At 44.8% G+C, this 111,416-nt stretch overlaps 1 protein-coding gene across 2 annotated transcripts; it reads right to left on the bottom strand.

The window, feature by feature from the left end:
* Positions 1-481: 481 nt before the first annotated feature.
* Positions 482-108,895, bottom strand: DTX1 (deltex E3 ubiquitin ligase 1). 2 transcript variants are annotated; one of them, XM_073671926.1, is made up of 10 exons: positions 108,878-108,895; positions 107,240-107,900; positions 94,979-95,669; positions 29,873-29,934; positions 23,379-23,540; positions 20,289-20,350; positions 20,015-20,173; positions 9,478-9,639; positions 9,284-9,373; positions 482-7,369 (listed from the first exon to the last, which is right to left on the bottom strand). In XM_073671926.1, the coding sequence occupies exons 2-10, from the start codon at positions 107,493-107,495 to the stop codon at positions 7,142-7,144; spliced, it is 1,872 nt and encodes a 623-aa protein (XP_073528027.1). In that variant the 5' UTR covers positions 107,496-107,900; positions 108,878-108,895; the 3' UTR covers positions 482-7,141. The 2 variants fall into 2 exon arrangements, with proteins under 2 accessions (XP_073528027.1, XP_073528018.1); XM_073671917.1 differs by lacking the exon at positions 108,878-108,895 and adding an exon at positions 108,249-108,869.
* Positions 108,896-111,416: the final 2,521 nt, after the last annotated feature.

The raw sequence follows: 111,416 nt of genomic DNA, 5'->3' as shown, positions 1-111,416 counted from the left end.
TGGACGGCTCCCACCAGCTTCTCCCCTATCAACTTGGTATAACAAGTCTCTCCTTATAGACAAATAGGAAGAAGCCTGTCAATTTAGTATTGTAATACTGAGAATTTGGTGGCTGGCTCTTTTATGAGGCAATATGGCTGCCTATGTTACGGAGCCGCTGAGGCTCTGTTTTATAGGGCATCAATGGCTGTCATTGTTATGGAGACCTTGTGACATCGGAAATGATTGTTCTGGAAAAAATGTATGTATATGTAGTTATGTATGTGTATGTATGGGCTGTATGCAAAGACTTATGTGAGGTCGTTTTATCTCTTTGTGATGGCAAAAAGCAAATGTCACCAGAGAAAAGTTGAAAAGCAGTTTCTCTTTTTTTTTGTCCTCTCCTGGGATTCATTACTGTTTTTGGCAAACAAATGTAGGGCCTTCAAATGCAACCATGAAAATAAGCTTCAGGCAAATGAGTAGCCTTTGCTTTGGCCCTGGCTGACTCTTTATGGAGACCAAATCCGCATTTGAAGCCTCCATAATTTAAAAGGTTGACCACGTTGTCAGAATGGCACATAAAGAAATAATACATTCATTGTTGCAGTCCATCTCTTGTCGTTCTCTATCTATTCAGTTTGTACCTTCCCTCCGCTCCAGCCCTTTAAACAGAATAAACTACTAAGCAATTGATACAGTAGTCATGAATTCAACAGGGATTTTATTCACATTTGCAAGGACATGCCGAGCGTGGGTAGGATGTGGGGAGAGTGAGGTTTGCTCCATGCACGTCATGTTACACAGCACTCATAGAGGTGGCTATGCTGCAGAATTCTTCCACAGATAAGGGTTTAAGCCCACCTTTTTTGTGTAAAAGAGACCAAGAAAAAAAAACAGCCTCCATTCTGCCATCCTCTGGGTGATCCCAAACACATTATCATGTTGCAGTGATATCTGGAAGTAATGACATTCAGTATAACACATTCATATAACATCCACAATGGTAACAGTTCTTCTGCCAACTTTGTGATCTTTTATACTGTATGAAAGATAAGGAAAAATAGCTGCCAATATAATATTAATTCTTAATAATCTCCAGATCCTGTAGATTCCATTTGAGTCTTACATGTATATAACTGTATAAATGTACACAATTTGTTTACATCATTCCATTTTTACAGGTTGAAAAATATAGATATAAACATTATTTATAATTCTTGGATGCAAATACTTAGCAGTCAATGACTTTAAAGTCTGGAACCCATGGAGATCACCAAATACAGAGTTTCTTCCCTTGAGAAACGTTGCCAGACCTTTACTACAGCATTCTCCTTCCTGCTTGTTGGTGCTGGTATTTTGGCCTTCAGTCAGGTTGTAGATAGGGTATTCTTCTCAGCCATTGAAGAATATTCCATTACTTTACCTTTGGGATTGCTTTTGCAGTATGCTTTGGTCATTATTCATCTGTATTGTGATGCCCCGTCCTATCAATTTCGCAGCATTTCACTGAATCTTACCAGAATGTTTAGATGTCTACACTTTAGAATTATTTTTACTCCTATCCACGGTCACTTCATCAGTACACACCAATGACCCTGTTGTACTACCAGCCATACAAGTCCACGATGTACGTGGCATGATCATGAGCCCTTCCATTGTTTCTTTTTATTCTTCCTGTTATTCTGGTAACATTCGAGTATCTAAAGAATATTGTTTCAGAACTGAGCGACTTTTTCAGACCTTTTCTTTAGATCTGGACTTTGTGTTCTTGAGATAATCTGGAATTACACTCATGAAGACGTCTCTCAATTGTAGACTCCCTCTGTTGCATTGATACCATTTATGATGGACATATTGAGAATTCCCACAACCAACTACCAAATGCGAATTAAACACTAGGAATCAACTCCAAATCTTTTATCTACTTAAACTGTCATGAAATAATAAGGTAACCGTCCGTAATGGACCATGAAACTGCTTGTCAGACAATTGACTAATTACTTTTGCAAGAGGAACTAGCAGAAATGGGACCTAAAACTTAAATTTTAATAATTATTCATTAAAAAGTCTATGGAACGCAATCTTGTCTCTAAGCGACCAATCATGCATGAAAAAGGTGAGTATGTAACAAGGCATCTAAATAGAGATGACTACTAAAACAATTCCATAGGCACATCTATATGTATCTCAATGTAGAATGGCTGCTAAGTCCATTCATAAAGTTACAAACTTATCTAGTGAATTTCTGTTTCAAACCCAATTTTGTTTTTAACTTTATGAATGGACTTAGCAGCCAGTCTACATTGAGATTACTTACAGATGTGCCTATGGAATTGTTTTAGTAACCATTAGGATTTTGGGTGAGACTATTCCTATTTATTATATCAACAATTTAATGTGGATTGATCAACAAGGTTGCGCTATTATCACGTTTTGATACCTAGAATCATCCACATACTGTAGATACTGGATATTCAGATTTATATTGTGATATCTGTGTGGTATATACAACACCCGTGGAGGATATGTTTCTTGGTCTTCTTGTTTTTACATGCATCTTTTATATGTTGGTCTTTTGCAAGACTTTTTAATGAATACGTATTAAAGGTTAAGTTTTAGGTCCCATTTCTTCCAGTTCCCCTGGATCTCCCCCTAATAGGTTTTTTTCTCCTATTTTCTCCAATTACTTTTGCGCCCAAAAAAAAGAATGAACTATTTAAATATGCCTGTAATTTCTAAATGGTTAGTACAATATTTTTTATATAACCCCTTGATTTAAAGCTGAAAGTCTACACTTCAATCACATCATGGTGCCTTTAATTTATATCCATTGTAAACGCGATCACTGTCCAAATAATTGGACCGCAAAATAAATATTTAAAAAAACAATCTTTATTATACAAACATCTCCATGAAATAAATTAAAAAATCCCCCCCCCCCCAAAAAAAAAGGCATATGTAACAGCTTACGCGTTTCGGACTGCTAAGAGTCCTTAGTCATAGAAATACTAAATCTAATCTATTTTATGGACATGTTTGTTTAATAAAGATTGGTTTTTAACTAAATGTTTTTGCGGTGCTGGATTACAATACCCAGCTACTATCTTGCTGTTACTCGAGGACACAATAGCACAATTTATATATTGCATGCATTTCTCGTATTGGTGGTGAATTTATATTTTTTCTACTTTTTTGTCCATATAATTTTATACCCAACTGTGTATAATGCACATATATACACAAACAATATATGGACAAAAGTATCAGGATACACTTCTTAATCAGTAAATTCAGATTTTCATTAAGCTCCATTGCCTCAGGTGTATAAAATCCAGGCACTAGCCATGTAGTTTGCCTTTACTAACATTGGTAAAGTAATGGTTCTTGCTCCTGTAATAGGATGCCACCATTACGAATCGCTTTGGGAAATTTCTTCCCTCCTAATTATTCCACTACCAAGTGTAAGTGATATTATTGAAAAATGGAAGCATTTCGGAACCACAGCAACTTAGCCACGTAAAGGCCACGTAAAGTTGTAGAGTTTTAGAGTTATAAAGGTGCATATTACATAAGTCGCCAATGCTCTGTTGACTCAATAACTTCAGAGTTCCAAATCTCTGACATTAACATCAGCACAAAAACTCTGTGCCAAGAGTTTTGTGGCATGGGTTTTCATGCCGCCCGAAGAATAGAAGCTGCCTGAATGGTCAAGTCACTTCTTTTTAACTGATTTGTGCCTTTGTGAAACGTAAAGCGCTTAAAAGAAGCTCAAAAAGACTGATCATATGCCCAGCAAGTCATTTTTACATATAAATGCCTGTTCTTTTTAGCCTTCAGCTCTTTTTAAGGTGGGTTATGGAAAGTAACCACCTAAAAAGATTGTGCATATACCAATTTTTAGTGTGAAAACATCTTTTAGTACACTATTGTAACCCATATTCATCTAATTTCTACAAAGTGCTACAGTTAAACCTAGCCAAAAGACCACATCCTTGACAAGACCACCTTTTGTTACAGAACAATTGATAGACAAATTGCCTTTTCTTTAGTTTCATCATATACGTTGCATACAGGCCATCTTCTTTGAGAGGTCCACCTCTATAGAAGTACATTTTTCAATGAAATTTTGGATGGTCTTCTCAAAGAGGTGTCATGGTACTTATTATAATACTGTCGAAAAGTGAAATTTTATTTCAGGGATTCTTATGGAAGTGCTATGGCTTTCTTAAATATCAATTTTCTGAAATTTGAAAAGGTTTGTAAACATATACCTGATACCAGGTAGCACAATTATTCAAGAAAGTGCTGATAAATAGTTGTCTCTCAATATTTCCAGCAGACAAAAATAAATCCCTTTGCTATGGAAACAAGTATTAACGGCACATTAAAAGCACATGCTTAGTCTTAGCAGAAAAATTGTCATTTCGAAATTGTGATTATGAAAAGTTATCCATGTCAGGTGAACATCAATAAAAACTTTCCAAAGACATCTTGTTTTTGCAGGATAGTGCGCCCACACGCTAGTCTCGTATTGCTCTGAAAAACTCAATGAGATCTGCTTTGAAATTGTCGATCATCCACCATATTCTCCTGATTTGGCTCTAATTGTCATTTCTTCCCGAAACTCAAAAAATCATTGAAAAGATGAACATTTATGACAACCGAGATGGTAATTGACGCTGTGGAGTTGCGGTTTGCAGAACGGGATAACATTTTTTTGTTTCTAAATGATTAGATTTACTTTTTGATCGATGCACTAAATGTATAGCATTAAAATGAGATTATGTTGGATAAAGTGGTGTTACTTCAAAAATGGGTATTTTTTTCCTAAGCTAGGCCAATTACATATCAATACCTCGTATGTTTTTTAATCCATACATGTGGACTTCAAAAGAGAAGAAACTTAATTGTCAGCTGTACGGAAGAGGTAACTAAAGAGTTCAGCGACATCCTGGGAATAGACGTTTAAAACAAAAACTATGGTGTGAATAAATATCATGTCAAGATAGGAACATAATGAAGGAAGTGCAGTGTGAAATTACTTAAAAAGGACCAATAACCTTCTGGAAGGAGGCCAAAATATAGAAACTTTCTCCGATATAATAAGAAATCTGAAATCTAAATAAAAATCATGTCAAATTTAGTGATAATAGCTCTGGCCCTATAATAAAGAAATGCTGAAGACAGGGGCTCTCTGCTATCTCACTATTTGACATCTGTGTGAAACTTCCTGCTGGGAGATACCACTGTGTGGGGGGGAAACCGAAGTGAGCAGCATGGAAACACAGGAGAGGTGCTGTTATTCACATACTGGATGTAGGATGCAAGATGCATACGTAGTGTTACAGAGCAGCAAAAAAATGAATAAAGATAGAAACAGCACAGCTTCTCCTAAGGCGCTGTTCACATGTCCGTTTTTCATTTCTGATTGTTCTGCTTACAACAAGCATATGAAACAGAAAACTGGAATTAGCATCCTGTGTATTCATGTTTCAGATGGAAGCAGAGGAGCCCCATTGAGTCATATAGGGTCCATCTGGTTTCCTTTTGTTGTTCATTTTTAGAACGTAATGAGGGATCCTGCATTCAGTATTTTTTCTTCTATTCTAAAAATAAGCAACAAACAGAAAGCAGATGGACGCTATATAAATCAATGAGGCCCTCTGCTTCCATTTGAAACAGGAATAATGCACAAGATGCTAACTCCATTTATCTGTTAGTCTATTCAAAATGGAACAAACAAATGGTAAAGATAAATGTTCATAGCAAAGTGGCACCCGTCATATAGAGTAAAAAATTGCTTCTTTATTAAAGTCCTTTAACACATGCAGGCAGGTTGGGAGTTTGCAAGGTGCAACCAGATGACATCCATTTTGCGTGTGAGTACTCTTATACGGGTCTGAATAGATATTCATGTTTTAAAGGACTTTAATAAAGAAGCAATATTTTACTCTATATGGTGAGTGGCGCTTTGCTTTTTCTACGAATATTTATTGTTGCGTTTCCATGTATCGGATTTTCGGCTGAGCACCACCATATATTTTTGCTTTCAGTATGGTTTCAATGTAGCATTCTGTTCTCCATCCATTTTTAATGATAGTGCCGAGTGTTTTCTTTTTCATTCGGAAAATATAAACGAGTATGTGAACAGAGCCCTAGCGATGTATCAATGGTGGTCTGTGTGAGACTCAGGTAAACCCATTGCAAGAAGCTTATTCTTTTGCTGTATCATACATAGAGATATCTTATTACATGTCTGATAAATTACAATATTCCTTTTGAGATTAAGTTTAGGTTCCAGGTACATTTTTATCTGAATTGCGTTTTACTGATTTCATTTTGGTGAATTTATAAGTAAAATAGCTGAAATAATTTCTCTAATATTTTCTATAGACCTCTTTAAAAGGCATAATATACAAAATTATAGTGATGCTGACTATATACTGTATATGATGCATTCCATTTAATAAGATGACACTTGCTACATTTCGATCTAGGTAACCCATAATATCCCAGCATACCGGCTTGTAAACATATGCCTTATTGCTCACCGCTCAGGGCCTGGTTGGTCTAAGCATGGCTGAGGAGCAGATACCTTCATAGTTCTGACTGTATAGCACACAGACCTCACACAACATCTATATTGATCACACAGGAGATGGAGGCAGGAGGCCCTTGGTCTCTTCTGTAAAATGATAATAGGAGGGAAGCGTATGACCTGTTATTATAGCATTCCGCTACTAAACAGAAACCATCGCATTATATTTTTCATAGGCTAGTGGAGAATGTGCCACCATTGACCTGATTCTGTGATACACAATGTCCATTATGTCTCCCCAACAGTCACTGAATCATCACCACCTGCTAGAACAAAGCTCATTTTTTCCCCAAAAACATCATGCTTTGTAAATGGATGATCTGCAACAACTGCTGCCAAGAATAATTCCATGCACCAACTACAATGTTGGATGTCTTTGATTCTCAGCAGAAACCTCAATCAATTTTTGCTCTTTAACTGCAGCAAGGCGGAATTGTTGGGTTTCCCATTTCTGCTTGATTAAATCCCCTGGAAAAGCAGGAGACAGCAGCTAGCAAAACAAAGATGTCAATGTGCCGCAACTGATGCTGTTAGCTCCATATTTATGAAAAGGTCCAGAGCTCAATAGGGCAATGCTTTCTCTTCAGTCACTCCCTGCAAAGTAAGTTCAGCTAGAACATTGTCTAAGTAGTTAGGATCAGGGTATCCGTGCCCTGTAAGGTTGGACCCAAACTCAGTCTTGTGATGAATCTCATTCCACACTACTGTGTTCGATTCCCCTGTCGTACTTGAGGTACCAATAGCAAATATCAGGCGCCGATCCCATGCTGCCACCAACAGTCGTAAGACCTGGAATATACCACACAGATGACATTTTACAGTGAATTAATGGCAATACATCAATGTTGCTCTATTGAGGTCTTTTAGCTAAATAAACTGCCACACTGAAAATAACGGTTATGCTTTATGATGGTTCCGAGAGATCTAATCAAGTCAAAGGATTTATGAAGTCTTTGTGAATTACCTATATTCTTATTTATAACTAGTCCGGATGATTAGTGCTGATAGCTTGTACATTCTTGGATCCTTTATCACCACCCTTTCCTTTAAAGAGGTCAAAAGTGGCCAGTTTTTGCTCTTATTTTATTCCTGCTGCTCCCCAGAGTAATATGTTTTAGTTTTTTTTAAATCCACCATACCATAGATGTCAAGCTCAGGCCAGAGGGCCAAATCTAACCTGCTGTGTAATTATATTTGGCCTGCGAGAAAATACCAAATGTCTACTAGAGCTGGCCTACCGGTAGATAGCACATGCACCGCTAATACTACAAATCCTGGTTCCTGGTCAGGCACGCTCCTTGGTTACTACATGGTATCGCTCTCCCCAGCTATGATGCCCTTCCTGGCCGGCATTCACCTGAGCCAGAGTTTCTTCCTCTTCTCCCTACATCAGCGCATACTCTCCCGATGCTCTCCCATACATCTCAGCGCTCATAGCTCCTACTACCCTCTATCTCCTCCACAAGCTGGGCACAGGTATGCCATGATTTATTTTTTTATTCTATTAGGTCATGTATTCTCCATTTTGTTTTTTTGTACATTGTTATCCTTTTTCTATGGACTTTTTTGTTCACTCCCCACCATCTTGACTCTGCGGATATATTGTTTCAGGGCTGTTTATGTACTTCTGATGTTCTCTACTTCCCTAGATTTCCTTATATTTGAGAGTCACCACTCCCTTTGCATTGTCCTGGATACTGCTATCTACCATCCCCACAACTCTAACTTCTCCTGCAGTACTGGGTTTCTCCCGGCCCTAGGCAGATTCCCCCAACTCATTCCCCCAGCCCTTTTTTCTGTCTTGATTAATGTTATAAATATAAATGGTGACCCTCAACTTTGTCCAAGTGTTTAATTTTGGTATTACTTTGTCATCCCAGCATCATACGATTCCCGAGATATGGACCTTGTTATTCAGTGTTCATTTTCATGATCTTTATCAAGAGTGTGTGTGATATAATTATGTGATAATTATGTGTGATATAGGGTAATTATACAGAGAAGCCTAAAGATACGCCCCCAGAGAATCTTATGAGCCACACTCCCTTAGTAAAGACCAAAAAAAATTGGACTGAAAAAAGGACCCATATGTCTGGTACCATATGGTGTATTTAAAAAAGTAAAGAAGTAAGAAAATGAATACTCAACTGGCAGCGGGAATAAAACGAGAGCAAGAACTGGACACTTTTGACTGGGTGACAGGTACTCCTTAAAAATGTGCATGTTGTTATGTTCTATATGTAATTTATACTCATTGCTATCTCACATGCCCTTGACTAGAAGAAGGAGTAAGGCTATGTTATCATCTGCTTTATGGCGTCTGTTAGTAATGGAAGCCATGATTGACAGATCCGCAGCAAGAGGGACACCAGTGGCTCCTGATGAACCCCACTGACTTAAAATGGGATCTAATGAGTTCTTCTATAACTTTCTTAGAAAAATTAGTGCTGCATGCAGTGCTATTTTTCATATCAAAACTTATGGAATCTGCAAAGGAGTCTCGTGACTGTGTGCGGCTCTCTCCATTCACTTCTACAGGAGATTAGGATGGGTGTAGCATGTTCCCATTCCAGAGACAAGTAAAGGTTCCAGAAGTGTGACTCCACATCAGAGATTTATGATATATGCTTTGGTTATGCCATAAATTTGTAAGGTTTGATTGATTTCACTTTACTATGCTAATTAATTTTCTTTGTTTCTCACCTTCCTTCCTTTGTCATTATCTGGCAAGTAACAGTGACGTGGAAATCCTCGGGCTGTGAACTTCCTCCCTGGGTTCGGATGTTCGGGCCCCTGCAAAACAAAATAATATTTCAAGTGATAAAAAACAATAACTCATGGACCAAAATAACTGACCCCATAATTTACACAAAGAGCTGTAAATAACTCGCTCATACCTGCATTCCACTTGGAATATCATACACTATGCGAATCGTCTTGTATTCAGAATATCCTGGAAGTGCGTGAGGGATGACATGAAACTCCATCTTCCCTGGAGGTTGTGTGCCTGTTTTCTCCCCATAAATTGCTTTACATGTGGGACACTGCAAGCTGCCATCCTGGGGAGAAAGTATCAAAGGTTCTTTGTACAATGTAACAAACAGAACATATAGCAAAACTATGACTTGAAATCTACAACAGAAGGAAACACAAAGAAAATGATTTCTTTTGCCTGTCAACTTGAATAAAGAGGTTATTTATGGTATGGGCCATCAATATTAGATGTGGAGGGGGACCGAGTATTGGCATCCCCATTGATCAGCTGTGTGAAGGGGCTGTGCTCCTTATTTTATGCAGTGGCGCAAAGTATTACAGTGGTGTTTCACTTAAAGGAGATCTGTCAGGTGTTTCTTTAGTACAATACTAATGGTATCCTGAAATAGGGCTTGGGCAGCCCTTTCAGAATATGTAACTTTTATTGCTCCAGTTTTCTTGCTGTAAGCACCGGAGAATTCACAGCTGCGCGCCTTCTAGTCAAGTGTATTGTAAGATTGCTAATTGACACATAGTTTATGGGAGGCATGTATCAGAGATGATTGTTCTAGTTCACGTAAGCACTAAGAGGACTGTTTGGTGCACCTGGGACCGGGTTACGGGTAGTTTGAGAAATGGGCGGGTCTTGCTACCCACATACCTCACCTCTGGGTGTAGTTAAGGTATAAATTGGAGGCCGTTGTTTGACACATGGTCTGTGTGTTTGGAGGGAGAAGGCCTCCTGTGTGTTGTGGTCTCTAGCCCGAGCCAGGGCACTGGACACTATCCAGCCTGTGTGCCTACAGGACTGGTTAATCAGAGACGTTTACTTTATTTTGCCTGAACTAAAGGCTGTTTGTTTTCCTTTTGCTTTTGCCTGGTTTATGAAGTAATAAACTGACATAGACATTTAAATGAAAACGCTTCCTGTTTGCCTTCCAACGCACCCAAGTGAGTAGAAACCCCACAGTATGTAAATCCAAACTGAATATGCACCGCTTCCCACACCCATAATCCTGCCCACCTCTCTGTGACGGCGTCAGTTATAGTAAATGACAGTGAAGACTTTTACATTGGGATTATGGGCGTGGGTAGGGGGTGAATATTCAGTTTAGATTTACATACGCTTGACTAGCAGGCATGTAGCTGTGAATGCTTCGATGCATACAACAAGAAAACCAGAGAAGATATAGCAATAAAAGTTACATATTCTCAAAGGGATGCCCAAGCCCTATTTCAGGATAGTATTATTATCAAACTAAAAAAATCACCTGACAGATTCCCTTTAAGTGAATAGGGCAATATTGCAATATCTTGCATTGCAGTTATGAAAAGTATAGCCCAAGCAAGAACGAACCAGTCTGCAAGTATTAAAGAGTCTGCAGCGCTTACAACGCCCCTTCAAACAGCTGACCGTCAGGGGTGATGAAAGTCAGACACCCGTCCTGTAAGCTGTGAATTTATTAAGGCTGGATAAACACTTTAAAGAACCAACAATTGAACAGCATTCTACAGTAATTATTAACAGGTAAAGAGGACCTTCCACCAGTTTCAGCAAATTAAACTGGCCGCATCATGGAATAGTGGCTGCAGAGCTGAATAAAACACATTTTTATTTTTTTTATTTCTCACTGTCTATGCGGAGATATTAGCTTGTAAAGATTTTATTCTAATCTCCACTATAACCCATGGAGCATTAGAAGATATTCTTCATTGGGGACATAATAGGCAGCGTCATGCGGGAAACAATGAAACGTGACATAGCAAGACATGTAATAATACACACAGCTTTTTTCTTCCCTACTGTCATCCTCAAGTCTCACAGAACCTATTGCAGACACTTACTGTGATTACAAGTGGCGTGGGGAAGAGAGTAGAGCTTTGTGTCATTAAAAACACCATTCTGGATCTATCCCAGGCCTCTGGTAATAATGCCCTGTCTGGCACAGATCAAGAGCTGTGTATGTGACATGTTGCAGCTCTCATCTCATGTCACTGTTTTTGCTATGTAATCTGAAGACAGCAGGAGATAGAGGCTGAAATGCAGAATTCAGGGATGTGTCACTTCTCAAAGTGCCTGCTGTTTACTAATAGTAAAGGATTTATTTATTTTACTCACTTATATAGCGCCATTAATTCCACAGCGCTTTACAGACATTCTCTGCACTGTCCCCATTGGGGCTTACAATCTAAATTCCCTATCAGTATGTCTTTGGAATGTGGGAGGAAACTGGAGGAAACCCATGCAAACACGGGGAGAACATACTTTATCACTAAGAAATTAACATTGCCGGACTACATTAGTCCAGCAACGCCCCCTCCTGTGATAAGCAGCTCACTGTCTATAGACTTTGTACATAGACAGTCTGGTGTGGATGGGGTTAGCTTTCTCAGCTCTGCTCTGAATGTGTCAGAACTGCTGTGCCCATTAAACTAAGTGATACGCCTTGGATTCTTTGCTGAAATTACTCTCAGATAAGGGAGCAAAAACCTGCTGACAGATTTCCTTTAATCACAGTAGATGCCAGCAGCAAGATCTGTGTGTCCTGGGGAGGGGAGTAAAACTGTCAATCATTACAGGCATAGGCGGATTATAATGAGGGCAATCCGGGCGACCGCCCGGGGCCCCGAGCCTGCAGGGGGCCCGCGGCTCCGGGCGGGGTGTCTAATGCCGGATTGCCCTCATTATATGTGTGGGCCGCCGCGGCACATACCGGTAGCAGTTGCGGGAGGGGGGGCCCCGAATCGCTCCTCCAGCAGCGGCCGCCGCTACTTCTTCATCGGCTGGGCCAGCACTGCAGCAGTTAAATTCCCTGTGCTGGCTCGGCCGCGTCACTGCTAGGAGACACGGCCCTGTGCGCGGCCGTGTCTCCTAGCTCTGACGTCACGCAGTGCGCGCCCGGCCTGTACTGCTACTTACCACCGGAGAGGAGAGAGAGCAGGCAGGAGGAATGGAGCCGGGGGATGGTGAGTGTGTGTGTGTGTGGGCAGATGTGTGTGTGTGTGTGTGGGCAGATGTGTGTGTGTGTGTGTGTGGGCAGATGTGTGTGTGTGGGCAGATGTGTGTGTGTGTGTGTGTGTGGGCAGATGTGTGTGTGTGGGGGCAGATTGTGTGTGTGTGGGCAGATGTGTGTGTGTGGGCAGATGTGTGTGTGTGTTGGCAGATGTGTGTGTGTGTGTGTGGGCAGATGTGTGTGTGTGGGCAGATGTGTGTGTGTGGGCAGATGTGTGTGTGTGTGGGCAGATGTGTGTGGGCAGATGTGTGTGTGGGCAGATGTGTGTGGGCAGATGTGTGTGGGCAGATGTGTGTGTGTGTGGGCAGATGTGTGTGTGTGTGTGTGTGTGGGCAGATGTGTGTGTGGGCAGATGTGTGTGTGTGTGTGTGTGGGCAGATGTGTGTGTGGGCAGATGTGTGTGTGTGTGTGGGCAGATGTGTGTGTGTGTGGGCAGATGTGTGTGGGCAGATGTGTGTGTGTGTGGGCAGATGTGTGTGTGTGTGTGGGCAGATGTGTGTGTGGGCAGATGTGTGTGTGTGGGCAGATGTGTGTGTGTGTGTGTGGGCAGATGTGTGTGTGGGCAGATGTGTGCGTGTGTGGGCAGATGTGTGTGTGTGTGTGTGGGTGGGTGGGCAGATGTGTGTGTGTGTGGGCAGATGTGTGTGTGTGTGGGCAGATGTGTGTGTGTGTGTGTGTGTGTGTGTGGGTGGGCAGATGTGTGTGTGGGCAGATGTGTGTGTGTGTGTGGGTGGGCAGATGTGTGTGTGTGGGCAGATGTGTGTGTGTGGGCAGATGTGTGTGTGTGGGCAGATGTGTGTGTGTGTTGGCAGATGTGTGTGTGTGGGCAGATGTGTGTGTGTGGGCAGATGTGTGTGTGTGGGCAGATGTGTGTGTGTGTGGGCAGATGTGTGTGTGTGTGGGCAGATGTGTGTGTGTGTGGGCAGATGTGTGTGTGTGTGTGTGTGTGGGCAGATGTGTGTGTGGGCAGATGTGTGTGTGGGCAGATGTGTGTGTGTGTGTGGGCAGATGTGTGTGTGTGTGTGTGTGTGTGGGCAGATGTGTGTGTGGGCAGATGTGTGTGTGTGTGGGCAGATGTGTGTGTGTGGGCAGATGTGTGTGTGTGTGCGCAGATGTGTGTGTGGGCAGATGTGTGTGTGGGCAGATGTGTGTGTGTGTGGGCAGATGTGTGTGTGTGTGTGGGCAGATGTGTGTGTGTGTGGGCAGATGTGTGTGTGTGTGTGGGCAGATGTGTGTGTGTGTGTGGGCAGATGTGTGTGTGTGTGTGGGCAGATGTGTGTGTGTGTGTGGGGGCAGGTGTGTGTCTGTGGGCAGGTGTGTGGGCAGCTGTGTGTGTGTGTGGGCAGCTGTGTGTGTGTCTGTGTGGGCAGGTGTGTGTCTGTGTGGGCAGGTGTGTGTGTGTGTGTGGGCAGGTGTGTCTGTGTGGGCAGGTGTGTGTGTGGACAGGTGTGTGTGTGGGCAGATGTGTGGGCAGGTTAGAAAGTCTTGCCCTGTTGGACACTACACCTAACTTGAGGCCATCACCTCTTGGTTGTCCAATGTTCTGGCTTCTCTAGGGCTCTTCTCAGATATTCATTATACCAGCTCCCCAGAATACCAAAGCTAGGGTGGGTGACCGCGAGCCCTGGTGGTGGTCATAACTGCGGCCACCCAGGGGCAATACTCCATAACAACAATCCCCTGAGGTGGTGTAGGTTGTAAGGACCTATTCACACTACATTCAGCGCTGCATTCAGGTCTTTACACAAGGCTTACAACTGAATCCCTGAAATTCAGGATTGTGCTGTCTGAAATGAGACATCTGAAAGCAGAGCAAATGGAGCCTGAAGATTCAGACTTTAGCCTCGGTTTGCCTTTGTTCAAATCTATGGCTATGTCAAGGCCCATCTGAATGCTATTTTTCAGGGATTTAGATAGAAGCCTGGAAAGAGGAGATGAATGCATTGCAAAATTCAGTGTGAATAGGCCCTTATATCTGGAGTCTTGATATTGATGCCACATGCATTTTACTTGTTTTTAACTTAAAAAAAAAAATACACACACAAATTATACACACACACACACACACACACACTATACATACACACACAGATGTGTGTGTGGGCATGTGTGTGTGGGCAGGTGTGTATGTGTGGGGGCAGGTGTGTGTGTGCGCATGTGTGGGTGTGGACAGGTGTGTGTGTGTGTGTGTGTGTGTGTGTGGGCAGTTGTCATTGTGTGATGTCTGTTTATATGTATTTTTGTGTTTCAAATGTGTTTATGCGTGTCTGTATATGTTTGTGTGTGTGCATGACTGCATGCGGCCTCCTGCTGAGTATAGTTGGCGCCGTGCAGCCTCCTGATGTCTCTGGGGCCCGCTGTGTATAGATGGCTATGTGCGCCCCCCGCTGTGTATAGATGGCTACGTGCGGCCCCCTGCTGAGTATAGATGTCGCCGTGTGGCCTCCCGCTGTGTATAGATGGCTACGTGGGGCCTCCCGCTGTGTATAGATGGCTACTTGCGGCCTCCCGCTGTGTATAGATGGCTACTTGCGGCCTCCCGCTGTGTATAGATGGCTACGTGCGGCCCCCCGCTGAGTATAGATGTCGCCGTGCGGCCTCCTGCTGTGTATAGATGGCTACGTGCGGCCCCCCGCTGAGTATAGATGGCGCTGTGCGGCCTCCTGCTGTCTCTGGGGGGAGCGCCGTGCGGCATCTATACTCAGCAGGAGGCCGCACGTAGCCATCTATACACGTATACTCAGCAGGAGGCCGCACGTAGCCATCTATACACGTATACTCAGCAGGAGGCCGCACGTAGCCATCTATACGGTGCCATCTATACACAGCCGGAGGCCGCACGGCGCCATCTATACACAGCGGGAGTCTCAGTGCTTTGCAAGAGCAGTCAATAAATTCTGCTTGACTAATTCTGAGCACCATAAAGTCTGGTTCGCTTCTAACCTGCTGTCTTCATTTTCAGCTTGCTGAATTCTAACTCATTTACTGTCATTCGAGACGATGCCTTTGCTGGTCTCTTTCACCTTGAATACCTGTAAGTGCTCCACTTAATGTCATATTTTTGATTCTGTTCTTCTTCATCTTTTGGCATGTGCAATTGTATGAGCAAGTATTCATATGAATTTATGACCTACTTAAACCTTCGAGGACCTTAAATTTTATTCAATCAAATTTTTTTCCAGTTTAAAACTATGGGACATATATGTGCCTTGGTCCTCAAAGGGTTTTTAAAGGGGCTGCAAACATAAATACGAAAAAAATAATTCAATTAGTGCTTTTTGTGTTCATTTAATTTTTATTTGAAGTCCATTTTTTTATATACCTTCAAATTAAGCCCTACCCCATGGAATGAAGCCCTACCTACATGACATCTGAGAGCTACATGGATTCCGCTTGTGAGGTGCCTGTCCGTCACTACTATTCAGTTTTAGGGTCCACTCACTAAGCCATATATTCTCTCATGCAAGAGAATAGGGCCAATTATGCTAATGACACTCGGCTCAAACTCTGTCAGAGCTTCAACTGAGTGTGATCCGATTCTCTCGCAGCACAGATATGGAGAAGATGGAGAACTTAATTTCTCCATCTTCTCCATAGTCTCTGTGAGTGTTCATCGGACTGCACTTGGATGACATCCGAGTGCAGTCCAATGTTTTACGTGCACCCGTAGACTTGTATGGGTACACATGGTCCGAATATCGAATGAGATTATTTTCTCATGCCAATAATCGCAGATCTGCACTGTCCCATAGTATAACATAGGGCCGAGTCCTATCCGATAAAACATCACATAGCATTCGGCCGTGTTATACGACAGTGTGAGCGAGCCCTTAGAGTCAAGGAATATTTACATGCAGATGATGATATTACTCTCCAAGTGTATATTTTTTTAGGCGAGTTCATAGTAAATGCTTTGCCTTTTTGACATGTGATCAACTAAAGAACAAGAAAGATTTAAGACCTCCCCTATAGAGAAACGGAAAATAGTTTGGAGGACTAGCATGTCCTTTTTTATTTATTATGAGAAAATCATAAAAGATCCCGTTTTTTAACCATGCTGTGACTTTCTGCTGAGGGAGAGGGAGAGAGCTGCCCTATTCAGAGTCTGTAATAAGACCTGCTGACAAAAGTGTTGAAGATACAGTCTAATGTGAATTAACAATGAAAAAAAGTTAATTTCACAAATGGCTTGTATTTTTTTAATACAAACTTTTTTTGTGTTTACAGCTCCTTTAAAGGGAATCTGTCATCAGGTTTTTGCCACCTAATCTGAGAGCAGCATAATGTAGGGTTAGAGGCACTGATTCCAGTAATGTGTCACTTACTGGGCTGCTTAGTGTTGTTTTGATAAAATCATTGATTTGTCAGAAGGTAATTATCACTAGATGACTAGTAAGTTCTGTAGGACCCCACCCCCATCACTGATCAGTAGATTTCTGTGTACACTGAGCATGGGCAGAAAGCTGCCAATCAGTGGTGTGGGCGGGGTTATACAGAGCGCAGCATTCAGAGAGCTGCTAGATCTGCAGCAGATAAAACGGTGATTTTCTCAAAATGACAACAAGCAGCTGAAAAAGTGACACATCGCTGGAATCAGGGTATCTGCCCCAATATTGTGCTGCTCTCAGATGAGGCAGCACAATTAATATTGTGCCAAATTAATTTCCCATGAACTATCACATGATCTATCACAGGGGATCATGTGACATGTCACGTGATAAATCAGGTGTGGGGGGGGGGCCCGCGCCTTCTAAACTGCCCGGGGCCCTTGCTACTCTTAATCCACCCCTGATTACAGGTCTTTACATATCACACAGAGAACATTCTGACATTCTCTGGTGGCATTTTTTTTCTTCCTTGATGCTGTCTGCTTATGATTGGTCAATGTCATGCAGGTGAAAAAAAAGTGTCCCCATTGAAGAATTTGTAATAATGCCCCCTTAATTATAATGAAAAATGAAAATATTAGGTGTCATAAACTTTATAAGCTAATATCTGAAAAATGTAAAAATAAACAAACAAAAAATGACATTTCATTTAGCTCTGCAGCCAATATTCTATGATGTGGCCAGCTTAACATGTGAAACTGGTGAAAGGATCTCTTTAAAGGGGTAATGTCTCCTCCATATGAGGAGGTGAGTGGGGAAGTCACTTCTACAGATTCTTGCTGGCTTTCGTGCGTGAGCGAAAGGAATCACACGCCTATCATATTAGTTAGAATAGGTCAGGTGCACAATATCACACATGCAAACTGGATGATATCTCTAGACATTACATCAATGCTCAACACCTGATATAAAGTGACTGGAGCTGGATTATCCCTTTAAGAATAAAGAATATAGTTACATAGTTTATTAGGCCGAAAAAAGACAAGAGTCCATCCAGTTCAGCCTATTTCTTGTGCACTGCAGCTATTCCGCATCGTTGATCCAGGGGAAGGCAAAAAAAACCCATGCGGTATAGGCCAATTTACATCATTGAGGAAAAATTCACTTCCCGACTCCAATCTGGCAGTCAGGTTAAATCCCTGGATTAATTAACTATCACTAAGCATAAGATGTAATTTTATTGTTCTCAAGAAAGGCGTCCAGGCCTCTCTTGAACTCATTAAGTGAGTTGGACATCACCACTTCCTCTCCCAGAGAGTTCCAGAGTCTCGCGGCTCTGACCGTAAAGAATTCCCTTCTGGTGCAGGAACCTCCTTTCCTCCAGACGCATAGTGTGCCCCCTCGTCTTTGTCACCATCCTTGGTATAAACAGGTCATGGGAGAGGTCTCTGTACTGCCCCCTGATGTATTTATACATGTTTATAGGTCTCCCCTAAGCCTTCTCTTTTCCAACGTAAATAGGCCTAATTTTGACAACCTCTCTGGGTATTCTAGTCCCTCCATTCCCTTTATTACCTTATATAAACAGCATTATTATGAATCTTGCACTTAATGCATTCTATTGCTATTGGGACCAGTAATCAGTTTCTTGATAGCACCACTCCTAATAACTTACAGTGCAATACTCTCTTGTACTGCATACTAGGCAAATCTTTCCCAAAGAAACCTGTCCAATGCCGACTGTAAGGCTGTGTGCCCACGATGCGTTTTTTAAGCGTTTCCGCAGCAGCAAAAACGCTTAAAAAACGCATGGTAGAAGGTCTGCCATGTTCCCCAATGATAATCCGCATGTGCTGTGCACATGCTGCGGAAATTTCCGCTGTGGGTTATCACTGCGGAAAAAAACGCAGCACTACCAATTATTTTGCGGAAGCGCTGCATTTTCGCCGCCATTGACTTGCATTGAATCGCTTGGTTTACGCATTACTGCATCTGTACATGCCGAATCCAAACGTTTCAATGTGCGGATGGTACCCGGGTTTGGAGAAGAGGAGACTCTCCTCCGGACCAGGGTACCATAGAACCTGTAAAAAAAAGAATAAAATAAAATATGTGCCCACGATGCAGAAGTGCTCAGGATTTTTCCTGAGCGTTTTTGCATCTCCCTGGCAGAAAAAACGCATGCGGATTGTACATGCGGATTGTACATGCGGATTGTACATGCGTTTTTCCTGCCAGGGACAAGCGGAAGTGAAGCGTTCTTCACATGCATTTCCGCATGCGGGTTATCAAGCGCTTTCCAAGCAATTTTATCATCACTTGGAAAGTGCTTGACAACTTGGTCACAGTATATAAATCCATGCAAACAGCATGGATTTATATAGTGTGACCTTACAGAATGTTTAAAAATAAAAAAATAAATATATACTTACCTTCCGATGGCCCCCGCACTCTTGCTTTGCTCCGTCCTGGCTTGCCGGCAGCTCGCGGTACACTACACTGAAGGACCTGCCGTCACATGACTAAATGACGTCAGCGCAGGTCCTTCAGTCCACCGCGATCTGCCGGCAAGGGAGGACAAGTGCAGCGGAGGCCATCAGAAGGTAAATATAATATTTATTTTTTGTTTTATTCTTTTTTTTACAGGTTCTATGGTACCCGGGTCCGGAGGAAAGTCTCCTGTCCTCCACACCCGGGTACCATCCGCACATTGAAACGCATGGATTCCGCATGTACAGATGCAGTGATGCGTAATCCATGCGTTCTAATGCAAGTCAATGGCGGCGAAAATGCCGCACTTCCGCAAAATAATTGGTAGTGCTGCGTTTTTTTCCGCAATGATAATCCGCAGCGGAAATTTCTGCAGAATGTGCACAGATCATGCAGATTATCATTGAGGAACATGGCAGGCCTTCTACCATGCGTTTTTTAAGCGTCTCTGCAGCGTTTTTGCCGCTGCGGAAATGATTAAAAAACGCATCGTGGGCACACAGCCTAAAGGCTTCTTCTTTTCTAGAATGTGAATCCTTAGAACAAGCTATTTGGACCATTAGTAAGTGATTACATGGAAGGAAAGGAAAAAGAAGCGCACGTGTACAGTAAGTCAAAGAGGCACTTACCTTATTTCCATTATTGTACATGGCAACCAAACATAGGACATGGTACATATGATTACATTTTCCCAATTTCCCAACCAAGTCAGCACGGATTCCTTTATGATTCAGAACACCTTCGTAACCCGAAGCAGTGACCAGACGTTCCATACAAATGGTGCAATCCTATAAGAACATATAAAGAAACTGAAAACTAGCATTATTCATATAAAAATGGTTTCATATTGCGTACTGCAGTTCTCAGCTAGATCCCCGTGGCACATAAAGATTTGGCACTCACCTCATCTGGCGGCGACTTTACTTTCTGGATATATCTTCGCACTACTTCTTCTGGGTTCTTGCCTAAGATTTTAAGAAAGATGATTTCAGTTACTTGAGAATCTAAAATCATTTTCTAAATCAAATACATATACAATTTCGTACTTTTTTTTGCTTGAGGGGGTCCTGCCACTGAGACTCATTCCAATCTCAAGAATTGGGATCTGGGTGCCCCCTTTAAATAGTCACACGTGCGTACCGCTGCTCTGTTCACTGTAAGGTTAGCACTATAACCTTACTTTGGATAATGTAGCCACAAAAATGGGTATTAGTCCTCATTCAGATTTTCGTTTTTCATGTACATATTCTATCCTTATTTTTTACAGATAGAACATGTACTCGTTATAGTCTATGTCGCTGTGCACATGCTCCTGTTTTTTGCAGACTGTGAGACATGTGTTGTTTATCATTCAAGTCACTGATCACAAATACCTATACAAGTCTATGGTGGCGATATATCAAAGCTTTCACGCCAGAACTCTGGTGTAAAAGCTTTAAAATGTTGCAAAAATTAGGTGCAACTCATAGTTGCAGCAAAATTTTACAACTTTTGACATTTTCATCCTAGTTTCTCATAGGCGACAAAATGAGGAGAGATGGGTTGAGAACGGGGCACGGTAGAGGCAGGATGCCAAAGGTTGTCTTATGATGAGCTATGGCGTTCCCTATCCCAGAAATCCCACTTTAGTACCAGACTGGAGTAAGATTTTTGACATGGCGCACGGAAGTGCACACCATTCGTCAGACGCTCCAGATTCATGAAAAGACGTGCACCTCTTCATTAATCAGGAACATCTGGCTCCAGCACACCCCCTCATCAAGACCAGCAATCTTCAAGGAAAGCCGGTCTGGGTGAATCGAATTTTATGAGACCAAGAAAAATCACTGACAGTGCCATCCGTGAGCAATCCAGATGAAACACTCAGGCCAAGTCCCCACTATCAGTATTTGGTCAGTATTCAGTCAGTATTTTTCATCAGGAGTGGGAGCCAAAACCAGGAATGGGTGATAAATACTGAATTGGTGACTTGTTTCTATTATACCTTTTCTCTGATTGTTCCTCACCTGGTTTTGGCTCCCGCTCCTGAGAAAAAATACTGACCGAATACTGACCAAATACTGATAGTGGGGCCGTGGCCTTATACACTGAAACACTGACCATATAAAGGAGAAAATAGGATCTAAAATATTTATAAAACTCAGATCTTTTATTTGTGTATGAGAAAAATCACTGACGTCTGAATGAGGCCTTAGGATTTAAAACTTTGGGGAATATAGCAGATAGCCTTTATTTAGTACAAATGTGTGTTTTAGGAAACAGAACTGTTAAAATGCACATTAAATAGTTACTGTATTTTTCGGACTATAAGACGCACTTTTTTCCTCCAAAATTTTGGAGGAAAGTGGTGGCTGTGGATGGTGAGGAGTGTGGGGAGAGCAGCGGAGGAGTGGGGCACAGTAGGCAGGAGCTCCCTGCTGCAGCCCACACTGTGCCCGCTGCTAAAGAAAATTAATATTCACTGCTCCCCACACCCGTGGGCATATGGAGAACTGAATATTCATTCTCCTTAATAGCTCGCACAGTGTCAGCAGCAGCCGCCAGCTTCCTGCAGCGGCCAAGCGATCACATGTGCCCGCTATTAAAGAGCATGAATATTCATTACTCCTCACTCCCATGGGCGTGGAGAGTAGTGAATATTCACGCTCTTTAGTAGCAGGCACACGTGATTGCCAAGCCGCTGCATGAGCCGCGGCTCCGGCTGACACTGTGCGCACTATTAAGGAGAATGAATAGTCACTGCTCCCACATCCATAGTCCAGGCGTGGAGAGCAGTGACTATTCCGGCAGGTCATCTCAGCGTGTGAGGGCGCATGGCAGTGACGTCATGTGCTGCTCACACAGTAAGATCAGATGCTGGCAGCAGAACAAGACACAGCACTGGAGCAGAGGGAAGGTGAGTAGAATTGTTTACGGTGATGGGGATGGGGGTGCCATGCACACCAGGATGGGGATGCCATGCATACCAAGATGGGGGTGCCATGTATACCAGGATGGGGGCCACGTATAACAGGAAGGGGGGGGCATATATACCAGGATCAGGGATATACTATAGATACAGAATTTGGGGACATTACCTCTATAACAGTGTCAGCAGCAGACCCCCTCTCCCAAACAGTGCATCATGACCATATTTTTTGCTTTAATTTTTTTTCTATTTTCCTCCTCTAAAACCTAGGTGCGTCTTATGGTCCGGTGCGTCTTATAGTACGAAAAATACGGTACTTCATCATTATTGTTTCTCCTAAAGTTACCATTTATTTACACTTTTCTCAATAAAATGGATGTAGAAGGTTTTATATCAAACTTGAGTATCTAGTGGACGCCAGAAATACGGTACTTTATTACCATTTTCCACAATTGCTTCAGGAACCACAGAGACATCAACAGCAGAAAATCAGGACCTAACCATATGGATTTTGGTGCCGATTTGCCTGCCAGTCTCTGTACAGCCTGGCTTCCCATAAAGACGTTTTGTGCCATGACTGCTGCAGCCAGCAATGATCATATAGGATGAGGCACCATCACAGGAACCTGGGTTATACAGAGATTAGGTGATTTACAGGAGCACCAAGGTAGGTGAATATAGCATTTTTTTATTTGAAGCTTTGCAAAAATTGTTCTTTTTAGCAATTACATAATCCACACAAAATCTGCAAAAAAATGGAATTTGTGGTAGAGTTTGACTTGCTCATTAAGTTTGATAGGAAAATTCAGCAATCAATCCAAAACAGATCTTCAAAATAAATTGATATTTTTTTTATTTAAAATCTTCTCCACAAGTCAATTTCTGTGTAGACACCCCCCAGATTTTTCCAGATGGATGGGATTTTGTGAAATCTTTACCACTTTGCCTCTAGTGATATATAGTGTATTTTCAACCTGTGTGAACATACCCTTATCTTAACAATCACTGTCACCATCATTAGGCAGTGTATTTCGAACAGCCCATACCAACACTATTTTGAGAAAGCCACATTTTTTGCCACCTACTTTTTTTCAGGTGTTTCTTTTTGGTCTTTCGACAGATGCCACTGATGCCGCTCACAGGTTTGATGTCCTCTTTATTGACAGGAGGTGGGTGCAGTATTGGTTTAGGGGCTCTGGTTAAGCAAACAGGTAGTCCCGCTGCACACATCAGAATGCCAGTCATTCCTGAGAAAAGAGTAACAGATGTATGACTCCTACCTCCTACTTACTTCGAATCCCTGATGTCATGGCCAGGGTCTATCACATACAGTCCTACAGTCAAAGCACAAATTACTCAATACCTTCTCTCACAGGTTTATGTTCTGGAAGGGGCAGGCAGGACAGAACAGAACATGAAAAACTACAGAATGTCTTACCGGGAAAGGTGAGGTCCTAATGCTGGAATTATATGCCAAAATTGTATATATGTTGATAAAATGAACTTTTGGTATAAGTTACTATGCAGTTGAGTTGTGGACATATTTATTTTATGATGTATTAAGACAACTTTGCAGAATAATGATTGTACCATATCCTGTGGCAAATGTTAAGGCTCTTAAAGGGGTTGTCTAGGCTTGGGACAAAAGTTTGAAATCACTCTATGTGATGACAGACTGCCAAATCATGACATTGGCAGCTGTCATGATTTCCCAGTGTGAGATTTGCATATTTGCGATCACATGCCAACTAGTCTCATCCAAAATCTCTCAATTCGTTCTAGTGAGAGAAGCCGAACAAGTCTAGTTGGCACATGATCGCAAGTATGCAAATGACATACATGTGGATTTTGTGACGGCCCTTACTAGGGAATCAAGACAGCGTGCACACCGCACAATAATACCATTTGGCGGTCTGAAGTCACATAGAGCAACTGCAGACTTTTGTCCCTAGCCTGTACAGCTGTAATAGTGGGGAAGGACGTAGCCTTCCCTTGGCACTGAAGTAGTTAAAGGAAGTGTCCCTGTAGTTAGACCTCTCTGAACTGTTGGTAGTCTAAGCTAAGGGGTTAGCTTCAGTGGTCCAGTCAGTAGAGTAGAGGGGGAACTTAGTGCCCTGATCAAGCCTTGAGAGTTATAGAGCTTGTTCCTGGCATAATTCCTTGTGGGCTGCAGTACTTGTAATCATCCACAAGATGCCACTGTCCTGAGTGCAGATGTCAGGATGAGTCTGCTAGCAGTGTTGCAGACAGTGATGGGGTTAATGCTGTGTGATGACAGTCCACAGAGGGTGGGCACTTTAGGAAAATCCATGCTTAGTTTCCAGAAGCAGGAAGTGATGAGTAGTAAGAGATAGGACAGTGAACTGTACGGGCAGCCTGTCTATATGGTGGCTGCTAGGGTAGACGGGATCTCCATACCCTCAGACAGTGGGATCACCAGTGCAAAGGTCTCCCTGCGCAAGAGTCCTGTTAGCCGGCCGGAGAAACTCAATGGAGATATTGAGGACCCGGGGCACTTCTAGTCTGCAGGTAGCAGAGGAAGATAAATAGGACTCCAGGCTAAAACGTAGGGGAGATATCAGATCCGGAACACTGTTGGTATTACAGAAGAGTCTCTTGGGCTAGAGATTAGAGTCACAGAGATGCTTCACTTAAAGAGGGAACCAGGGCTGAAGATGTTGCCAGCGCCTGTGAGGGAGATAACCTGTCAGGCCTTATCCATTATATATGCCTGTAAATATTGTACATATTCCTCTTCCCCAAGTAAAGTCCAAGTTATGGTTAAGAACCTCGTGTCCTCTGAATTTATTGCTGCCCTGGTCCCAGAAGAGAAATGCCTGGAGACAGCCGCGATCGGATGGTTTGAAGTAAGTGGAGAACACCACATACACAGCCACACATCAGAGGGAGGACACGAATTGTCTGTAGGGTGCCAGAGCAAGCAGGGGCTACAGCTCACCCACGACTACCTCGCTGGGGCACCTTACATTTGGCGTAGTTGGCAGGATGCGAGCGCCTCGCATGAAGAAAACGGGGAAGAGCCGACGCAGAACACTGAAGAGAAAGTGTTGGAAGGCGTACGGCCCAAGATGGCGGCCCGAAGCATGGATTCCAAGATGGTGACAGTGGCGGTAAAGTCTAGGAGAAGAACCGCCTATCGTTGGAGTGGATGGCGCCGGAGATCGCGAAAAGATGTCCAGCCCCTACGAGTTCCGGCCCAAAGGAGGATGGGCCCAGCAGTGAAGATGCGTCCCAGGATGGGACGTCCAGTGAGGAAGAGGGCACGGCGTAAAGCGAAGTCCGGCCCAGTGAGTATCAGCACGCACAGAGAAGGGGCGCGGCTGAAGGCGGAGCTGCCGAGAGTGACGAGTGACGCGGCGGTCGCATCAGAAGGCCGGCCCAGAAAGAGGAGGAGTTGGACGCGCAGGACGCGCGTCACTGGTAAGCAACCGGCGCCATTTTCTGTCCAGCGCACAAGAGGAAGGAGGTGCTGCAGTGGACGCTCTAAGAAGATGGCAGCCGGAGGATCGGATGACCTGTCTGGGATGAGCGGTGAGGAGGAAATCCTAAAGCTGATTACCCCAGGGGTCGCAATCGGAAGTCACTCACCCGCGGACGCTGCCAATGTGTCTTTGCCTTTGCCCCCAGTGGCCGTCCAGTGGTCCACTAGGCCTGACCCGGAGATGGGTCTGCTCATCCATGAACTGCATGTGTGGAGTTGGAGCCGGATGCCGGAAGATGCTTCCCCCTCGGCGGAGGGCGAAAGACATACCGGTGGGGCCGAAGCAGCTGCCACAGCATGGCCTGATGAAGGTGAGCGGCCCATACCCTGGTGGCTGGTCCCGCTTGCGGAGCCGCTAACGACCACTTCTGGGGCAGCAGAGGGGGCCCCTAGGCCTGAAGAAGCTGTTGCGGGGGCGAGGCCTCCTAGAAGGAAGGCCACACGGTAAAATTTCTGGCAGCTGGCATTAGAGGCCTTAAATGCCCCCTCGGCAAAGCGTTACGCCAAGCTCGGTAGTCTGAAGTGGACTACCCGCAACCCCCCGATGAAGCCATGAGAACAGCGGCGATGGACTGATACCTTCCTGAGAGGCTGGCTGGAGGGGTCCAACGCGGCGCGAAGGGAGTCGGTGGAGGCTTCCCAGACCTGGGGGTGGGTCATAGAGTTCCATATTCGTGAGGGGTACGGGTTTCTAGAAGAGGAGTGGACCGGGCACGAGGTGTTCATGGTCCGTGAAGTGATTAAGCGGGACTATCTCCCCGACCGTCTCCACAACCTGCGTGTGAGAGACATAGTACACTTTGTAAAGTGTGAATGCTCTAGAGGGTGGTACGCGGCTGCGCTCACCCGACCGTATAAGTGGGAAGATGTCCTTGAGAAGGACGAGGAGGTCTTTCGGCGAAGGGCCAAGAGAGAGGCCCTGCAGCGCTGGGCTAGAGAAGCCCCTAAAGGATTCTTGCCCCCTCCCAAGGCCGGCGTCCTGCAGGAGGACGAATCCAGGAAACAGCAGTGGGGAGACATTGTAAGTGAAGAGGAGGAAGACTTCACGAGCTGCAGTAGAGCTGACTCTCCCAGTGAGACGCCTGATGCTGATTCAGCAATTAAATACCCAGGAGGGGGGCTGAGGCAGTTGAGCAGGGAGCTGCTGGAAGATTTCAGGCTGGCGCCAGCAATATCGTCCACAATTTCACAGTTACCAGCTACGGTCCTACCCAGGTTGGCTGTGGCAGTGCCACATCCTCGGATGAGGACCCGGGGCCCAGCCGGTACCCTGACCAGCCTTGGAGGTGGAAGAAGCCACCTTCGTCCACAGCATGGGCCGTCTTCATGAAGGAGCGGAGGGAGGCCCGGAAGAAGTGAGATAGCTGGCTAAAAGGTCCGTTGACCTTTCACCTCTTCCTTTGCTATGACCCACCAGCTGTGGTCTTACTTCTGGGACTTTTTCCCAATGGGGGCGGGGTGCCCCATGTTGAATTAAATTGAGAAAAAGAAAAATTGGAGGACTGTTCCCCTACCTCCCAGGCCAGGAAGGCCTTAAGCAGCACTAAAGTTGTGTGCCCAAGGGAGCTGCTCTTTTTGTTTTTACTTCTATTTTATTTTTGTTGCGCTTGTTGCGCCTTTTTCTGCTGGAATTTGAAACACTGAGGCACACTGTGAGGATGACAGTCCTCTAAATCTAAGAGACTTGCGGCCTAGCGGGAAGAACCGGTGACCCCCGCTAGGGCCAAGAAGAAAGTGACTCACGGGGTGCTCCCTGTGACCGTGTGCCTCAGAATGCAGCCTTCAAAGGAGATAGAGGGCTATCTGTCTTAAAAATATGGACATGGACATTGTGTTTCCAGGGTCCTTACCGAGAAGGACCGGTACTTTTGAGAAGTTTGAAAGTTGATAATGGACTGTCCTGAATTGCAGTTTCGGGGCCCTTAACCGAGAAGGACCAGCCTCCTACTCAAGAAGAAGAGTTCAGGACCAGTCGTGTACTAAAATGTTTTAGTAAATGTAGCAATGTGATATGATGTCAAAGCTGCTGATATGTATTGATTGTTTAGTGTGGTCAGGGACGACCAACATTAAAGTGTGGGGGAATGTAATAGTGGGGAAGGACGTAGCATTCCTTAGGCACAGAAGTAGTTAAAGGAAGTGTCCCTGTAGTTAGACCTCTCTGAACTGTTGGTAGGTCAAGCTAAGGGGTTAGCTTCAGTGGTCCAGTCAGTAGAGTAGAGGGGGAACTTAGTGCCTTGATCAAGCCTTGAGAGTTATAGAGCTAGTTCCTGGCATAATTCCTTGTGGGCTGCAGTACTTGTAATCAGCCACAAGATGCCACTGTCCTGGGTGCAGATGTCAGGATGAGTCTGCTAGCAGTGTTACAGACAGTGATGGGGTTAATGCTGTGTGATGACAGTCCACAGAGGGTGGACACTTTAGGAAAATCTCTGCTTAGTTTCCAGAAGCAGGAAGTGATGAGTAGTAAGAGATAGGACAGTGAACTGTACGGGCAGCCTGTCTATATGGTGGCTGCTAGGATAGACGGGAGCTCCATACCCTCAGACAGTGGGATCACCAGTGCAAAGGTCTCCCTGCGCAAGAGTCCTGTTAGCCAGCAGGAGAAACTCAACGGAGATATTGAGGACCCGGGGCACTTCTAGTCTGCAGGTAGCAGAGGAAGATAAATAGGGCTCCAGGCTAAAACGTGGGGGAGATATCAGATCCGGAACACTGTTGGTATTACAGAAGAGTCTCTTGGGCTAGAGATTAGAGTCACAGAGATGCTTCACTTAAAGAGGGAACCAGGGCTGAAGATGTTGCCAGCGCCTGTGAGGGAGATAATAACCTGTCAGGCCTTATCCATTATATATGCCTGTAAATATTGTACATATTCCTCTTCCCCAAGTAAAGTCCAAGTTATGGTTAAGAACCTCGTGTCCTCTGAATTTATTGCTGCCCTGGTCCCAGAAGAGAAATGCCTGGAGACAGCCGCGATCGGATGGTTTGAAGTAAGTGGAGAACACCATATACACAGCCACACATCAGAGGGAGGACACGAATTGTCTGTAGGGTGCCAGAGTGAGCAGGGGCTACAGCTCGCGCACGACTACCTCGCTGGGGCACCTTACACAGCCCCGTTAAAATGTGTGCTAGTTCTGGTCACCACGGCCAGAAGACCAACAAGATTGTAGATACCAAAGAGAAGGAAACTCACTTCAGAGTTAATGCATACAAGTTTAATTACGACATCAGGTTTTCATGAGCTTGAATACTATATGTAGCAGTGTTTTAGGCGTAGTCCTTCTTCAGGCTTATAAGCAGAAATGAACAGTATATGGCAGGATCACCTGGTTACTCCTGAAGCACAGGTTCAAAAGAAGGTAGAAGCAAGAGCTGTCACATTTGCATTAGGGATAATAAAAGTATGTAAGGTTTATATAGGGGCAAGCAAAGTAGCTATGGTTAAAGCGGATCTGTCACTAAAGTTTTCCATACAAACTGCGTACATTAACAAAAAATATCTCTTACATCAAATGAGGCTGGTGTACTGTTTTTGAAAATCCATGTCAGAGTGACTGTATAATTCTGATAATAAAGTGAGCATTTTATAAGTCAAGCTATAGAATGAAATAGCTCATGAGTACAAATGTATTCAATCACTGCCAACCCAGCCTGTCATCTGCAGCTTATACTGAACAGTGTGAGATCTCAGCAGCAGAAGAGACACTGAGGAGCTGTCAATCAAGGTAGGTGGGTGGAGATTGAGTTTAAACGTCCTAAAAAATGATACACCTATTGTAAAATGAATGATCATAGTAAATACATCAAAGTCTAAAAGATCTATAATAATGTATGCAATTTATATTCTGATTTCCGGTGACAGATGCGCTTTAAAGCTAAATTAAAACTCTGGATTCTCTGCACACCAAGCTTCTCTTCTTTATTTTAAACATTAACCTCGATGTAAGAAAGCCTTGCCTCAGTTTCACAACAATATTCATGTGTTATGTGCAAAGGGGAATTGTCTTCACTGACAGATATAGCCTAATTTAGTTCTTAGATAATCAAAACAGCAAAATTTCTTTAACTTACCTGCCAAAGCTGGATGCACAGGACCTGTTCCATTTAAGTTCTTTACAGGCAGAGCTGGAACGCTGTAGAGAGATACATAACATATTCAAAGATTCAAGAAAAACTCTACAGTCTCCAGTGACAGATTACGAAGCAATTTCAGTTTAATGTAATCAGGAGTATCAGAAATGCAATAGTAAACAAGACCTGTAATGTGCCACCCACTCTTTATAAATGGGTGGTACTTCTTCATTAAATTCTACAGGCACTATATGTACTGGAACTTCCTCTTCTTCAATTCCCAACATGCATTGCTTTCTCTTGTCTGTAAGTAGTTTGAAAAACAGAACAAAGAGACACAGACCCACCCCTACTTGACATAATCTGGCTCTTCAGCTAGCGTCAGATTATACTTGACTACACAGAAGGGTGACATTTAATGTCCGGCACTTTGGAGTAAGACAGCATAGTTATAAATAAAGTGATTTGCAGATTAGCACGTGATGTAGCAAATTAGATCAAGATGTCTGAAGGTATCGTGACCATTTAAACTCAAATCAAACCTATCGGCACAGACAAGAAACGGCTTTAAATTTTATGAACTGCAACAATGGCGCACATAGAAGAAGAGCACCATCCGCTGATTAAGTAAGCAGTGCCAGCCTATACATTCTTACCTATTACAAAGACAACTTGGAGCATACGTCTAAATGTTATCTTTTTTTTTAATGAGCCATTTTGGATCAAAAACAGACGTGTCTCAAAAACAAAAAGACACAAGAATACGCACATAGATTAATCGGGACATATTCTATCCTTGGCTAACGCAGATGGAACACTATGTGAAAAACAAACATGTAAATGGGGTCACATGCCAGTTATAGTACTAGTGTCTTCTTATTTGGCAGCTGGGCCTTTTGGCACTCTCAAAGAGTATAGTTTGGGTGTGACTATTTGCCCTGTACCCCATTAAGGTATGCCCCTTTTTGTTCAGCTACAAGATTATTCCATTATCTTGCAGGTGTCCTTGCAGACAGAAGTGTTCTCCATTCATCTCTTCTAGGCTGTGTCTCTATTGAAGCAACAAAACCTCAAAAATATTTCATCAAAATTCATTATACCGTCAAGGCAAAAAATAAATATAATAAAAAGCATTACGCCAATCCTTTGTAATCTATTTAGGTCTTCAACATCGGCTGAGGGCTTTCTAGAGCTGCAGCAAATGCTAGCCAACTACTGCACCCTCTAGAAAATAAAAGGGGCTTAGTACTCATCTGTGAGTCTACTTACCCCAAATGCAGTGTGATCTTCATGGTGTTCTGGAAGCGGAAATGTACATGCTAGTCAAGCTAGCTAAAAAGTTCAAGACGTAATAGCTGTCCACACTGAGGAGTGCCGATTGCCTATATACCTGTGTGGAGTCACCTAGCCCCCCTTAGCCTGACATCACATAATGCGTAAAGCCAGCTTCCTGACAAAGACACCACCTGCTCACCCCATTGATAAACAAGGATTATGAGAGATTAAGGACTGAACACTGGAGCCTGGACACGTAACGTATGCACACAGTTATTTATAACCATCTTATGAGCAACTGATGGAAACTGCATCTCAGGTCAGAAGTCAGGATATCCTTATATTCTTGACAACAATATTTATTACCGACTTTAAGGCTTCAGTGTGCTGTCCAAGAAAAAACACTGACTCATAGAGTTTCATTGAGCCATAGCCACATCAGTATTAAAAACGGGTCAGTGTCTCCGTTCCGTGACACTCGAAACATGTCCTATTCTCATCCGTTTTAATGTTCAGCGTCAGTTTTACTGGTCAGAATCAACCTTTAGACTATGTTCACACTAGGCGTTTTTTCAGCATTTTTTTATGCAAATTTTCTGCTGCGTATTACAGTACCAGCAAAGTCTATGAGATTTCAGAAATTTGCACACGTTGGTATTTGTTTCATCAGTATTTTGTGCTTTGCATGTTTTTTTTTACACAATAGTGCATGTCACTTCTTTCAGCGTTCTTTCTGCGTTTTTCACCCATTGAAAGTAATGAGTGGTGAAAAAACGCCGAAAAAATGCCTAGTGTGAACATAGCTATCAGGTTTTGCTGCATTTTTTACTGAAAAAAAGTATAGCAGTATGTGAGACTCATTTATTTTTGTGATTTCACCATCTTGCCTTTGTCACCTGAGAAGGCAGCTTGGATTAGGAATTTAATTAAATTAGTTATGTGTACAGTGTAAATATTGGCTGAGCTAGGTGTGAGATTGAACAATACCCATGGAGGTGTGAAATTGGACAATCTCTGAGCAACTCAATGGCAGACCATAGTGTGAAGATAAATAGTGTCCTACAAACTCAATGCACTACCAGTGTCTTAGGTAAACTATTCCTGAACAATTCACCTCCCCGACTGTTATATTTGTAATTCTGGTTAATATGGTTTGAAGGGATGAGAAAAAAGCTATTGCAACAAGGAAGCAACTAGGATGACTCCTGAGACAGAATCAGTCCATTTCTTTCGAATGGTAACACACTGATACATGAATCTAGCCATACGAGCAGCGTAAACTATATGATCCCTATATGACATTCATTACTGCTGATACTGTATATTATGGATATTGCACAATAATCTTCAGGTGAAAGGGCATGGTGGCGGTGCAAAGCTTAAGGGGGCTGAATAATATTGCACGCCCCACTTTTCGGTTTTAATTTTTAAAAAAAGTTTAAAATATACAATAAATTTAGTTCCACTTCACGATTGTGTCCCACTTGTTGTTGATTCTTCCCCAAAAAATTAAAATTTTATATCTTTATGTTTGAAGCCAGAAATGTGGCAAAAAGTAGAAAAGTTCAAGGGGACCAAATACTTTCACAAGGCACTGTATCTTGTGTTTTCACATGCAGGTAATAAGACAGGTATGATTAAAGAGGTTGACCACTACTTTTACATTGATGACCTATCCGTAGGATAGGTCATCAATGTCTGATCTTCTGGGGTCCAACACCCAGCTCTCCCGCCGATCAGCTGTTATCTTTGTCGGCGGCGGTGGCCGTCAGCAGGAAGTACTCACATACCGAGCTGCTCCGTCTACTTGTAGTGGCCACCGCAGGGTACTATACATCCGTGCCCTATTCATTTGAATAGGAGGCAGTACCAAGCCCCGGCCACTACAAGTAGATGGTGCAGTTCGGCAAGTGCTAAAAACTGATTGGCGGGGATTGGCGGATCCCCTCTGATCAGACATTGATGATCTTTCTCAAGGATAAATCATCAATGTAAAAGTAGAGGACAACCTCTTTAATGTTCAAACATAGTTGATTTACCATGGTTCAACTGTAGCACCCTGAGGATTCGGCTGCTACAGGAGTATTGCACCTCAACCCAGAGGTGTGATATTCCACTCCCGGGTAAGGAAGGAGTGTGGAACTGAGCTCAGATAGACTGCATGCACTACATACATCCCATTCCAGAGGAGCAGGCCGACGGCACTCCCACTTAGAAATGTGCAGGTGCGACCGAGCCTGTTCCTGGCTGGAGTGGGAGGGGGGAGGAACATCCCATGTAGTGTAGGGGCAGATAGGGGGAGCAGTCTGGGTAGTGATAGGAGCTCATTGGGTGCTGGTCACCTGAGCTCACACATAGAGGGTGTATATAAGGAGGGCACCATCTAGAATCAGGGTCAGTGAGTTGCAGAAGACAAGTCTGTCAGGTGGAGGAAGGCAAAGGACATCCTGTCAGTAACAGAGAGGAAGAGCGGCCCTGAGGAGAAAGAGAGAGAGGAGCAGTGAGAAAGACCCAGAGGGGGACAAAGAAGGGACCCAAGAACCCAAATCAGATCACCGGGTGAGGAGTCAGCACAAGGGTACCGGAACCCAAACTGGTGGGGGCAGAAAACACATCCCTAGCCAGAGACCGGAGGCTGTGGGCAGCATCTGCCACGGCCACCCACTACATCCACCCTGAAGGCTTACCACATGAAGGGTCAGGGAACCTGAGGCCAAAGGTTGCCCCACAGAAGGCCCGAGGGAGCTGGACCTAGGTGGATCACTGGTGGGGAAGGCAGAAGAAAGGACAGAGGGAGAGCTCAGGGCCACGCTCCGGACTTGTTTGGGGGTTGGCCGGATCCAGGACCTGGTGGACGCAGCACGGCTCGGGAGGTCACTTGGAGCTAGAGTGACCAGGAACATCTGCAGTAAGTAAAGACCCTTAACTGCACTACCCGAGTCTGTCATCATTACCGGCTGCACCGCACCACCACAACCCCCATCCTCTGCGCCTGTCCCCTCTGAGGCTATACCCCTCCCGTTGGGGGTTATCCCACCAAGCTGCGCATCCACCATCAGCCTCAGCGGACCCTGCTGCAGCGGCGGCCACAGTGACCGCATCACAACGGGTGGCGTAGTCGACACAACGAACTTTAATAACATCAGTAAAGACTGCCACATAACCCTGAGCTTGACGCCCTGGGCACGGGACCGGGTCACAGCCGCTCGGAGACTACAACCCCCCCCATCTGATCCGGTGCCGGGTATTCCTCTCAAAAAGGAATATGTCCCAGGGGGCGCGTCAACTTTGGCGTAGTCGGCAGGATTACGTGCCCGCAACACCCGGGTACTGCGTGCCTGAAGAAAAGTGCAAGTTTACCTCAGAAAGAAGACTCCTGCCGGTTCCGGAGGGTCCACGCCATCGGACTCCATCACCAGTCGTTTCCCGCCGATTGTCCGCCATTTCCAGCTTGTTCCCGCCATCTGCAGAGTTTCCCGCCACTGGGAAGCGATTCCCGCCAAAACCGCAGATTTCCCGCCTTGGAAGAGCAGCGGACGCCATTATGGGCGTGCCAAAGGAGGGCAAGAGGCCACCTCCCATCGTGGGCCGGGACAGAAAATGGCGCCAAAAGTGGAAACCGCCCCCACCAACAGAGACTGTGATGCTGGAGGTGTCAGTCAGCGTGAAAGAACTACCCCTGGAGTTGACAGTCACCGAGTTGCCCCGGGACCGCCCTCGAAGTGGGAGGAGACGAAAGAAAAGAGAAAAGATGGGTGTCGCTTGGAGCAGTGTAGAACGAGCGCACCCGGAGGCAAGAGGTCTAATGAGGAGTAGCGGAGAAGCTCACCCGGAGTCGAGGAGAGAAAGAGTGGACCCGGGAATGGAGCGGCAGCAGAGCAGCACCGGCCCGCTGGCCAGGAGCCTGCTGGAGGAAGAAGGAGGAGAGCAGAGCAGCACCGGCCCGCTGGCCAGGAGCCTGCCGGAAGCAGAGCAGAGCAGCACCGACCCGATGGTCAGGAGCCTGCTGGAGTCAACAACCCCGCTAGGCTTAGCGGAGATCCTGGCGCAGCTTCCCAGAGATCGGGAGTGCGCGAGGAGTGCCCTGGAGGGCCTCGCGGGGAGGATGGCCCGAGTGCAGAGGGAGATCCTGGCGGAGTGGGGCCGGGAGATGGCCCAGCAAGCTGGAACCCGTCCACTTAACCCGCTCCCTTGGAAGAAGACATCGACTGCCTCTGCGGATGACGCGGGAGGACCCAAGGCCGGAGACGGCGCAGAAGAGGGAGCGAGACGCATGGCAGCAGGTAAGGGGGATGCCTATACCCCATACCGGAAGACCGCTTACCTGCCCCAGCTCCCCGTCGCAGAGCCCGAAGGTCCCCCGGCCGTACCCGAGACCGCCATGACACCGCCACCGACTAGGCCCCGACCGGAAGCCGCCGTCGCGACCCCGATGACGTCACGCATCGTGACCCGGAGCGTGGCGCCGGAAGAGGAGCCTCCGGCCTGGTCACAGGGCCTAACATTTCCGGGCGCCGCATCCAAAGCAGAGCCATCTACCTCCGCGGAGCCTCCGGCCTGGTCGCAAGGCCAGATAACCCAGGGCGCCGCCGTCCTAACGGTGCCCTTCACCTTCCAGGTGCCCCAGGCCTGGCCGCAAGGCCTGGGCAACCCGGGCGCCACCACCACCGCGCCCGCGCCCGCAATACCTAGGGTGCCACACCTGGGGGAGGACCTCTTCGGCCAGCTCACATGGCCGGACGGGCGGCCCTTCATCTGGCCCGAAGGGTACCCTGAGCTGGAGCGGCAGCAAAGACTAGGGCCCTTGTGTGAGCCCCTGATCCCGGCTCCAAAGCCCGTGGCTCGGGTCTCGCCTCCTCTAGCAGAAGCCCAATTCGTGTGGGACCCCACGGGAGAAGATTTGATGGGGTTCACCGGAGAAACTCGGGCAGCCGCAGCTGAACGTACAGAGTGTTGCCGTCAACAGCTGGCAGAGTTTAAGAGAGAACGGGAGGAGAGGCGGGTCAGAGAACAACAGGCCCAAATCCAGAGCGCGGAGCAGAAGAGCCGGACTAGGAGGAACCCCCGTGCAGCGCATTGTCCCCGCACCATCGGGACAGTGATAAAGTTCAACCCGCAGCATGGGTGGGGCTTTATTCGGGACCGTAACAACCGCGGTGACGTTTTTGTGACCCGCAGAGACGTCGAGTCCCACCTGCCGGAAGGTCACAAAGGCCGTGACCTCTACGTCGGTGATGAGGTAACGTTCACCCGGCACAAGTGTGCCAAGGGACCTTACGCCCTCCACGTGCATCGCCTGACAGAGGAGGAGTTGCGGTGTAGGGAGGAGGAGCCAGAAGACCCGGACGGGTTCAAGGCTAGGAGGTACTACGATTAAGAACAGTAGTAAAGAAAAACTGTATATAGTTACCCGTCGGGGTACCTAAGCAACCGTTGCTGCTAAAGTAGTCCCCGTTGGGACCAGTGAACTGTTTACCTGTGTGACCCCTTCCATATCAGGCTGAGGACTGTGAGCAGCCATCCCTTTCCCTTTACCTGGCCGGGGACTGAGAACGGCCAAAATTCCCCTGTACATAGTTGCGCTTCCTAAAGCGCCCCCTACCGGTTTTATATGAGAAACTGTTTTTCAAAAGACTGTCGCACTTTACCTGGTCACGAGTTGCACGGTGACCAGAGGAGGAAGAAAGAAAGAGACGACGAGAAAGTTTTATATATATATGTTTTATATGTTTTACATGTTTAAAAAAAAAAAATTTGTAAGTTTTGGTGTTTTATGTCTTGCAGCCCGAGGACGTGCTGTGATTTACCAGGGGGGAATGTAGCACCCTGAGGATTCGGCTGCTACAGGAGTATTGCACCTCAACCCAGAGGTGTGATATTCCACTCCCGGGTAAGGAAGGAGTGTGGAACTGAGCTCAGATAGACTGCATGCACTACATACATCCCATTCCAGAGGAGCAGGCCGACGGCACTCCCACTTAGAAATGTGCAGGTGCGACCGAGCCTGTTCCTGGCTGGAGTGGGAGGGGGGAGGAACATCCCATGTAGTGTAGGGGCAGATAGGGGGAGCAGTCTGGGTAGTGATAGGAGCTCATTGGGTGCTGGTCACCTGAGCTCACACATAGAGGGTGTATATAAGGAGGGCACCATCTAGAATCAGGGTCAGTGAGTTGCAGAAGACAAGTCTGTCAGGTGGAGGAAGGCAAAGGACATCCTGTCAGTAACAGAGAGGAAGAGCGGCCCTGAGGAGAAAGAGAGAGAGGAGCAGTGAGAAAGACCCAGAGGGGGACAAAGAAGGGACCCAAGAACCCAAATCAGATCACCGGGTGAGGAGTCAGCACAAGGGTACCGGAACCCAAACTGGTGGGGGCAGAAAACACATCCCTAGCCAGAGACCGGAGGCTGTGGGCAGCATCTGCCACGGCCACCCACTACATCCACCCTGAAGGCTTACCACATGAAGGGTCAGGGAACCTGAGGCCAAAGGTTGCCCCACAGAAGGCCCGAGGGAGCTGGACCTAGGTGGATCACTGGTGGGGAAGGCAGAAGAAAGGACAGAGGGAGAGCTCAGGGCCACGCTCCGGACTTGTTTGGGGGTTGGCCGGATCCAGGACCTGGTGGACGCAGCACGGCTCGGGAGGTCACTTGGAGCTAGAGTGACCAGGAACATCTGCAGTAAGTAAAGACCCTTAACTGCACTACCCGAGTCTGTCATCATTACCGGCTGCACCGCACCACCACAACCCCCATCCTCTGCGCCTGTCCCCTCTGAGGCTATACCCCTCCCGTTGGGGGTTATCCCACCAAGCTGCGCATCCACCATCAGCCTCAGCGGACCCTGCTGCAGCGGCGGCCACAGTGACCGCATCACAACGGGTGGCGTAGTCGACACAACGAACTTTAATAACATCAGTAAAGACTGCCACATAACCCTGAGCTTGACGCCCTGGGCACGGGACCGGGTCACAGCCGCTCGGAGACTACAACCCCCCCCATCTGATCCGGTGCCGGGTATTCCTCTCAAAAAGGAATATGTCCCAGGGGGCGCGTCACAACATCTCTGCAAGATAAAATCCATAACGGGTGCAATTTTCCAATGAACATCTCTTCACATTCTGCTTCTGAATGCAATTCTTGCAGGAATAAATGCAAGCACTTTTCTGGATGCTCCATCTCTTTTATGTTTCAATGACTGTCTTTGAGTGTTTTACACTAGAGAGATTGCGTAAAGGGAATCTGTCAGTAGGACTTCACACCCAAAACCATTTATATGTGCATGCAGCTCTTTAAAAGACAAGTCCAGCAATACCTTTACATGGCCAGTCCGTTCCTCCATTACTGAGAAATTAGCATATAAACTGACATGCAAATAAGGCTGAACACCTATATGTAGATCTGAATCCCCTGTCACTCCAGCTCTATTCCCCACCCAGTGCCACCTCCTTCTGCTTGACTGACAGCCTCTATGCTGGGTGACTTCTGGAAACGGAATTGTCACTGAAGCAGAAGGAGGCAGCACTTGGCAGAGAATAGAGCTGGAGTGACAGAGGTTTCAGAATTACAATAGCTCTTCAGCCTCATTTGCATATCAGTTCAAACACTGATTAAGTAAGGTATTGCTGCACATGTCTTTGAAAGTGCTACATGTACATGTAAATAGTTTACAGTGGAGTGAAATCCTGCTGACAGATTTCCTTTACTTAGGTAGATTAGCAGGAGAACAAGTAGTAATAATGGAGTCATTGTTATTTTGGCTAGATGGGTGGTGATATGAGAACCAGGCTGGATCTCAATTTGCACCATGGTTGGTGAGAGGTAGTGATATTGGAGACAGGAGGTTGTATCGATTATATAATTATTCCTACAGTAATATACAGTTGTCTTTGCCATTCAGGTTGGTCACTAAGCAAACCAGTCACCAGTACAGCGATTACAAGCACCAGGAGCTTTATACAATTGCAGTGTAGTGAAATCTTTCTAATGACAGTACAGTACATGCTAAGCCAACATGCTTTCAGCTATACGTTGTACAATTACACAAATATTCTTACTTACTGGATACAATAAAGTTAGGGTGTATTTAAAGGGGTTATCCAGAACTTTTCTTTTTTTTTGTTTATGGTGCTAAGTACTAACAGGCAGGTAGTTGCTAGTTGCCTGCCTATTTTGCCCAGGGACAATCTCTGAAAGCTCATGCTGGCGATTCCCCTGCTTTATTTCACATTCCGTCAACAGAGCAGCTCTTCCTCTTCTGGTCTCCTCTGTCACTGTTAACATCATGCTGGTTGACAGTAGGTTCCTGGTAGTTAGGCAGCAAAGTACCGGCTGTCAATCAGCATGACATCGGAAGTGGAGCTCCATCAACAGAGCAGGGCAGAAGACAAGACACTGCTTTGTCAATGAGACATCAGCGGAAGCCTCTTAATTCTTATCATATGCACAAAATTAATAAAATTCCCAGGCCACAACTGGATCACCAGGCCACAGACAGTCAGGAATTACAAAACCACTACACCACCAATTGCCTAATTGTACCAGGGACTGGATATAGGTCGATTCACTCTAAGGCAGGGTCCCCAATCTGTGGCTTGAAGGCCTAAGATGTGTGGCTCATGGCTATCTGCCAGCTTACTGCATTTGCACCTCGTCTAGCAACCAGCTATGAAGAAAAGGTCTTCAGACATGATTTTTCTGAGTAGTTCTATATAGAACAGAAGACCTGGATGTGCATATACTTGCCGGGAAGGGGTAGAGAAATAAATATAGTAAGCTGGAGATGATATTGTTAGTTAGAGGGGAGCTGGAAGTTTAATGTGATAGTGTGGAGGGTGTGCTTGATATGAGAAAACCAAATGAGGGCAAAGTAGGAACCCTTGAATGTAATTATACTGTTTATATGGGAGGGGGGCACAAGGTCTCAACGGTTTACCAGAGATGGGGGGCTCTAAGCGTCACTACTGTGTGGGGGCAGACCTCGCTCCGAGTTGAATGTGGCTCTCAAAGTAAGAAAGGTTAGGGACCACTGCTCTAAGGGATTGAATAAGTGATATTCTACTAATAAATAACTAAAGTAACATTAACTGTACCACAACTAACAAGCATTCGATCCATGGGCTGAAAATTCTCAGGTTAAGTAGTATGTGAACATGGTTTTGATGGTTGCATGCAGTGTCTGACTGGGGAGCCAAGGGCCCACTAGTAACATTAACTCTAGGGGCCCACTGCTCAGCTACATGCAAATATCACATTACCCTCATTCACAAATGTACCTATTTTTCTAAAGAAGAATAAACGGGGTAATTTGTTGAATGAATGTTGAGATGATGCCCTTGTCTGAACATAGTGACACAAATCTATTGTGCCAACTACTTCTCATATAGGTGGAGAGCCTATTTCTGCATGGAGGCCTACTGGAGGATTCCCCTGTTCTCCCGTGGGCCACTCCGAGCCTGGTTCTATGGTTGGAGGGTGAGCTATCATAATATTAGATCTTGAAGTGAATAGCTTGCAGATCATGTAACTATATTATGGTGTAGATAAAAAAAGGCACAAAAAAAAGGAAAAACCTAATTACAGCACAATTCTGTAAATCCAACTGATCTTGCATTTGCCTTAATTGAAATGTAAAATAAATGTCAAATTGTTAGAACAATTATTTCACAGTACTAGGTGCGATGTCAGACCAACATCATTCTTATTTTATTCAAATTTATTTTTCAAGGTAATCGTTGAAAAAGTCTATGATGCAGATTTCCAAACTCAACTATACATGTGTGCATGTGTTTGGCTAGGACATTTTGATTCCTATCATTTCTGCTCTGGGAAAGGGAAGGGACAACCATTCATTGCACCCCTACAGATAGTGAAGCAAGGAAGACACATTGTGTTTTTCACCAGCTCACCATGCAGTCTGTGCACTGAAAATGCCAAAAAACCCTTTCATTTCAATTTTTTTTTCATACTATAAGTGAACTATAAAACTGCAGCATTAACTTATGAACAGATGTTAAACTAATACAATGGAAGAGAATTTCATACAATTCTGACACTATAAAAGTACTACATGGAGTTTAATGCTATGTGCATACGAAGCGTTTTTACTGTGAAAACGCTAGCTAATAGGTCTGCCAGCTATAGCAATGGTAATCCTGATGTGCTGTGCACATGATGCAGAAATTTCTGCTCAGGATTACCATTGCGGTAAAAACAGCAGTATGACCACTGTGCGGGCGTTTCTGCCGCAAATTTGCGCCCATTGGCTCGCTCCCCGCAGTGTACAGCGCTGCCAGGACCTGCGGTCATGTGAGCGATCATTCTGAAGGATGTTCCCATGGTGGTGAGCTCACCGGGGCTGATCAGCTGATCTTCAGCTGATGAACCCCAATGACCTCCTGCAGCAGCAATGTATACTGACAGGAGTGATTTTACACCCCTGTCAGTGTACATTGCTGTCTTCTACAACAGTGACATCAGTGATTGCTGATGTCACTGCTGTAGAAGTGACCCCGATCACCGAGGGACAATCCTTGGCGTAATTGTGGACTGCGTCATTGACGGCGGACAGGTGAGGGATATGGTTTTTTTGTTTCTTTACTTTTTATTCAGAAGATCGATGGCTTCACGGACAGAGTGCAATAAAAAATTTTTTAAAACCATATGTTTTTATTTCATTAAAATACTTTATTCTGGCCATGTCTTTTATTGAAAAGGCGGCGATAATTTTACTATGCAGTTAGTAATGGGGGCGTCCTCCATTACTAACCTGGGCTTCACGTCAGCCGCCAATACAAGGCTGAAGTGAACCCCAACCCCATTACCCCACTCACCACCGCTACATGGCAGTGGAAAGAGCGGAGGCTAAGCGCCAGATGTGGCGCATCTTATGAATGCGCCATTTCTGGTACTGCTGAGGGGTGATATTAATAGCCGTAGAGGGAGCTAGTATTCATGGTCCCTTCCCTGGCTATTAACATCAGCCCGCAGCTGTCTGTTTAACCTTTTGGTTAGACTTTACACTGTGTTCCAAATTATTATGCAAATAATATTTTCTCAGATTTTCCCAAATTACCTATATGAATTGCAGTCATTGTAATTTTCCAGTCAAATAACTATTAGAGTACAATTGAAAGGTTTGTGTACAAACTGCCTATGATAACAGTATATTTTTAAAAAAATAAAACACTCAAACTGCACTCAAAATGCATGTTCCAAGTTATTATGCACAGCAGAGTTTTCAACCTTTTCATTTTAATAAAGAACAAAAAAATGGTCATTTTTGAAATTATAAGCATTAGCAGGTTATTACAAACTGAAATCAAACAGTTTTCAACTCAAAACTTTATTCTAGGTGATGTTACATTTGCACATAGGACCCCTTGTTCAAAAGGAGCTTCTGAACTCTCTCGTCCATTGAATTTGTCAGGTTTTGGATGGTTTCTGCTTTAATTGTTTTGCATGAGGACAGAATACCCTCCCAGAGCTGTTGCTTAGATGTGAACTGCCTCCCACCATCATAGACGCTCCTTTTGATGATGCTCCAGAGGTTCTCAATGTGGTTGAGGTCAGGGGAGCATGGGGGCCACACAATAAGTTTGTCCCCTTTTGTGCCCATAGCAGCCAGAGATGTAGATGTGTTATGTGCAGCATGAGACGGTGCATTATCATGCATGAAAATGATCTTGCTGCGGAATGCACGGTTCTTCTTCTTGAACCATGGCAGGAAGTGCTGTTTGAGAAACTCAACATACATTATGGAGTTCATCTTTACCCCTTCAGGGATCCTAAAGGGGCCGACAATCTCTCTCCCCATGATTCCAGCCCAAAACATTACTCCACCTCCTCCTTGTTGGCGCCGTAGCCGTGTTTGCATTGGGTGTCCATCAACCAGCCATCCTCCGCTCCATCTATCTGGACCATCGAGCGTTGCACGGCACTCATCGGTGAACAAAACAGTTTTGAAGTCAGTCTTCATGTATTGTATGGCCCACTGGAGCCGTTTCTGCTTGTGCGCAGTGGATAGAGGAGGTCGACAGGATGGCTTACGCACAGCTGTAAGCCTCTGAAGGACCCTGCATCTTGTTGTTCGGGGGACGTTGGAGGCACCAGCAGCTTCAAAAACTTGTCTGCTGCTATGACAAGGCTTTTTTGCCGCTGCTCTTTTAACCTGACGTAATTGCCTGTAGGAAAGAGTCCTCAATTTTCCCTTATCAGCACGCACACGTGTGTACTGTGAATCAGCTACATACTTCTTGATTGTGCGATGATCACGATGAAGTGTCTTGGCAATGTTGATTGTAGTCATGCCTTGACCTAAACACTCCACAATTTGTTGCTTCTCAGCAGCCGACACATCCTTTTTCTTTCCCATTTTGCCAGAAAATGTAGGTTGCTTAATAATGTGGGACAGCCTTCTTAAGTAGTCTTGCCTTTCATTGGACACACCTGCCAAACTAATTAGCACAGGTGTCTGCAATTGCTTACAGTGATATAAAGAGCCCTGACACACATCACCATCAATGAGTTTAACTGACAAACAAAAAAATTCTTACCTTATCACTCCTAAACACTTTTTGCATAATAATTTGGAACACAGTGTATAGGGGGACCCCACGTACATTTTTTTCTGGGGTCCCCCTGTAATCTAGCCAGTAAAGGCTAAACAAACAGCTGTAGGCTGATATTAAGAGCCAGGGAACATTTTTGGCTAATGTCCCCTTCCCCGCATACTAATACCAACCCCCAGCGGTCGGCTTTTCCTCTACTGGTTATAAAAATGACGCGGGAGGCCACGCCATTTTTTTTTTTTCATTTTAGGCTCTGTGCCCACGATCTGGATGTAGCAGTGCTTTGGACACATTTTTTGCTGTGTCCAAAACTTTGCATATTATTGAACGCAGGTAAATCCACATGTGTTCACTGAACCATGCATATTTACCATATTCAATACATTCTAGTGGTGAAATTTCTGGTGCGGAGACTAGCGACTCCACAAGAAAATTTTACATGCTGCAGTCCTGAAAGACGCGCCGCATGTCAGTGTCCACAGGTGATTCGTAGCCTCTGATGCACGCATAGTGGACATGGGATTTCTAGAGATTCCATCGACGATGCTGTAACATCTGGACGCTGCAGGTTTGACGCTGTATAAACACGCAGCGTCAAACCTGCAGCGGCTCCTGATCGTGGCGACGTACCCAAACTCACCCACAGCATGTCAATTTCTGTAGCGGACACGCTAGTCTCCGCTGCAGATTTTGACCGATTGAAGTGTCATTATTTGCGGTGGATTCACATGTACCGACAACAAAAGTGCGGCATTAGAACACCGCGTTTTGGACACTTACAAATATGCTGTGTCCAAAGCGCTGCTGAGTGGTGATCGGGGGACGTAGGGGCTAACAAAACAGCTGTGAGCTGTTAATAATAGCCAGGGACCATGTTTGCAAATGGCACCTTCCTAGGCTAAAAATAGCAGATCACAGCTGCCGCATAAATTACATGAATGGAAATGCTAATGAGATTGGGCGAATGGGATTAGCTGACACCTAGCTCTTTTGTTTGGTGATGACAAGGTGTAAATCAGACCAAACCTAATTAAAGTAAAGAGTTAAATAAACACACACAGAGCAAACACTTTATTTGAAATACAACAGACACATTCTTTAATCATTTAAATTAACAAATATACTGGATGTCACACCAAATAATTTTATTTAGCTCTAAAAAGCATTCATTGATGTACAAAAACGCTTCAAAAAACGCATAAAAAACGCGTCAAAACCAGACATTTTTTCCGCAGCATTTTTCCTGCTAAGGAGATGCAGAAATGCTCAGGAAATTTCTGCTTCAAATCCTGAACGTGCGCACATAGCCTTAATCTAATATTCTATGTATCTAATATATTTAGAGCTAACTCAATTACAGTCATCCTCTGGTTTTACGGAAAACAGTAACATTAGCTGGATAGTAAATGTAGCTGGTGGCTTTCTTTTCACTGTGCAGCAGATCTACTATTTCCTGACCTTTTCTTCTTTCACATAAGATGGCCACCAACTTAGCTTCCCTATGTACACTTGCATCCATACTTCGACTCAAATTGGCTGAGTAAAAGCCAGCTTGGTATGGTGACACCATAAGAAGGTATAAAAGCCCTGCTTTCCAATATCCAAACTGTTAGTTCCCCAAAACCCCAGAAGACACCAGTTATCCAGTGAAATGTGGCTTTTAATTAATTTGGATCACAGTTTAAAAAAAAACTGTGTATCATTTTTGGGGTCATCCAGACATTTTTGTGTTTTCCATGAAAACTCATACTTTTATTTATCAAATGAGTTGCAAAATGAATAGAACATATAGTCCAGACATTGACAAGGTTAGAAATAATGATTTTTATTAGAAAGAATAATTTTCTCCTTCAAACTTTGCTTTCGTCAAAGAATGCTCCCTTTGCAGCAATTCCAGCATTGCAGACCTTTGGCATTCTAGCTGTTAATTTGCTGAGGTAATCTTGAGAAATTCCCCCCCATGCTTCCTGAAGCCCCTCCCACAAGTTGGATTGGCTTGATGGGCACTTTTTGCGTACCATACGGTCAAGCTACTCCCACAACAGCTCAATGGGGTTGAGATCTGGTGACTGCGCTGGCCACTCCATTACAGATAGAATACCAGCTGCCTGCTTCTTCCCCAAATAGTTCATGCATAATTTGGAGGTGTGCTTTGGGTCATTGTCCTGTTGTAGGATGAAATTGGCTCCAATCAAGCGCTGTCCACAGGGTATGGCATGGCATTGCAAAATGGAGTGATAGCCTTCCTTATTCAAAATCCCATTTACCTTGTACAAATCTCCCACTTTACCAGCACCAAAGCAACCCAAGACCATCACATTACCTCCACCATGCTTGACAGATGGTGTCAGGCACTCTTCCAGCATCTTTTCAGTTGTTCTGCATCTCACAAATGTTCTTCTGTGTGATCCAAACACCTCAAACTTTGATTCGTCTGACCATAAAACTTTTTTCAATCTTCCTCTGTCCAATGTCTTTCTTTTGCCCATATTAATCTTTTCCTTTTATTGCCAGTCTCAGATATGGCTTTTTCTTTGCCACTTTGCCCTGAAGGCCAGCATCCCGGAGTCGCCTCTTCACTGTAGACGTTGACACTGGCGTTTTGCGTGTACTATTTAATGAAGCTGCCAGTTGAGGAGCTGTGAGGCGTCGATTTCTCAAACTAGAGACTCTAATGTACTTGTCTTGTTGCTCAGTTGTGCAGCGGGGCCTCCCACTTCTCTTTCTACTCTGGTTAGAGCCTGTTTCTGCTCTCTTCTGAAGGGAGTAGTACACACCGTTGTAGGAAATCTTCAGTTTCTTGGCAATTTGTCGCATGGAATAGCATTCATTTCTAAGAACAAGAATAGACTGTCGAGTTTCACATGAAAGTTCTCTTTTTCTGGCCATTTTGAGAGTTTCATAGAACAAACAAATGTAATGCTCCAGATTCTCAACTAGCTCAAAGGAAGGTCAATTTTATAGCTTCTCAAATCAGCCAAACCGTTTTCAGCTGGGCTAATATACTTGTGCAAGGGTTTTCTAAACATCCATTAGCCTTCTTACACAGTTAACAAACACAATGTACCATTAAAACACTGGAGTGGTGGTTGTTGGAAATGGGCCTCTATACACCTATGTAGATATTGCAATAAAAACAAGACGTTTGAAGCTAGAATAGTCATTTACCACATTAACAATGTATAGAGTGTATTTCTGATTCATTTAATGTTAGCTTCATTGAAAAAAAATGTGCTTTTCTTTCAAAAATAATGAAAGCCAATTAACATATTTATAGCTGCCCTGCAGAGAGGAAAATTTGCATTTGATTTATTATTTTATTAGTGCCTATTTTTACTAGTTTTTCGTGTTTTTCATTTGCACCTAATTCTTTTAATTTGCACCTTTTTTAATGTCTATTTCATATATTTTTATATTTATGTTTGTCATTGTGGTCAAAGTTTATGATATACAGATTTTTTATTTGTTTCAATAGCGACTTTTTAAAAAGTCACAAAATTTGTCGCAAATGTACTCAGGTGTCCTCCTGGAGTGATTTAATGTACTCCAGAAAAAAATTGTGCTATTTTTTTGTGATAAAAAATGTCAAAAAGTTTGTTAAAGGCAAAAACAAAAACAATATTTGACTTTGCGCAAAATTCATGAACTGCGTGCATCATTTTGAAGAATTTTGAGCAAAAAATGAAACAAATACAAGACAAAAGTAAAGAAAAGTCACTTGAAAGATGCAAATGATGAATTGGGGCCTTAGGGTTTAATGGTAACAATTACTGTACCTACTTGGACCTTTTACTTTGCTAAGATTTATAGGCAGTCTTAGATGCTCACTCCTGCTGTTGCATGGAATAAAGCTGAAGACAGGTATGAGTGTCTCAGACTACCCCTGCACAAGTTGCATAGGTCATCCTGGGTAATTGACACAATAAACGAAAATGAGGCCTCTAAAGCCCCCGTCTCACATAGCGAGATCGCTGCTGTGTCACGGTTTTGGTGACGCAACAGCGACCTCACCAGCGATGTCGCTATGTGTGACACTGTGCAGCGATCAGGCCCCTGTTGTGAGGTCGCTGATCGCTGCAAAGTGTCCTGGACCATTTTTTGGTCGTTGCCCTCCCGCTGGTCAGCACACATCGCTGTGTGTGACCAGCGGGAGCAGCGATCAGGCTGGTAACCATGATAAACATCGGGTTACTAGGGGCACACACGCACCTAGTAACCTGTTGTTTATCATGGTTACGAGCCTGCTAAAGTGAGCGGTAACCTCCCGCTCATCGTAGCAGAGTGGTAACCATGATAAACAACGGGTTACTAGGTGCGCGTGTGCCCCTAGTAACCCGATGTTTACCATGGTTACCAGCCTGCTCCTGCTTCAGCAGGCTGGTAACTAGGAGCAGGACATCGTGGAAAGATTCTTTCCACGATGTCGCTGCTCCCCTGATCGCTGGTGAGCCTGCCTGTTTGACATCTCACCAGCGACCACATAGCGACGCAGCAACGATCCCTGACAGGTCGTATCGTTGTCGGGATCGTTGCAGTGTCGCTTAGTGTGACGAGGCCTTAAGTGCTTTCACCATTCACCCCCTCCAGCTAATATTACATTTCAAAGGGTTGCTATATGGTTTCTGATATATGATCCAGCCTAAGAAACTCTGAATCTTGATCTCTGTGTAACCGCACCCACACCACTGATTGGCAGCTTTCTGTGTATACTGTGCATAGGCAGAAAGCTACCAATCAGTGGTGTAGGCGGGTATTATACAGAACACATGAATATAGAGGACTACATGGCAGGAGGTCTATTAGTCCTGTAGTGATAATCTCCTGCTGATAAAACAGTGATTTTATCAAAACTACAGCAAGCAGCTCAGTAAGTGACACATCACTGGAATCAGAGTCTCTATCCCTACATTATGCTGCTCTCAGATTAGGTAACAAAAACATGGTGACAGATTCCCTTTAAACAATGTATTGCGATAATAATGATTAGAGTATACATTTTTATCAAGCAGTGGAGAATTAACTGCGCAGTCTCAGAAGACCAGTGATGTCCCTATTATCTAGAATATTCTGTAATATCAGCGTCCCTCTCCATGGGAATAAGCCCCTGAAGTGAAGCCCACTGTATATAGGTTACTCTGTGCTGTATAACAATAGCAGGGGCCTTTGTTGCCTGCGGCGTGAGAGTGGATGAAGTCTGTTGCTATGAGCAGCACCTGAGCTCTGTTACCATGGCAACAAGCAGAAGACGTTCATCCTGGTCTCTGCAGCCTCCACAATGTGCGGATTTACTGGACTGTCATCGAGATGCCGCTGCACATATACAGACTGCGTTCTAGCACAATATGCACTAACTTACCTGTAGAGCTTATACCATGTGTAATATTATTACTGTCCCCATATAGGACAATGCTGCAGACTGCAGCCAGTCCATTCTCAGAATTGCCCACCTAATAATATTCCTGTAACAATGTGCAGACCCCCTGCAACTGGAAAGGAAGAGCCGGGAACATGCACCAATGCCGGAGATTCCTCACCTGGATTCATAGAAACCAGAGAAATCTCATATGCAGGGAAATGATAAACAGAAGGATCCCATCACCTCCCATAAGGGTCCCACAAATAGGACTTATTGTACGGAATATTAGTTATTTCTGTGATGAAAACATATAATGTGCAAACTGGCCAATCAGTGATGTCCCACAATTTGGTAGAATTCGCTGCCATTATGGGACCAATTGGGGGGACCCCCACCCGGGGCAGAAGTGCCGAACCTTCTCTTGCATGTCTTCTAGAGAGCTGGACCACACATCACAGAAAGCCCCCAATGTTTACCGACATAAACCAGGCACATTGTAAAAACCATGCCTCCATGTATTTACTGTTAGGACGATACATTCACTGTGAGCTACACTGCAAAGCTGGATATAGACACTGTGAATGCAGCTCTGGATGTGACTACAGTACAAAATATTATGTGACTGAAGTATAAGATATTATGTGACAGCAGAGTAGTGACTGCAGCTCTGGAGTTGACTGGAGTATGGAACATGATATAACACAAAATAGTGATTGCAGCTCTAGATGTAACTGGAGTATAAGACATGATGGAACAGCAGAATAGTGATTGCAACTTTGGATGTGACTGGAGTAAAAGGCATTATGTAGCAGCAGAATGATGGCTACGGCTCCGAAGTTGACTACAGCGTAAGACATATAAAATCAGAATAGTGACTGCAGCTCTGGAGTTGACTGTAGTATAGAACATGATGTAACAGAAGAATAGAATACTGACTGCAGCTTTGGATGTGACAGGAGTATAAGGCATTATGTAGCAGCAGAATAGTGACTACAGCTCCAAAGTTGACTACAGTATAAGACATATAAAATCAGAATAATGACTGCAGCTCTAGAGGTGACTGAAGTATGTGACATGATTTAACACAGAATAGTGACTGAACCTCTGGATATGAATGGATTATAAGATATAATGTTACAGCAGACTGGTAACTGCAGCTCTGGATGTGACTGGAGTATAAGACATGATGTCACAGCAGAATAGTGAATGCAGCTCTGGATGTGACAAGAACATAAGACATAACGTAACAGCAGATTAGTGACTGCACCTCTGGATTCTGGATGTGGATACTGCAGTATAAGACATAGTGAGAAAGCAGAATTTTAGCTGCAGCTGTGGATGTGACTAGAGTATAAGACATGATGTGACAGTAAAATAGTGACTGCAGCTCTTGAGTTAACTGGGGTATGGAGCATGATGTAACAAAATAGTGACTACAGTTCTAAGGCTAAGTGCACACAATGCAGAAATGCTGCAGATTTTTTCCGCATCTCCCTGGCAGGAAAAATACATGCGGATTTTACATGCGTTTTTCCTGCCAGGTTTGTCAAGCGTGATGCTAAAATCGCTTGGAAAGCTCTTGATAACCGGCATGCAGAAATGCATCCAAAAACGCTTGACAAACGCTTCTACCTGGCAGGAAAAACGCACGTAAAATCCGCATGTGTAGCACCCCGAGGGCTCAGTTGCTACAGAGGTATTGCATCTCAGCCAGATGTGCGATATCTCACTCTCAGGTAAGGATGGAGTGTGGATCAGAACCCTGACACCTGCATGCATTACACCACATTTCCGGGGGACAGGGCGACCGATATGCTCCAAGTAGAGCACGACAGTCCCTCTCCCTGGCTGGAGTGGGGGGAGGGAACACCGAGGAAGGTGGAACCCTGTAGTGCAGGAGCAGGGAGGAAGCAGTTCCTGGGTGCACCTAGAGGGAGGTATAAAAGGTGGGCACCATCTTAGATCAGTAGCCAGTCAGAGGAGGAAAAGAGCAGGAGCAGGGCTTTGTGGAGCTCTGCTCCAGGAGGTGGGCCTAGACTGAGAGGCCCAAGACAGAGAGAAGGCAGGGAGCAGGGCTGCTGCATGGGCTCTGCTCCACAGGCAGGCTCTGTCAGGAGGCCTGGCCCTGAAGGAAGAGGGAAGAAGGAAGGGGAGCGGAGGAGGCTCCAGGAACACAAGGAAAGAAGGGACCCCAGGGGTGTGGACCGGCGAGTCGCCACCGCACGCCCGAATCTACCTGCGTAGAAGGGTCAGGCCAAAGAGGGGGACCGGTCCCCGAAACTAGTGGAGGAGGGGAACTACCCTCAGCTAGAAACTGAAGGCTGTGACATTTCACGTGGCGCAGCCCCTCGCTACACCCGCTAGGAAGGCACCATATAGGGTCAGGGAAACTGGCGCCAAGGTTTACCAAGAGAAGGCCCGAGGCAGACGGACAGAAGCGAGGTCACTGGCGGGGTAAGACAGGCCAGAGAAAGGACACACAAAGGGGGTCCTGTGAAACGCTCCAAAGTTATCTGGGAGTAGGCCGAGCCCCTCACCTGGTGAGCACAGTACGACGTGGGCAGCCGTTACCTGCAGAAGTGGTCTGGATAATAAGAACTGTGAGTAAAGACCCTGGACTGCATTACAGGACTCTGTGTCGTTACTGCTATTCCTGCACCATCACCCCCATCCTCCGCATACACTGCCCTGAGGCTACACTCCTCCCGTGGGGAGTTGTACTACACTCTGCTGCACCCACAACACCAGCCTCAGCGGTCTGCCCTGCAGCGGCGGTTCATCCTGACCGCAATCCACGGGTGGCGTAGTTGGACATTTAATATCATAAAAACCACATAAATAGACTGCCATTTGAGTTGACCACCCTGAGCCACGGGACCGGGTCCCCGCCACGCAAGAACTACAACCCCCAGCATCCGCAACGGGTCCAGTTCCGGGTATCCCCAAACTCACGCAGCCCAGGGGGCGCGTCACATGCGTTTTTCCTGCCAGGGAGAAGCGTTAAAAATATGCAGCATTTCTGCATCGTGGGCACTTAGCCTAAATGTAACTGGAGTATAAGACATGATGTAACAGCAGATTAGTTACTGCAGCTTTGGATGTGACTGGAGTTTAAGACATGATGTATCAGCAGAATAGTGACTACAGCTCTGAAGGTGACCACAGTATAAGACATATAATATCAGAATAGTGACTGCAGCTCCAGAGGTAACTGAAGTATGTGACTGGAGTATAAGAGATAGTAAGCCAGCAGAATTATAACTACAGCTCTTGGTGTGACTGAAGTATAAGACATGATGCAACAGTAGGATAGTGACTGCAGCTCTGGATGAGACTGGAGTATAAGATATGATGTGACAGTAGAACAGTGATTGCAGCTCTAAATGTAACTGGAGTATAAGACATGATGTAACAACAGATTAGTGGCTGCAGCTTTGGATGTGACTGGAGTATAAAACATTCTGTAGCAACAGAGTAGTGACTAAAGCTCTTAAGGTGGCTAGAGCATAAGAATAGTGACTGAAGTATAGAACATCATGTAGCACAGAATAGTGACTGTAGCTCTGGATGTGACTAGAGTACAAGACACAATGTAACAGCAGAATTGTGACTACAGCTACACTCCTTCCTCCTGTGGGTTCCTGTTAGTCTGACTGGCTGTTAGTATGTTTATACTTTGCATGTCAGCCGCCCACTTGAAGTACAAACTTTGGTAAAAAAAAAAAAAAGAAAAATGTACTGTATGTACAGTAGAAGAAAGTACCTGTTTTTTCTCAGATTGTCCATAAATTTACACATGGTTGGAAACCCAGGCCCGGTGTCTCGACTTCAACAGTGTATATGTGGCGCCCCTGCGGGTTCAGTCGCCGCAGAGGTACTGCATCTCACCCAGAGGTGTGGTATCCCACTCTCAGGTAAGGATGGAGTACTGCCCGGGACCCTAACACCTGCATCCAACACTACACTACTCCAGACCAGCTGGAAGGGCAAGATGCGTCGTGCTTCCTGCTGAGCCCTGACCCTGGTTGGAGTGGGGGGAACCAAAGTAGGGGGAACCATGTAGTCGGTGTGGGTGGAGTACGTAAATCAGGGGAGCACTTGTTAGAAGTGATATAAAAGAGGGAACCATCTTGGAGAGACAAGCCAGTCAGACAAGGCAGTCTGAGAGGAGAAGTAGTGGGAGCAGGAGCTCTGCAGGAGCTCTGCTCGGGAGGAAGGCCTAGGAGAGAGGCCCAAGACTGAGAAGGAGAGGAAGAGAGGAGAAGGAGAAAGGCTCCATGAACGTAAAAGGGATCCCAGGGGTACGGGCAGTTCTGGAGGCCACCCGTACGCCCAAATCTGCCAAGCGGTGGAGGGATCAAGCCGCAGAGGGGACCGGCCCCTGACCAGTGAGAATTACAAGGTTCAACTGGAAACCGGAGGCTTCTGTACTTTCAGGGTGCAGCTGCCACATCTGCACTCAAGTCGCCAAAAAGGTGGCCACATAGGATCCAGGGAACTCCACGTTGCCCAGAAAGATCCGAAGATACCGGCTTGGGACATTGTTTGGCGAGGCGCAGGGCAAGAAGGGTGAGGGCCAGCGTAGAAAGACGGCTGAGAAGGTCATATAGAACGGGGTCCTGTCAGGCACTCTTGAAACACCTGGGAGTTTGCTGAACTCCTGCCTGGTGAACGCAGCGCGACGTGGGAGGCTGTAAGCTGGATAGTGCAACCTGAGGAACTTAACAACTGTGAGTAAACTCTGAAGACTGCACCCCACTGTCTCTGTGAAGTTATTGCTGCGCCATCACCCCCTGCACTACACCGCAACATCCATAACATCTCAGCGCAGCCCTGGAGCTAAGCTCTACCTGTGGAGAGCTAAACCAACTCTGCTGCATTTACACCAGCTCCAGAGGACCTGCTCTGCAGCGGCGGCTCCATATAGCCGCATACCACAGGTGGCGTCACGAACTGTATATAAGAACTATAAATCCCCTGTAAAGATCCCCCTTTTGATTGACCTCCCTGGGTCACGGACCGAGTCACCGCCACTGTGACATCTCCCCTAGCAACGAACGGCCCGGCACAGAGTACCCCACGGCCCATGGGGCGCGTCATATACAGTTTAAGGGTGCAGTCAGACGGTCGTATTACTCGCTCAAGAATTGCATCGTGACAGCTGCATATAAATACATGCTATCAGGTCAGGAGAGCCGACGGCCAGTCCAAGCTATCATAGTGAATAAGAACTGTATGGGGCTTCAGAAATGGCGCAATTTCTGTGCAAATGCAAAACATATCTGTCTTAAATGGGAATCTGTCACCCTCTGGCACTTATCTGACCTCTAATATGGGCATACAGGTGTTAGAAATGTAAATCTATACCTACCTGTATGCCTCATATTAGAGGTCTGGTTGCTGTGAAATGTCTTTTTATTCAATTAAGTTTCTGATGCTTGCAGACCAGGAGCCCTGAAGAAATCCCCGCCTACTGTGTGAATTATAATGTTTCCCCCTCCCCTGCATGTCACAGTGCCTGGATTTGGCTGCTGCAACACAGGGCACACCTGTGAAGTGAAAACCATTTCCGGTGACTACCTCTTGAAGCTCATCAAGAGAATGCCAAGAGTGTGCAAAGCAGTCATCAAAGCAAAAGGTGGCTACTTTGACGAACCTAGAATATAAGACATATTTTCAGTTGTTTCACACTTTTTTGTTAAGTATATAATTCCACATGTGTTAATTCATAGTTTTGATGCCTTCAGTGTGAATGTACAATTTTCATAGTCAAGAAAATACAGAAAAATCTTTAAATGAGGTGTGTCCAAACTTTTGTTCTGTACTGTATGTCAATAAAGTTTTGTCAAAGCAAAAAAAAACGGAAGTATTAAAAACAAAGCAGCTTTATTTAAAGCATGACACACCAACAAGAGAAAAAAAACAGCGTCAAAAATGCAATAATAACACGTTAAAAAAATCGCACAAAAAATGCAATAAAAAACGCAAGTAACCTAATTTACAGGTGCATCTCACTAAATTAGAATATCATCAAAAAGTTAATTTATTTCAGTTCTTCAATACAAAAAGTGAAACTCATATATTATATAGAGTAATTACAAACAGAGTGATCTATTTCAAGTGTTTGTTTCTTTTAATGTTGATTATGGCTTACAGCTGATGAAAACACAAAAGTCATTATCTCAGTAAATTAAAATAATTAACAAAAAACACCTGCAAAGGCTTCCTAAGCGTTTAAAAAACTCCCTTAGTCTGTTTCAGTAGGCTCCACAATCATGGGGAAGACTGCTGACTTGACAGATGTCCAGAAGGCAGTCATTGACACACTCCACAAGGTCCCAGAGTTCCAATTTTCATTTGGAAATCAAGGTACCAGAGTCTGGAGGAAGAGTGGAGAGGCACACAATCCAAGCTGCTTGAGGTCTAGTGTGAAGTTTCCACAATCAGTGATGGTTTGGGGAGCCATGTCATCTGCTGGTGTAGGTCCACTGTGTTTTATCAAGACCAAAGTCAGCGCAGCCGTATACCAGGAAATTTTAGAGCACTTCATGCTTCCCTCTGCCGACAAGCTTTTTGGAGATGGAAATTTCATTCTTCAGCAGGACTTGGCACTTGTCCACACTGCCAAAAGTACCAATACCTGGCTTAACCACTTTACCCCCGGGGAGGTTTTGCACGTTAATGACTGGGCCAATTTTTACAATTCTGACCACTGTCACTTTATGAGGTAATACCTCTGGAACGCTTCAACGGATCCCCCTGATTCTGAGATTGTTTTTTTCGGGACATATTGTACTTCATGATAGTGGTAAAATTTCTTCGATATGAAGAAAAAATCGGAAATTTGGTGAAAATTTTTAAAATTTCGCAATTTGCAAAATTTGAATTTTTATGCTCTTAAATCAAAGAGATATGTCACATAAAATAGTTAATAAATAACATTTCCCACATGTCTACTTTACATTAGCACAATTTTGGAACCAAATTTTTTTTTATTAGGGAGCTATAAGGGTTAAAAGTTGACCAGTGATTTCTCATTTTTACAACAAAATTTACAAAACCATTTTTTTAGGGACCACATCACATTTGAAGTGACTTTGAGAGGCATTTATGACAGAAAATACCCAAAAGTGACACCATTCTAAAAACTGCACCCCTCAAGGTGCTCAAAACCACATTCAAGAAGTTTATTAACCCTTCAGGAGCTTCATAGGATTTTTTGGAATGGGGAAGAAAAAAATTAACATTTAACTTTTTTTCACAAAAATGTTACTTTAGACCCCAATTTTTTATTTTTGCAGGGGTAACAGGAAACAATGGACCCCAAAATTTGTTGTGCAATTTCCCCTGAGCACGCAGATACCGCATATGTGGGGAAAAAACACTGTTTGGGCATACGGCAGGGTTCGGAAAGGAAGGAGCACCATTTGACTTTTTCAATGTAAAATTTGCTGAAAAATTAGCGGACGCCATGTTGCGTTTGGGGAGCCCGTGATGTGCCTAAACAGTGGAAACCCCCACAAGTGACACCATTTTGGAAACTAGACCCCTCAGGGAACTTATCTAGATGTGTGGTGAGCACCTTGAACCCCCAGGTGCTTGACAGAAGTTTATAACATGGAGCCGTGAAAATAAAAAAATCACACTTTTTCCACAAAAATTTTCTTTTTGCCCAAAATTTTTTATTTTCACAAGGGTAAGAGGAGAAAATGGAACCTAAAAACTGTTGTGCAATTTCTCCTGAGTGCTCCAATACCCTATATGTGGGGAAAATACACTGTTTGGGCGCACGTCAGGGTTCAGAAGGGAAAGAGCACTGTGTGACCTTTTGAATGCAAAATTGTCTGGAATCAAGAGCAGACGTCATGTCGCATTTCGGGAGCCCCTGATGTGCCTAAATAGTGGAAACCCCCCCACAATTGACTCCATTTTGCGAACTAGACCCCTCAAGGATTTTATCAAGGGGTGTAGTGTACATTTTGAACCCAGAGGTACAACAGAATTTGATAACATTAGGTCATCATATTGAATAAGTGGTCATTACTCTTGAGCGCAAGTGCTCGCTACTTGAGTTTGCATCGGATACTCAGGTATGCACCATGTATCAAGGGTGCTCGAGTGACATGCTCGAGTCCCCGCCCCGCATGTTTCACGGTTGTTAGACACCCCAAAAAAACATGCGGGGATCGCTCGTGCATGGCAGGCAATCCCAGCAACGTTTTTTTTTGGCCATGAAGCATATGGGGCAGAGACTCGAGCATGTCACTCAAACACCCGCGATACTCGGTGCATACCCGAGCACCCGGTGCAAACTCAAGTAGCGAGCACTTGTGCTCAACACTGGTCGCCATATCGTCATCATTTTTTTTTTTCTTTACTTTTGAAAAAATCCCAACCCCAATACAACCCTAACCCTAGCCCAACCCTAACCCTAGCCCAGCCCTAACCCTAGCAAAGCCTAACCCTAGCACGACCCTAACCCTAGAGCTTATTTTTTACGCCGATATAAGTGATTAGACGACCTTATTTTTCGGGTCGGTGCAATTACAGCGATACCAGATTTATATCGGGTTTTTATGATTGACAGCTGTCACACACTAAAAGACGCTTTATTTTGCAAAGACTAGTTTTTGCATCGCCATATTTTGAGAGCTATATTTTTTTCCATATTTTGGCCGACAGAGTCATGTGATGGCTTGTTTTTTGCGGGACAAGTTGACGTTTTTCAGGCACATGATTTTTTTTATATTTCTATTCCGATTTTCGGGAGGCAGAATAAACAAAAATCAGTAATTCCTGAATTGTTTATTTGTTTGTTTTTTTTTTATGCTGTTCCGCGTGTGGTAAAATTGATGAGGCAGCTTTATTCTTCGGGTCAGTACGTTTACAGCGGTACCGCATTTATATCTTTTTTTATGTTTTGGCACTTTTACACAATAAAAACTATTTTCTAGAAAAAAAAATTTTTTTGTATCGCTTTATTCTGAGAACTATAACTTTTTTATTTTTCGGATGATGGAGCTGTATGGTGGCTTGTATTTTGTGGGACTAGATGACGTTTTCAGCAGTACCATTTTTATTTACATTCGTCTTTTTGATCTCGTGTTATTCCATTTTTTGTTTGGCGGTATGATGATAAAGCATTGTTTTTTGCTTTGTTTTTTATTTTTATTTTTTTTTACCGTGTTCACTAAAGGGGTTGACTAGTGGGACAGTTTTATAGGTCAGGTCATTCCGGACGCGGCGATACCAAATATGTGTACTTTTATTGGTCTATTTTTTTCCATAATAAATAAATATTATGGGTACAATATATTTTTATTTTTTGGGGATTATTTTTTTCAAATATTTTTTAATTTTTTTTTTAACTTTTTTTTTTTTCACTTTCCTGCACTTTTTCTTTACTATTACACATTGTCCCACTATGGGACTTTCACTTTTTGCAGCCTGATCGGCTGTATAGCATAGAGAGCAGCAGCTCCGTATGCCATGCAGCCTGTCAGCGCTGCACACAGGGAGAATTTACTTTGGTTATGCACTGCGCATGACCAAAGTAACCTGCTGCCTCCTGGTAACCCGGATGTTGTCATGGCGACATCAGGTCGTCATGACAACATCCGGGAGCTTCCGCAGACATCGCTGGAAGCCGGAGAGGAGGTAAGTATCGGCGCTTACCTCCCCACTTGCCCCCGCAATGCTGCGATCGACTTCGACCACAGTATTGCAGGGGTTAATGTGCCAGCAGCGGTGGCACATAGCATCGGGTGTCAGCTGTGTGCGGGCGCGATCACATTATGCATAATAGTACGTAGCTGGTCCATAAGTCCCAGGGCACAGCTACGTACTATTACGGACTTGGTCCTAAAGGGGTTAAAAACAACAGTATCACTGTGCTTGATTGGCCAGCAAACTCGCCTGACCTTAACCCCATAGATAATCTATGGGGTATTGTCAAGAGGAAGATGAGACCCCAGACCCAACAATGCAGACGAGCTGAAGGCTGCTATCAAAGCAACCTGGGCTTCCATAACACCTCAGCAGTGCCACAGGCTGATCGCCTCCATGCCACGCCGCATTGATGCAGTAATTGATGCAAAAGGATCCCTGACCAAGAATTGAGTGCATTTACTGAACATACATTTCACTAGGCCAACATTTCGAATTTTAAAATCATTTTTCAAGCTGTTATAAAGTATTCTAATTTACTGAGATAATGACTTTTGTGTTTTCATTGACTGTAAGCCATAATCATCAACATTAACAGAAATAAACACTTGAAATAGATCACTCTGTTTGTAATGACTCTATATAATAGGAGTTTCACTTTTTGTATTGAAGAACTGAAATAAATGAACTTTTTGATGATATTCTAATTTAGTGAGATGCACCCGTATTAAGAGGTTAAAAACTTTGATGGGAGGAGTGCTTCTTTAAGAACAGTATAAGTAATGGTGGCCATAGAAGTGAAGACGTTTGACAACATTCTGAAAACTTTGCTGATTATAGTATGTTTATAGCGCAATTGTGTAATGTTTGTAGTGCAGTTATCAATTCACACAGGCTTAGACCAGTTCCATCACTCACAACGCTGACTAAACCGTGTGTTAGTTGTAAGTGCTACGACTGTAGAGTTCACCTTACGCAGGGCAATAAAAATATATTTTCTTTGCTGCAAAAAAATTATTTATAATGGGAAAATTATTTATAAAGTGCTAAATAGCTTTTTATGTATGCCCCTCTAACAAGAAAACATTTTTATATGATCTTGAAATTTTCTTATATTGACATAAAAAGTATAAAGAGATACATTATATTCTATATTTGCATAAATGCAATTAGACCAATGCCAAATTTAAAGTTCTGACACATTAAAGCTATGTTATCAGAAATTAAAAGGGTTTTCACCACTTTTAGATTGATGTGTCACATGCAAAGCGCCATGGAATAAATGGCGCTATAATAATAAATAATAATAATAATAATGACCTGTCCCCATGATATCAGATCAGTGCCTGGTAGCCCCACCATTCAGTGGTTTTCAGCCCTGTCACACACTTTTTAATTGGATAGGAGCTGGTCTGCAGAACCCGGCAGTGGCCACAGTGACAGTGAGTGATTCAGGGCTGTGGAGTCAGACAAACCACCGACTCCGACTCCTCAATTTCCCTGACTCTGAATCCCGACTTCACGGCTAGAGCCTAGACCCTTAGCTCAGGAATAGAACAGACATTTATAGGACATTTCATAACTTTCCCCAAATTCTTGGGACGTAACAATGTCACCTCTGCCATCGGGATAACAGCAGCGACACCATCAGACCGGCGCCGCTATGGATACTGAGTAAACATTGTTTTTATTTTCTATGAGACCCTGAATAGATTAAGCAGTACGGACAACCCCATTATTTATTTTGTGATAATATCACCTATCAAAGGGAGTGAAATACACTGCTCAAAAAAATAAACAGAATATAACTCCAAGTTAATTAAACTTCTGTGAAATCAAACTGTCCACTTAGGAAGCAACACTGATTGACAATCAATTTCACATGCTGTTGTGATGGAAATTATTGGCAATTATTAAGACACCCTCAATAAAGGAGTGGTTCTGCAGGTGGGGACCACAGACCACATCTCAGTACCAATGCTTTCTGGCTGATATTTTGGTCACATTTGGATGTTGGTTGTGCTTTCACACTCGTGGTAGCATGAGACGGACTCTACAATCCACAGAAGTTGCTCAGGTAGTGCAGCTCATCCAGGATGGCACATCAATGAGAGCTGTGGCAAGAAGGTTTGCTGTGTCTGTCAGCGTAGTGTCCAGAGGCTGGAGGCGCTACCAGGAGACAGGCCAGTACACCAGGAGATGTGGAGGGGGCCGTAGGAGGGTAACAACCCAGCAGCAGGACCGCTACCTCCGCCTTTGTGCAAGGAGGCAAAGGAGAAGCACTGCCAGAGCCCTGCAAAATGACCTCCAGCAGGCCACAAATGTGCATGTGTCTGCACAAACTGTTAGAAACCGACTCCCTGAGGGTGGTATGAGTGTCCGACGTCCACAGATGGGGGTTGTGCTCACAGCCCAACACCGTGCAGGAAGCTTGGCATTTGCCACAGAACACCAGGATTGTCAAAGTCACCACTGGCGCCCTGTGCTCTTCACAGATAAAAGCAGGTTCACACCGAGTACATGTGACAGACGTGGCAGAGTCTGGAGACGCCGTGGAGAGCGATCTGCTGCCTGCAACATCCTTCAGCATGACCGGTTTGGCAGTGAGTCAGTAATGGTGTGGGGTGGCATTTCTTTGGAGGGCCGCACAGCACTCCATGTGCTTGCCAGAGGTAGCCTGACTGCCATTAGGTACCGAGATGAGATCCTCAGACCCCTTGTGAGACCATATGCTTGTGCGGTTGGCCCCGGGTTCCTCCTAATGCAGGACAATGCCAGACCTCATGTGGCTGGATTGTGTCAGCAGTTCCTGCAAGATAAAGGCATTGAAGCTATGGACTGGCCCGCCCGTTCCCCAGACCTGAATCCGATTGAGCACATCTGGGACATCATGTCTCGCTCCATCCACCAACGTCACGTTGCACCACAGGCTGTCCAGGAGTTGGCGGATGCTTTAGTCCAGGTCTGGGAGGAGATCCCACAGGAGACCATCCGCAACCTCATCAGGAGCATGCCCAGGCGTTGTAGGGAGGTCATACAGGCACGTGGAGGCCACACACAATACTGAGCCTCATTTTGGCTTGTTTTAAGGACATTACATCAAAGTTGGATCAGCCTGTAGTGTGTTTTTCCACTTTAATTTTGAGGGTGATTCCAAATCCAGGCCTCCATTGGTTAATAAATTTGATTTCCATTGATGATTTTTTTGTGATTTTGTTGTCAGCACATTCAACTTTGTACAGAACAAAAGTATTCAATGAGAATATTTCATTCATTCAGATCTAGGATGTGTTATTTGTGTGTTCCCTTTATTTTTTTTGAGCAGTGTATATTTCACAGCAAGTGACCTGTTACTTATTAAACTGGAAAGAGGAAAAGTGGTCAATTGTAAAAATCTGAAGGGCTCTGACAAGATCCAAATTTTGGGCCAAAGTATCTTCAAAACTGCAAATCTTGCAGTGTGTAACAGCACTCAGGGGTTGGTATTTACCAAAAGTTGTCCACGGAAAGACATTCAATTAAAGGGTCAGGGGCACCCAGCTCTCATTGATGGTGAGCCCATCTGGTCTGATGTCACAGAAGACATACTGCAGCACAAATTGCTGAAGAGGTTGTCTGGACTCTCATAGATTTAACATGCTTGACAGTAATGAAATCAGCATTACTTACCTACCATTGTCCTTGCCTCTTGGCTGGTGCATATTAGTCTTTGTTGACATGGCTGCGGCTGTGACATCACGTCTACAGTATGTAACAGCAACAGCTAATTGTTGGGATCAGTGGTCTTGAGCCATCCACTTCAGCATGATCACTATGCCCTATGGATTGGCTGCAGTGGTCATAAGCTGTAGATGTGTAAGCTGCAGCCATGTCACTTAATAAGTTATGCCGATTTAGTTTCTTTTCAAGCAGATAAAAACTTTGAGACAATTTACTGTGAAACCAGACAACCCCTACTGTCTAAGATAGAAAGCTGTCAGAACACTTAGGCTCTGATTCATCAAGGCTGGCGATTTTCACGCCAGTCTAGATGAGGGGGCAGGGTGGAGTCAGACAATCATAATCCATCAAGAGGCACATGCCTCTTAAAATAAATCTGTCACTAGGTTTTTGCTACCTCCTCTGAGAGCAGTATAATATAGGGAAAGCTCGGGAATCAGAGTTTTCTCTGCTGTAGATGTAGGAGTGCTCAGAAAGTTGCCCCCACACCACTGATTAGAAGCCTACTATGTACATTGTATATTGACAGTAATCTGCTAATCAGTGCTGGGGTTGTGGTTGGACTAGGAGGCACATGGGCAGCTAGTCCAGCAGTGATAATCTCCTTATGATAAAACACTGATAGTATTGAAACTACAGTACACAGCCTAGTAAGTGACACATCATTGAAATCAATGTCTCAGCCCCTACCTCATGTTGCTGTGAGATGTGTGTCAGCCCATCAGGGTGGTATAACTGTGTATACCTGTGTCCGCATCAGTATAATACTGTACCTGTTGTGAATAGATTTGCATCTCTGGCGTAATGTTGTTATTCGGTCACAAGATGTCGCTGTTGGCTAGGCATTGCTGAAAGACTGTGAGATGCATGTAAAATGTCAGAGGTGGGACTACAATCTGACTGATGTGAAACTCAGGAAGAGGAAATGTGAGCATCTTAAGAGCAGTCTGCAGATGTTCAGAACAGGGAGAGTATGTGCTGGAGGGGAATCTAACGATATCCTCTTGTGGAAGCATCCCACCGAGACCAGAGCAGCGGTAGATTGGAGTTGACCTTGTCCGTGACGAGAACCTGTCCTGATGTGCGGACATTTCTGACAGGAATGTTGCTAAGAGACGGAAAAGGCCAGGACCTAGTAATAATCTTTCTAGTGTGAGAGGTGTTGAACGCCGCTGAGGAATTAAGCCACAGGCATCAACAGTAACGCTCACTGACTGGAGGGGCCCAGCATCCGTCCGCATACACTGATTGGTTATCGAGAGCAGACCCAGGGTCGGTAAGAACACTAAGGCCCTCTGCGCCACCGCAGTGGGTAACCATGCATGCACCTAACTACATTCCAGCGCCAAAATACTTAAGGCTGAGTTAGAGCCTGTAGTTAGTTAGGTGTATTGACTGTTTCAGGCCACGTTTATTGCCAAAGATCAGGGTCCAGAACTTCCTGATCAGCAGTCATATTTCCTGTTTGTGCAGTAATTAAAAATCCTAATTCACATCTAGGTGCCGACACGGCACGCAAGAGACTCCAGACCAAACTTGAACTTCTTTTTGTTTCAGGAGAGAGTTTCTGTGGTCCCATAGTACGGGACAATTGTTCAACTTCGATAGACTTAGTTCACGGCTAAATAACCATCGCAGTTGGTCAACTTTTAGGATATCTTTGATATAGTTGAGGACGGATTATTCTTCTGAGTATACTGAAGACACCTCGGGAAGGGAGGGGCATATTTGGTTGGAGGAATAGAAGTAAATGATTGTAAGATTGTAAACTGCTTTGCTGTACCGCAGGCTAGCCCATACATTACACTCATATAATCGATCCAATTCCCAGGGTGTGAACAGGTAACAGGTGGTCGGTTTAGATAGGCATGCCAGTAGGTAAATTTATAGAGTATAGTAGGTACAGATTGTTTGGGTGCCATGCTGTATAGCACAAATGTCTCAGCTGAATGTCTGTATAGTGTTTTGAATGTTTGTTACTATCTGGTTAAATCACCCACATAACAAAGTAAAAATAGTTATGGTAAGTGACCAGGGTAGGAGTTGGTTTTCCAACCTGTGATTTCACTGTATCCTGAAGAACACACCTCGGTACATAACTTATAACTTGGTGTAGTTGGCATGATACAGCGATCGTTATGGATGGGAAAGCAGCGGGAAGCAATTCCCCAGAGCCAGCTCAGGGCCCTGTTCAAGATGCCTTAGCCCAGCAAGGCCAGTTTGACCCAGCGCAGTCTAGTCAACCAGCCCCAGTGTCACCGGTGAGGCCTGACCCCACGGTCTCTGCGCAGGTAGGGTACCTTCCAGCAGGGACCCTGCTTCATCAAGTTCAAAAGGAAGTAAAATGGGCCTTCAGGACTGGATGGAGAGGGTTCGGAGTGCAAGGTGTGTAACCTGACCCCGGAGTTACAAGCAGAAGTTGCTCTGAATGCGCTGGAGGTTGATGCCAGGCGGACATTGATGGTGCGCTCTGAATCTGAAAGGGACACCATAGAGAAGATATTTGCTCTACTGGAAAGGGTCCATGGGGCCCGAGTACAGGTGGCACAGCTGAGGAGCAGATTCTTCAACCGGCCGCAGAGTGAGGGAGAAACACTGATGCGGTACGCGAATGCCCTTCAAGAAGCAATACAGGAGATCCGGAGATGTGACCCAGCAGGCATGGGCGCCTTTCAGGAGCTGGATTGGCTTCTGAGAGACCAGTTCATTGCTAGAATAGCCAATAAGTCCTTTCAGGACAAGCTCTGAGAGATGACTCGAGATAACCCAGCTCTGACGTTTGATGATATCTACCTATCTGCCCTAGAACAGGAGGAGGAGTCAAATCCTGTGATCAAGAAGTCAGTGAGTAGTGCCTAAATTACAGAAGGTCGAGCCGGATCAGAAGAGGCAGAAGCCCTGAAGGAGGCGGTCCAGACTCTGACGACAGCCATGCAAAAACAAATACGGGAGCTCCGTTTAGAGGTAGCTCAGATGAGGACCCAACCACTCCATCCACTGACTGCGGGACCAAGGCTTTACGGCAAGACCGGCCAGATCTCATGAGTCACGTCACGTCGGGACCACGACCCCTCCGGGGGTCCCCCTAAGTATTAGCAACGGGCCACCAAATACCGGCTGACTCAGAATATTCTGCAGCAGATGGTGAGGAGTTGCAGCCTGCAAAAGAGCACTATGTGCGACCAGTCCGTTAGACGAGTGAGGGTGTCGACGATGACTCCGGTGAAGATCCCGCCATGGCATGAGCAGATATTGATGCTGCCGGTGGGAACTGGGCACCGACTGAATGGACTGTAAGTCTTGATCGACCCCGCCAGTCCGGGGGAGATGTTGATCAGTCCACTGGTAGCCCAGACCCTCGCCACTGTGAAGGATGGGTGTGTGCCCGTACGTTTTATTAATGTTCTAGATAGCGAGTTAACCATCCCCAGAGGTACCCTGCTGGCCGAAGTCTGTGTGTCTGATGGGAAAGTCCTACCTAGCAGAAACTTCACATTACAGCCAGATAGGAGGTCGGCCTGGAACTATGCCGTAGATCTCCAGCAAAGACAGGCTCCAACAATGGAGTGGAATGGCCGGGCGATCATGGCTCTGATGGAGGTGGACCACTGGACCTTGACTCCGGGACAACAAAAGCTTCTAGAAGAAACTCTGTGGGAATTACAAGAGGCGTTCTCAAAACATAACAAAGACTTTGGGTGTGCTACCACTATTGAACACGAAATCCCTACCGGTGATGCTGCGCCAATACGAGAAAGGCACCAGCAAATCCCACCAAAGATATACCAGGAGGTGAAAGATATGGTGGCCAGCTTGTTGGAGAATCGGGTGATCCAGGAGAGCCAAAGTCCTTAGGCTGCTCCAGTGGTCTTGGTGTGGAAGGACAGCTCCCTCCAGTTCTCTGTGAACTACAGGAAATTGAACACCCAGACAGTCCGGGATTATCCTTATCCTCTTCCGCAGATTGATGAGTCGTCATCTGCCCTGAGTCATGCAATATTTTTCTCAACCCTTGACCTGGCCAGTGGATACTGGCAGGTACCGGTGGCCGAGAAAGACAAGGCGAAGATGGCCTTCATCCTACCCATGGAACTCTACGAGTTCAACCGGATGCCGTTCGGGCTGTCCCTTGCCTCAGGGACATTCCAGCTGTTGATGGAGCATTGTTTGGGTGACCTCAACCATTTCGAGTCAGTATTGATATACTTGGACGATGTGGTGGTTGGGGACCTCCTTCGAGGATCACTTGCAGAAGCTGCGACAAGTCCTGTAGCGGCTGCGAGACCACGGCCTCAAGATCAAACCCAGGAAGTGCCAACTGTTTTAACACTGGATAGAGTACTTAGGACATGTGGTCACCCCAGATGGCGTGCAGCCAGCTGCCAGCAAAGTGGACGCCGTCCAAAAGTGGCCTCGGCCGAATACCCTCCGGAAAGTGCACGCTTTTTTAGGTCTGGCCGGAAACTATCGAAGGTTTATACCCAAGTTTGCTAATTTGGCTGAGGGGCCCAAGACTCGATTCATCAAATGAGGACCATGGCAGCAAGAAGCCTTTGAAGCATTGAAGAAGACCCTGACCAGTGCTCCAGTCATGGAATATGCGCTGTTTGATGTTCCATTCTTGCTGTACACTGATGGGAACCTGCATGGTCTAGGGTCTGTGCTATCTCAAGTTCAAGATGGATGCGAGAGAGTGATTGCTTATAGCAGCCGGTCTCTGAGAGAGTTGGAGCGCAACCCTGACAACTATAGCTCCTTTAAGTTGGAACTTTTAGCATTAGTATGGGCCATGACTGAAAAGTTTGCGGAATACCTGACAGGTGCCAAAGTGACTGTAATGACGGACAATGACCCTTTAGGGCACTTGGAAAACGCCAAACTAGGAGCTATTGAGCAGAGGTGGATGGCTCGCCTTTCCAAGTACCTATATCGCATCCGGTTCCGATCGGGAAGAGAGAACAGCAATGCTGATGCACTCCCTCGAGTTCCTGTAGGATCGCCGATTCAGGATGTCGATGAGGAGCTGGAGGACACTGAAACCCCGAATCTCAGCCGATTACCTGCATTCCAGAACTTGGCACATTCAAGTGGGGTGACTTCCGGGATGCCGATGGTGTTAGGGAAGACCTTGGCTGATTGGGGAAAAGTTCAGGATGACTGATTAGATCTACAAAGAGTGATAGTCATTCCCATGTCATTGAGGCCAGCGGTGTCACACTGTCACAGAATACTGGAGGTAGGGGGCCTAAGCTGACCCTAAGCTGGGGCCCTGACTAATCCCTCATCCTGGAGGTACTGTTAAAGGTACAGAGGTCCAGGCCGCCAGCGTAACCCCTACCTTCTGAGGATCCCTGCACCTAAGTAATCTAGTCCTGAGAAGGACCCCGATCACAACAATAGGGAACCAGAAATAATATGCCCACACACAGTATTTAGACGAACGAGACAGTACAAGGGAAAAACCAAAACCACCTTGCATACAACTTCTAAACAACTACAACAGAGGGAACACCAACGGGAAAGGAGATAAATGATAAAGCGAGGAAAGGGAAAACACACTTCCAAATACACTTATCTCAGCAACTCCAAACACCACGATCCGCTCTGTAAGTCTGAATGAAAAGCTTTCACCGACACCTCCCAAACAGACCTGCAGGAATATAAAGGAGTCTCACTAAAGAAGCATTGATTGCAGCTGGGCGAGGCTGGACCTCAGCTAGCCCAGAGAGAGAGAGAATTAACTCCTACACTGCCGAGAAAACACAAAGCACCAACAAGTCAGCTGCGAGAAGTCAGGCTGTGTACTCGTGACGATCTTCGTGGCAACACACCCGTGACAGTACCCCCCCTTCTACGAGGGGCCTCTGGACCCTCAGGGCCAGGTTTATCCGGGTGAGTCGTGTGGAAGGCCCGAACTAATCGGTCTGCGTTAATATCCGACGCAGGAACCCACATCCTCTCCTCAGGACCATACCCCTTCCAATGAACCAAGTACTGAAGGGACCGGCGATTAAAGCGTGAATCAATGACCCTCGATACCTGGAACTCCAAGTTACCATTGACAACCACAGGAGGGGGAGGTAAAGGTGACGGTACCACCGGCGCCACATACCTCTTAAGCAATGATCTGTGAAACACGTTGTGAATTTTAAACGTAGGGGGGAGGTCAAGACGGAATGCCACCGGATTAATAACAGAACTGATTCTGTACGGCCCGATGAACCTGGGACCCAGTTTCCAGGAGGGAACCTTAAGTTTAATATTCCTGGTAGACAACCATACCTGATCGTTCACACTTAGGTCCGGACCAGACACTCTCCTCCTATCAGCCATACGTTTGTATCGGTTCCCCATAGTATTCAGATTCTTCAGCACCCCTCTCCATACTGAAGCGAGAGATGAGGAAAATCGTTCCTCCTCCGGAACCCCCGAAGAGCCCCCCCTACTGAAAGTACAAAACTGGGGGTGAAAACCATATGCCCCAAAAAACGGGGACTTACCAGTGGACTCGCTCCGCCTATTATTGAGAGCAAACTCTGCCAGAGGTAGGAAAGAAGCCCAGTCCTCCTGGTTCTCTGACACAAAACACCGAAGATATGTCTCCAAGCTCTGGTTCATACGTTCCGTCTGACCATTGGTCTGAGGATGAAAAGCCGACGAGAATGACAAATGCATCCCCCGCCGTGCACAAAACGCCTTCCAGAACTTGGACACAAACTGAGACCCCCGATCAGACACCACCTCGGCGGGTACCCCGTGAAGCCTCACAATCTCCCCAATGAACACCTGCGCAAGAGTTTTAGCATTAGGGAGAGCCGGAAGAGCGATAAAATGTGCCATCTTGCTGAACCTGTCCACTACAACGAGTATGACCGTTTTACCCGAAGACGGAGGGAGGTCAGTAATAAAGTCCATAGACAGATGAGTCCAAGGACGCTCCGGGATCTTCAAAGGTAAGAGGGCCCCAGACGGACGGGTATGTGAGGTCTTAGAGCGCGCACAAACCCCACAGGACGCGACAAAAGTTACCACCTCTTTATGTAAGTTAGGCCACCAAAACCGACGCGAGAGGAGATCCACAGTTGCTTTACTCCCCGGGTGTCCTGCAAAAACTGAGTTATGGTGTGCCTCGATCACCTTTTGTCGCAACTGATCTGGAACGAACAGTCTCCCCGGAGGTCCAACAGGGGCGTCTCCCTGAGCCTCCAATATCTCCTCCTCCAGCTCAGAGCATACTGCCGAAACCACCACCCCCTCCTGAAGAATAGGAATCGGGTCGTCCGTATTCCCGGCCCCAGGGAAACTACGAGATAAGGCATCCGCCTTTACATTTTTAGACCCAGGACGATATGTAACGACGAAATTAAACCTGGTAAAAAACAATGACCACCTAGCTTGTCTGGGATTCAGACGTTTAGCGGACTCCAGATATAGCAGGTTCTTGTGATCGGTGATGACGGTGACCGGATGAACTGCCCCCTCCAAAAAATGGCGCCACTCCTCAAAAGCTAACTTAATGGCCAAGAGTTCCCTATTGCCGACATCGTAATTCCTCTCAGCGGACGACAATTTTTTAGAGAAAAAGGCGCACGGATGCCACTTACCAGGGGACGAACCCTGTGACAATACTGCTCCCACCCCTACCTCGGAAGCGTCTACCTCTACAAAGAATGGCTGAGACGCATCAGGTTGAATGAGTATGGGTGCCGAGGCAAAACATTTTTTCAAGGAGGAGAATGCTTGACAAGCCTTGTCAGACCACCTAGAAAAATCCATCCCCTTTTTAGTCATGTCTGTGAGAGGCTTAACCATGGACGAGAAATTACGAATGAACTTCCGGTAATAGTTAGCAAACCCCAGGAAACGTTGTAGTGCCTTAAGATTCTCCGGCCGATCCCACTCAAGAACTGCCCGCACTTTCCCAGGGTCCATACGAAAACCGGACGCTGAAACCAGGAAGCCTAAAAACTGGAGTTCCTGTACGGTGAACACACACTTTTCCCACTTGGCATACAGTTTATTATCCCGCAAGATCTGTAACACCTGTCTAACGTGCTCCTGATGAGACACCAGATCCGGCGAGTAAATTAAGATATCATCCAGATATATGACAACAAACTGTCCCACCAGGTGGCGAAAAATATCATTAACAAAGTGTTGAAACACCGCCGGGGCATTAGTCAGACCGAATGGCATGACAAGGTTCTCATAATGCCCCTCCGGAGTGTTAAAAGCCGTCTTCCACTCATCCCCCTCCTTCATCCTAATCAGATTGTACGCCCCCCTGAGATCCAACTTAGAGAACCATTTGGCGCCCACGATCTGATTAAAGAGATCGGGAATAAGTGGGAGCGGATACGGATCTCGGACCGTAATCCGATTAAGTTCACGGAAATCCAGGCAAGGGCGTAGGCCTCCATCTTTCTTCTTAACAAAGAAGAACCCCGCGGCCACCGGAGAAGATGAAGGTCTAATATGCCCCTTAGCCAGACTTTCAGAAATATAATCCTTCATGGCCTGCCTCTCAGGACCAGAAAGGTTATACAACCTAGCTTTAGGTAACTTGGCCTCAGGGAGCAGTTTTACAGAACAGTCATACACGCGATGAGGAGGTAGTTCCTGACACCCATTCTCCGAGAATACATCCTCAAAGTCCGCCAGAAATGGAGGTAAGACCCAAGGAGTAACCGCACCGATGACCGTGTTCATGCAGTTTTTATTACAGAATTTACTCCATTGGCTTATCTCTCTGGTTTGCCAATTAATAACCGGGTTATGCTTAGCTAACCAAGGAAGGCCCAACACTATGGGAGTGGGAAGACCCTCCAACACGTAGCAAGACAACAGTTCTTTATGTATTGCCCCCACTTGAAGTTTTACGCCATGCACAGCTTGCAAAAAACTTCCCTGACCGAGAGGTCTGGCATCGATCGAGAATATGGGGATGGGTTTAGCCAACTCACTCAATCGCATACCTTGAACCCGGGCAAACCGAGCATCAACCAGATTAGCCCCGGCCCCACTATCCAGAAGAACAGATATCCTCTCAGTTCTCGTACCCACCACCACCTCCGCCGGTACGAGAAACTGAGACGAACCTAGGGACGAAATACCTACTCCCAGATTGCCGTCCACCACACAACCTGGGATCAACAGTTTTTTCGACGACTCTTTACTCTGCAAGGGACGGGATGGACACCCCCCAATAAAATGTCCCTTTTTCCCGCAGAGAAAACACCTTCCTGTCTTATGGCGCACCACCGGTCCCCTTCCCCGAAATGATGTCCCTCCTAATTGCATAGGCTCCTCCGGACTGACCAGGGGAACCACCATATGAGGGGACCTTGTAGGAGGTGGAGACATTACAGGGGGTAGAGTTATCCCGCACCTCTCCCGAAGCCGTCTGTCAACGCGAATAGCAAGGGCCATAGCGGCTTCCAGTGACGCGGGAGAGTCATACTGTGCCAACACATCCTGTAATTTGTCGGATAAACCATGACAAAACTGGCTCCTAAGAGCCGGGTCATTCCACTGGGTGTCCGTGGCCCACCTACGGAACTCCGAACAGAATTCCTCCGCCGGACGATCTCCCTGCTGAATCCTACGTAACTTAGACTCAGCAAGGGAGATCCGATCTGGGTCATCATATACGAGTCCCAGAGCAGCGAAAAACCTATCCACTGACTGGAGAACCGGGGAGCTTGGGGGAAGAGAGAACGCCCAAGATTGTGGGTCCCCTTGTAGGAGCGAGATGACAATTCCCACCCTTTGTTCTTCACTGCCCGATGACCGAGGCCGCAGCCGAAAGTACAATTTGCATGCCTCCCGGAAAACAAAAAACTTGTCCCGCCCCCCAGTGAACCTGTCAGGGAGAGCTACTTTAGGTTCTGGTCCGGCTTGCTCCAGAGGATGCAAAACCTTGGACCTAACGTCCGCCAGCCCCATGGACAAACTCTGCAACTGCCGAGCTAGACCGGCTACTGGATCCATGGTAGCTGGAGAAAAACTAAGATGGTCGGTGAAAATGTCACACTGTCACAGAATACTGGAGGTAGGGGGCCTAAGCTGACCCTAAGCTGGGGCCCTGACTAATCCCTCATCCTGGAGGTACTGTTAAAGGTACAGAGGTCCAGGCCGCCAGCGTAACCCCTACCTTCTGAGGATCCCTGCACCTAAGTAATCTAGTCCTGAGAAGGACCCCGATCACAACAATAGGGAACCAGAAATAATATGCCCACACACAGTATTTAGACGAACGAGACAGTACAAGGGAAAAACCAAAACCACCTTGCATACAACTTCTAAACAACTACAACAGAGGGAACACCAACGGGAAAGGAGATAAATGATAAAGCGAGGAAAGGGAAAACACACTTCCAAATACACTTATCTCAGCAACTCCAAACACCACGATCCGCTCTGTAAGTCTGAATGAAAAGCTTTCACCGACACCTCCCAAACAGACCTGCAGGAATATAAAGGAGTCTCACTAAAGAAGCATTGATTGCAGCTGGGCGAGGCTGGACCTCAGCTAGCCCAGAGAGAGAGAGAATTAACTCCTACACTGCCGAGAAAACACAAAGCACCAACAAGTCAGCTGCGAGAAGTCAGGCTGTGTACTCGTGACGATCTTCGTGGCAACACACCCGTGACAAGCGGCTGCCCAGGAGGCCCATGAGAGAGGCACCCAGAGTCGGCCGCTGAAGCAGTCTGCAAACACTTTATACAAGTGTCCGGGTGTCCGCAGAGGATTCATTCAGATCAGGAAGCATGCTTCCAGTGCACCCGATGGCCGAGCTGTATCAGCTTTATGGCATTGAGTGTTCTCGCATGACCCCATATCACCCCCAAGGGAACGGGGTGTGTGTAATGCAGGGTGATGATGAAATGACCCACTGCTAGCCAGCAAGAGCAGTGTGTTGGACAGACTTGGCGCTAGCCGTCGCACTGCCGCACGCCTTTGGGGGCTGGGTATACTCTTCACCCGTCTCCCGGGCCTGGTAAGGGGGAACTTTAGCAGAGCCCTTCTCAGGCAGAGAGCAGCATGGCAGCTGGTGACGGAACACACAAACAGCAGATAGGGTAATCACATCAGAACCAAAAACCGCAGTGCAACTGCATAAACTAAGGTGAACTATGATAAAGCAAGCACAGGCATCAAAGCATGAACCACCTCAGAAGCACAGAAACACTGACCTTGACCACCCACCAGAACTGAAATGATTAGCAACGAAAAGGAGGAAATGGCAAGTTTAAATCTGCCTCCCACCAGTCACCTGACCACGTTGGGGCAATACCCACTCTCCACCCCAAGACCACAGACAAACCAGAGGAGGGGAGAGAAGACTGGAGGGAACCTCCCACCATCTGACTTCCCCAGCAGGCACAGTGTCCCACACCCGCTGGCAGCAACTAACACCAGGAGATCCGGCGTCCTCGCACAGCATAATCGCTGGTAGTAGCGGCATTCTGCCACCCAGTGATACTAAGAGTGTATGTCCTAGAATGCGATATCCGGACTGAGCGAGCACCCCCGCAAGCTATTATAGAGAATATTCCGTCGGGGGTTCCGTCTGAATCACGTATTTCAAAGATTTACAAGGAAAACCCGGTGTAAGCGCTCAGCATAGAGCGCAGGATAAATCTGCGCCGAGCCTTACTTCAATCTGTGGAAGGCAGAATAAACAAATCAACAGAATTGGTTTTATTTTTTACGCCGTTCCTCGTGCGGTATAAGTGTGTCACGCTGTCTCTGTATACTGGAGGTAGGGGACCTAAGCTGACCCTAAGCTGGGGCCCTGACTAATCCCTCAACCTGGAGGTACTGTTAAAGGTACAGAGGTCCAGGCCGCCAGCGTAACCCCTACCTCCTGAGGATCCCTGCACCTAAGTAATCTAGTCCTGAGAAGGACCCCGATCACAACAAAAGGGGACAAGTAATAATATGCCCACACACAGTACTTAGACGAACGAGACAGTACAAGGGAAAAACCAAAACCACCTTGCATACAAAAACTACACAACTACAACAGAGGGAACACCAACGGGAAAGGAGATAAATGATAAAGCGAGGAAGGGAAAAAACTCTCCGAATACACTTATCTCTGAAACTCCAAATACCACGATCCGCTCTGTTAGTCTGCATGAAATGCTTTCACCGACACTTCCCTAACAGACCAGCAGGCATTTGAAGGAGTCTCACTACAGCAGCATTGATTGCAGCTGGGCGAGGCTGGACCTCGTCTAGCACAGAGAGAGAGAGAATTAACTCCCTCACTGCCGAAAAACACCAAGCACCAAAAAGTCAGCTGCGAGAAGTCAGGCTGTGTAATCGTGACGATCTTCGTGGCGACACACCCGTGACAAAGTGATTGAACAAATTTATTCTTCTGGTCGTTGCGATTACAGATACCAGATTTATCTTTTTTTATGTTTTTCTACTATCACACACTAAATGCTTTTTTTTGCAAAAACGTGTGTCACCATATTTTTGAGAACTATCATTTTTCTATATTTCTGCAGACTTGTTTTTTGCAGAACGAGTTGACGTTTTTATTGGTATCATTTTCAGGCACATAAAATTTTTTGATCGCTTTCTATTCCAATTTTTGGGAGGCAGAATGAACAAAAAACAGTAATTCAGGAATTGTTTTTTTGTTTTTTTATGCCGTTTTCCGTTCACACCCCGTCCGGTCTCGTTCACACATTCAAGCCAAAACCAGGAGTCGGTGAAAAATGCAAAAGTAGTTTCTATTATACTTTTCCTCTGATTGTTCCACTCCTGGTTTTGGCTTACAAATACTGATTTAAAATGCTGACCAAATACTGAACATGTGAACTTGGCCTGAGACTCTAATTTATGGCTAATTGCAGGCATCATCCTAGCCTATTTGATGACCCCCATCCTTAATAAACTATTTCAAATTTTGTGTAAATCAATTAAGAGTTTACTTTAGTTTAACACAGCAAACTTACAAAAATATACAGTTTTAAATAGGCAAACACTAAGATGATAACCCCGAACTCATAGAGGTTTCTTTTTTGCTTCTTTAAAGCAGCCCCAGATTGGACATAGCTAACATGGTCACCTGTTCTGAAGATACAGCGGGTGAAATAAGTATTGAACCCATCACCAATTTTCTAAGTAAATATGCTATTGACATAAAATTCTCACCAGATGTCGGTAACAACCCATCCAATCCACACAGGCAAATAAATCAAACCATAAATGTACATAAATTAAGTTGTGTAATAATGAGAGCTGACACAGAGAAAAAGTATTTAAGGCTGTGTGCCCACGTAGCGTTTTTCAAGCGTATATGCTGCGGAATTTCCGCAGCGTAAACGCTTGAAAAACGCATGTATATCCGCACCCCATGGTCCCCAATGGCATTCCGCAATGTCAATGCCCATGCTGCGGATTTTTCCGCAGCGTATATGCTGCGGTCAAAAATCCGCAGCATGTTCATTAATTTTGCGGAAGCGCAGCGGAATCAATGTGCGGATGGTACCCAAGTCTGGATGAGAGGAGACTCTCATCCAGACCTGGGTACCAAAGAACCTGTAAAAAAAAGAATAAAATAAAGTTTATACTTATCTTCTGATGTTTTCCCTCCGTCGCGCTGTTGTCTGAAGGACCTGCCACGTCATTGAGTCATGTGACCCACCACATGACTCAATGACGTCACCGCAGGTCCTGCACACAACAGCGTGAGCCGCTCAAGACTCCGGACGGGGCAGAGAATGCATCGGAAGGTGAGTATAAAGTTTATTTTTTTATTTTTTACCATTCTGAACAAGTTGTCAAGCACTTTTCCAAGTGATGCTTGGAGAAGTGCTTGATAACCCGCATGCGGAAATGCATGCAAAGACGCCTCACAAACTCTTCTACCTGGCGGGAAAACCGCATGTAATATCCGCATGCGATTTTCCCGCCAGGGAGAAGCGTAAAAAATATGCTTCAGGTCCGCAACGTGGGCACATAGCCTAACACATGAAGAAAGAGGGGTGCAGAAAGGCATGGAAAATCATCACACTCGCTGAAATCTATCAGTAATTAGAAAGCAATCCTGCCATTTAGTGAAAAATAATACCAGCTGGTTCAACTGATGGCCTATAAAAAGTTGACTCATTACCAAGGTGCCAAACAAGAAACATTTCCTGATGGGTAAAACCAGTGAGCAGTCTCAAGACCTTTTCAACCTTATTGTTGCAAATCATACTCATGAAATTGGGTACAGAAGACTTTCTAAACTACTGAAGGCTCCAGTGAGCACTGTTGGGGCAATAATCCACAAGTGCAAAGAACATAATTTCACCATAAACCGGCCATGACCAGGTGCTCCCCGCAAGATTTCAGACAGAGGAGTGAAAAGAATTATCAGAAGAGTTGTCCAAGAGCCAAGGACCACCGGTGGAGAGCTATAGAAAGACCTGGAATCAGCAGGTACAATTGTTTCAAAGAAAACTATAAGTAATGCACTCAACCTCCATGGCCTCTATGCACACTCACCACGCAAGACTCCATTGCTGAACAAAAATAAAATTCAAGCGAGTTTAAAGATTGCTCAACAACATTTAGACAAGCCTTCTGAAATACTGGGAGAATATAGTCTGGTCAGATGAGACCAAAATTCTTTGGATGCCATAATACACACCATGTTTGTGACGCGCCCCCTGGGCCATGTTCAGGGGATACCCGGAGCCGGATCTGGGTAGGGGTAGTGGTCCTTGTGGCGGTGACCCGGTCCGTGCCCAGGGTGTCAAACTAAGTGGCAGTCTATGGCAGTAGATGTTAATTTGATCGACTACGCCACCCGTTGAGTGCGGCTTTGAAGCCGCCGCTGCAGAACAGTCCGCTGAGGCCGGTGGTATAGGTGCAGCAGTGATGGTATAACCTCCAACGGGAGGGGTATGGCCTCAGGGCAGCAGGTGTGGATGATGGGTGTAGTTATGTTGTAGAAAGGAGAGTCAGAGACTTGAGGTGCAGTTTCAGGGTTTTTACTCACGGTTGTTCTCTCAGTCACTCTGGCCTTGAGTGACCACCCGAGCCGTGCTGCGTCCACCAGGTCCTGGACTCGGCTAACCCCCAGGCAGTTCTGGAGCGTGGTCCTGAGCTCCCTTCTCCCTCTCTTTCTCCTGGCCGTTCCCACCAGGGATCCACCTTTGGCCGGCTCCCTCGGGTCTCTTAGTGGTCAAACCTCCTCTGGGTTCCCTGACCCTATGCTTGGTGTGCCTTTCTGGTGGATTTGGTGAGGGTCGTGGCAAATCTTGACCACGACCTCCGGTTCCTGGCTGAGGATAAGTGGCCTCCACCAGTTCGGGTTCCGGTACCCGTGTCCGCCAACCCTTCACCCTTTCTGGTCTGTTTCTGGGTTCTTGGGGTTCCCTCTGTCTTTCTCTCTGGGTCCTTCTTACTCCTCTCTCTCTTCAATGCAGGCTTGGCCCTGGAGCTGGGCCCAGCCGGAGCCACAGCTCCCTGTCAGCCCTCCTGGCTGAGCTCCTCTGCTCTGCTTCTCCTCCTCTCTGAACTGAACCCTGATCTAAGATGGTGCCCACCATATATACTCCCTCTATGTGTGAGCCCAGGTGACTAGCACCCAATGAGCTCCTAGCTTTACCCAGAGTACTCCCCCTATCTGCCCCTACACTACTGGGATGTTCCACCCCCCTCCCACTCCAGCCAGGGACAGACGCTGTCGTACCTGCACATTTACTTGGTGGGAGTACCGTAGTTCTGTCCCCCGGAAATGGGATGTATGTAGTGCATGCAGCCTACTAGGCTCAGTCCCACAATCCATCCTTACCCGGGAGTGGAATACCACACCTCTGGAGTGAGGTGCAATACCCCTGTAGCAGCCGAATCCTCAGGGTGCTACATTTGTATGGCAAAAGGCACAGCATGTCACCACAAAAGCACCAATACCAACAGTGAAGTTTGGAGGTGGGAACATCATGGTGTGGGGCTGTTTTTCAGCATACGGCACTGGCAAACTTCATATTATTTTTTATACAGTGCTCATTATTACATGTAAATTTATTTATGGACATCTATGGTTTGATTTCTTTGCCTGTGTGGATTTGTTGGGTTGTTACCGACATCCAGTGAGAATTTCATTTCAATAGCGCCTTTAGAAATATATTTACTTAGAAAATTGCTGATGTGTTTAATACTTATATCACCAGCTGTAGGTGTGGATCCCAAAAGTGGATTGCACGTCTACCAGATATTTATGGCATATCATGTGGATATCCCTCCTGTACCAGTCGCTGTCACGGTTTGTTCAAAATTACTGTAATTGTTTTTGCTATGTATACCCCTTTTTTCACATGTAAAGCGCCATGGAATAAATGGCGCTATAATAATAAATAATAATAATATCCCATAAAAGTCTAAGGTTAGGGATACAGTTACTGGTAGCAGCCAGAGTGTACCCAGCTCTTTAGCACAGAACCAGCACAGGGTTAGTGCTCATGACGAATGGCACATCCTGGGCTGGTATTTATTTGAAGGTCTCCATGGCTCCCACAATTAGCCCAGCTATGGAAAGTCTTAGATTAGATGGAACCTAGTACAGGATACAATTTTTAAACTCCCCCTTCCCATTTCCAACATAACCAGGAAAAAACGGTACCAAAACAACATAAATGTTTAAATATTGTATCAAACAAGCCAAATATGCAACTGAGCGAAATTAGTAGCATGGCTTTCATGGATAGGACTCGTACCTGTGATAGTCTATGGGGCCATTTACATGTCTGTGATTTTTTGCGGACTAAACTTGGTCTGCGGAAAATCACGGAGACATGTCCGATTTTGATCTAAGGGTTGAAACAAAATTATCCTTGCAAGTCTACGAGTCCGTGAAAAAATCTAACTGCACTCGGCTGACATCCAAGTGCGGTCTGATTTCCATGAACTGTCAGAAAGGAGAAGGTGGAGAATTTTTTTTTTCTCGCCATGTACAAGAAAAGCTGACGACACTCAAACCACACACTGATCAAACTCTGATTAAAGTCTGATCAAGATAATCGTTCTATTTTTCTCATACGTGAGAAAAACATATGTCTGAATGAGGCCTTCCAGCTTAGTATCTGACTACACACCAGGGCTCATTGTCCCACAGATGAATAAACTGTATTCAATGACAACATAATGTGAATTGACACTACCCCACTGTCCCCAGGTGTCTGTTGCTTTGGGAATCAAGGTTTGGCATGTCTTATTTTAAGACAATTGATCCTTTGATCAGCCAGGAGCTCTTGCGTCTGCTCATTCCCCTCCACTTATGGTAATAATAATATATGTTCAATCACAGGATTTCTTCCAGTTAGGAGTGCACGCAGAAGAATGGAGGTCCAATCACTAATAACAATCATCAATAAAAGAGGCATAATAAGTTATTTTACATAACAAAGCAGTTAGAGATTAAATCTTTTCAAATTTCCATATCATACCCCTGGAAAGTGTTACGCACACGCCCGGACTGACTGGCGTGAGCATAATTAGTGATCCCACTGGACCATGAACCGAGGAGTGCCTGGAGGGGCGTAACTGAGTATCAACTCGGTCCGACCAAGGTCACACGGCGGCTCAGTCGACTCCATGAACCAGAGAGGAACCGAGCAGAGGGACCATGTGCTACTCCAGGTCAGACCCCGGTCACAGCTGTTGACCCACACCGGGGAATGCAGGAACAGGCAGGTTAGGCTGGCATACAGACAGGTGGGTACTGGCAGGCACGGCTGGTATGAAGACAGGTGGGTATTGGCAGGCATGGCTGGTATGCAGACAGGTGGGCACTGGCAGGCAAGGCTGGAATGTAGACAGGCGGGTACTGGCAGGTAGGAACGCAGGCAGGATAGGGACCAGTACAGACTGGGACACAGGAACGGAGCCGCAGGTGCGGTAGACAAGCAGAGCAGAGCAAAACCCGCAGATGCGGTAGACAAGCAGAGCAGAGCAAAACCCGCAGGTGCGGTAGACAAGCAGAGCAAAACCCGCAGATGCGGTAGACAAGCAGAGTAGAGCAAAACCCGCAGGTGCGGTAAACAAGCAGAGCGAAACCACAGGTGCGGTGAACAAGCTGAGCAGAGCGAAACCGCAGGTGCGGTGAACAAGCTGAGCAGAGCGAAACCGCAGGTGCGGTGAACAAGCTGAGCAGAGCGAAACCGCAGGTGCGGTGAACAAGCTGAGCAGAGCGAAACCGCAGGTGCGGTGAACAAGCTGAGCAGAGCGAAACCGCAGGTGTGGTGAACAAGCTGAGCAGAGCGAAACTGCAGGTGCGGTGGACAAGCAGAGCAGAGCGAAACCGCAGGTGTGGTGGACAAGCAGAGCAGAGCAAAACCGCAGGTACGGTGAACAAGCAGAGCAGAGCAAAACCGCAGGTACGGTGAACAAGCAGAGCAGAGCAAAACCGCAGGTGCGGTGAACAAGCAGAGCAGAGCAAAACCGCAGGTGCGGTGAACAAGCAGGGCAGAGCAAAACCGCAGGTGCGGTGAACAAGCAGAACCAGATACACACAAGGTACTTACAATGAAGTAGCGAGTGTACACAAAACTCACAAATAGAAGTTCAGAGACAACGAGTTGGAGTTAGGTGCAGGTTCAGACACTGCAGGAAAAGGGAAGGTTCGGACATAGAGAGAAACAGGTAACAGGCTAGGATACAGTTCAGACAGGAACTGAACCAGGAATAAGATACAGGAACGGGCCTGGGAACTCAGCCCCCAGGGTGGCGGAGACAGACTAGAAGTCACAGATACAGGTAACAGGCCTGGGTATACAGCCCCCAGGGGCGGAAACAGACAAGATACAGGACAGGACCTGGCAACTCAGTTGCACAGAACACACTGAATGAGAGTGTTGCTCAGGCACTGGGTGGAGGGGGTTTAAGTATCCAGTGACTCACAGCAATAGGCTGGGGAGGCATTAGGAGTGCGCACACAGTAACTATAAGAATCAGGCAGTAGCCGCGCCGCTGCCCTAAGCAATCAGACAAGAGGCACAGCAGGTACTGGAGCAAAGTGTGCAGCCTGAATTGATAGGTAAGATGGCGGTCTTGCATGGTGGGAGGTGGTAAGCCATGCCAGCATGCCGCCAGGGATGTTACAGAAAGGATTGGACAGACTGGAGTGAACTGGTGTTGGATGACCCTAAATACTGAAAGCCCATGGGCCATGGCTCATTTTCCCCATCCTATAATCTAGTCCTGGATATACAGTATGTGGTGAGTGTTTTATATATGCTGAGCTCTCATTGTGGATATTTTAAGACAGTGCAGCAAATTTCATTTAACTAAAACTAGTAAAACCCAGCAAAATCCACAGTTAGAGCTCAAGCAGGCGGCTGTACATTTTCTCACTCGAGAGAATCAGGCCGATTATGCAAATATCACACTGATCAGAGTGTCAGCAATGAGTGTCCAGAATCTCTCATCTGAGCACACTGTGAGGAGAAGATGGAGCAACGAGTGTCCCGAATCTCTCATCTAAACACACTGTGAGGAGAAGATGGAGAACAAAATTTTGCCATCTTCTCCATGGTGTCAGTGTGCGGAAATCGGATTGCACTTAAATGTCATCCAAGTGCAGTTTGATGGTTTCCACAGACTCATTGACTTGCATAACCAAGTGCGCTCCGAATATCAGATCAAACTGGGGCATGCAGATTTTTTTTCTTAGACAGACTGTGTCCGAGGAAATAATCTGATACGTGCATGGTCCCACTGACTAACATTGTTCCGTGACATTCGGACCGATAATATGGTAGTCTGCAGTCTGCACAAGCCCTTATACATAGTCACCAACAATCCAGAATTTGCTGCCACTGGCTAGAAAAATATTTAGATTTGAGAGTCCTCAGTGTAATACCTTTTAATGGCTAACTGAAAAGATGGTAAAAAGTTGCAAGCTTTAGAGACTACTCAGGTCTCTTCATCAGGCTAGTATAACGCAAAATCGGAAGAGTCACATATTTATACACAATAGGACACAGAAATAATGCAATAGATGGGAGAGATAAACAGTTCTGGCTATAGATATTTTAGCAGTTACCGTATTTTTCGGACTATAAGACGCACCGGACCATAAGACGCACCTAGGTTTTAGAGGAGGAAAAAAAATAAATAAATTTAAGCCAAATATGTGTTCATGATGCACTTTTAAGGGGCAGGGGTCTTCTGCTGACACTGGTGTAGGGGTAATGTCCCCCAATTCTGACAATATCCCCCATCCTGGTATATATGCCCTCCCCCCTTCCATTTATACGTGGTCCCCATCCCCATCCTGGTATGCATGGAACCCCTCCATCCTGGTATGCATGGAACACCTCCATCCTGGTATGCATGGCACCCCTCCATCCTTATCCTGGTATGCATGGCACCCCTCATCCCTATCCTGGTATGCATGGCACCCTTCATCCTTACCCTGGTATGCATGGCATCACTCATCGCTATCCTGGTATGCATGGCCCCTCATCCATATCCTGGTATGCATGGCACCCCTCATCTCTATCCTGGTATGCATGGAACAGCAATCCTCATCCTGGTATGCATGGCACAGCAATCCCCATCCTGGTATGCATGGCACCCCTCATCCCTGTCCTGGTATGCATGGCACCCCTCATCCCTGTCCTGGTATGCATAGCACCCCTCATCCCTGTCCTGGGGTGTGGGGAGCAGTGAATATTCATTTTCTTTAGCAGCGGGGACAGTGTAGGCTGCAGCAGGCGGCTGCTGCCTCCTGTGCCCCGCTCCTCCACCGATACCGCTCCCCCACACCCCACATACAGTACAGACCAAAAGTTTGGACACACCTTCTCATTTAACGATTTTTCTGTATTTTCATGACTATGAAAATTGTACATTCACACTGAAGGCATCAAAACTATGAATTAACACATGTGGAATTATATACTTAACAAAAAAGTGTGAAACAACTGAAAATATGTCTTATATTCTAGGTTCTTCAAAGTAGCCACCTTTTGCTTTGATGACTGCTTTGCACACTCTTGGCATTCTCTTGATGAGCTTCAAGAGGTAGCAAAAATATTGCTCATTTACATTGCCCCATTGAAAAACATTGTTACGTGTGCTGTTTGTTTTTTCATGGATAACACTCAGACCGGAATTACGCTCATGTGAACCTACCCTAATGAACAGAACACTCAACAAATCTTCATACTGATCTCTGCTATCTCACTGGCTGCATATGTCTAATAATGCAGTGATATCGATGACAGTGAGTATAAAGAAGCAATGAGTGCCTGGCTCACTGGAGAAGGTTGCACTGCGGTACTCACCAACGACAAAGCAGATTTCAGAGGATACATCAGCTCACTGATTTGCTAGTGGGCCCCTCCATTATATTGTACCCAGAGAAGCGGTCCCCCTGCCCACCGGCAAGAATCGCCTCTGTCTTCCACCTTTAATTCAGAAGGAAGTTACAAGCAGCCAAGTAGCAACACCTTTCATGCAGGGTTGGACTGGCCCACCAAAAAAAACGGACAATCCTCCGGTGGGCCCTGGCTTCTCCATCAGGAGAGTTCATAGTGCAAACCTTGCAGCTGCTATGGAGCTCTTGAGTGGGGGAGAAAGGTGGGCCCTCAGAATCAAATCCTCTGGTGGGCCCAATGGTCTTCAGTCTGACACTGTTTTCATGTGTCAATTTATGAACTTTCTCTCTTTACCGATGCTCTGAAATGTCTTTCCTTCTTTTAATGGATATTCTTTCAATCAGTTTCTTTTTCTTGTAGGAAATGACTATGTACCTGCCTGTTGAGAAGACTGTGATCTCTAGGATATGTAACCAAGGAATTAAAGGTGTCACCTTTTCTAGTTCACTATCAAACTGAACTATATTCCAATGGGAAGTGATCTCTCTATCCCAGAGGAAAGTGATCTCTCGATCCCAGAGGAAAGTGATCTCTCTATCACAATGGGAACTGATCTATCACAAAGGGAAGTAATTTATCTATCACAGTGGTAAGTGATCTCTATCACAGTTGAAAGTGATCTATCACAATGGGAAGTGATCTCTAACTTCTTTCCTGCAGTCTAATGTACCAATAATACGTACTGACTGATCCCTGTTTAACCTAGTTTTGGGAGTAAGTAGCTCATGTTTCTGTCTGACATATATGTTGCTTTCTTCACAACTCTTAGTGTATCCTTTCTTGAAATACAATATATTGACTGTGAGCCCTCGCGGGCAGGGTCTTGTCTCCTCTTGTACCAGTTGATGACTTGTTTCATTCAAGATTATTGTCCTTGTTTTTTTATTATGTATACCCCTTTTCACATGTAAAGCGCCGTGGAATAAATGGCGGTATAATAATAAATATTAATAATATTCACACTTCCCCTCATCATTTGTGGGATTTTTTAAGTTACTTCTCTTTTATCTGTTTGTATTCAATGACGTGTATTTCAAAATGGTGCACATGGTTCATGAATTTTTCATCAAATAAAAAATGTTCTTCATTTTTGTCTTATACCGTTTTTTTTTTTTTTTTTTTGCAATTTTTCTGTTGTTGTATAATCCTGTATAATTTCAGACGTTAGTCATCAACTGTGCCAAAATAAACTTCAGACAAGTACTGGAATGAGATGCGCCAAGAAAGTGCCACATTTAAAAAAAGTCGCACTTCGTGAATCTGTTGAAAACATCTGGTTAAGAAAAGTTGTTGAGGAAAAATGAAAAAAGACTTGCAAAAGAAAGACAACTTAAAAAAATGTATCAAAACTAATAGAGAATAAGATGCACATACTAAAGTTATTACTAAAGAGCCAATTACTCCAGGAAAGTAAAGAAACAACAATGATGAATAGGGGCCCCTTGGACAGTAATTCCTGCATATTGGCAAGAAGTGATCTCTCGGGAGCACAGTGAATTTAAGCTGTCTCATCTAAGAAAGGAATTGGAGACGGTTGGGTGGGTTTCATCAAGTGCTTTTTATCCTTATTCATCCATTTTTGGTCTGTGTGTAAGTTTTCACCATAAGTGTGGCATCCGATGTTCTTATATAAAAAAAATCCAAGCTTCTCCTATACATAGAGAAAAATGGACAATACTCAGATGACACCCAGATGATAGATGACATCCGTGTGCTGTTTGTTTTTTTATGGACCTATTGATTTCAAAGGGCGCATATGATTCACAAATTGGATCAAAATAGGAAATGTATTAATCAGTCCATAAAAAAAACAGACATGTGAACACGCCTATAGACTATAACAGGAGCTTGTTCTAGCTATGAAAAACACAGATAGAACACCATGTGAAACATGTACAGTTATATGAAAAAGTTTGGGCACCCCTATTAATCTTAAGCTTAATGTTTTCTTAAAATTGGTGTTTTTGCAAAAGCTATTTCAGTTTGATGTATGTAATAACTGTTGGACACAGTAATGTTTCTGCCTTGAAATGAGGTTTATTGTACTAACAGAAAATGTGCAATCTGCATTCAAACAAAATTTGACAGGTGCATAAGTATGGGCACCCTTATCATTTTCTTGTTTTAAATACTCCTACCTACTTTTTACTGACTTACTAAAGCACTTTTTTTTGGTTTTGTAACCTCATTGAGCTTTGAACTTCATAGCCAGGTGTATGCAATCATACAGCTACTTAAAGTGGCCACTTGCAAGTTGTTCTCCTGTTTGAATCTCCTCTGAAGAGTGACATCATGGGCTCCTCAAAACAACTGTCAAATGATCTGAAAACAAAGATTATTCAACATAGTTGTTCGGGGGAAGGATACAAAAAGCTGTCTCAGAGATTTAACCTGTCAGTTTCCACTGTGAGGAACATAGTAAGGAAATGGAAGAACACAGGGACAGTTCTTGTTTAGGCCAGAAGTGGCAGGCCAAGAAAAACATCAGAAAGGCAGAGAAGAAGAATGGTGAGATCAGTCAAGGACAATCCTCAGACCACCTCCAGAGAGAGCTGCAGCATCAACTTGCTGCAGATGGTGTCACTGTGCAACGGTCAACTATACAACGCACTTTGCACAAGGAGAAGCTGAATGGGAGAGTGATGCGAAAGAAGCCGTTTCTGCAAGCACGCCACAAACAGAGTCGGCTGAGGTATGCAAAAGCACATTTGGAGAAGCCAATTTCTTTTTGGAAGAAGGTCCTGTGGACTGATGAAACCAAGATTGAGTTGTTTGGTCATACAAAAAGGCGTTATGCATGGCGGCAAAAAAACACAGCATTCCAAGAAAAACACTTGCTACCCACAGTAAAATTTGGTGGAGGTTCCATCATGCTTTGGGGCTGTGTGGCCAATGCCGGCATCGGGAATCTTGTTAAAGTTGAGGGACGCATGGATTCCACTCAGTATCAGCAGATTCTTGACAATAATGTTCAAGAATCAGTGATAAAGTTGAAGTTACGCAGGGGATGGATCTTTCAGCAAGACAATGATCCAAAACACCGCTCCAAATCTACTCAGGAATCTACTTCTGGAATGGCCATCCCAGTCCCCAGACCTGAATATCATTGAACATCTGTGGGATCATTTGAAGAGGGCTGTCCATGCACGGCGACCATCAAACTTAACTGAACTGGAATTGTTTTGTAAAGAGGAATGGTCAAAAATACCTTCATCCAGGATCCAGGAACTCATTAAAAGCTACAGGAAGCGACTAGAGGCTGTTATTTTTGCAAAAGGAGGATCTACTAAATATTAATGTCACTTTTCTGGTGAGGTGCCCATACTTATGCACCTGTCAAATTTTGTTTGAATGCAGATTGCACATTTTCTGTTAGTACAATAAACCTCATTTCAAGGCAGAAACATTACTGTGTTCAACAGTTATTACATATATCAAACTGAAATAGCTGTTGCAAAAACACCAATTTTTATAAAACATTAAGCTTAAGATTAATAGGGGTGCCCAAACTTTTTCATATAACTGTATGTGTGACTGGGGCCTTACACTACATTTGCATTTTGAGTCTGCTATTAACCTGCAGATATTGGGTTAATCTGCAGTTTAATAGCGTTCTGAAGCTGCCCAGGCCCCTCAGCATTAGAGCTGGCTGCCAGTCAGTGCCGGGACGCAGTTACTCACCACCCCTATGACTGAAAGCCCAAAGCTGCCAGAAGGAATAAAGTTAATTTTCTCCCAGCAACGGGGCTCTCAGCTCAGCCGCTGGGCAGCTTCAGCTATTAACCTACAGATTAACCCCATATCTGCAGGTTAATAGCGTTTTTTTTTATGTGACAGGTTCCCTTTAAAGGAGCTGCATACTGTTTCTTCTGGCTCAGAAGAAATGTGAACACTGCAGCCGATTAGCTGTCACTGATTGGCTACAGTAATGTCTGGGGACACAGTACTGAGTACAATCCCTTAAGTCAATTTTATAGGATCTATATATATATATATACCCTATGATAATAAGGTGTTTGTATATATATATATATATATATATATATATATATTATATACATACAGTGGCATGTAAAAGTATGGGCACGCCTGGCCAAAATTACTGTTATTGTGAACAGTTAAGCCAGTTGAAGATGAAATCATCTCTAAAACACCTAAAGTTAAAGATGCCACATTTCTTTTGTATTTTAGGCAAAAAATATATATATTTTCTTCTTTTACATTTTAAAAATTACAAAAAGGAAAATGGGCCAATGGAAAAGTTGGGCACCCTGCATGTTTAGTACCTAGTAACACTCCCTTTTGCAAGTATCACAGCTTGGAAACGCTTTTTGAAGCCAGCCAAGAGTCTTTCAATTCTTGTTTGAGGGATTTTCATCCATTCTTCCTTGGAAAATTCTTCCAGTTCTGTGAGATTCCTTCATTCACTGCTATTTTGAGGTCTAGCCACAGATTTTCAATGATGCTCAAATCAGGGGACTGTGAGGGCCACTGTAAAACCTTCAGATTGCGTCTTTTGAGGTAGTCTATTGTGGATTTTGATGTGCATTTAGGATCATTATCCGTTTGTAGAAGCCATCCTCATTTCAACTTCAGCTTTTTTATAGATGGTGTTATGTTTGCATCAAGAATTTATTGAAATTTCATTGAATCCATTCTTCCCTCTACCTGTGAAATGTTCCCTCTGCCATTGGCTGCAACACAACCCCAAAGCATGATTGATCCACCCCCATACTTAATGGTTGGCGAGATGTTCTTTTCCAGAAATTTTGTGCCCTTTTTTCGCCACCTTTGATCATTGCGGCCAAAGAGTTCTATTTTAACCTCATCGGTCCACAGGACTTGTTTTCGAAATGCATCAGGCTTGTTTAGATGTTCTTTTGCATACTTCTGATGCTGAATTTTATGGTGAGGACGCAGGAGAAGTTTTCTTCTGATGACTCTTCCATGAAAGCCATATTTGTGCAGGTGTCTCTGAACAATAGAACAATGTACCACAAATCCAGAGTCTGCTAAATCTTTCTGAAGGTCTTTTGCAGTCAAGCGGGGGTTCTAATTGGCCTCTCTAGCAGTCCTACGAGCAGCTCTCAATAAATTTTGCTTGGTCTTCCAGACGTTATCTTGACCTCCACAGTTCCTTTTAACTGCCATTTACTAATTACCGTATTTTTCAGACTATAAGACGCACCGGACCATAAGACGCACCCCAAATTTTGGGGTGGAAAATAGAAAAAAAATATTTTTTATAAGATGGGGGTCCATCTTATAGTCTGAATAGATACGGTATCCTACCTGGGGGCAGTGGAGCGAGGGTCACAGGAGGCAGGGTCCCTCAGGAAATCAGAAGCTGCAGCAGAAGAGGTCAGATGCTGTGGAGCCTGGCTGGGGCTGAGGCCGGGGCCTCAGGCTGGGGCTGAGGCCGGGGTCTCTGGCTGGGGCCGAGGCCTCTGGCTGGGGCTTTGGCCGAGGCCTCTGTCCGGGGCCAAGGCCGAGGCTGGGGCCAAGGCCGAGGCTGGGGCCAAGGCCGAGGCTGGGGACTCTGGCTGGGGTTGAGGCCGGGGATTCTGGCTGAGGCCGAGGCCTCTGGCTGGGGCCAAGGCCGAGGCCGGGGCCTCTGGCTGGGGCTGGTGCCGGGGCCTCTGGCTGGGGCTGGTGCCGGGGCCTCTGGCTGAGGCATGGGTCTCGGGCTGGGGCCTCTGGCTGAGGCCTGTACCGGGCTGCGGTTGGTGCTAGGCTGTGAGCGGCAAAGCAGTGTGGCCTGCGCAGGTTTCCGGTGTGCGCAGCCATCTTCCTAGAGCTGTGATCTACAGGAAAATGGCCGCCGGAGCTACCAGTCTGCGCATGCGTCGGCTCGGGAGGCCATTTTCCTGTAGTTCACAGCTCTAGGAAGATGGCCACGCACACCGGAAACCTGTGCAGGCCGCACGCCGCTATTGAATTGCATTGAATCGCTTAATATCCGCATGACTACATGTGCACATGCGGATATTAAGCGATTCAATGTGCAGATGGTACCCGGGTCTGGAGAAGAGGAGACTCTCATCCAGACCCGGGTACCATGGTACCTGTAAAAAAAAGAATTTAAAATAAAAAATATACATTATACCCACCTTCTGATGGCCCCCGGTCTCCTTAGTGATGCATCCTGGCTCCACGGCGGCTCGCGATGGTCTAAGAGGACCTTCCATGACGTCATTTAGTCATGTGATGGGTCCAGGGAGACCGGAGAAGGAGACCGGGGGCCATCAGAAGGTGAGTATAATGTATTTTTTACCATTTTTATTATTTTTTTTTAACTAACTTGGTAACACTATATAAAATCCATGCCGGTTGCATGGATTTATATAGTGTGACCAAGTTGTCAAGCACGTTTCCAAGTGATGCTAAAATCGCTTGGAAAGCGCTTGTCAACCCGCATGCGGAAATGCATGCTAAAAACGCTTCTCAAACGCTTGTCCCTGGCTGAAAAAACGCATGTAAAATCCGCATGTAAAATGTGTTTTTTCTGCCAGGGAGATGCAGAAACGCTCAGGAAAAATCCGGAGCATTTCTGGCCATAGCAACCAATCACAGGGCAGCTTTAATTTCTAATGGAGCACGTTTTTTATTTAGACAGTATTATAAATCTGCACCAAACTGTATATAGCTAATGGATCATAAATGTCCAGTGCGTTCATTACTATGTGAAGTCATAAACAATGAAGACATTGAAGGTGTGTTCCTACTAAACACGTTTATACCAAAACCACAAAGTAATTTACACATCTGACTGGTGTGGGGTTCATGATACTCAATTTGCAACCCAAGACAAATGGAGGCAGCCACAAATGAGAGAAGACAGGGAGTCCTGTGGCTATCTACATTAATGTCTATGGGGGTAGACGTTTTTGGCTGTCTGCTTAACTTTGACAGACTTCCTGACAGAGACATGCACATGAGCAACTGGCATATGCAACTAATGCCTTCTGGATGTTGGAGTCCTGGTGGTATTTTGGCCATCTATTAGACATCTATACCATATTCTATGGTTATATCAATAAAGGGGTTGTCCACGACTTAAAGGAGGCCTGTCATCCGATTCATGATGCCTGAATCACGGGCATCACTGGCATATTGCAGCTGTATATGTTTTACTCTAAAACACACATGTCAAATTATGGCCCTCAGAGTGATTATATTTGGTCCACGACGCCGGGGACTATGTTGGGCCATTATACTGTATGGACAACTAATGCGGGGCCATTATACTGTATGGCTGACTATGTAGGGCGCATTATACTGTATGGAGGATTATGTGGGGCCCATTATTCTGTATGGAGGACTATATGGGGCCCATTATTCTGTATGGATGACTATGTGGGGCCCATTATACTGTATGGAGCACTATGTGGGGCCATTATACTGTACGGAAGACTGTGTTGGGCGCGTTATTCTGTATGGAGCACTATGTGGGGCCATTATTCTGTAGAGAGGACTATGTGGGGCCATTATACTGTATGGAGGACTATGTGGGGCCCATTATACTGTATGGAGCACTATGTGGGGCCATTATACCGTACGGAAGACTGTGTTGGGCGAGTTATTCTGTATGGAGCACTATGTGGGGCCATTATTCTGTAGAGAGGACTATGTGGGGCCATTATACTGTAGAGAGGACTATGTGGGGCCCATTATACTGTATGGAGGACTATGTGGGGCCATTATACTGTACGGAAGACTGTGTTGGGTGTGTTATTCTGTAAGGAGCACTATGTGGGGCCATTATTCTGTAGAGAGGACTATGTGGGGCCATTATACTGTAGAGAGGACTAAGTGGGGCCCATTATACTGTATGGAGGACTATGTGGGGCCATTATACTGTACGGAAGACTGTGTTGGGTGTGTTATTCTCTAAGGAGCACTATGTGGGGCCATTATTCTGTAGAGAGGACTATGTGGGGCCATTATACTGTAGAGAGGACTATGTGGGGCCATTATACTGTATAGAGGACTATGTGGGGCCCATTATATTGTATGGAGGATTATGTGGTGCCCATAATATTGCATAAAGGACTATATGGGGCCATTATTCTGTATGGAGGACTATGCGGCTGTAAGGGTGTGAAAGGGGCTGTCATATGCCTCTACCTCTTTAAACTGTGTTTATGCCAAGTGTATGGTTTTATTATATTTTTGTGACTGTATTAATATATGAGTCTGTGTATAGTGTATAGGGAAATATAAAATATACTGTATGAAGAACTATGTGGGGCCCATTATACTGTATCGAGGTCTGTATGGGGATCACAGTTGGGGCTTCATACCGTGATGGGTCACCATACTTTGCTGTGGGGGGGGGTGGGGGATACAGTAGGGTCATCGTACTGTGCGTGTGGAGGGTACTGTGGAAGAATTCACTGTGGGGCTATCATACTGCATTTGGGGGGCACTTTTGTTGACTTCATATTTTATTATCTGTATTATTTAACAATTTAAGATTTTTTATCCTTTGTTATTACATATCTAATTCAGGCCATGGGGCCATATGCTTTTTACTGCTCTTACATAACATATTATATTATTCCAGTATGCCCCATTTGTGATTATGTGCTAATTTTATTCTAAGATCTATTAATTAAAATGTACATTGTTCGTGGGACAAGCTCTTTAAGTTTCTTTCCATATGAAAAGTTCCATCATTATATTTGATAATAAGGAAAAACTTCATCAATTGTAGACATTTTTTTAATAAATATAAAGGTTGGCCCACGACCTTGTCCAAGCTTTTAATTTTGGCCTTCTGTGTATTTGACTTTGACATCCCTGCTCTAAAATGAAAGAAAGAAAACATACATTGAAAAACTGGCAGTGGGCTATGTGTCTCTGATGACTAGTCCTAGGCTTCATGCCACCTTGATCCCTTTGACTAACAGGTCTCTCCTTATACATACACAGAGAGAAACTTAGCAGTCTAGGATAATAAGGTGCGTAGAAACCACCAGGGTCCAGCCTCGTACTAGTCAGCAGAGATACAGTACATAGTACCTGGGTGACTTTTCAAGTGTATCTTCTCTGAAACGCTGTAGCATTTCAGAGTAAGACATACATTGCTGTAATTGCACAGCCAGTATCTGGTTCATACTGCCCATGGCTCGAGTAGCATGAATCAGCTGACAAGATCCCTTTAACAATTGGATGACCTATTGAATGGGAAATAAGGTGCAGTATTTGACAGCAGCCACTAAACAATGTTCGGAGTTGCTGTGTTACGCCTCATCCATCGCTTATATCTGGCCATTGCTAGAGCAGATTTCAGCTAATCAATGGGGGTGCCAGGTCAGCCACTGATCCCATATTGATGACCTATCTTAAGGTTAGCTTTCCGATTGTTAAGTCCTTCACAACCCCTTGTTTAACATATTTTTCACACTATGGTCCCAATTCATCAAAGCGATTATGCCATAATTCTGTCATAAATCGCTTTGAAAAGTCACAAAATTTGTTGCATGCCTTACACCAGAAATCTTACTCCAGTGCGCCTCTTAATGACAGACTCCAACAAGCCCCTCATCAAGACCGGCGTGAACATCGTCGGTCTTGCGGAATCGGGGCCTATGTTTTTTGCTAGCTTGCTTTGGTCACAATTCAATTAACAGATCATATTAATTTCCCTTTCTACAATTCCAATTCCAAAAAAAGTTGTGACTCTGTGTCAGATGTAAACGAAACAAGAAGATTTGGAAATCTTTTATAGACATAATTTATTCACAACAGAACAAACACAGATCAGAAGTTGAGAGTTAAATATTTTTCCATTTCATTTGAAAAAAATTAGCTCATTTAGAAATGTATGGCAAAAATACAAAACCTCAAAAAAGTTGGGACAGGGCCATGTTTACCATTTTGTAGCATCCCCTCGTTTTATAACAGTCTGTAAATATATGGGAAGTGAGGAGATCAATTGCTGGAGTTTTGGGAGAGATATTTTGTCCCATTCTTGTGTAATGTAGGATTCTAGGTGTCCAACAGTCCTGGGTCTTTGCTGGATCTTTCATTTCCTAATGCACCAAATGTTTTCTATTGCTGAAAGGTCTGGATTGTAGGTGGCCAGTTCATCCCCGAACTCTTCTTCTGTGAAGCCATGCTGTTATGATGGAAGAAGTATAAGGTTTAGCATCTTCTTGCCAAAATATGCACAGCCTTCCCTGAAATAGATGTCATCTGGAAGGGATCATATGTTGTCCTACAACTTTTAAATAGTGCTCACCTTTGATAGTGTCTTTCAAGATGAGTAAGCTGGCCACGTCATCGGCACTAATGTTTGGCAAACTTTGCTCACAGACAATGATTTTGGTATGTATTGCTGAGCCCATGCTTTGATTTGCATGACAGAATCATGCCTGTTTTTAATGCATTGCCGCCGATCACCTATAGGTCACAAGCATCCAATATTGACCGTCGACCTTGTCACTTATGCACAAACATTTCTCCAACATCTTTGAGTCTTTTGATGATATTATAGACTGTACATGGTGGGATATTCAAAATCTTTGCAATTTTATGTTGAGGAACACTTTTTCTGAACTTGTTCTACAAACTCTAGACGCAGTTGTTCACAGATTGATGAACCTCTGACCATCTTTGCTTCTGAGAGACTCTGCCTCTCTAACATTTTTTTTTATACACAGTCATGTTCATAGTTGAAAACTGACCTTGCAGCTGTTTTTCATTAGTACCACTTAATTTTCCAGCCTTTACTTAACCCTGTCACAACTTTTTACAAATGCGTTGCTGCGGTCAATTTATACCCGAGTTAATTTTTTCAAATGAAAATAGAGAAATGTCTAACTTTCACCTTCTGATCTGTGTTCTATGTTCTGTTGTGCATTAAATATGGCTATGAGAGATTTCCACATCATCGCATTCTTGTTTTACTTTACATTTTACACAGCGTCCCAACTTTTTTAGAGTTGGGGATGTATGAATAGAGTCAATAATAAAAAAAATTGAGAAAGCAGTGTTTCTCTGTGGCAGACAAAAAAAAATGCAAATATAAGCCAAAGATTAGCAATTAAACCATATTGACTTGGAGGTGTGTATTTGGTACCATATTGTGTCTTAGTATGAAATGTGTAATTTTTACTACTGACTTACCCTGGAGGGATAGATGCCCTACTGCTGCTCCCACTGGTTCTTTGTACTCCTGGTCTGTTCAGATTGTTCTGTCCTGGGTATGGTGCTGGTCCCGGCACACTCTGACTACGAGAAAATCCTGATCCATTTCTGATTCCTCCTGTAGGTCGACCTCCTTCTCCTGGTCTTCCCCAACCTGCAGCTCCTCCAGAATATGTATTACTCTGTCTTATTCCAGATGGGTGCAGTGGAGGAGGAGGTGGAGGTGGCAAGTTAGGTGGAGGCCCAGGAGGAACCTTAACTTTCTGTGATGCTAGGATAGCATTAGAAGCTGCTCTGGTACTGTTTACTAATAGACACTGAGGGCAAGAACAGGGTAATCCAGAGCCAGACCCAACAGGCCATGACTGAGACTTAGGTATGGATCCCATTGTCAAAGGATATGCAAGATCCATGCGCCGCCTCAGGCGCCGCTTACGATGTGTCTGCCGGTTGACTTGACACATGCTATGGAAATGCACCAGATAACAGAAACCAAGCGTAGTGAGGTCCAGCCAAGGGTGCTGCTTCTCATAGGCATTCTGAATAGCAATGCAGATTTCTGTGTCATAAGGAGTCCAGGAACCTGCATCATTTTCCCATTCCCAAACGATACCCTTGCCTGGGGCAGAAGATGGTTCAAAAAAACTCCGTCTTACTGGACGGACAGTGCCTGTGGAAAAAAATAAAGATGGTATATGTCAATGCAACTTACTTCTAAACATATTTAATGCTGAATCAATATTTGTACCAGGTACACGGCTACAGAATGATTGGGTTTGTAGTGTAGTGGGAAATCGTCACAGATTTCAGATTAATACATATCATTTATATAATAGGCATTTTATAACGACCAGTGCTTGATGGAGATGTCCATGCCAGCCAGGTAACAAGGTGACTTTGCACCAAGCAGCAGATTACGAAGCACAGTAAAAGAATTAAAAATCCAACCACAGGGTGACATAATGACAAACTGATAAAAGTTGACTGCCAAGTTTATGTCTGCTGATTTACCCTTCTGACCTTATAAAGGTGTCCCCGCAGTGACTGCAAAGGTATCTCTGCCGTAATGCGCCAGCTATGTCCATCAGATAAAGGGACAACTTCAAAAGGTAAAAATGTTACACAGAATGCTAATAAAATCTACTGATTACAATGTATTGCAGGATGAAATGACAAAAAGGTTAACATCTCCACCCTTCAAACTATCTGAGGCCATGTTTAGACAGCCATATCAAAAAATGGGCTAGTTATGTGACTGGCCCAGTGTTCACATGGACCACTGGTGTGCACTGACCCATAGAATCCTGCTTTGAGCAGGGGGTTGGACCAGATGACCCAGGAGGTCCCCTCCAACGCTACCATTCTATGATAGATTAAATTTGGGTCATTGTATTGTTCATTGACTGCACGGACAGCACACGATCCAAAAATATGTTCATGTAAACGAGCCTGAATGTGAACAACTGACACCACACTAACCTAAGGATACCCTATAGACAAGTTTACACCAGCAATTCTCCACACAAACCATGCACTAGTCTGGTCTGTTTCACAGAACACTGCATTCAATAAAAAGCAGATCCTGCTTACGTCAGCGATACACGGAGCTGCACAAGGAGCCAGTCATTTTACAGATGTGATTGGTGTTTCTTTATGTGACTGCTTAATGCAGAATAACACTAAAATTACCATCAGTAGCTGAAATCGATAGGGAGATGTATCAAAACTGATACATAGGAAAATTAAAGTAGCTCCCTATGGCAACCAATCGAATAACACCTCTCATTTTTACAGACTCTTTGGAAACTAAAAGTTGCTATCAGATTGATCGTCATGGGCAACTACTCCACTTTTTCAATGTACCAGATTTGCTACATCTCCCCTTAGGTTTGATACTAAAGAAACACTTAAAGGGATTGTTTCAGCAGATTTTTGCTATGTAATCTGAGGACAGCATGAGGTTGGGGCTGAGACACAGATTTCAGGGATTTGTGTCACTTATTAGGCTGTGTGCTGTTGCTTCCATACAATGAAAGTTTTATCACCAGGAGATTATCACTGCCTGGACTACATGGCACATGAGCCCTGGTCCGACAATGCCCCCTCCTCTGATAAGCAGCTTACTGTCAATAGACATTATACACAGAAAGCTGTGGTGTGAGCGGGGCTATCTTTCTCAGCTCTGCTGCATTCTACATCTAAAAATTCTGATTGTGTCATAAGTGCTGCACCCAGTAAAGTAAGAGATACATCGTTGGAATCAGAGTCCCTTTCTCTACATTAGGCTGCTCTCAGATGATGTAGCAAAAACCTGGTGACAAATTCACATTAACCCCATCCCGACCTTGGACGTACTGAGCACAACCAGGCGATTTTGTGCGCACAACATCTGTGCGTGCACGATTGCCACTGGGTGTTCAGCTAATATCATAGCTGACACCCGGCACTCACTACCAGGAGCAGTGCCCGCACCTCTCTCGGCGGCTCAACCCCCTAAATGCTACGATCAATAGCAATCGTAGCATTTAGAAGGTAGGCACTCTGAAGGGCACCCCCGCGACATGACATCGCTGACATGGTAACCCGATGTCGTCGTGACATCTGGGTCACCAGGCTCTAGCAAGTTGGTTAGATCATGTGCAGTGCATGATCTAACTAACTTGTGTCAGTGTAGAACTGACAGTTACAAAGCATAGCAATGCTCCTGCTAGTTTTTGCAAAAAAAGTGATTTTTAGTGTGTGACAGCAGCCAAACATAAAAACCCGATATAAATCTGGTATCACTGTAATCGTACCGACCCGAAGGATAAAGTCGTCTAATCACTTATACCGCACGAGGAACGGCGTAAAAAATAAATAAAACCAAATCTTCATCTGCAGTTGATTTGTTCATTCTGCTTCCCAAAGATCGCAGTAAGGCTCAGCCCACATTTATCCTGCACTCTGCGCTGAGTGCTTGGCGCTGAGCGTTTCCATGTAAATCTCTGAAATACGTATTTCAGACGGAACCCCCGGTGGAAGATTCCCTATAATGAGGTAGATGGAAGCACTATGGACGCAGTCTGACCTGTGATCTTGTGATGTCCGTTTTTTTTAGGCGTGCATAACAGTGCAGTTAGCCACAGTTTTGTGCACCTCTGAAAAAAAGTACACCACTGAACAGAGGCCAGACTGAGTCCAGAGTAACTCTGCTGCCTCATTATAGTGAATGGATCATTCGGGGGTTTCATCTGAATCACATCACTCGGAGATTTAGATGGAAACCCGATGTAAGTGCTCAGCGTAGAGCACAGGATAAATGTGATCCAAAATGTTCCGTCATCTGTCAATGGAAATATAGAGGCTTCCACGTTACTGGTAGCACAAAGGATTTGGAAAAGCACTATGGCTCCTCGCTCCCCAGAAGAAATCCAAAGAATTTTACGCTTTCAAATCCAAATGCCCCCTTCCCCTCTGAGCCCCACAGTGTGCCTAAATCACATTAAGGCTATGTGCCCACGACACAGAAATGCTCCGGATTTTTCCTGAGCAATATGATCCCTGCATCAATAGATGAATTAATTGAGAGGTGTAGTGTAGTGTAAAATGGGGTCACTTATGGGGGGGTTCTGCTGTTCTGGCACCTCAAGAGCCCTCCCAGTGTGTCATGGCACCCGCAAACCATAACTGTAAATTCTGCACAATAATACGGCGCTCCTTCCCTTCTAAGCTTTGCACTGTGCCTGAAAAGTAGTTCTCGATTACCAGTAGGCTATGTGCCCACGATGCAGAAATGCTCCGGATTTTTCCTGAGCGTTTCTGCATCTCCCTGGCAGAAAAAAACGCATGCGGATTGTACATGCGTTTTTCCTGCCAGGGACATGCGGAAATGAAGCGTTCTTCACATGCGGGTTGACAAGCGCTTTCCAAGCGATTTTAGCATCACTTGGAAAGTGCTTGTCAACTTGGTCACATTATATAAATCCATGCAAACAGCATGGATTTATATAGTGTGATCGTAAATAATGTTTAAAAATGAAAAAATAAATCTATACTTACCTTCCGGTGGCCCCCGCAGTCTTGCTTCCCTCCGTTCTCCCTTGCCGGCAGATCTCGGTACACTGAAGGAACTGCCGACGTCAGCGTCGCGTGACCCGTCACATGACTATGACGTCAGCGCAGGTCCTCCAGTCCATCGTGAGCTGCCGGCAAGCGAAGACAAGGAGAGCGGGGGCCATCAGAAGGTAAATATAACATTTATTTTTTATTTTATTCTTTTTTTCACAGTTTCTATGGTACCCGGGTCCGGAGGAGAGTCTCCTCTCCTCTAGACCTGGGTACCATCCGCACATTGGAACGCATGGAAGGCGCATCTACATATGCAGTGATGCATAATCCATGCGTTCCAATGCAAGTCAATGGCGGCGAAAACGCAGCACTTCCGCAAAATAATTGGTAGTGCTGCGTTTTTTTCCACAATGATAATCCGCAGCGGAAATTTCCGCAGCATGTGCACAGCACATGAGGATTATCATTGGGGAACACGGCAGGCCTTCTACCATGCGTTTTTTAAGCGTTTCTGCAGCGTTTTTGCCGCTGTGGAAACGCTTAAAAAAACGCATCGTGGGCACACAGCCGTAGGATTTGGTGCACTCAGGAGAAATTTTTACAACAAACTGAGGTCCAGTTTTTCCCATTAGCCCTTAGAAAAATTAAAAACTTTGGGCCAAAACACCACTTTAGTGGTAAAAATGTAATTTATTTTTTCTTCACCCCCCAATGATATAAAATTCTGTGAGGCACATGTGGTTTCAAATATAATTATTGCACCCCTAGATGAATTCATTGGGGAGTGTAGATTGTAAAATTAGGTCACATATGGGGAGTTTCTGCTGTTCTGGCACCTCAGAGGCTCTGCCTATGTGACATGGCACCCTCAAACCATTCCAGCAAAATCTGGCGCTTCTTCCCTTCTGAGCTTTGCACTGTGCCTCAGAAGAAGTTTAAGGCCACATATGGGGTATCTGTGTGCTCAGGAGAAATTGCACAACAAATTTTTGGGTCCATTTTCTCCTGCAATGCTTGTGAAAATGAAAAAATTTGGGGCTAAAACAACATTTTTGTGGGAAAAATATTTTTGTTTAATTTTCACAGATTAAAGTTGGAAAATCCTGTGAAGCACCTGGGGGTTCAATGTCCACTCCTCACGACACATCTAGATAAATTCCTTGAGGGATTTAGTTTACAAAACGGGGTCACTTGTGGGAGATTTCCACTGTTTAGGCACATCAGGGGCTTTCCAAACGCGACATGACACCCGCAGACCATTCCATCAAAGTCTGCGTTCCAAAACGTCACTCCTTCCTCTGAGCCCTGCCGTGCATCCAAATAGTAGTTGTCCCTCATATATGAGGTATCGGCGTACTCAGGAGAAATTGCACAACAAATTTTGGGTTCCATTTTCTCTTGTTACCCAAAAAATTGGGGCTAAAATAAAATTTTTGTGGGAAAAATTTGATTTTTCATTTTCATAGCTCAACGTTATAAACTTCTGTGAAGCACCTGGGGGTTCAAGGTGCTCACTACACATCTAAATCAATTCCTTGAGGGATCGAGTTTCCAAAATGGGGTCACTTGCGGGGAGTTTCCACTTTTTAGGCATATAAGGGGCTCTCTAAATGGGACATGGCATCCGCTAATGATTCCAGAAAATTTTGCGTTCAAAAAGTCAAATGGTGCTCCTTCCCTTCCGTTCCGATCCCTGCTGTGCGCCCAAACAGTTGTTTTCCCCCACATATGGGGTATCGGCGTACTCAAGAGAAATTTGACAACAAATTGTATAGTGCAATTTCTCCTCTTACCCTTGTGAAAATAAAAAATTTGGGTCTAAAAGAACATTTTTGTCGAGAAAATGTGATTTTCACAGCTCAGGTTATAAATTTCTGTGAAGCACCTGGGGGTTCAAGGTGCTCACCACACATCTAGATAAGTTCCTTGAGGGATATAGTTTCCAAAATGGGGTCACTTGTGGGGGAGTTTCCACTGTTTAGGCAAATCAGGGGCTCTCCAAATGCGACATGGCGTCCACTCTTGATTCCAGACAATTTTACGTTCAAAAAGTCAAACGGTTCTCCTTCCTTTATGCTGTGCACCCATACTGTTGTTTTCCCCCACATATGGAGTATCAGTGTGCTCAGGAGAAATTGCACAACACAATTTGGGGTTTATTTTCTCCTGTTACCCTTGTGAAAATAAAAAAAAAATTGCGTCTAAAGTAAAATTTTTGTGAAAAAAGTTAAATGTTCATTTTTTCCTTCCACATTGCAAAAATTCATGTGAAGCACCTGAAAGATTAATAAAATTCTTGAATGTGGTTTTGATCACCTTGAGGGGTTCCGTTTTTGAATGGTGTCAACTTTGGGTATTTTAGGGTATTTTCTGTCATATAGGCCCCACAAAGTCACTTCAAATGTGATATGGTCCCTAAAAAAATGGTTTTGTAAATTTTGTTGGAAAAATTAGAAATCGTTGGCCATCTTTTAACCCTTCTAACTCCCTAATAAAAAAAATAATTATATTTCAAAAATTGTGCTGATGTAAAGTAGACATGTGGGAAATGTTATTTATTAACTATTTTGTGTGACATATCTCTCTGGTTCAAGGGTATAAAAATGAAAAGTTTGAAAATTGCCAAATTTCCGATTTTTTCACAAATAAACGCAAGTCTTATCGAACAAATTTTACCACTGTTGTGAAGTACAATATGTCACGAAAAAACAATCTCAGAATCAGTGGGATCCGTTGAAGCGTTAGAATTGTAAAATTTGGCCTGGTCATGAAGGTAAAAACAGGCTTGGGGGTTAAGGGGTTAAACTGGTCAAAGCCTAAAAGGTGTCCAGCTAAATTAAGCAAAATCATTTTTTTTCAGACACAGGGGGTTCAGGCAAAATTATTGGCAAAGTTGTGTCAGCAGAAGGGCCCATATTAACAATTTAAACCTTTAACAAGGTGCATTGATTTATTGATTTGTTGGCTACGCACTGTTCAAAATGTGATGCAAATGTGAGAGAATGAACGCATGTAACCTTTACTAGTTCAAAATAAGTAATATTCACAGTATAATATATTTAGGTGCTACTTTAAGTTAGCGCTTTTTCATTTTACAGCAACATTTGCTAAAAAATTAAGAGTATAAAGAAGTCAGCTTTCGTTTTCTTGCCAAACGCTCCCTCCCTCTCCTCTGACTCTGCAGGTCTGCGGTCACAACAACAAGCAGATAATTAATAATCCTGTTGGGAGGTGTGTTTTGTGTGCGAGATGAATCTGTCCCCAGGGGCATCCAAGCTAAAGAGTCCCCGGGCAGGAGAACTGGCTTCAGGAAGCCTGTGTGGTTCAGTGACTGTATTGTGTTACATACAATGCTGTATCATGTGTACACTGGTGCATGCTAAAGGAACGACCCTTTAACTGACTTCTCTGAAATAGATCTTACAAGTATGTCAACCATACTATGTTAGTACATGACTGTACAGCTAATGGTAAAGGACTGAGAAGTGGGGAACTGGAAATAATTTAGTGGCATGTAAAAATAATGGGGTTGCTGTATGGATATTGTGAAATAACCACATACCGGCATGTTTCTTATGTGTATTCCAGACGATGCAGCCAGTAATTGATTAAAATGGCTAATAAGACCATCATCTAGTGTGTAACCTCTCATATCATCCATTATCATCCATTTGTATATATAAAAAGTGTTATTTCTGTTTATATCAATTCCCAATTCCCATAGACCAGGGGTGCACAACCTTTTTTTTTACCCACGGTTATCACTTAGAAAAGGGAAGGCCATGTGTGAATGTGGCTCTGCCTACTGTAAACTTAAATGCCATAAACTACAATATAGAGAGACTCGAGCAAAGATGACAACCTGTAAAACTCAAATACACCTTTCTGGAGTTATAATTAGGGGCAAAGATACCCCATTCTCTTAAAATTTATGGCGGGGGGGGGCACAGAGATGACTTTGTGCCACCCCACTTTTCTTTGATATGTAAACTACAGGCACACAGCTACCCACAGGCAAGCATTTCTGTGACTATACGCTTGGGGGCCACACAGAAGGGCACAGCGGGCTACATGTGGCCCCTGGACCACAGTTTGTGCTCCCCATAGACATCTGATAAATTTTAGGCTACATTTAAAGTCCATGAATAAAGGGGGGCAATAATTGGTGGTCTACAAATGTTTAAAAAACTATGTGCATGTAAAAGCATGTATTTATATATATTCAAAGTGTAGATACGGGTTTTCAATACAGAATATTGAATTAAAAGCAAAAAATTCTTAATTGTGACTTCATTAAAATAGTAGTATGGGCATCGAAAAATATCTGATGCATTTCAAGTCTGGCTGACCAGGGGTGGCAATCGTACACAGCCCTGGAACCTCGGGGGTTCCTAAAGGTCCCTTTGCCCCATATGAAAAGACTATTACTATTAAAGACCTGTGTTATTTGGGGACCCCATTGGAGATTTTGCATAGGGACCCACAAACTTCAAGTTACGCCACTGTGGCTGACACTTAATCGTAGATGTATGTACTGTATATTCCCCCTAAACAGTAGCATACCGCCAATAGTGGCAAGCCACGTGACTGCTATGGGGTCCGTGAGCCGGGGAGGGCCCAGTGTCAGCGGCCGCACCGGGCCCTCCCCTCTCCAGCGCCGCCCCTCTGTCCCACATTCAACTGTATCGGCAGATACCGATACAGTTGAAAGCAATGATGGAGGAGGGAGCATCATGTTACACTACCTCTCCCATCATTCCCCCTCTCCGTCTGATGCAGCGGAGCGATGACGTCACTTCATCGCACCACGCTGGGTCAGACAGTGGAGCTGCTTAGACACGCTGCGGAGAGCGCTGCAGAGGGGGAACGGGGAGGAGAGGTGAGTATGTAGTTATTTATTTTAAAATCAGTGAGTACATGGCGCCCATAATACTGTGCGTGCATTATATCCTGTGGGGGGGTGCATTATACCCTTGGGGGTGTGCATTATACCCTATGGGGATGTGAATTATACCCTGTGGGGGTGTGCATTATACCCTATGGGGGTGTGCATTATACCTTATGGGGGTGTGCATTATACCCTGTGGGGGCTGCATTATACGCTATGGGGGTGTACATTATACCCTATGGGGATGTGCATTATACTATATGGGAGGCTGCATTATACCCTATAGGGATGTGCATTATACCCTGTGGGCGTGTGCATTATACCCTGTGGGGGTGTGCATTATACCCTATGGGATGTGCATTATACCCTGTCGGGGCGTACATTATACCTTATGGGGGTGTGCATTATACCCTATGGGGGTGTGCATTATACCCTGTGGGGTGAGCATTATAACCTGTGGGGGCTGCATTATACCCCATGAGGGTGTACATTATACCCTGTGGGGTGAGCATTATACCCTTTGGGGGTGTGCATTATACCCTGTGGGGTGTGCATTATACCCTGTAGGGTGTGCATTATACCCTGTGGGGGCTGCAGTATACCCTATGAGGGTGCGCATTATAACCTGTGGGGTGTGCATTATACCCTGTGGGGTGTGCATTATACCCTATGAGGGTGTGCATTATACCCTATAGAGGTGTGCATTATAACCTGTGGGGTTGTGCATTATACCTTGTGGGGGTGTGCATTATACCCTGTGGAGGACCATGGGGAGCGCATTACATTGTATGGAGGACCATGGGGAACGCATTATGCTATACGGAGGATTATGGGGGGCAATTATACTGTATGCCAGCAATTATACAGTGCTAAGATTTGTGTGGGATCCATCTTACTGTTTGGACGGCTTCTGTGGGCCATTATACAGTGTGGGGCTATTATACTGTATGTCAGCCAATTATACTGTATGGAGGGCTGTGTGGGGGTTACAGTTGGGTGATCATACTGTGTTGGGGTCACCATACTTTGCTTTGGGAGTTGAGGTGGGGTACAGAAGGGTCATTATACTGTGCATGTGGAGGCTAATGTGGAGGAATTCACCATGGGGGGTATCATACTGTGTCTGGGGGGCACTTTTGTTGGCATCATACTCTATGGGGGCAATGAAAGAGGAATCTAGGACTTCAGCAAGAGGAAAATTACTATATAAAGGCAGTAAAGTTGTGAGATCTGCTCTTCTGCAACCCCAACTAATATTCATTTTTTTTTCCATTTTTTGGGGGGGGCGGGGGGGCCCAATTAGAACTTCTGAAATTATGGGGCCCCCTGATTTCTAAGGACACCCCTGCCCCTAAAGGCATATTATCTGATTACAGCTCAGTTGACAATAGCACTGAAGTGATCCGTTCTCCTTTCTGCCTATCCCACCCCACATAGAATGGATTCCAGCCTTCGGACCAACCTTTCCAAAGCCTTGTCTTTGGGAATTCTGTTTGATTTTGGTGGAAACATGGAAGGCAATATAAAGCTTAATAGATCCGAGCCTACAAAAACTTCCCCCTACTGGATGACACTATATTTAGGGGATTTGGCATTCTACTAATACTTGGCGCAGGTGTGTTAGATTTAAAATGTCACAGAAGGTAAAAAAAAATCTGGAAAGATACACTACCAATACTCCTATTAGCAGTACACAGTGATAAAAGGTGGTAGCGCACAATGGATTTTAGCACACAAAGTACATGATTCAGGTTTTTCAGCATTTTGTATATTAAGTATGATGATAAATATTTCCTTATTTCGATAACGTTTGCGTGCAAACATGCCTTGTGTTAACTAGAAAATGTCAGTGCTTGATTTATTGTTCTCAGACAAGTAACAAAACATCCAAAATTACTCTATAGAAGCGGGAATGAAAACATACGATTGAGATGATTACTGAGAAGCAGTGGGCTGGAAACATGCAATAAAAGAATTTTCTCTATCCCTATCTTTAGGATGGACCATTAATATCTTACTGGTGGGTATCCTGCCTTTAGGCCAATGCTCACTATGGCAATATAATGGCCAGGGCGCTTCTGTGAGTGCTATGATCTTTTCAATATTTACTTGGTCCTAGATGTTGTGAATTGGTAACAATAGCACCTACTGTATAGCACCTTCACTGTGGCTGAGTGCTATGGGTCAGACCCCCGATGATCAAACATTTCCTAAGGAATAGCATCAAACTTAGAAGGGGTTTTCAAGAACATACATTTTTTGCAATGGGGGGGGGGGGGGCGACGCTTTAAATTAAATAAATAACAAAAACATTACATATTTTTTTAATACACCGCTCTCCTGGTCCCTGCCAGCCTTTGTTTAGCTCCCTGCAGCTGATCACACGCCAGTGACTGGCATCAGTGGTCTCATGAACTACACGCTGACATCACCGCTGAGGCCAGTGATCGGCTGCAGTGGTCACATGGATAGATTGAACATAATTAGCAGCAGAGCAGTAAATAGAGACCAGCAAAAGAACCCAGAAGCGGCTGGAAATAATATTTGTGTTTTTTATTTTAAAGCGTCTTTGCAAAAAAATATCTACATATCCTGGACAGACCCTTTAATGTCCCAAAGAACCCATATAGAGAGCAGTGTCTTTAGGAATAACCGAGTCCCAGAATTGGTATTTTTTTTGGAAAGACTCTTGAGAATCCTATTAATTAACAGGTAATTTAGATCACATATACAGCCTAGTATAAACCACTAATAGCCATAATCACAGTGCCCATAAGGACTGAGGGACTATGAGTGACTTGGAGTCCTTATTAAAGGGCATGAGCATCTTAGAATCACCAGACAGCCAAAATAAACTTGATTTGGATTAGTAAAATACATTTGAAGAGCACTTACATTTCTCTGTTATTTTTGCTTTTACAGGGCAAGTTAATATATAAGAGTAATTGATTATGTGGCTATGGGCTTCTTTTGGTCATGGGCTCACGGGCGCAGCCTTAATGCAGTCCGCTTAGGACTCTGGCTGTAATCTATGGAGACCTTATGGATAAGTCTTTAAATACATTTTGTAATTTGTTTTGGATCATACATGTATATTCAATGCTGTGAGATTGGCAGCAGAAGCAGTAATTCTAAATTTTGCTTGATGCCATGTCTAAGGCTGGCCTCTTAACATATGTGGGAAATGTTTTCAATTATCTATATTTATACTTTTCACAGAAATTAAACTTAAAAAATAACAAACACAATGGAATATGTGATTCACTTTGTACACAGAGCAATAAATCTCATATTTCAGCTATTACCTGTGTCCTGGCGGTATTGATGCATAGTCTGGAGATCAATGACATATGGCGCTAGCTGTGTGTCCACCTGTCCTAATGCCACTCGTCCCCTTCCATCTTCTCGCAAAGCATTCTCGATGTGATGACATACAGTTGCAGTGTAAGGTCTCCAGCGTCCATGCTCATTCAACCATTCCCAGACCACAACTCTTGGAGGAGCTCCTTGCCCGCCAAAATTTTGACCACTAACCGATTGAATAATACCTGGTCGTGACATGGCAGAAAGAAGAAGGAAACTCAGGCTCTAGAATTTTTCACCCCAGTATTAGGCAGGTTATGACTGGTGGAACAAGTGGTTGAGAGTGGAGCAGAACTTTGCACTGAGGAAACCTAGGAATAATGATGAAATGGCATATTCACAGCTGGTTTTCACATTTGGCACAAATGCAGAATATTATATGAAACCAATAACAGGTTGTTTATGGCAGAATTTCCCATCTTTATCAGATAAGCCAATGCCCCAAGGCATTCTACCACCAGTTAGGAGCCTGATGAAGATGCACAATGTAGCTCTGCCTCCAATGTCCTCCTAATGAAAGCTGCTCTAGAAACAAGTCCTGGAGGTTGGTTGTCAGCTCTTGAGGCCAGATGTCCATAGGCATTTACTGGAAGAGGAGGACATCTGCAAAAAAACAGATTGGGAAAATGATGTGGTGTATTTGTTGTCTCATGCATTGTCACACCGCTATGCTCTGTACAATCTTGGCATACTAAACACATAGACCTGGCTTCTTCTTCTCCATACACACTGTACTGTTTTCATTCCATGGTTTTTAGATTCCTTGTCTCTATGCAGACACAAGTGTATAATAGCGGAAAATCGAATGGGTTAGTCTTCCCCATAGATCAGTATAGCTTCCTCCTACCAGATCACAACACACATGGAATTAGCTCAGTAAGGCCATGCATGCAGATCTATCTATTATCTATCCATCCATGTTCTTCCATGACCATCCATGGATGTACTCACAGTCCTCTCCTGTCAGCAGACCATATCCTGACCTCCCCTGTGTGATGTTCCCATGGTGTTGCTGGAGGGGGGCTTCTCGGTGTCTCCCGGTGGGTGCCAGTCTCTGCCTCCTTTGCTGGCTGTGCTTCTGCCTCTCTATGCGGCTATGGCTCTTGGTTAGCGACAAGTGTGAAGAGGTCGCAGTCCAGGCTTCCTTGCAGTCTTCAGGTGGAAGCAGGGCACTGTCTCCCCGAGGGTGGGGTGAGCAGAGTCAGTGACCCCGGAGAATGGATCCTGTGCTGCAGCCCCCCAGCCTTGTGTCATCAGCTCAGATGCAGGGATGGAGCGGGGCACAGCGCAGGATCGGGCTGCAGGGACCAGACATGATCGCCTCCTTGTTCTGCTGACAGACAGACAGACAGTGTGCTCTGTACATCGGCTCCAGCACCCGCAGTGTTAGATAGATGCACAGACATCTAAAGGCTGCATTACCATCTCCAGGAGACACGGAGCCCATGATCTCCTGCTGTGACACAGGGAGAAGCTGGGCGGCACTGCAGCCATTAGATGGGACCTGGTGCTGGCTGACATGGCTGGAGCAAGGCAGGCACCACAACCTTCATTATTGGTAAATATACTGTGCTTAGTACCTGGACTGCTGTGAGCAGTGGGGAGCAGACACACCCCCTCTTAGTCATGGCTGGAACAAAGACATGGTGCTCTCTACTGTGTGCAGGAGCATGGGGACAGGTAATAATACAAATAAAGAATAAAGAAGTCATACTACAATGCCCCACAAACAAGTATGGATTTTATTGAATAATTATTAACATACATAACTGTGTTTAATTCAGAACGAGATAACTCATAAAGAAGGTGGTACACACATAAAGGCCATACTACAATAACATGAGGGCATCCAAGTGTATTAGGAAAAATACCAATATTATTAATGTATAGGAGGACAAACCAACCTACAAATGATCTAATGCATATATATACTGTATATATAGTGCAAGATATAAAAGTGACTCGAATTTATATATATATATTTACAGTATATATATGTATAAATTTGGATCACTTTTATATCTAGCACTAATATATATATATATATACACACACACACACACACACACACACAGTTATATGCATTAGATAATCTGGAGTAATAGCTACAGTGGCTGCAATGTTACATACAGTGCCTGTCTGCACTGTTGGCAGTGTATCCCTGTGCCCCATGTGGACAGATGCCAAGGCTTGCTAGGTTTGAGGGTACCATTCATGTAAATATTCTGTATGTGACTATGGGGCTCGCTGGGACAGCTGCTCTGGTGCACACACACTGACAGAGCACATAACGTTACACTTACAAAATGATATTTGTCAGGACAAGTGCCATGATAACAATAATTCTTTCCTGGCAATGATACTATCATTACATGTATGGATGATGGGCACTCATGCTGTCCAAGAATGTTTGCAGTCAGGGATATCAGATGGGACACAAAGCAAAATGGGACAACAGCTAGAACTGGCTCATATCATCATACCAATCTATCCTTAGCGAGAGTCCTCATCATTTTGGAGGTGAGATAAAATGACTTAAGTCATGAACTTTTCCCCCTTAGGCTGGGGTCACTCGAGCGTATATTCGCTCATCTGAGAGAATTGGGCCAATTATGCTAATCACACTCTGATCATAGTTTGAACTCAGTGTGATCTGATTTTTTCAGATGTGGAGAAGAATGAAAACAAAAATCACCATCTTCTCTATTCTGTCAGTCTGTGAAAATCGGAATGCACTCAGATGTCCTCTGAGTGCAGTCTAATTTTTTCCACAGACTCAGAGACTCTGTCCAAGGAAAAAATTGGTCATGTGCACGGCCTCGTAGACTAACATTGGTCCCAGTGTGATATGGGGTTTTGCCGGATTGCATTCTGAATGAAAATATGGTGGTCTGCACGAGCCCTTAGCTTGATCTTGTTTGGTTGTAGAGTGGGGATCATGGACAGGCTCAAGAATAAAATGCTAAGATTAGTCTAGCTAGATCAGGTTAGTTAGCTGTGTGGTACCTTAGCTGGACCCCTGCCTTGCTGCCTCAGTGGGGATTATTAGGACTTTGGTTGACTTTGATGTTACTTAACGAGAGCATAAGTTTATTTGCAAACATTTTGCAATAACTGACATACTACCAGTCTAAAAACTTGCATTACTGGTCAATTTCTGCATCAAAAATCTCTGTATTGTGTGTATGAGACTTGGTAAATTCTCATCTACCTGGCCAGTATTGTAATGGGCTGCATAGATCTCATCTGATAATGTGTGCAGAAAATCTGCAGCAAATGTACTATGTGTATAGGTACCTGTAAAGTGTCCTTATACATAGGACACATCACATCTTAGGACGCATTTTTTCTATGAAGCGTAGGAGTGTTTCAGACAGAAATATAACCAGGTTCTGATTCATGCTGTCCGCAGTTTGGGCAGCGTGCCCCAGGCAATGGCTTATTCCACCCTCCCTATTAAAAACACACACATGCTCCTCCGACCATGTCTATGATGGCTTTGTGAGATGTGTCACACGGTACAGCTCTCACCATATTACTAGTCGGGGCTATAGGTTTTTTAAATCTGTCACGGCAAGATGGTGATTTCACAAATAGCTTTTTTTTTAAAGAAAGGCAGCATTTTTGTTTTTGTTTTTTTGTCATTTTTCTTGGCAATTTTTCAGATGTTGTTTTGGCAAAAAAAAAAAGAAATCAAAACGCTGCAGCCAGATGTTAACTGAAAACATACTCCAAGAAATGCTTTTTAATTTGCGCTATTTTTCTTAACTTTTGTTGTATTTTAGTTAATTGCATTATTTTCAGAACATAGCATACGTTAGGTATGGCTTTTGTTCTAGTGGTTTTCCTATAGAATTCTCTAAGGTACATAAAAAATGGCAGAAAAAAAAATGAACGTTAAAAAATTACTGAATAAACACAACATAAAAACGCCTGTAAAATAGGCTTGAAATTAAGCAAAATGATGTGTATGGAGACCGGGAAGTATTTTAATGTGAATTATATATAAGGAGAGAAAGAAAACAGAGTTATATATATGACAAGATGATAGAAGAGACAGAAGAGGTGTAAAGAACATTTTAGGGGATGCCAGGACAATACAAAAGTCCTGTATGTTGG

Source organism: Phyllobates terribilis, unplaced genomic scaffold (genome assembly GCF_046119375.1).
Source record: "Phyllobates terribilis strain yellow unplaced genomic scaffold, ASM4611937v1 Scaffold_1__5_contigs__length_1240528914, whole genome shotgun sequence".
NCBI classification, from domain to species: Eukaryota; Metazoa; Chordata; class Amphibia; order Anura; family Dendrobatidae; genus Phyllobates; species Phyllobates terribilis.
The sequence above is the reverse complement of the archived record's forward strand: the minus strand, read 5'-3'. Positions and strand labels throughout refer to the sequence as shown.

Bases quoted from the DNA above. Each gene is read 5' to 3' on its own strand.
- DTX1 (XM_073671926.1), bottom strand. From the start codon at position 107,495: ATGTCACGACCAGGTATTATTCAATCGGTTAGTGGTCAAAATTTTGGC. The intron at 95,670-107,239 runs GTAATAGCTGAA...TTTTTTCCACAG, and splicing joins TCAATACCGCCAGGACACAG to GCACTGTCCGTCCAGTAAGA. The intron at 9,374-9,477 runs GTATGAGCGAGT...TTTGTTTTGCAG, and splicing joins ATATTCCAAGTGGAATGCAG to GGGCCCGAACATCCGAACCC.